Source organism: Poeciliopsis prolifica, unplaced genomic scaffold (assembly GCF_027474105.1).
Source record: "Poeciliopsis prolifica strain line A6 unplaced genomic scaffold, Auburn_PproV2 SCAFFOLD065, whole genome shotgun sequence".
In the NCBI taxonomy this organism is placed as follows: Eukaryota; Metazoa; Chordata; class Actinopteri; order Cyprinodontiformes; family Poeciliidae; genus Poeciliopsis; species Poeciliopsis prolifica.
The window spans coordinates 858,575-980,470 of NW_026562440.1; the positions used below are offsets into that span (position 1 = coordinate 858,575).

A 121,896-nucleotide genomic window follows, 5' to 3' on the forward strand; every position below is an offset into this window, starting at 1 on the left:
ACACTTTCAGACACTTCATAACTGTCATTACACACTATGTCCATGCTGAGTTCTTGTGGGGACAGAGGCAATGAGAACATTTCATAAAAAGGGAAATTCATAACATCATACTTTGTTTCTCCAAATTTCTAAAATCAAAGCTGTATTATTTTGGGGGGTGAGAGATTATGCTAATTTAATAGAAGTAGAATTTATTTAATGACTTTTTCACACAGCTCTAGCTCTAAACCAGTGAGGCGGAGGCTGTTTAACTTCAGTAAACATACAGCAGATTGGTTCCGATTAGCAGGAACAGATGGCTGAAGTCAGTGGGTAATTTTGCATAACACTGATTAATGAGTTACAGTGTTGTTTTTGGATGTTTTTCATAAACATAAAAGTAAGAATCAAACTGATACATCTCAAAAGTCTTGACCCTACATGCAAAATAAGAAAAAAAAAAAAACACAGTTAAACACAGCAAAGACATCTGCACCAAAATATGCTTCCTTTGGGTCCTTTCTATCATTGCTCTCTATGTACTAACTTCCAGCTCTCAATGTGTTATGTGTGTGGTTTTTTTTTTTTGCTGGAAGGAAACATCTGCTGATGTGTCTTTTCCCACTAGAAGCTATGTTTACTTTCATGTGAAGTTTCTTCTCTCTAATATGGAAAAGTACTCTCAGCAGGCTCACAACATGCATTAAAGGGAAGGAACAGGACAACTCTTCCCTACAAATTTAAAACCTGCTGCCACGCTGGACAGCTGCTCACCTTCAGAGCCAAACAATCAGCTGCAGCTATTGTGAAACATATGAGGTAAGCCCCCCCTCGCAGGCTATTTTCCCTCCCTGATAACGTCAGGCCATTTTCCTTCCTGCAAACAGCAACAACAATGTTTCCCTAAAGCGTTGCTCATAACTAATCACACATCTCATCTGTAAATACTTTACCTGCCCTCTCTGGGTCGGGAAGGAGATTTGGTCACAACGTAAAAAGGGAAAACATGAGAAGAGTTTCACACTTCAGGGTCGAAGTGTGTGTCAGTGTCAAAATGCAAACATACGGGATTCAAGAACAAAACTCATTTAGTTTATCATCAAGATATGTTTAAACGCTTTAATAAAAACATGGATGAATAAGTCAGCAATAGGTGATTTTTATTTTTACAAACAGTTAAGTATTATCAATGTCAAAACCTATAACAAGAACTGAGTTTTAACCACATAGGTCAAGAGAACAAAACACACAAAGGAATGTTTATGCTCAAGATAGCAGTTTAGTATTTAAAATAGAAAAAAAGCTCAAAATACAATATCTTCTTTTTCCATATACACAAATACATTGGGAAGATGTTTCATTCCAAATCAGCCCATTAAAAGTTTACCTGAATTCATCAGGTAAAGTTGGTGAAGTAGGGGGAAAACTAAACTCATCATACCAAAAATTTAACGTAGCTGTGAATTATGGAACTAATGTTTTGATGGATAAGCAGTCATCCCTTGAATTGTTTAATTTCTGCATTGCATGGAGTCCACCAGCTTCCTCAACCTGTGAACAGGCTTTTTAATTCATTTCCTCATCATTGATTTTGCCTCTGAAATAGCTTGTTTCACCCCACTAGCTTGCTCTAGGATTAAGGTACCGGGATTGGGCTGGCAGCTTCATTATGTTAATCTTGTCGGTCTGGATCCAAGATGCTGCTCACTCACTGGTGTGATGGTACTTCCTCTTCTGGATAAATTACCTCTTCAAGTATTGTGATATATTACAAGGAAATCCTAATGGGATTTTTTTTTAAATGATGTGATATTTCTAATAAAGTTAGTTAATTATGTCCCTTTTGCACTGTGTATCTATTAAGTTGTTTTCTAATCATTACTGTATTCACTTCTAAAGATATGACTTTTTGTGGTCTCCCTGAAGAAGATTCTTCTGGTTATTCTTTAATTGAATTATAGTTTTCTCTTTTCTTCCTCATCAGAACAATTTTAACAACAGGTTTCACTCAGAATACATAATGACTAACATTTACTGTACAAAACTGGTTGCATTTATTCTTCAATATAGGATGTGAGTTAAAACTATTGGATCTACTAGTTCTGTTACAGGGCTTTTGCACCAACTAATAAATTACTTCCCACATAGAAATATAATTTATACACAAAAAAATGATTGCTCTGTTATTGTTTTTGAACACAACATATGACATGTTTATTCATTTTATTGTCCTGCACAATTAAACGTGGGAAAAGTCTTTTAATTGAAATTCTTCCTGACATCAAAAGCATTTGATCACCTGGTCAGTTTTCTTAATCGCTGCAAGGTGTCTCATGAATTTAACACTTACTCATCAGCTCCAAATATCTTTGCGCTGAATATGAAAACACAGAGTCCTACCACTTTGCCTCTACACCTCCTCCTCGTCTGCAGTGGTACATTTGTGAGTGAGCTGAAGCTCACCGCAACAGAGGAGCTTCCACACATATTGTCACAGTGATTCCCTGGAGCTTCAGTGTAATTGGTGTGAAAATTTGGTAAGAAATGTGTTGTGTTATATGTCAGTACCCAGTAGCATTAATCTTCTTTTGGCCCCTTTAGAGGCTGAATAAACTAAGGTCAGTGTCCTTTAATTAGGGTCCTTTTTGGGATGAAAAGGACCAAACGCCCACCATTCGATTCTTCAACCTAAACGTGAGAATTAGAAGTCACGGTCCCACCCAGAAAACTCCTCTTCTGCCACCGAGTGGTCCTGAGGAAATTTATCAAAGTTGATGTAGCATGGACCCTAAAAAAGAGAAATATTTATTTTTTATTTTTTTAATTAACAATCATATGAGTCTTGGCCAATTTAAAAATATATATATTTTGTTTAAACCTGCACAATCCCTATGAATGGCGAAACATTTGTCAAATCCAGAATGTATTGAAAATAAATTAAAGGCTCACAATGACTCATTTTGTAATAAAGAAATCTGAAAATCCAGCTTCAAGGTGGCTCAGGTTTCAGATCATATCACAACCGCCAAATAGTTTAAATACATGAAACTTCCTTAAAAAACACTCATAACTTCATATTTTACGAGTTAGATTTATTAGATGCAATTAGATGCATCAGTATAGACAGTGGAAACTGTCCATACTAATGAATGTAGGACTTCTGCAACTTCTGGATGTTGCAGAAGTCAACATCCAATCCGGTCAGCGCTCCTGGATTGGCTGCAGATATTGTGTCAAGTAGCATTGTGCCTCAACATTTCAGCTTCCCAAGCTGAGTTTTCTATTGGCCATTTTAAATGTGCTCTATGGAAGAAATCAGCTAATAGGCAGAATTTCTGTGAGCATCTCAATGTCACTTTCCACAGATAAATCTGCAACTAGCTTATCCTTGAATGCTGAACATTGCTTAATCTCATGCAAAGCTATGCAGAAACTCTGTAGTGATGAAGTCACCCTTTCATGCAGAATGCTTGAAGTGGGCTCTCCAACATGAGAGCCGGGCCTCTTTTCTGATCAAATCAGCTAACAATTATTTGAGCACTGAGATGGGCAGGTGAACATTGTGGAGAAAGAGAAAACAACAGTGTTACATCCCTGCCTTGTTCGATGTTTTTTGGTAACCAGGACTTTGATCAGGGAATGAGAGTTGAGCCAGAAAACGAGTTGGATTTGGTTTTGATTCAATTTTGGTCCAAACTACTGAATAGAAGCAGATATCAAAGTATATATCTCTGTTTTATGTGCTGAAATATTAAAGGAACTTTTTCAAAAATTCACAGTATTGTGTGTACTTCTGGTTTAATTTTAAAACAAGCAACTGGATGTTCCAATAAATGATGCATTGTTTATCTCTGCAACTTTCACTGTGAGCGACAGCTCACTGAATTTGAGGGTACTCTGCAGTATCTCACCCTTCCCATTAAGAATAACAACTTCAGTGGAAATTTATGTTTAATTTCCAGCTGAGAAACTCGAACTGGAATGTCTGAGTACAAAGAGAATCCACTGTTACTCTGTCCTGATGCAAAAGCATACAGAGCCATTTTACACCTTTTATCGCAACAGACATGCAATTTACAAAGCCGTGGTGCATCATGAGCAACAGCCAAGCTTCACAGGATTTGATATTTGACAGCATAAGCCTCAGATCTTCAGAGTAATGTAAAAACATTTTCAGATGCATCAGCAAATGTGGGAAGATAAGAAACAGTGTCAGCAGCCTCAGGCTACTCTCCATTCACACTACATTTTGCCTGAAATACTTTTTTTTTTAAGTCTTTTTTTTTTATTTTCTCAATATTGCTAGAGGTCCAACTTTTGCAAGCTGAAACCTTCATAGTAACAATTGGTGGATTACATTTCTTTAATATCTTTTCACCCTTCTCATTATATGTTAGATGTAATAAAAGGTTTTAGTCCAACATTAAAGTTGCTATGTCCAAAACTGCTGGAAACACAGTGAGGCTCCAACACTACCACAATATAATTTAAAAGGACAGCGAATAATTTCTTGTAAACTGAGGTAAATCTACTACTACCCTACATATTTCAATTGTCTATGAAGCACCTTCTGTTTCCCATAAACATAAAAAAGCCTTTTATGATGTTTCCACTTGCCTTGCGGATGAGTCGTATGGTTGGAGCGTCGAGCTGACCCATACGCAGCTTGTGCCAGTTCATGCTGCTGTACCACCTTAAAAAAAAGACAAATTAGAGAAATATTTGATCGGGCTGTTGATTTATCGTGAAAATTAATATAAATTGATAATACCCTGACTCTCACTAGCAGAAAGAAAGAAGCATGTTTGTCTGTGTTTGCTCGTAGATTATGCAGTTATGTAAATTAATATATCCTAATGCAATTTTGTATTACATGCCAGTGTTTTAACATATTATATGGGTTGACTAAGTGTGAATGCAGCCACTGCTCTATGAATAGTGCTGTGAACCCAGACCTGGCATGTACAAGCACATTTTGTTTTCCAGCATAAAGCTCTGCTCAGTGTCTAATGCACAGAGCAGGCTGTAGGGGATGACACATGAACGAATGAAGGATTGTTAGACTCTGCCTCGTGAGGACGACGTGTTGCCATGGTTACCTGTGATGCCGGACATCTTTGATTCCATTCTTGGTGTTTCCTAACCTCTGACCTGGCCGAGGTCTACAAAGAGCGTTCAGAGAGACAGTCAGTCAAAAACCTCGTGAGCTCATGCAGCACCAAACGAAACGCAACCAAATGCATCTTCACAACCAAATGCATCTTAACCAAGATGCAAAATGCATCTTCATTTCGCTCAGTTCGGCTCTGTTATTGTGAAATATTAAGTTTAAAATTCCTTGATTTTAAGAACCACCTTGCTATGCCATTATGTAGTTGTTTCTTCTGCTTACCTGCACAGTTTGCTGATGATTGACTTTGCTGCCTCACTCAGGTAAGGTGGAAACTTGAGTTCTCCATCCAAAATTTTGGAATAAATCTTCTGAGGCTCCGAGCTTGAAAATGGAGGACTGGAGATTTAAAAGCAGAACAAAGAGTTGTTGGTAAACCTTTGCTTCTAACACTCAAATCAATGCACAAGATGACATCAATCCTTTGTTTCTGCTGCCATCTGCTGGTAAACATTTCTGTATATGAAAGTGTTAGAAAATGATTTTGGGATGAAAACAAACTGGGCATTTTTTAAGAAAATCAGCTTTCAAAAGTATCCATGCCTATCCATAAACTATCCATCGCTATAAATAATTATCATTCAGGAGGATCAAACATGTAGAAGTCACATGTGACAAAAACTGACCTTCATGGTTTACAGCAGCCATTTGCAATGCTCTTAATAACTTGGTAAAAATGAGAAACTACCTAATATTTTTAAATATAGATAACACATGATGGTTTTAGCTATTTCTTTCAGTTTTTTTTTTCTAATGGAATAGTTGCAATGATGTTCTACAATGACACTAGAAGTACTTATCTGGCATGTTTTTTTTTTTAAATTACTGGTACATTTTTTAGAAACCATGTTATTGGATTTCATTGTTTCTTTTCTTATTTTTTGACATAATTTTCCACAAAAATCAACATCCTGTTAAAGAAATATATCCATCCTCTTTTTGCAAAAGTTTTACTTTTTTAATTTAAAACTCAAAATCAGAAATAAAATGGGGGTTCTTTAAAAATGACCAAACATATCCTATAGTTATCAAAAATCACAATGGTTATTTGGATTATAAAGTTTGCAGAATACTGGTCTAATCATGTAATGAGCTTCTTCCTATAGTGAAACATGGTAGAGGCAGTATCTTGCTAAGGGAATGTTTTTTGTTTTTTGTTTTTTTTGTCAGAGTTAAAGGGGAACAGCATTACAAAAAGAAAACTTGCTATAGATTGACAATGAAAACCAATCTAAATAAACAGTCAGAAGAAAGATGGAATAGTTAGATTAAATGCACATGAAAACCTGAAAACCTTATGTCGTTTTTATTCAAATGTGCAATTGTGCTCTAATTTGTTTCTTGCCAAGTTTTTTCATCAAAAAACACAGTGGCTGCAATGTAAAACAATGTGAAAAAAGTTGAAGCAGTGTGAATACTTTTTCAATCTGAGAGAAGCAGTGGGACATAATTTGCTCTGAGGCATGGATCCCGTCAAATGTAGTTACCTTCCCACCAAAAGTTCAAAGATCAGAATGCCGAGTGACCAAAAGTCAACTGCAAAGTCATGACCCTGGTTCTTGATGATCTCTGGAGCCATGTACTCAGGCGTGCCCACAAAGGAGTAGGTCTTCTCACCACGCACCAGTTCCTTTGCAAAACCAAAGTCAACCTGTGAAACAAAATCCAGAGTCAGCAGAATATCTTCTAAAGCAAACCGTGGAATCAATTTAGATAGTCCAAAGACACACCAGTTTGATATAGCCTTTCATGTCCAGCATCAGGTTCTCAGGCTTAAGGTCTCTGTACATGATGCTCTTCTTGTGGAGGTAAGCGTAGGCCTCCACCACACAGGCAGTACAAAACACAGCAACATGTTCATCAAATCGCCCTCTGTCATTACAGAGATGAAAATGATTTGAAAAAGAAATGCACTTCAGTAACTTGGGTGGAAGCCTTCATATTCTTTCATTCACATGTCTTAACCTAAGTTATTACTCTTTAAAAAAAACAAAAAAAACATTGGGTACAAACAAGTAAATAAAATGGGTTTTATACTTTTTGAATGTTTTTTTTTTCTTTGCATGACTTTGTTTTAATTGATGTCATAAACATACAATTAATCCTAATTAAACATAATTAAATTGTCAGAGATCCGAAAACATAAATATATTTCTTCCAGTTCTATCCTATCAGATTCATCAGATGTTATTCATTCATTCACTATGATGCTTTTTTAATTCACCAAGTTTTAATTTTGCTTACACTTCTTTGAGCTTGGTCCAGATCTCGCCACCACCACAGAACTCCATCACCATGTAGATGTACCTTGTATCTTTGAATGTGGCATAAAGTCTACAAACAGCAGAGAGAGAAATTATTTGTGTTCAATTTTGTGGTTGTACAATGTCAAAAAATAAATACATTTGCAGACAGTATTTTGGATGGCAGTTACTTCACAATGAAGTCACACTGGATGGCTTTCAGGATCTTCTTCTCAAACAACATGTGTTCCTCCTGTCTCTTGGAAACAACTTGCTTCTTGCTGACTCGCTTCATAGCGTAGTATTTCCCATGATTCAGTGTGGTCATCTGAGCTCAACAAAAAGACATCATTTTTAGCAAACTTGAAGCTACCAGAACTCATTTCCATCATAATGCCACTTCTGTAAAAGTTGGTTCATGCACACATCCATAAGACGAATTGGCAACGCCTACCAGCTGCACACGACCAAATCCTCCAACGCCAAGCGTGACAGGATCTCCTTGATAGCGTCCCTCCTGATATAAAACAGGAACCAGATCCTTAAACTTCAGACTGGAGGTCAGACTAAAAAAGAAAGAAACATATTTTCCACTTTTTGTAAGTAATTTGTAGCACTTATGTTTGCTTCCAGTACACATTTTGGAGAGTGAAGCAAAGTCAAAGTGTACTTCTTTTACAGATATAATCAGGAATTACTAAGATGCAATCAAATAATTAAACCCAATCAAACATTTCAAGAACAACCCACATGCCTTCCTTTGGAAAACTAGTTTCTGCTCCATGTGTTACACCTGCTGAGGAGGTGGCCCCACTAAAATAGCTGATTGAGAATGTATGGAAAGTGTTGCACTAACAGAGGCTGGACAGCAAAACCCAAAGCTTAGAGCTAATCTGGACGAAAGTAGCACAACACTGCTTTCCTCTTCCAATCGTTGTTACTTAACATAACTAATATGACAAAACTAATTACTTGCAGGTGTGAGTGCTTATATAGAATGGATACCCTGAAGAAAGAAACTGCAGTGTTCTGATTCATGCTGGATTCATTAGTGGACCAGCAACTAACAGCTTTCTAAAATTAGTGTGAGATATACAGATGCAGCGGTGATTGCTTGACTTAAACTCAAAGTAATGGTGAAAGTTATTAAGGTTAACATCACCATATTATCGAGTACAACAGTCGGTTACCACAAATACGAAACGCAGACTTGTAGAACAACATGATGGCTGACAAAGAGTCACATTTGACCACTCACATAAAGTTTTAAAAATTAAATCTATATGAGAGTGACAAAAACAATTGTGTTGCATTAGAAAGAATACAATAGAATATGGACAGAATGTATTTTTAAAGAACGAACAAAATTTTAAATGTATGAAAAAAATAGGCAAAACAAAAAACATTCCTTTTGATCAAAAAATAACTCATGAGTTACATTATGCCTTGTGTGATGTCATCACTCTTGTTTTGGAGTGTGGATTTTGTCTCAACTAAATATTTACAGAAAAAAAATCTACAAACAAAAAAAGTGACCATAATGTGTTATTCTAACAGTGATCAGCTATGTGTGAAATTATCTTGACTGAATTTACAGAAAAAGTTGGCAAACAGTTCTGAATTAATGCAGAAAAATAGATTGTTCTGAGTTTCTGAACTTTGGTTTTGACATCATTGAAGTCTCATTTATTTACTAGATGATACATATGGGCTTCTACATGTTCCTCCAGCCTGCAGGCACCAAAATCCTTGAGGCCTTGGTTTTCTTTCACTTTAACTCACCCTGGCTTTTCTGGTCCTTGCGCCTCTTGCATCACTTTGGAGCTAAAAGCAAAAAAGAAACAGATAAATAAAACTAGATGGAAAACAAGCAATAAAGAAGCGGGGAAAATATTTTCACAGTACACTTTTGGGAACTCAGTGGAAAACAGTCACACATACTCGTCAAACAGCTCCAGGTGCTCTACTGGGATTGTCTCTTCGAAAACCCTTAAAAAAAGCATAGTCATGTCAACAAGTGGCAAATCTCTCTCTAAAAATAAATGATGTCAAAGTAACAGGAATAAAGAGGAAATGCCCATCTGAAGTGTGACTGACTCACTCTTTGTCAATAGAGAAGCATGTAACAGGGCCATCAGCGGTGCAGGTGGCAGTTCTCAAGATCTCTCTGTGAAAACAGAAACAAACAGGCATTTAACAGCCTATCCATTATCAATATAATTTCTGAATAAGTCAAACGACAAATACCCAAAAATCTATTTTGTCAAAAAATAAATAAAATAAAATAAACTTTTGGGGGCAAAAATAATCTGATGGCTCATTTTAGATATGTTATGGCAGTAATATCCCTTCCATGTGGTTAAAACAATACAATTATTCTTAATGGTGGATTATTTACATCACACAACATAATAATGCAGGACAATAAAACTAACTGTGCATCTAAGTTTTTCTTTTTGTCTTTAAAGTCTCCAAAATGTAAAAAAAAAAAAAAAATCTGCAAATTTGGGCAGAAAAATGGTAAATAGGGAAGCATTCAAGGCAGGTACAAACCTTCACATCTCTTTGCAAGGTGAAGTACATTTCCTCTGGCAGTTGCTGCATTTGTATGCTTACCGTATGAGGGCCTGTTCCCCGAAGTGCTCCCCTTTTCCCATCCTGCGAATCTGCTTCTGGTGTCCATTCACATTCTTGCTCACCAGGACCTGTGAGGACAACACAACTAAGATCAATGGAGAAACATTTATGTGTCAGTTTACACACATATTGTAACATTAAATTACCTCTCCTTTCAGGATGATGTAGAAAGTGTTTCCTTCTGTTCCTTCTCGAACTATAACCTCTTTGTCCTGAAACTTAACCTGTAAAAAAGAAAAAAAAAAAGATTTCTGTAACAATTATTGCATGATCAGATGTTTTGACTAATAACATCAAGTAAATATCAAACATCAGATCACCGTGAGTTTAATAAATGTTCTTGAATGAAATGCATGTTTGTCAGAAGAGGTTAATCATAAAGTTACGCACCTCCTCCATGGAGTCGATAATTTTGGACAACTGTGCGTCATTCAGATCCTTGAGAGTACGAGACCTGTAGCATGTTATTAAAATAGTAGCATCAGACATAATTCTGTTGGTAAAGTCAAAAAATGACTTGCTGATGTGTGATGAAACTCACGTCTTGAGGAAACCCATGAGCTGCTCTCGTTTTTTCTTGGACTTGTTAGTTATAATCGTTCTGTACGTCTGTCGCTCCATGCACCACAGATGCACATGTGTCTTAGCTGATTAATGATGTGAACACAAAACACATCAAAACTTCTTACAATGAATAATGGAAATACAGTCTTTTTACGTGTTTTTCCCAATACATTTTTTTTTTAACTCTTCTCTCCTGATTGGTCACTAGAAGCTGCACGGTTAAGGCAATTCCTTTGTAAGGTTTGTTGCTATGTGACATTTAATCTAAATTTAAGAAAAAACAAAGCAACACCTTTCAGCGAATAGCTGTTAAGCTGTTTGCTACAAAGAAATAATTTTGTTCATCAAACCGAATCAAGCAATTACATGTCATTCTGGTTCTGAGGCTTGGAGATTAATTTCTCCTCTCAGATTACAATTAGAGATCAAGAACAAAATTAGGCCATTAAATCGCTTTATTTTTGGTTAGTTTTTTTTATTAATTAATCATTAATGAATTGATTTTAGTTTGATAAGTACTATATTAAGGGCTTGAGTCTATTAAGAATAAGCTAGCAAAGGCTTCCTGTTATTCTTTAAAGGAAATGTTAACTACACACGTTTTACTCTCAATAAAGTAAAAACGCTGAAAGAATCTCCAAAGATATTTCATCGGAAATTTCAGGACTTCATGACTATGTAAAAAAATATACATTTTGAGATTGTGAGACTGTTTGCTTAATAACTTTCATATAAATTAAACATTGAGGTGCCAAAACCAAAGGCATGTAAACATTTCCTTCTTCTACATATTTCATTCAATGTCATTTGATTTTGACCAAAATATATGAAAAATTCTACAATCCAAACACATCTTCCAATACTGACTATATTTATTATGGTAGTATGGTGGAGTTATTGAAGCCATTTGTCCATCACGTTAAAATGTACAAGAAAGATGCCAAACTGATTGATGTTTGGCAAATCTAAACCGCTACAATGCTGCATAAAATCACAAAATTAACAGTTATTATGTTACATTAGAGACAAATCATCACAGGCAACAGTATATTGAATGCATCAGTATTTTGAAGAATGTAACCTTTGACTGTCGCTGTCCTTTTGCAGTTGTAGAGGATGGCTAACTCTCCGAAAACATCTCCTTTTGTCAGAGTCCTCAGGTCCCGACCTGACTGAGTCACGATGAGTTCACCAGCTGAAAAGAGCAAATACCTCTAACATTGCTTTCTGAATAGGTCGATGTTCAGTTTTTAATTTCATGTTTAATGTTATTATGACATACAGAGAGGCTCACATCCAGACATGTCCCCACCTGCCACTATGTACATGCTGTCTCCTTCTGATCCCTCCATAATGACTTCTTCGCTAGGTTTGTAGTGTGATGACATTAACAGATCCACCATCATGCTTATTTGCTCATCGTCCAGGCGGCTCAGGAAGTCGTTTTTCTGGATGGCTTTAACAATAAGACTTGTCTCACTGCAGGAACAAAAAAAAGTCACCTTAAATGTAAGATCACAGATCTCACTGAGATCCAGTGACCAAACATCCTGACACAGTATATGTACTCTGGGCCTGATAAATGCAAAAGAGGATGGGAATTTTTAACAAATCATTTACTTTCCCTTAGCATTACTTTATGCAGAAGTATTCATTATTTAAAAAATGAAGAAAGGATAAAAATAAAAATAAAAAATGATCCAGTTTGACCCCAGGAGTCCTGCAGGATTGTCAAAAGCAGCGAGTTGTGTTATTCCTGACCTGGCAGTCTTCTTAACCATGTTGCCTGAAATTTCCAGTTTCTCTGGAATTGGTTCAGGGGCCATAACAGCAGCTCGACTCTTCCTGAATTCAGGCTCTGCTTCATTAGCAGGCTGGGAGGGAAACTCTACAAAGGGGCAGACAGACAAAAACAAACAAAAGATCAGAGATCGTCATCAAAAATCACTTTAACCAACTGAGGAGGTGCATCGGGTGTGTTGGTGATTCCCATATGGGCCTCATACCAAGATCATGGTACTGGGTCTGCAGCTCCTGCAAAAGCTTTTCTTTGTCTTTCAGTCGTTTCTCTGTGAAATGGGAGTAAGGATGCTTGTTTACTGTACAAAGTAGTTGAAAACATGCTTTTTACCAAAAATATTATTTTACTAGAGAAAGCACACTAATAGAAGAAAGCAGTCAGACAAAACAACATATATTTCAAGCAACAGAAATAGCAGGAGTCATCCCTTAAAATCCCATTGGAGAAACTTTTCTAACTTCCTGTTGGAGGTGGCTGTGCTGCAGTGCCAATGCAAACTTCTACACAACTACAAATGTGTAAATGATATCTCAGCTTCACTTTTTTCCATTTGATCCTATACCAGTGTTAAATGTATAAGCAGCTCTAAAAATATACATTTCTTTTATGTATATGTAAATACATTGCAGACTGCTGCTTTCCATTAATGCCGAAATGGATCAGTAAGTTCATAGATCTGTGAATTCAAATTACAACAACACATTAAAAATATGTAGGTACAATAATTAATCAAAGAATATATGAATTTTTAATCCAACCCTACACAAAAACTTTACACAGTTTCTCAGTAAACATTACTATAATAGACATATATTATTATACATTATGATATTCAACCACCTGCTCTGAAGCATGTTATAACAAAAGAATACTGTTTGCATGTACTGCTAGTAGTAGTCATATTATTCACTCAGCATAGTGAAGATATACAGAACAAAGCATACATTCATAATAAGCCATTGTAATATTATACTATAATGTCAAATTCTATTAATTACGTTAGCAAAAAGGTATGAAGTTATTAACGTCACAGCAGCAACTTTTCATATTGTCCAAGCATGTGGAGACAGTGGGCAGGTCACTGCATCAACTCATTGACTTTACCACTTTACATACCAATTTGATTTAGTCAGGTTCTTACAGAATGCAGATTAACCTAGAGGTGATATAATGCTTGCTTTACTCACCCAGGTCCTTATTTTGCCTCTGCAGTTCCTTGTTGATCCGACATTGTTTTTCCAGCTGCTGCTTCAGCTCTTCCAGCTGTTTCTCCATAGCTACAAAGAGAAGATAATAATTAATAATTAATGTCGCAATAATAATGACAAAATACACATAAGTTGTCTACTTATAGAAATACACAAGGTACAGTCCCATGAAAAAATGTGTTTTGAATTTCTGTCTTGTGGACTATTTTCTTTCTGAAAGTCGACTGCACCTCCTTCAAACTTACCATGATGCCTCAACAAACTAAATGTCTGAGATTTTAAAGTTAAAATGCTGAGTAATTATGAGTATTCAGCGTTATGTCCAGTCGGACATACAACAGCGTCTAATTGTAATTTCAGTCATTTTGGGAGGAGTAATTTATTCTCCACCAGAAAGAACCATTTTTCGTTTTTATTGTACATTTATGATAGCTGAAATTTTCAGAGGTGCTAAAACTCAGATTAAATTGCAAACTGCCAAAGAGTCTCCTATAGGTATTTAAGGGGGTGAATTGTTTGAACTGTTAATGTCCAGGATGTTTTCAGCAAATCACCACTACTGCTTGTGAAACAACATGAGGTCTGCTGAATAATGCAAGCTAATGATGGACAGTCAACAGGGTGCATCCTGTCGGCTTTTACTGGAGATCCTTTGCAGTTCTTATTAGTCACAAACATTGCAAAGTAGTAGAAAACTACTGGTTGCATGGTGAGTAACTATGAGTTTATCATCAGTTTTTTAACTTTATCCTGGAACAGAAATGTGACACTGTAAAGGGCGGCCAATGAAAGTTATCGTTTATGTTTGAGTGAAACTAGCCATCTAGCTCCTCTGCTTTTTCTTTCCTCCAATAGAGATCAGCTGTTTACATAAGCGCTGCAAATCTGGTTCCTTCCCAGATACTAGAGGATGGTTATGTCACTATTGACAAGAACTCCATGGGAATTGTTTCAAACAATAGGTGATTGGTTCCCTGACCAATAAACTGAAGATGCACCTCTGTAAAAAGCGACGTGCTTGCTCTCGCTCACGGCGCACTTCACGTGACCCCGAATATATTGCTGCCTCACCCTGAACATTGGACGGCTCTGAGATTAGACGAGGAGTCAAAGCAAATCATAGAGCTGTAGGGCAGCAGAGCAGCACACTTTGAGGGACGGTCTCTCGGAAGATGGCGAGAAGTTAGATAACTCATACAAATCACACGTTTTAATCTTCAACTCAGTGACGGAGGAAGCACAGCTACACAAACCAGAGCCAACAGACGTGTGCAAAAACAAAACTGTCCCTACTTCCTGCAAATTACAAGGAGTTGCTGTTAAGCATTTTATTAACTAGCTCGTACAGCACAAGCACACAAGAGAGCTGTGCACAAACACATTTTGTGAGCTTTCTAGGAACTTAATGCTATAAAGAAGTACAGCCAAGGGACAGATCGAGGCGATAACCTCCAGTTCACACAACATTAAATGAAAACCACCTGGCAGGTGTAATTGAGACAGACTCTATAAATAGTTGCAGCTTGTGCATTCACAGATTTATTTTTCATTTATTCTTTTTTTATTAGTAGTTTTTGTTTTTCAAAATGATACCACAGAAAGACCATGTGATGGCAATATAAACCATCTTAATGTAGGAAGTGATCTGTGTTGGAAATGATACTTGGAGGTGTTGGGATGGGAAATGCATTCTTCAGCTGTGCAGCAAGAAGATGATGCCAGCTATCATTATACTGATCCAGCCATTGCACTGTACACTTCCTGCTGCTTTATCAATAATTCATAGGAATGTGTAACTACAGCTGGATTCTCAGAAGGCATACTGAAATAGTTGGGTATAATTAGCATCCCTTCTATATAAGGACCATATTACATGTTTGGTGTTATAGCAGAGAATAGAAACCGGAATAAAAACAATTAATTTTCAACATCTAAGTATTCATATGTTTCCAGGTTATACACAATTAGAAGAAGACACAAAAAACTGCAGCATGGTCAAACAGACAGACTTACCTGCAGGAGGTGTAGATCAGTTCTGAAGCTGAGCACCTGTCCAGCCTATTCAGGCCACATGGATCAAAGGAGCCAAACGATCAACTTGGCCTGCGCCGAGAATAACCACTTCAGCTGTGGAGAAGTTTCAGCTTCTGAACCTGCTTGACTCCTAGATGGTCTACAGTCTGCAGCCCCTCTGGCATTACCACCTATTCCCTCTTTTATTTTTATTTTTTTCTACCCTTGCACACTTTTCCGAGCTCTCATTGCAACGCCTGTGTTTCACTCCACTCCAGCTTTCTCTCATTCGTTCCTCCTTTCCTTCTCTTTCCATATCTGTCAATCTCAGCAGCTATAGTGTTGAATCATTAACCCGTAACCTGAGGCTCCGCCCATCACACCAGGCAGGTACAGCAGGGAGGAGAAGGATGGTCTGGATAGAAAGTTGAAGATGAGAAGTAAAAAATTGTGCTGACGAGTGATTAAACTGAGGTTCAGTCATTCTAAGAAAATATTTTTTAAAAAACCTGATTTCTGTGACATTGATAGATAAAACATTTTTTTTGCTAGTGCTTTGCATAAAGAATTCAAACATGAGAACCACAAGGAATGACAAAAGAGGATGGATAGGTGAATATAAATCAATTTTATGTATTTTTATTATGGAAAAATCTTTCTTCTACTTACTAGAACCATTGCATTATTTCATTAAAATGAGAATATGAAAATATGTTGCATAACACTTTATACTACATATTTGCATACATTTCTCTAGATTCATTTAACCTAGGAAAAGGTTAGACAAACCTCCAAACCTCTTACTATGTTAAATGGGTTATGAATAACCAAATTATTTGTATTTGCAAAATGGCAGAATGACAAGAGAGATTTTTTTTATTTTTATTTTTTTAAAGTTTCTACATATATATATTTCATTAGAATTTGGTAGACTCACTCAACTCCAGGATTCATTCATTCATGTACAACTGCATGTTTTCTGCAAAGACGTAGGATTTGTCTTAGAAAGATAAACTAATTCCAATTAATGTAATTATATTAAAAAAATAAATAAATACATAAAAACAATAGATCCAGCACTGAACCTTGTGGAGTCCCACAAAGATGTAGAGACGCTGTCAAAGAAGATCTTGTCTATCCTTACTGAGACTGTTTTAATGGACAAAATATAATATTATGTTGCTACCCATTACGGATTGGTGGTCTCATTCTCACACCGCTTTTTTTCTCCAAATGTTATGTTGGCCATTTTGACCAAACAGTTCAATTTCAGTTTCCTAACACAAAATTTGTCTCTAAAGGTTAATCCGTTTGCCCATGAGTGACTTTGCAAAGTTTCATTTGTTTTTATATGTTGTTTCTGGGAACTTTTTTTTTTTTATATGTTGTTTCTGAAAACAGAAACAACATATAAAGGGCCACTTCCATGAAACGTGGCCTCTCAATCTGTTTATAATCATTTCAGTATGTATTACTTAACCTATTAGAAGCAAAGCTGGGACATAACCATCTGAATTTTACCAAACTGTTTAAAAAGCCTTCAGTGTATAAACCTTTCAGACGTTAAGATACAAAAGAAAATGTCCTTTTTTTCTAGCATGTAACAAATAGAAATAATCTGTGTAATCCTAATCTAAACCAGAAAGTTTTTATGTCAGTGAAAACATAACTCGTGATGTCTTTTAAAGGAGTCTATAGAAATATATGTTTTTAACTTTGTTCATGGAAACCTTTGAAAACAACCATTGTTTTCTCATATTAAGTTGCTTTCCTCCTTACACCCACACAGTAGGAGCTGTGGATGGTATTTGGAGGTGAGGGCAATCAGTTCAACTCTCAGATTCCAATCTACAGGAGTTGGAAAGTGGTTGTTAGTTTCTATTTTTTCCACAAAGTAAATGCTACTTAAGATCTCTTTTTTTTACAAGACCACAACTGAATCTAAACGAGGGTTTGGAGTGGCTAGGATTGTGACAGAGGGTGTGGGGCTTTATTGTTCCCAGTTAATTATTGATGTGTTTCTGGTTAATCAGCTACATTAATGACTCTACCTCACGGAGATAAAAGGCCTGGGATCTAATCGGTGAAACCGGAGGCGGTTCACTGTCAGGATCGCTGTGTGTTGTGACATTTTTACATAAAGACGAACTTTGAGATATGTGTTAATTAAAACCATCTGAATTATTTGTTGATGCAGATCTTAGTCACTTAACTTTTAATGGAGAAAAATGTCCGATGCCATTTAGTGCCTGAAATCTTTCGCACATTTTGAGAGATCACGACCAGATCGTCCATCTAAAACCTGATCATCATTTCTGTTTCTAAATTTATTGAGATACTTATTTATTATTATTTTTATTTAACTATTTAACTTGCCTTTGAGAGTTGCTTTTTTTTAATTTTATTTTGTTTTTGCTTTTCTTTGTGCTCAATGACAATAAAGGGTTCTGATTCTGAAAGTTAATTGACTGTTATTGGGATTTGAAGATTAGTGCTTAATTATGAAGTGGACAAAAATAATATATTTCTTTCAAATATCTTTGTACAAATAAGATGTCTAGATGTGAGCTGTGACTACATAAAAAATTGAAGAGGAATGAAGACTGTTGCAAGGCAACCAAAGATGTAAATTAACCAGATAAAATGTAAATTCTTCAAATTCCATTCTTTATTTGTGTCTTCAAGATTCAATGCATAACATAGAATAAATTATTTACATATTTGTGTATTCAAATGTATGTGCCTTATAAATAACAATAAAAAGTATGATTGTGTTTATAGCTCTGACAATGCTGCTTGAGAACATAAAACCCATTTTAAACATGTGCAAAGAAAATGTCAAGTTACACATTGTCAAAGGCCAACAATTAACAATTTTAGCTGCAATAATTTATTCATGGTCTTAAATGAGGCATGAAATCACTTCGCACTAAGTCACCTAAAATATAAAATAATGGAGGCATCTGTGATGAATCTAACTTCACTTCCACCTGGATTTTTATCACATTAGAGTCCATTCATCATAAGTGCTACATTCAATACAATCGTTAAACATGTCTATGCTGCCACAAGAAATAAATTCAAACAAGATCTTCAGGAACAGTCAAGCAGATTTACGCAGATCAAAATTTTCCTCATTCATTTGTCGCTTTTTCATCGAACGATGTGCAATGGGTAATTAAATGACAAATTGTAGCAAAATAAAACTTTTAAATACTTCAACTTCTTCCTGACAGAAGATGCTAATATTTTAAGTGCACAGAAAGATCAAGTGTGTAAGTTTTTATGTACTCTAAACCCCTAATAAGCAAACAGTACATAATTTAAGATACTTGAAATACCTTGATGAGGAAGCAATGCATCAATCTTAAAATTCTTTATATTAATTCCAGAAAGTAATGAAAGTAGAGCAGTTCTGTCTTGATCTTTTTTTGATGCAATTTGTCTCAAAAGGCTTTTTTTTTTTTTTTTTGGCACACATTACTTTGCTTTGTGTCTGGGGTGGATTTTGGTGAAGGGGAAACAGGAAGCAATTAACATTCCAAAAATCTTTTAAAAGTCATTTAGAAATATTTCTTTCGTTTGTGCAAAAGCTTTTCACATGCTTCAGGACTTCATACCTAAACACTTGAAAAGTGGTTTTCCCTGCAATTAATTTTGAATTAGTTTGTTTTGCTCCCGTCTGAGGTAGATCAGCAGGGCTGTGAAGACGTCAAAACATTTGGGTGGACGGCCAAAAGCATGCAAGGGAAAAGTAAATAAATACACAAAAACAATACATTTCAGTGACTTTTTTTCCCCTCTATTCAAGATCAAGCTTCACTGACAACTGACATCTTTGATTGGTTTTTCTCCACCGTCACTATGTTGTTGATCCGGCTCATCTTTTGCCATGCCGCAGGCTCTCTTGATGTCCTTCGAGTTTTCAAAGACTGCCTGGACAAACTGACCGAACAGGCGCTCCATGTAGCTCTCCCCGCGAGGAAACAGACCCTGCAAGAAGGCAATGTGTCCGCCGTGAGTCGTCAGTAGCAGGGCAACGTTTGGCAGCGTCTGGACTATGGAGACTGGGAACGCTGCAAAAGACGCAGACACATTCAAAAGATCAGAGACATTGGTATGTTGCAAAGTTAGTAGGTCTGGAAGGATCTGACCTTCCTGTCATCTACTCACTACTCTGTGGAGAGAAAGGGTCGTCAGCAGCATTGAGACACAGGATGGGTACAGCGGTGTTGGGGAGCTTCTTGGCTGGGCTGGCGTCATGGTAGTAATCGACACACGACTTGTAGCCGAACACATGTGAAGTGAAACGCTCGTCGAACTCCCGGATCGTTCGTGACTGGAACAGAGAAAAGAATTAGACGACGGAGGACAGAAAAATAAACGCTCAATTCATGCTTTTATTTGGATTCCTCTCTACTTCCATTTCATACCTGTAAACTAATCATTTCATAGCAATCTACTTAAATCATGCCAAATCTGTTTTTATCTGTTATGGAGATAAAGTGTCATAAAGATGTTCAAATCTCAGATATAATCTGAATCAGCTGCATTGCACTCTAGACCCTTTTACTTTGGTTCTGGTTCTTTGAACCAACAGACTCAAAAAGAAAGATAGGAGCCCCTTTTCAAATCAAAATAACTGAGTGACCTCTACCTCATAAATATAAGACATTAGAGTCAACAGACTGTAAGTAAATATAGAAAATAACTTTAAATTGTTTCTTGTCAAATCTGGTACAAAATCGTTCACACAGAAAGTCGGCCCTATTTTCTCTTCTTCATTTACAAAATAACTTTTTTCATTTGTTAGAGAAGTTAAGTGTAAGTTAAGAACCTACACTGCCAAAATCTATACTATAACATGCATTTGCACCAGTGAAAATTACACCAGTTTTTATATGTTAAATACAACTTATTGCAGTCCAACTTAAATGCCTTATGAAATAAAAAAAACTAAAGTGTATGGAGGAGTAACAGCACTGTAGCGGTTTAATTGGTTGTAAGTGATTAAGATGAACAAGTCGTGATTGCAATTCCCTCCATTGACCACTAGAGGACCTACTAGAGATCAACGTCACAGCTGCTTTCTCAGATGTTCATTACTTCACACTGAAGCCACTGAGTCCCATCTTATCAAAACCCTCACCAGACTCCTCCTCTCTTATGGTAAAATAAATTTTACCTGTTCTTGTTTTTCATAATTGCTTTTTACTTATTGTGCTTAGAGTGACTAAATTAAGCTCATTAGAAATTCAGAACAAGTTAAAAAGTAATGCACTATTTAAAAACATTTCAGTTACATTTGTTCATTAGCAAATTCAAGGGGTTTTTCTTTATGTGTGATTTGTTTTTCTCAACAAGGCAAATGTGCTAAAACAAAAGTAGAATTTTTCTCAATTTTAAATTATAATATGATGCTATGATATTAAAACAGGAGCTTATATTGGTTACCAATGGTGTCAATAAGTCAGGTTATAAGAGAGGATGTTCAAAGAGCCGTACCTTCAGGACATAGTCAACATCCACCACTTTCTCCAGAATCTTCCTGTGCCTGTAAGAAACAAAGCAACATTTAGTTTTCTGATGAAAACTAAATGTTTTCATTACCACTTAACTGTGATTAACTTTAATGTATGACAAACTGTGCAACCTGGTGACTTTTTGGCACAGGCCATTAGTGAGGTGTTTGTTGAAGAGAAGCCAGTTGAGAGGCTCCTCCATCGAGTCGGACGACTTCAGCGCATCCCAGGCGACGGAGATGGTGATGCCTGCCACCATTCCCGACTCTGTGCGCTTACGGGCCAGGTAGTTCAACAATATCATCCTGCACAGGAGAAGAAGGGCCAGAAAATAATTAGGATTATGTCCAAGAGATGCATTGAGCTGGTCACCAACCACTCACCCTCCAAGGGATACACCAGCACCCAGAACTGGAGCCTGAGGGTACAAGCCTTTCACATGCTGCACAACTTGCTCCAAATCTGAAGTGTTAGCAGCGCAGTAGGTGACTGGGGTCTGAAAGAGGCACGGATTCAAAGAAGTGTTGGATTCGAAACTGCAGTGCAGCAACTCCTACACTGCAGTTGCTCTAGCAACACCCAGGGATGGTCATTATTAAAGCCAGTGTGCAAACATCTATATCCACAAAATGGTATCTTTTTTTTATGTTTAACTCACTAAAATGAGTAGGTTTTGACAAACAAAAAAGAACATAATGTACAATTCACTAAAGCATTCTTGAAATTATTTGTATTTTCTAACCATGTGAGTGAATTTTTGAAAAGGAAGATAAATGCAGATTTTTTTTTTTAGAAAAATACATTTATGGTCCATATTACAATTTTAAAAATATCTTCTGAATAAAAACATTTTATGTAAGTAGAAGTACTTCAGATCAATCACATTTATGAGCTACAAAAATGTTTAAATCTGCAGTACTGATCACTAAAACAGGGTCTTTTTGAAGTTCATATTACATACCAACAACTCTTCCCCTCCTACTCCTCTGTTGTTGAAGACCACACATCTGGAAAAAAAAGAATCAATACAAGGAAGTTAAGTCTGTAGGACAGTTGAAATTAAATAAATATTTCCTTAGGATAGGTTACTTTATCCATTTAATATTATTGTCTGAACAGAAACTAGTTTTGACAGCTCTCTCCAGACTTTTGGATGCTACTGGAGCTCCTTCACACTTCCCCCTGGAATTTTAGCAGCTAATTGAAAGCTTTTAGCACATCTTTTTCAGCTGCACCAAGGAGTGTATGGTGTGTCTATCCCTAATTTTTCTTTTTTTCTAAAAAGCACAAGCATAGCTGACCTGTAACCCCGTCTTGTTGCCTGGCTAACAGCATGAAGCACATAGGGCTGCTGGCTGTTCCCAGTCAGTCCTGGGAGGATGAGCACGGTAGGTCGCGCGCAAGATTCAGGGTAGGTCTCACTGGTATGATTGTCAACCCAGTCCAAGGAGATCTGACCACCATCTGGTGTACGAATCAACTCACTGAAAAGAAACGAAGGCAAAATAAATTTCCAAAAGCAAAAAAAGGAAATCACATAAATGAAAGGATTCCTCTTACTTGCGATATGAAACAGGGGGTCTGGATTTAAGGAGCGCACAGACCAGGGTCTGCACCCGTCCTCCCCAGCACCAGGGAGTGGGACAGAAGGGCTCAGATATCACAGGACAGTGCTTTTTGAGGAATGCACTAAAAGCTTCACTACATATTAAGGCAGGAGTCTGGAAAAAAAAGAGAGAACAAATAATCTCTGCAATAAAGAGAGAAGGTGTTGACATTAAAATCACACAAGAATGTATGCAGCCATCAAGCATTATGTAGCCATAGCATATAGGGTCTTAGTATTGATCAAATCTAAGTAGTTGTAAAAGTAATCTGCAATTCTTCATTTCGAAATGTACCAGATTAAAGAATTACATAACTGAGCTTTTCATTGTTTCTGGAAAACACTATAAAAACAGCATCCTGCAGTTTGTGAACATTTATACTACATGAGCTCCATAGAAGACTATAAAAATGTTTTTAAAAATAAGTAAATAATACATAAAGCAAAGTATATTTAGTAATGTCATAAATTAATAATAATCATTTTTTGAAGAATGAATAGATAAAATAAATTAAAGCATGTTTACCTTGGTAAAATAAAAAGACTGAATATAGAAAAGTAAAACCTATTTAACACTGCAATAATAAAAAATGCATTTAAAAGAGAACGAACGAATTGAAAGTAAACAATTTTTAAAAAGTAGCAATGAATAAACCCACATTTTGGGAGAGGGGGAAAACCGTAATGAATAAATAAAAATAGAATAAGTAATAAAGCGCGTATAATGCAACTGTGTCAGCTAAGACAACGCTGTGACTGACCTCACACTTGCGGCCCCATAGATAGTATAGAGCAGCGGTCACGGAGCAGATGAACACCGTGTACGGCCTGGAAACAGACTCCCAGTATGTTCTCCACAGCTCCACATTGGATAAATACATGCCAGTGACCTACGGCTATCCTCCAGCAAAAACCTCGACCCGCAGTGCCGACAGCGCTCGACACAACAAACACCTGACAGAAAATGATTATAGTAACCTCGGGGAACCTGCCTTCATTCCCCAACAGCTACCGATCAAAGGTCGCTTCCCGGTTTTCCTCAACCCCGACAACAAGTCCCATCGGTTGTGACAGCGGAGAAGTCCACCAGTGGCCTTTATTGACCGGTATGTTCTCCGGAAAAAGCCGCTTCCTGACTGTCAGGCCATTACCGAAGACTGTGTTTGAGTTTGAACCAACCAGAGTCTGCCTCTGATGGCGAGACGGTTAGATCCCGCCTTCTTGCCTTCTTCTATTGGCATCAAATTCGAAATGTGCTTCAGCGCCACCTCCAACGGTGTGGCGTTTTGCTGTAAGTGCAGCTTCAGAGGCCGTGATAAATTATCTATCGTATATAGCTAGATAGCTAAAAACGTATAAATTCAATTTCTTCTTCTTCTCTCTGTTAAACCAGGTAAAGTGGCAAAAATCAAACTAATAAACATCTCAGTATTGGTGAATTGTTCCAACATTCAATGGGTAACTTGATCTGAACTTTGACTTGAGTTTTTCAGTTTCTAAAAATTCTCAAAATCAAAGTGTGATGTTTTTTATGGCTACGAATGATATAGCTTTACACACAGACAATTCTTGAATTAATTGGACCTTTGTTTTCACCCTTATTTCTGCTGCTCCACGTCTGAACTGTTGAGGTGCTGAAATCCAACCCATTACCTTTGTCTCTTAAATACTGATTCCTTGAAGTTTGTCTTTTTCTGCCAATATACTGCAATTAAAAATTGTTTCCCCTCCAAAGAGTAAAATAAGTTACCCTCCTTTTAAATGTTCATATTTTGTGGGCAAGGGGTTGACAGTCAAGTACATAAGGATGGGAATTTTATGGAACAACCTTCATCAATCACCTAATTTCTTTGAACATGTGTGTGTGTGTGTGTGTGTGTGTGTGTGTGTGTGTGTGTGTGCGTGCGTGCGTGCGTGCGTGCGTGGGTGTGTGTAAGCAAATAATTAATATAAAAATAAATGAAAGAAGAAATTGATATTAGAATTATTTAATGTTGAAACAAACCTCATAGAAGTGCATGCAAATAGTTTTTGTTGCAAACATGTGTAAAAGCAACTTTAAACAATAAGCTTCTAACTCACATTTCACCACAGAAAGAGAAACAAAGCAATTCCTAAAATAAATTCAGATTTTCTTAAATCAGGATATGTTGCTTCAGGCTCTGCCAAAAAATAATCATCTGTCATGAAATCCATTTTTTATGATAATCTGAACATAAGTTTACATGTCATGTACTCGCTGGTCTTTGACCTTACAAAGAAGCTTGAAACATATTTTTTAAATCATCTAATTGAGGGGGATTCCTGCGACCACTTCTGACTCAATTCCACATTCATTCTTTCCACGTCTTATTTTGAAGAAACCTGTGTGCGGAAAGCAACATGCGGACGTTATTTCCAATTCTTGCTGTGTTAGAATGTTGTGAAATTTGAATTTTCATTGTAGAATATGAATAAAAAACATTACATATTCACTTATACCTTTGTCTCCCCAGTCATTGTTCCAGGAGTTTGCAGCCAGCCAGTAGGGGTTGCCATTCTCCTCCCCCCAGCCCAGGATCTTTATGGCATGACCTCCCAGCATTTCTCCAGTCACATGCTGATACACGCCTGTTATAGCAAGAAAGAGCTCATTAACTTTCATGCTTAAGGAAGAGCATGAATATTTTCCTAAGTGTCAGTTCGAAGAAGACGGGAATATGTGGAAAATCAGTTGTAACTCAGTGTTTAATGCAACAAGGAGGATCAGACTGAACAGGACTTCAGCAGATAACTGGCCTGCTTGTCTGTCTCTGTATCCACAGCCTGAGAAAAGAAATGAGGTGAATCCACCTTGCTATGTTGGCAAAACACTTAGGAAAAAGACGACAAATACTTAAATAAAAAGATATAGTGTTAATTATAAAATGAAGTTAAACACCTCAAAAATCAAATTAAAGGAAAAATGTGAACAGTTTTGTTTGTAAAGTGGAGATGTGTGTGTACACAGCTGGGCTGGCGAATGCCTCACCAGATTTGTACTGCAGGAAATCCTCATAGACACTGAAAGCTGCCTCCACAGGCCCGTTCTTATACAGCTCTGTCATGATCTGCTGCTGCTCCGAAGGGATGCTGTACGAGCGCAGGCCTAAAGGGGTGCAGACAGAGCTTAGAGTCAGACACGAGTTAAACCAAAGCCAGCAAAACTGCTTAAAAATGCCTCTACCAAAGTGTTTGTCCTTCGGGTAAGAGAGTATATCCATCCGTGCATTGCTGCAGACATTTAGGGGTTTCTTTTTCGCCTTGGCACGGAGGACGAGTTCCATTTACGTGATGTTCGCAGGGGGCAATTGTGTAGGGTCTGCAACCTGTAGCACACACACAGCTGCTAAGTTTTTTGGCCCTCAAAAGATGCAGTTTGAGTGTGAGATGAGCTTACCAACTTTGGAGTCATACAGGCCTCCTGTCACAAGGCCAGTCTTTGTCCAGAACTCCCAAGCAGCGGAGGGATAACCACCGAAACACCTGCAAGCAAACAAACCCACAGTATGTGTTACTTTAAAAAGTCTTTCAAAAGGGCACAAGAATGCAAGAATATGAAGGAAACACACAAATGGTTTAAATCCACTATCTTTTCTCCTTGATCTTGATTAAGCTACCAAACTGTTGACAATGCAACTGAGCAGTTTTCTCCAAAAAACCCTTCACCATTAAAAGTGTCATTCAAGTCTCAAAATCCCAAGTACTGATATCATTTGGAGGTTATTTTTTCAGTCTTTGGAACAAACATGCAAAGGCAAAAATTTGCATTTACAATTAATTCAAACACTACATTTTAAGGAAGATTTTGCTTGCTTTTTTGCTGTTTTCATTTGAAAAAATTAACCACTGTTGTCACTTGTCAAACATAGTTATCTTCTGGATACTTAAGAATCTAGAAGTGCCCTTCTATGTGGAGAAATGTCTTTGTTCTTTTGCTCACCCCATTCCGCAATCATCACAGCAGGTGAGCAGATCTTCAGCAGAGATCTCCAAAGTGATCTTACCACCACTTTGGATACACAGACGGTCAGATATTGCTTCCACCGCCCCAAAAGCCTGTAGGAAAAAAAAAAAGATAAGTAACAAAATGTTGTGAAATAAAATGCTGTTTGTTTTTTTTTTCATTATTTGTAGAGGTGTTTTTTACCCAGCAGGATCCACAGGAGCCCTGATCTCTGATCTGATTGAGGGTGGGACAGTTGGGCCACTTCTGGCGCGGGTCAAAGCTGTCTGGAAGGTTTATACCTTCAATGTTGTGAACCCTAAATGAAAGAGAAGACAGTTTGTAACTTCCTGCAGGTGATAAACATGGTGATTATCACCTGCGTCGTCATGTGAGAGTTTGAACACTCACATTTCACACCCTGAAACATGAAACACTGTTAAAACTTACACTTCTGGCAGTTTGGGCCCGTTCAGGATGGTCCCACAAAGCCCTTTCACGTAGCTGATGTCAACATTGTAGAAGTTGTGGCCGGCCTAAACAAGAGTGAAGTAATACAACTGGATTATTACCACAGTATGTGGCTGTGTCATTTTCATCTTGAAAAAAAGGAAAAAAGACAAAATAGTCTCACTGTCCAGGTGGTGTTGGCTTTGTTAATAAGGTGGATCAGTTCTGAGGAGAGGGGAGACGGATTAGGTCGAGCCCAGGCAACGGACCCCGTCACCACGATACAAAGCAGGAAGAAAGGATGCATCCTGAATAACAGATGACATTATTAAAACACTTGAAATCATAAGAACTGTGGTAATTGTAGATGCAATTACACACTATTTACTGTTCCACATGATGGTAGCTGTTATCCTTATTTTCTCTGATTAAAACCAGAAACATTTAGTTCATTTCAAAGAAGTAAATTATTGGATAACTTTCCCAACTTCGAATTATTAAATTCTGAGACAAACCAGTGCTGTAAGTATTAATATAAATAAAAATTATTTCAATATTTTAACTAGTACAATTCTACTTACAAGAGCAAAAAAGACATCTTAAATCAATGTCCTCCTACCTGTGTTGTTGTTGTTTCAAAGTTGAAAGCTTCTCTTCACTGCTGTTAACGTCCCCTCAAAGAACAAGGTCTGTTTTGCAGTCCTTTATATGACTATGTTGCAAAGTCATAGAATCACATGTTTATGCAATAAATGTATCATAACTGTTTGTCTCATGTGACCAGAAAAACTCCAAAGGTTTACTGTTGCTCTTGGAATTAGGATACAGGTGAGAATAAAGACAGAAATATGCAAACCCATGCAAGTCCCTTTTTAATTTGGTAAACAGAAGAGTAATTCACAGGGAACTGTATGGATCTCAGTCTTCTGCTTTAAAATCAATACCCCTGGAAGATGTTGATTTACTTATACAAAAAGAAAGTAAATGAAAGACATTTTTGTAAACCTCATGAAACAACAAAAACATACAATAGTTTGCTACAGCTTGTCTGGTGGTGGCCATGAGATTGAATGACGATCACCTGCCTTCCATAAATCTAAAGCAGCTTTGAATGCTTAACTTTTGCTTTACAATTATCATTATGCCAGTTTACGGTCACTCATGACTTAAGTTTGGCATTATATTAACAAGGTGTCAGGTGCCTAAAAAATATCTGTAAACTTAATTTATTATATTTCTCGCTGCTGGGAAAAAAAAATTCTGTCACAGATTTCTTGCTATGGTATCTGGTAATAAGTTTAAAATTGTAAAAAAGCAAGATTCTGCTTAGCTGAAATTTCTGCGCTCTGGAGGATTTTAATGCATAAATGGCCTGTATAAGGTAATAAATACCACATGTCAGATTTAAGCTCAGACTTTGAATAGGCCACTCCACCATCTTACTTTTTGTCCTTTTTGAGTCATTGAGATACTAAAGGTCACTATCCTACAAAAGGAGGACAGTGTGCTTTAGCTTGAAGTTGCCAACTATCTTTAATTTTTCAGGTTCCATTTGCCTCATAAGCCTACAAAAATGTTTTTAAGTACTTGGATTATTCACTTTTTTTTTTTTTTTTTGCAAATATGAGATTGGCCTTTGTTAATTTAGTCAGCCATAGTTTAAATTTTGGGACGGTCTCAAGGAAATATAAAACAGGAACAGTGGCCTGTCACCCTATTCGTTTAGTAGCCAGAAAACACAAAGACATAGAAACAGAGTAGTAACTGTGAACATTATTGGTTTGCATAAATTTGACTAGTCCATCCATAAAAAAATTGCTACTGCTTCTGGCAGTTTTGCTCCGTTCTGGATGGTCCCACAAAGCCCTTTCACATAGCTGATGTCAACATTATGGAAGTTGTGACAGGCCTAAACAAGAGTGAAGTAATACAGCTGGATTATTACCACAGCCTGTGGCTGAAATACTTGCATCATTTATTTGTAGGTTCATTTTAACAAGGTTCTCCATCTTTGACTCAAGTAAAACAAAACAGAAGTGCAGGCATACTCTGATTTCACACATATTGCACCCTTCAGCATCTTTATTTCTTCAAATATATACAAATGAAAATGACACATTACATAGCAATGTTTGTAGCCCTCCTTTGGTTCTGTACAAGGTCACTCTGCGCTAGCCTTTCTACTCACCAAAGCTGTTAAGGACACTTTGCCAACAAATTCCTTTTGTTTAAAATATATTTCACTTTATTCCATTTTTTTTTAGTTCATGACTGATAAAATTAGCAGAAAGATCTTTCCCACATATTGTTGAATAAAGTCAAAACTGAACGAAACAGGAAATGTTCTAAATCGGTTATTGGAATATGTCCATGTGATCCAACAGTGTAAGTGCTGATGTACTTTCAAGTCTTTCTCACAGTGAGGATTCAACAAGGACACAAAAAGCTAAAATTTCAGAAAACAAAAATCAGTGGAACTTCACAAAGGTTGATAGCTGTTGTCTAAAACCCTAACATTGTCCTTTTGCAGTAAACACAAAACGGATGAGAACCTGTCAATACCGCAGAATTTTTTTTAGATCAGGCTGCAAAAAGAATCCCAAAGTTCAACAAGTCTGTGGTTCTTTAACAGCCGGTGTGAGACTCCAATGTGGGAAGACGTTCCTTATGTTCCCCAAGGAACAGAAGGACTAGATATCCAGGAAAAGACCGGGGTTTTCTAATCGGGAAAAGAGTCACTGCATGTCCCCCGTGTCCTGTGCCTGGGCAGCTGTCGTACTGAGATACTGCCAGCTCAGCGCGGCCAGCAGCATGGCAGCCGACAGGTACATAGGAGACAAGTGGTGGTTCCTGGAGCCGAGGTCGGGTTGAGGAAGGGCCAACTTCTCCTGGATCACAGCCAGGATGTGCAGCGTCTTGTCCCGCGTCGGATCGGTGAGGGAGACCTTCTGTAAAATCTGCAAGAAGAGAGAGGAATTTGGGTCAACAGGTTCACGTGGCAGAAGCCAGCAGAGAAAAGACTAAGGGAACCTACAAACCTCTTGGCTGTACTGGGCGATGATGGTCTGCACTGCTCTCATGTTGGTGGCTTCCATCATGAGGGTGACAGCCTGTCCCTTTCTGATCTTCACCACACCCTGAAACACCATCGGGTTGTTGTAGCACGTAGAGAGGGTAGCTATTGCCATCACCTGGTTGACAGAGGAATTACATCTTTTCAGTCAACAAAATCAAAGTGCTTGCCTGAATCATCGTCCAAAAAGATTTTTTTTAATGCAAGCCAAAAAAAATCTATTTAACATACGTATACATGAAAAACAGTCTTCACTTGGGTGTCTGATGTCACTACTGTTGTGAAACCAATGAGAAAAAATATCAACAACTCTTTGTATTTTATTCTGGGATTTTCCTAGAGCTGAAATATCCATAAGGAGGGCAGATGTTTTTAAACACTGCTCCAGCAAGAAGTCTGTAAATTGTTTAAAAAGTGAATATTCCTTATAAAGAACAAACTTCTGGCTTTACAAAAGTTTCCAGACATCGTAGAAATCAGCATAAAGTAGTCCCAGTGAACTGTTGACATTGTATAGTAAGCTGGCTACTGCACTTTATATTGCAGTAGCCAGCTTACTATACACCAATAATAGTGCTTATTACTGGTTTTGAAAGTTCAATTCCAAATCTACAAACAAGTTTTTGTTGTCAAACCTTTCCTTTAGTTTAAAGTAACTTTAAAGACAATGTATCCAGGACAGAGAGTGAAACACCTGGACATTAAGTGAAATCGCCATATTATTTCAGTAGAAGACCAAATGATCTTTACTTGTGGAATGGCGCAGAAATTGAAGACGCTTTGGTTGCGCAGCCGAGACAGGTAGGCGATGACGTCGGGGACGTGACGCAGAGCGTCAGTGACCAGCAGGTTGAGGCAGGACAGAGCCGACTCCAGCTTCTCGGGCTGGGCTAGATCCTCCAGACGACTCGCAAACTGGCTCCACGCCTGCACAGTGACGCAAAAGAAATGTCATTTATAACATTTTCGGCAGTCAACGTGACCCTTGGTAAAAACTGAAAAGATTCACAGATCATGTAGGAATATCTGGGATGAAGCCATATCAAGTCCTGTTGCTGCCATGTATGAAAAACACCAAAATATGTAGAACGTGGTGCTCTGGTCAGATGATTGACATTTTTGTTAACCTATATGCAAATTGCAAAGTGTAAAAGTGGGCAAAAAATAATCATCTATATGTATTATGATACAAATAAAACTATTTCAATTCAGTGGGCATCTTTTGTAAATGACTCACATTCCTAAAGCCACTAAAACTGTATTTGTAGGTTCATTTTATCCAGTTAGATTGACAAACTCAATCTAACTTGACGTTTTTGTTGTTGTCAATACCTCTTGTGGCCAGAAGGCCCGTCCCTCCTGAGTGTCTTCCAGATAGTCTCGGATGATGTTTGTTTTCTGCAGGAACAGGCCCATTGAGTTTGCCAGATCCGTGTCCCGTCCCACTTCTGGATCCTCCAGCTGGGAGGCAGAGAAGAGCCGCGACAGACCGATGCCGACGAGACCGGCAACGTAGTGGCAGTACTGCACAGATCAAAAGACACACAACAAGGCTGTTATCATTATAGTGATGTACTAATAATACCATTGTAGCCAATAGGTCACCTTATGTTGCCTCTGGATTAGTCATTAGTTCTCAGCTTATTTCACATAGTGACAAACACTTGCTAAATCTGATGTAACTTTTTTCCTAGAATGGAAAAAAAAACGTGTGTGGAATTCAAAACATGCTAGATTAAAGATAAGGCAATGATCAGCTGCCAGCACCAAAAGTCTATTGCAATCATTAGGCAGAACCTTTATAATAAAATCAAACATGCATAGGAATACATTCAAAGTAATTTATTTTGCTGTTTTGCTTCTAACATAACTGTGACACATGGATAACACTTACCAGGTCCCACTCTTTCATGGATCCCACCTTCTTCTCCAGAAATTCAGCCATCCCGACTCCCATCCGGTGGCAGATATCAGATATGACGTCTCTGTATTCCTGAGCAAGGTTTCTAAATTCCAGTGATATCTGGGTTCAAACAATCCAGGACAACCACAGTTACTCTTAATGAACGGCATTAATGCAAATGCACATCAACTCTCTCATGAAGAAATCCCTCTGCAGAGGTTTGAATGGCTTTCTTTGTGTATGTTTGAGGGCCACTGACCGTAGGGAAATCCTCCAGAACTTGACGGTCCTTCTCCTGGCTCTCAGTGAAGCACCACTCCTCCTGGTACAGGTACGTGTGGAAATTGTTAAGCATGGGCACCTTCTTCTCCAAAGGGATGGTCATGTCATCCTCAACTGTGTCCAGTGCACGAAGCACCAGGTAGAAGATGCAAACCGCATGTCTGGATCAAAATAAATGAAAAACTTGCAAGATTACAAATACAAACTTTAATGTGTTTAATTGGAATTTGACAGACCAAAACAATCATTGATAAACTCTTTGTTAGTTTTGACAGGAAACAGACTAGTTGGACATTTACCGTTTAATATTCACATAATTTTCAAACTATTTAAATAAATGATTAAGCCAGTTCTTGAGAACGTTATATTGGGTAATCGTGAACTGATGTTTTTGCTGCAGCCAAATAGGATTTGACAAAGCAATGTGCAAAGTACACTCTTATTTAGGATAGCAAATAACTGAAGAGTTATTGATTTATTGGGGCTGTTTTATAAACGTTAAATTGAGGCAACGCGTCCCTCAGGAGGAGCTGACAAACACAACATTGCTTCTGCAGGAGCTGCAGATGTCTCCACATGCCTCAAGTTTTATACTGAAGGACTCAATATGGCTGAAATACACGCAAAATCTACCTTGGCGTTTCAAGGGAAGATCCAAGCTGCAGCCATCACGTTGTGGGACATTTTGCAGACACACCTCTCCTCACCTGCAGCCAGTTCGGCTCTGACTCACCTCAGCTCTCCGTCCAGTGCCTGAATCACGGCCGCAAAGCTCCTGCTGGTCTGATTCAGGTATACGTAGCAGGTCCGCAGGCTGTCGCTCATAGACTCCTGGCAGGAGAGACAAAGAAATGCTGTCTGTCGGTAGAAACCCGCGGTTCTGAGGGCGCTGCTGGGTCTGGTGGCCTCCTGCAGGCCCCTCTCCCCGCGCCTCCTCCAGCCCTGCAGGACGGACCGAGGGGGAGAGGAGCCGCAGCCTCGCGGCGCCACCGAGAGGGAGCGCTTCAACACGGACAGAGAGGCCGGACATTTGCAGCAGGCTCCGGCCATACGAAAAAACCCCGACGGGAAGAGCCCGAGCCCGCAGTTAGGAGACGACACGGTCCATGTGGAGGCCACGCTGCTTGGGGGAGCAACAAACCCGGAGTCCATGTAGAGGACAAGCGAGCGGAGAGAGGGGTCGAAGCGCGTTGTAAAATCTTTTGGAGGGCGTGAGGTCGAGCCGCAGGTCTATAAGCAAGATTGTCGCTGCTTCAGCAGAGCGCAGCTGGCGCAGAGCGTTTGTAGATCTGTTGTTTTGATTAAGACACACTTCCCCAACCCCTCAACCCAAAACACGAGCAGCTGCAACGTTATTTCCTAATCAAACTTCATAAAATATTTAACAAGATCAATTTAGATCTAACGTTCGTCAAAAAGATATTCAGGATGCACTGCTGCAGGGTTGTAGGACATGTTTTTAATCAATTGTTATAGCAAATACAGGTTTAAAATAAACCTTGTCCCGCCAACTGATACTTTCGCAAATAATATGTGGAAAAGCGGTGCTTAGTTTTAGCGTTATCATCACTGAAAGAACGTGAGCATTGTTACAGTACACGACGCGCTGCAAGACGAGTGTTTATTTCTGCAAAACGAATCGTGACAAACAGATCGAAAAGCAGAACTAAGAGGGGCAGTGTTTTGCTGACACCTTGTGGAAGACCGTGGGAACTACATCCGTTTGTGTTTTTTTTTTCTTGAAACGCAGTGCAGTAAATAAGATGAAACACAGGGCACTCAGAAAAAGTTCTGTTGTATTTTCAGGTGCAACTCAATATATTCTGTGAGCTTTTAAGAAAGCCAGGTTGTGCAGGCAGGTGCTAATTATTTATTTTGAATTATTTCAGCATCTTCATAAAGCTTGCCAGCCGAGCAAAGCAACAAGAGCACAAAAGTTTCATTGTAAGTAGCAGACTTTTATTTATTTAAAATATAGGTAACATTAGCCTAAAACAGACCGTCACCCTTTCAAACAAACAAGTTTATGCTATGTTTAGATAAGTGTCAACCAAAGTTCCTAATATTTTCAAGGCCTTAATAGTGGAATACAGTGGCTTACCTTTCTTTCAGTGATCTCTGCTCCACATTTACCTTTGGTATTGTTAATAAAGGGAATCAGAGTGGCTTTTTGCTCCAGCTTGAAATAAAGGCCACCCAATCAATGCCATCCCTTTAGAGTGGGTTAAGATTAATCCGGGTCACTTCATTTGCCAGGATACATTTAGATGGATGCAGCACTCTTTGGTGCGACAGTCTCTGCATTGCAGTGACATCTATCGTGCGCTGAGATGCCAGCAACAAAAATCGGAGACTGTTGCAAGACATTTTTGCAGCCTGGTTTTCTTTTCAGGTCACATTAGTGTTTAAACTGTGGGATTATCATCTCCCCTTAGTGGTGAACCCTCCAAGCTCATTATGCAATTTAAATCCTACGTCAGTGGTCACCTCTGTCTGGTAAGAGCACAGATCTAATTTGACAAAGTCCCATTAGTTGCTTGATTCCACACTGGACAGCGCAACTAACTGCACTGCAAAGCAGCAGGCCTACATTCTTACCTGTACGTTCATTTTATTATGATTTGCATATATATATATATTTTGTAGCTGTTCTGAAAAGCAGAACATGACGTGCTGCATAATCCCCATGATGAATCCAGCCTCTCTGTAGTGCAGCCTCTGTCTCAGTACTGAGCTCTTATTTTACTCACATAATCCAACTTTGGCATGACAGCTCTGCATCCTCCCATCTTAAACTTAAACAAGTTAAATATCTCCTCCGGATGTCCCAGCGATTTCAGGATGTCCATGTTGTCGCGGGTTGTCCCGGTCTTACTCTGGCAGACTGATGCGCAGCACTGAACAGACGCTCTCCATCGGCGCTTTCCTAGCTGAGACGCAGCTGTCGGAAGACCACCATTAGGTGAATGACGTTTTCCGTCTGAAGCGCGTCATGTGGACTGACGCTCCCGATTGGCTGGCTCGTCATGGGTTTACAGCGAAAGGTCCATTGAGCGACCAGAGCGTCTGGCGTGATGCCCGCCCCAACAAAGTGTCATCTGAGCGCACCTTTTGATTGGCCCGTCGGTCGTCCGAAAGAAAACCCATTCCTGCGCAATAATACTTAAATCGACGGAAGTCGGCCTGTATGGCAGGCCATTAAAACATATAATTAAACCACACTGTGGTATAGACACTTTGTATCTTTTCAACGTTATAGTAGCACCAGCATAACTCTGGGGAAAAAAGCGTATGTAATACTAACACTATAATCATTATTTGTTTATTTATTGTGTTCCTTGCTGCATAGTCAAAAAGCATTGAGTCTGGATCCCTTCAGTGTCCTATTTTCTGTAAAAAAATAAAAAATAATAATAAAAGCAGAGGTCAGGGATATTTTAGCTGCTCACTTTCAGTTAAGTTATTATTATTATTATTATTATTATTATTATTATTATTATTATTATTAAAAGTTAGACTTTTAATAATAATAAAACATATGGTGAAGACAACTTGCTGTGTGACATAAAAATGTGGAAAAATACGATTTAAGTAAGATTGGCAAAAGTGCTGACTTGGGTGTTTCCCAAATTAATTACCCTCTGAATGTTTTGTTTTCAGGTATCGCTGGGGTTTACAGAAAATGCTCTACAAGAGAGAAAATATACAGTGAGCAGCAGTTGTTTGGAACAATTAGTTAGCAGTCAGATGAAAATGGACTAGTCATTTTGATATGACACAAAAGCAACAGCAGTTTAAATAACCACTTGTTAAGGTCTATGTGTGTAATATTTACCACCGCTGAATGGACATCAAACCCTGAAGCAGAAGACCATACCAGGTGCCACCCCTGTTAGGTAAGAACAGGAAACTGAAGGGACAATTTACACAAGTTCAGTGTTTGGTGACAAAGTGAGAAGAAACTTTTGGGGTTTGATGGGTATCAATTTCATATTATATGTTCAAATTTGGCATCTGTGTAAGAAAATAAATCCATCTGGCAGGCAGTTTGTAGGGAAATTAACTCTGCTAAAGAACAGACACTCCTACATAGGTTAATAATGTAGCAACAACCAGATGTTTTGGACAACTTTTTGACTCTGTGCCACAAAAAACTTAACATGTATCTAATTGAGTGACTGGTAAATATGTATTTAGTGTAGAAGTCCACTCTTGCTATTATATGATAAATTAGTTTGCCCGGTCATTGATACTAATTGTTATTTCAAAAGTGTTCACACACTGATAAACTGTGAAATGCAGAGAAAAATTCAACCAAATTTAAACATGAATAAACACATTATTTGCTTTTACAACTTTGGCATAAAGGGGTGAAAAATAATATTCTACTTTCTAAATAAATGCTAATAGTCAACCATTAAATGAGGCTTCAGGGAGTGTCTTGCCTCCAACTGTGGACTAAAGCTTGTTGACACTGAGATAAGCTGAGCTCCCTGATTATCACGTAGCACATAAACAAGCCACTAGATTACAGACAGCTCTGATGTCCAAACATGTAGGGCACAGACATTCGAAATCAGTTTTTTGCTTCCCATCTTATAGAACTTTCTCCTTTACATGCTCTCTTACACAATACCTGCATAAACCAACACAAATACAGAGTAGGTATACAATTATACAAATTGTACGTGAAAATATCAAACGCACAAACATAAGAGGTAGGACAACAATTGTTATCTTTAACACAGTCTGACCTGAATTTCAAAAATGAATAAATAAATTAAATGAGTGGGTTAAAAAAAAAAAATCCTAATGCACATACACACATGCTGGTACGTGTAGGTATTTTTCTATTACAATAAGGCCACAACCTGCAGACAATGGTTATTCACCCACGAACTTATAGGAGTTGGGATGATAATGACTCTCATTCATGTTTCTGTTTTGGAGAAATTGGTTTTCTTGATAACCAAGGAAGATTAGTTCAGAGGAAATTCAACAAGCCCAAACCTGCCTAATCAGAGAAAGATTCTTTGAAATCTGGCAGTAGAGGTGACAAGTTGTCTTCTGGTTCTGAAAGAATGTGGTAGGCAGGATATGGGGAAAACGGGGCACGACAACTGATACATATGAAAGCAATACAATTCATTCAGGATTATCCACCACAGTATGAAGATTGAACCGAACAAGGTTGTTTTAAATCAGGTTAGACAGAATGTTCCTCTTCTCCCTTACCTAATTTGATCAAATGCAATACTTGAAAAAGAACATTCACAACATATTTGCAAGTACCTGTTAACTTCCCTTTTCCTTCAAAACTGCCTTAGATTTTTTTGTGTTATTTCAACAAAATATAAATATTCCTCCATGCTTTATTCCATATTGAGTTCCATTAGTGCCAAAAATAAGTTTATGTCTGTAAGATGTGTTTATAGCACTCTTGTACAATGCATCATGTCTCAGTGTATATGTAAGGTGTATAGGTATTCTGATCTACCGCAATTCAAAATAAAGACTCATGCTCCAGACATTTTATATTTTATGTTTCAGGGTTTAAGTTCAAGATCAATAAAATTCCTTCAAAACAAAACCCAGAAACAAAACTATTACTAAGAGTAATTATCTATGCGGAACTCTTGTGAATACTTCAAATTTATGAATACTTCATACGTCTCAGTTTCAGTTTCCCACGAGTTTGATATCTACCTGGATGAGCACATGGGAGCTCATCCAGGTAGACAGCTGTATGGAAACAATGCTTTATTCATATTAAAGGATAAAAATTGTATCAAGATCATATCCCCACACCATGGTGGGTCTTATGTCAGTAAAATAGCTATTAAAGTCATCAAAGTGTTTTGTTTTTTGTTGTTTAAATGTTAATGGGGCCTTTGATTTGGCGTAAAAATTCTCAACAGATCTGAATAACGATCTAAGTAATCCACTCATGCAAAGAATTCAAGTAAAATTATTCTATACCTGAAGTTATGGATTTGGTTGCAAATAATTAAACAAGTAATTGCCATTTTACTGTTTCCACTCTAGACCTAGGCACCCAAGCACATCAAGTTGTTTTGTCTTATTTGCTTTTAAAATGAAAATTGTCCATATTTTTAAAATGTCATAAGTAACAGTGGTTTCATTGTAGTAATATATTTATTTATTTATTTATTACAGATCATTACATTTAAACTGTAAGAAAAAAACTATTCAAAGCTGTGTCAAAGCTAGAGAAAATTCTGCAAATATGCTGAAATCACTTTTTGTTTAAAGAACAAGGAAGAAATAAAAAAAAAAAAAACATGCCAGTCTAATAAGTAACACTTAACACTGAAACATATTACAGATGTGATTACTGTCACATGATCTTTATGATTAATTGTAGGCTCTCTACATAGCTGCAAAATAAATTGTATGATTGCTGGTTCCGAGATATTTTCACCACATCTAAATGTGTAAATGCATAGTCTTAATTGGTGGATTTTTACAAACGTTTTACAAGGTGTATCTAATAAAGTCTTTGCACAAAAAGAAATGACAGTAGGTGAAAGCTGTCTGTTTCTGAAGTTGTATACTTAGACATATTCCTAAAATGAAAATTATGCCTTTGTGCCCACAGCGTCCTGGGTTACTTGCATAACCTTTAGCTTTACATTTCGGACATTTCAGTGGGTCTTTTCTCTCAGAAGTCTTTGTCAGTGCTCGGGCTTTATTCACATTATTTGCATTGTAAAAAAAAAAAAAAAAAAAAAGACAATTAAAAGAAAGAAACCAAAATCAAAACTAATCATATAACTGAGATCCTTCTTGTGTATTTTATCTACACATTACAATTTCATAAAAACCTACTTCCACCACTACCCTGAGAAAAGTGGTACTGTAGCTGTAAAATATATCTCATAATCACATTGTAATTTACTTCACATTAGGGCAATGAAGCTCAATTTGGTTCATTAGCATTATTTAACAAAAGAATGCCACCTGGAAGTAATTTACAAGACAATTTGTTTACAAAATCAGAATTTGGATTCTGATTTTATTGAATACAAATTCATATTCAAAACAGTGAAATTCAATTGAAACACAATCTAATGATGTAATCATAACAAATACAGTCTGAACCCGTCCTAAATATAATATTGCATATAGTCAAATTAATTTAATTGTATAATTTAAAGCCGAGGGGTAAAAGGTTGCTTATGGAAGGAAGGGGATGTAACTGGTTTGAATCTTTGACAATGCAGCAAGCCTTCCTCTAGAGCAGTGGTCCCCAACGCCTGGGCCGCAGACTGGTACCGGTCTGTGGACCAATTGGTACCGGGTCGCACAAGAAATAATTAAATACTTCTATTATTTTTATGCATTATTTGAGTCTGGAGGATTTTTTTATTTTGAAAATCCTTTTGACTGGATTCTCTTGGTTACATCTTGCCAACATTGAGCCCACAAGCAGCAAAATGAGCAAGAAACAGATCAGATCTTTGGAAAGTTTCTTTGCGAAGGGGAAAAGGCCCAGCGCAGAGACGTCTTTTTAACAGACAGCCATGGCAGAGTGGTAAGGTAAAGTTGCACCAATAACTGCACGGCATTCACAATGACAGCTAGAGAAAGGAAAGCCTGCAGAGTGAAGAAAAAAATGCCAAAGTCCTGATGCAGCCAAAGCTCAGTGCTTAAATATAAAAGAAGAGTCAGCAGCTCAGAGAAAGTAATTAAGCTGTCTTTCAAGCCTTTTGCTGAGGGAGATAAATTGTCAGTTTATTTTGTGACTTTGTGTATAATGAAAACATAATAAATTTTACTGTTCAAGACTGCTATTAATCACAGTACTTTTTCATTTATTTTTCTTTTCACTATAAAACATCAACTTGCAGCCAGATCTTGTCTAACATGTTTCTCAGCATATTTTTGTTCATACGCCAAAGAACCTCTTTGTACAGTTCAGTCTGAACATGTTTTCCCCATTTTAATTAGATAAATTTTCAAAGATGAAAGAAAATACTGCCCCTGCTCCACTGAGGAGTTTTTATTTATTTATTTTAGGAAAAATAATTTTGAGGTTTTACTTTCAGGACAAAAAATTCTCTTGAACTGTTTAACAGCAAACAAAACTCACAATCAAATTTCTTAAAGCCATATTTCATACCACTGCATAGCCTTTGTGTGCAGGATTTACCTCAAGGGCTCAAAGCTGAATCACAGCCAACCTTCATCATGAACATCCATTCATCATTGTGACTTGTCACAGTTTATCTTCTCTTTAAATCTTTTTTCTTTGATGTCGCCTCACTGTCCCCATGAAAGAAAAATGTGGTTTTGATTTACTCTTTCTGCACAGCTTTGTGAACTGTTCACCTTACTCCTTACAAACAGGACCACCACACACAGATGATGAAAGTGTAGTTGACACAAACTCACAGAGCGACTATAGAAACAGTTTGCAGGATGTTTTTGTAGGACTGTGTGTGTTCATCAGAGGTGGAGCTTTGGGCTGGCAGAAGCAAAATAATAAGCATAGTTCTCACTTCATTTAGCAGAAGTCCAGGAAGCGGCTCAGCATTTGCAAGCAGCAAGAGAACCTGAGAGTAATACTTCAGTAGATGAAGAGCAGAATGGACATTCCCATGTGAGTAAACTAAATATTTGAGTTTAGTAAAACAATAGACCTGTCTTCGTAATATTTATGCTGAAATAGCCTTTAACTCTTCTAATCTTCACTTCCATCTCTCTCCTCTTGTCAGCCCACAACCCTGTTGCCATAATTTAAGACTTTCTGAACATATTCTTCTCGCCGGCTCTGTTCATTGAAACGACATGTGTGTGTTTCCGTCCAGGTTTAGTCGTAAGCGGCATCTGTTACTTGGGTGTGATGGTCAGCTTCCACTCCGTAGGAGAAAATGCTTGATGGGCTGGTCGGACTCAGCTGCACATTCAGACAGACTGATGTGAGTACACTCTAATCTGAATGAAAACTGTTTCCGTCGTGTATTTGTAGAACGATGTGGTGTGTTTTTGTCATAAAAACGTGGTTTGTGAAGGTTTCGCAAATCATGTTTACGACTCAAGTTAATTTAATTTAGTTTGAAAGTAGGAGAATACAGTATGATGTTATCGTAATCATGGAAAGTCAAAATCCAACATTCCAGATTTATAATTGTGACATTCACATCTAAAACCATCAGACAGAAACCTCCATATTATTTACTTGCAGAAATATTATTATGTTTTCATTCCTAATGATTTAGAAAAAAGAATTCTGACAATCTCTCACACATGGAGATAATGGGTACAAACAAGTGCTTTTATTTCCTTGAAGTTATTTAAAATGGCTATAAATGTAACACTAAAGAATAACTATACTGAAGAAACAATTAAACCAGAGGTACAAAGAATAACTAGAACAAATAAACATAACTAGAAAGACTAAGAAGGACTGAACTAAAGAAGAGCCAAATCAAGATTAATCTAATTAAAAAATAGACTAAGGAACACAGATTGATGAAATAAATCAAATTCCAAAACAACTGAACAAACCGGGATCCTGACGAATCAATTCAAGAATCAATTCAAGGAAGTAGTTTAAGTTGCATCCCTTTTATCTTATGGAGGGTATCAGTAATACAATCTGCCCAAATACTAATTACCTTCAATTATCACCTCTTCCTGGTTTGTTTATTGCAGCAAACTATCTCTATAGTGAGAGTGTCTTTAGGTGTTTAATGCATTTAGTTGTTTGATAAATCCTGTAGACTGTGATTCCTCCACAGATTTAGGTGGTTGATCTTAAACATTTAGCCATGTTAGTGTGAACTCTGAGTCTTTTCAAAATCTGTGAAGACAGAGAAAGACATGTGGAGTTTCTGTGGCGTTGAAGAAGTACATAAAGAGATCACTCAGCACGGTGTGGGTGCTGTGTGATTGAAGTAACCACACCCTAATGTTTTCAGCAACTTGAAGGTTGTGTCTTCACGTCATGCAATAGAACAACCAGCACATTAACCAGAAATTCATAAGAAACCAAATGCCAGGTAATTTCAGTTGTAGCGGCCGGTCCTCCTTTTCTAATACAGCCCTTATTAACCAACCATTTGGCTCATAACAAAAAATACAACTGTTTTTTGTGATGAAGTTTGTTCCATAATCTGTTCTACCGCGGTTGCCTTTATAGGTTTGTTTTTGCCTAAATTAATTTGCACACAGTTCATAGTCCGTGTTTTTCTTATTAGGAGACAGGATTTTATTTTTGATTTATTTAGACTAAGGGGACCAAATGTGAGCGCTTACCACGCTTTCTAGATCGTGATCGTCTTTAATCTAAAATGTAGTTTTCTTCTGAGGTTAGCAATGTTTAAATGGCAACGTAGGGGACACAAAATGTAAGTAAAAAAGAGATTGCACCCAAAGAAGGAACACTCTGACTAACTTAGCAATAAAAAATATGCTGATGAATAACCTGCAGGCCAACTGACAAAATAGTTGAATAAATTACTATTTTGTTTTTCAGGACAAACAATTCTTCCACCTGGTTGTTCGACGCATGTGTGAACAGGTGGAAGATCAATCACCAGAACACATTGGAGCTATTGGAGGTGATGCGGCTATGGGCCGACACAGAAAGCTCCGTGCAGAAAGTTTTGGAGTGTCTCAAAACCAAACGGGGCGACGTCTTCCTAGACCACTTGGTGAACAGCAAGTTTTTAGCCTTTCACAAAGACATCACGGATGAATATGGCAGGGAAGACAAGCAACACTCGTGGGCAGTCATTGAAAAACAGGAAGAGGTCATCATGTACGGGCCTTATTATCCTAACTACAACAGTGGAGAACACAGCGAGGACATCATCATCACAAAAACTCAAGAGCTTCTGGAGGCAGAGGACTTCCCTCAAGGCTGGACTGTGTATATTTTCACCATGAACAGTCCTTGTTTGGCAAGAAATTCGGACCCATGCATGCTAAACCTCGTTCGTAGGGCCCGAGACTGGTGGAGCATGTTTGCAGTAAAGACTTATATTGGCTATGTGAGAAGTTGGGGCTTTAAAGGAAACAAAGAAAATGTTTTCAAGGAAGTCAACTCCAGACAAGTGGAAATTATAACTCAAAGTGTGGACTATGGGAGCTACGTTGAATCAGTTGATAAGATCGATGATCTCAGTCCTTTGTGCGTAACTGTGTTTATTGTTGCTAAGGACTTACTAAACGGTGAGAAGCTCCACTTTCCTTTGATAACCACAGAAGAAAAACAGGAACAAAAGAGTTACTTCAAAAATATGAACAGTATACTTGAGTCCAAACAGGAAGAGGAGAAAAAAATCCTTATAAAGGAGCTGAATGCAGTAGCGGAAGCAGCAGAGTCCTTGCTTTTAGGAGAAAATCAAGGCTTAGACGAGCATTTGGAGAAAGGAAAGGTGTTTTCACTCGGTTACGCTTTCAGTTCAGAGGTATGTGAAGGCCTCCAGGAAGAAATGAGAGTCAGGTTTCTACAGTGCTGGAGGGAGACAGTGAAGGACAGGTGTGCAGAGTTTGTCAGGGAAAAGCTGACTGATGAGTTTAATCAACTCACTGTTCGGCTTTTTGTTGAGGACATTCACAGGCTCACACAAGCATATTTGCAAATCGGAAAATTGAAGTTTTAAAATTCCTAGTAAAACTCAGGGTTTTGTAAAGATAAAGATAATAGTAGTGCTAAGAATCCTTGTCGTGCATTGAAAACTGCCAAAAATCTCACCCGTCACTCATATTACGTCAAAATGCTTTCCCTTTATTACATTTGCTTACAATATATCACAAATAACAGAGTATATGATTATAGTGGAGTGATGTTTTTACAGAAGCTTGTACATTTCTCATTCTTGTAATTACATATGACAGTGTGCCACATTTACGCCGGTTATCTCTCGCTAGCAGCAGATTAGAAAGCATTGCAACTATTCTGTACAGTTTACTCATCAATAACGACATTACAATAGGACGTGAATTTTAATGTAGATTCCCACAAACATTTCAAGGATCAGATCTGCATCTGCTACTGACTCAGATCTGCATCTGCTACTGACTAGCAGATGCAGATCTGATCCTGAGCCAGCAGAGGGAGCTGTGTGCCTGCTGTCACGCTCTCATTAGGTAGTTTGTCTTCATTATTTTTTTCAGACGTGACGTGCAGTTAAGGAACTACAGCCAATGAGCCACGACGAAGGAGTTCTTGTTACACTAAGCCGTATTTCACTTTCGCTGAGGTAATACTTAGGGTGAGGAGTGACGGATGAGGCAGAGTAGGAGGAATTTACAGGAATAGTTTGTATTCATTTATTTTTGCCTTGGTTGTTTTGCTGAGTGTTTCACAATTTCTAACTGATTTTTGTTTTCCTTTTAAAAAACTTTTAGATCTTCTTGGATGCTGTGCATCTTAAATGATTTTTGCTGTTACTTCTTTACTTATAAACAATTGCTGTGATGCATAACCGTAGCAATCGCTTTTCTGATAGATGAGCCAGGGTTCCTCCTCTGTTGAAAAGATTTTAAAAATGTGAAGTTTGCTTTTATAATTTCCAAAGGTCTGGCTGTGAAATCAAATAAAGTAAGGAATACATTTGTTTTTTTTCCAGACTTTTTTTTTCTTGTTTCATACTCTAAAGAATACAAATATATTAATGCTTAACAAATGCAATTATTTTAGTTATTTATTTTGGAGCGATGTATTTCTTTCTTTGATTTACCATCTCTGAACCTCATTTTAACATTTTATCCATGTCTGAACGGACACTTTTTCAAACATTTAAAGACATGTTTTACAACATTTTCGGACTCAAAACAGCTTCTGGTTCAATGAAATTGTTACTGTGGGTCTGAAGGAATATTTTCATCCGAGAGTCCTTTCAAATCTAAGAATGATTTATTTTGCTCCAGATGTGAGTGAAGCTGGGAAACATCCCCACTCTGAAAAAGTTGACTTAAATGTCTTTTTTTTAAGCTAACTGCATGTAGGTCCTTAAATCGAGTTTTTGTTACTGTAATAAAAGATGGATTTATTTTACACATTATTTTCAGGGATGCAAGAAAATATCACAGTTGCTGCCCTTTTCATCACTTAGCACAATTTCAGGCTATCTCTGTGATTGTTGAGGTTAATGATCTATCTTTTTTTTTAGGATATAAAATGTTAAATGCTTTCACATATTCTCCTGCTAATACAATATTATACTAATATATCATTAGCACAGTCTCCCAGATGGATCATTTGAAAGTTTGCTAGAAATAAAATATTGCCCTTCCACTATTTTCCTGTAAACTGACCCTGATAACACTTGGTGTGGCACCTCTGGTTTGTAACCTTTGTCACAAAGTTGATCTGTATTTGTGTTTCGGATGTCCATAACATCCAGAAAACAATGTCCAAAGCTATGAAGGCAGTACTTACACTTAAGTCTCTCATGTTTCTCTCAAGTGTCATGTACTGTTTCAGTATCTTTTAGGCAGTTTGTGCTTCCATACCGGCTTTGTAGGAAAAAGTTTGAGTTCGAAAATGTTCCTTTATAATCCCAGTTTAATTGTACTTTGTCCCAAGTCGGTGTCTTCTCATCGTGTCTTGGTGTGCAGTCATGACACCGATGCTCCAGATTGGAGAAAACGGTGCATCGAGCATTTCCTGGAGAGTTTTGTTAGGACGCTGTACATAGGTAGTTTTTTGAGTTGCAGAGCTGTAGGTCTCCTAAGCCATAATTAGGTTGTTCCAAGGCTCTGTTTTGGAGCTGGAGGATCCACCGTGTCCACCTGGAGACATCTTCAGAGGAATGGCGCCTCCCTGGGCTGCCATATAGGCAGGTAGGGCTGAAATCTGAGGAGAAACATACAAGTGGTGAGAAACATTTGATAGACTGAAAATCATATCAGAGTCTGCTTGGCAGTCGTGTCTCTCTCTGGCCAAAAGCTAACGTCACGTAGTTGTCAAAGTGGCTTACTTGTGTGTGCGGGCCGTGGTGTGTGTACAAGTTGTGATTTTCTGGCTCTGTCTTTATCTGGCGAGGCTCCACTGCAGTGCTGGAGGTGGATGTTGTAGAGGAAGAGGAAGAGGAGCGGGGAGTGCTGCTTGGAGTAACTGGAGCCCCCTCAGTGCCTGGAGCTCCTACAGAGTATAGCAGAACAATGGATGTGATTTATATCTACAACTGCTTGCTCTTGAATTTCTCACTTTGTGAAATCAAACCAGACTAAAATGTTTGTGTTTTAGATCAGTGAGAATGATCTAAACATTGATTTCTGTTAGCTAAATGTAATAAGAATTTTATATTTTTAGGGAAGTATTTAGTTATTTCTTCTAATTAGAAATTGTTGAGATTACTGTTCCTTTTAAATTAGCCTTAACAAGCTTCTGACGGGTTTATTTGAGCTGCATTTTGTATTTTCCAGGCATATTTCCCTCTGTCTCTTTAAGAAGCTACCTTTTGCACATTGTCACAAGTGGGCTACTCATGCTGTTTATAACCATTGTTAGGAGCTGAACTGAATTGAACTGAACTGAAACGTATTTTGTATGATAAGTCCAGCAGAAATGCAGCTGCACCAGGTATGTGCTGATTGCTGCTGGTGAGTTTGGAGGACTCTCCCAGAACTGCTGGCTTCACCGTTTTCTCCAATCGGTGGCGTCAGTGTTATAACTGCGCATCAAGAGACTATGAGAAGAGAACAGCTTGAGACAATGTACAGAAAAAGTCTGGTAATCCTAATTGACCTAAAACATGAAAATTAAATCTGGTTCAAATTTAGGAAAATGCCTGTGTGTCTTTTTACACAGGCTTAGTTAACATATGGTGTAAATTATAACCTTGAAAAAGTATTGTGATCTTGGACAGGATGTAGAAGCTCCTCAGTTTATTTTTGGTGAAGTCTCATATCAGTTCTTGTGCGTTTGAAGCTAACCTGTTTGGGACTTGTTTAAATTCTTAGGTTTGCGTTTGCGGGTCTGGATCCCCTCTTTCTTCATAGCAAGAGGCCGGGGGACCTGAAGAGACGAGAAGAGACAGAATGAATTTATCTGCGCAGACCATTCTTGCAAATCCTTAAAATAATTTGTAGATTTTACACACCGTGTCTGCCAATAATATTCTTACCCATTGAACCAACATTTTGTCACTTTACTTCACAAACGTCAGTTATTTTGAAGAGATTTTATGTGACTAAGAAACACAAAGTCAACCCTCTTGAGTAAAGAACCATCGTTCATTGCGGAAACAAATATGTGTAGATAACATCAAGTTTTGATGGGTATGTCAGCGTTCCACCATTTCAAATCAAAACAGTAAAATATTTGCTATTTGTTTATTGAAAAGAAGTTCAAGCTCAAAAAAAACTAAGGACAAGTGTCCCCAGAGCATGATCTGACCCCACTGTGTTTCACCATGGGAATGGTCATTATCAGGGTAATGGGCAGCATTAGTTCGCCATCACTCACAGTGTTTTACCTTAAGGCTAAAAAAACTGATAAGGACTCTTCTTCCGTATGTTTGTTTTTCTACTTAATAGTCAGTTGGCTTGTAGATATAGTTGTCTGCGGTAGAATAAAGAGCGTAAACAGGGTTGAAAACAAACCAGACTTTTAAAAGCATTGTGGATGAAACAGTTTGAAAAGCATTTCCCATCCCCTTCAAAATTATGCACTGCTTTCTATTAGTCTGTCCTATAAAATCCAGACAAATACCTTTCAGTTTAGGTTGTAAAGTGACAAAAGATGAAAAAGCATGGCAATTATGTTTTTTTTTGTTTTTTCCCCCCATTATTATTATCAATGTGCTCCTCTTACCCCGTGGAGTTTCATGTAGAGCCCACAGGCGTTGCAGACGGGTTCTCCCTCTGCGTTTCGTCGCCACAGGGTGGTGGTGGTGGTATGACAGTTTGTGCAGGACAGGCCCACCCTCCTCGAGGCAGACTGCAACAGGCAAAACGCGTCACTCATCAAACAAAGATACTGAGGGAGAATGAGCGAGAAGATGAAGGTGAAGAACATTTATTGTGTGGTCACCCACCAGCCGTCTTTGGGGCTTAATGAGCGGCCTGTTAATGCCATTCATCTTGTGGTACAGGCCGCACGCGTTGCACAGGTAGTGGCCGGTGCCATCGCGCCTCCAGAGGGGAGTTGACATTGCACCACAGTTCACACATTCTCGTCCCTCAGCAAAGTCATCAAACAAATCTGAAGGCATGTTAAAAAGATAATGTGAGTAGGAAAGGTCGTTTTTTGGGGGGCGTCGGGGGTATCGCAGTGGCATACATAAACCAATAGGAGGCATCTCTACCCCCCCCCCACCACATAGCAGCAGCCTGAATGGAATCCCTCCTTATCACTGCTCGCTTTAAGATAAAAACCTGGCTGGAAATAGAGATGGTATATAGAGCTCCATCAAATTCAAACGTCCATCACATCGCCTTCTCCCCGGGCCTCTCAGATAGCCAAACATCTGATAAATGTAATCTCCACCCTCTCATTTGCCAAATAACAGAGTGTCTCCCAGGAACCACTTATCCATTTAGAAAAAGGAGACATCAATTTGCAGAGTGGAGGAGACAGTTTGGAAATTCTCTCCTCGCACCACCTTCATACCACCAGCAAGAACACTTTGATGTGTTGCAGAAATTAGGAAGACCGTGAATTTTAAACCACATTTAAACCACTACATGAAGACTTCTTAACTGCACACTTCAAGGTGCATTATTGGCCCTCCTTCAGATAGCATAAATCAGGCCTGTGTCTATCCCTCCCTCCTCTGGCTGTGCAGCAGAGCTTGTACGAGGGGCCTCCTCAAGGCTGAGAGCCAAAGCATAGCCGGCAGGGCGAGTTAACCTTGGGCTATAGGCAGCACATGTAGCCAACACAACATTGCGAAAACAGAACAATGCACAGCAGAAATCCTCTATCTGAATGGATGCCTTTTTGTATTTGATAGCGTACGTGTCAGAGAGCGTCTTTATCAGGTCTCAGCTTAAAAACATCCACACAAACACTTCAGGAGGCCAAAGGTGAAAGTGGAAATAAACAGCTACACAGAGTGTTACAGAGTAGAAGTTACTGCCATGCAGACAAATTACTGAGTGTGAGTTGCATAAAAAGTTTTGAAAGTCTAATTTTGATGAATCTGAGACTGGAAATGAACGACGCTAATTATAAATTGGATGATTGGATGCATATTTTAGAGATACAAAAAAGACCTCAAATATTTTGACTTGGTATATGCAGACAATTTTTTTTTTACCTTTTGTGGTTAATATTTAAACAACAAAATCAACTTGTTTATGTTGAATTTTGCATTAAGGAGAATTAAATTAGTTCTAAGAAGTTTCTCTTTCAATTTTAAAACATTGTTTTACAATTTTTTAAAGTGATATGATTTTTTTTTTTTTTCAAGAAAGGATAAAATAACTCTAACAACCAGAATGGGCGATTTTAATAATTTCTTATCTTGTGCTTCAGCAATTGAAAAATAAAGTGAAACATACTCTACTTTTCAATAATTCAATCCAAGTTTTTAGGTGTTATGCATAGTAAATGTTTCTAACACTGTTGACTCATTAACTCAACAATAATAATACTAATAAGAAGAAGAAGCAAAAGAAGAAGAATAGTAATAATAAAGTTATATTGCCATTAATACATAATAGGAAGATGTTGTTAGTCTCTCTATTAATGTATAAAGTACATTTATACTTTCAAATAAATGTATATAATTGGACATAGTCAATATATGAAGATTTCTTATTATAATTTATTTATTATGTAAAGGAGTTGCTTTGTTTGATTTTCATTTTATCTTGGATGAAATAAAAAGAAACAATGAATAACAACACCACCTTTCTTTTTAGATATATTTTAGGAATAATATAGAGCATATATTATAACTACATTGTATCTTTTTACACTCTCGACTAAATCTTATTTGAGGATGACTAAACTTTGATATTAAATGTTGTTTTTTGTATATATTTATATAATAATAATAATGTCTCTGTTATGTGTTTCTGAAACAAAAACACATTGGAAGCAATTTCTAATTAAAACATGTAAAAATTCTCTTTAGAAATAATTATTCACTGCTTTTAGTATGAAAGGAGCTTTATAAATAAAGTTCATTGACGGATTAATTGATTTATCTTGTTTTGTTTCTTTTACATCAAATTATATACTTAATTTCAATATTTCAAGGATCAAAGAAACAACAAACATATACTGTCTCATGCAAAGGTCACTGAATTCATTTACTTTCATGTTTCCTCATCAGATAAGACTTTTTTTTCCTCCTTTTTCTCCCCTGAACAACAATAGGAAGCGTTCAGAAACTTCCCCACTGAATGCTTCTCAATCAGACTGAGACTTGATGTCATTTGTTGTGACTGTGTGCAAAAGCTGCAAATAAAAAAAAGATAGTCATTTTATTTATTTTATTTTATTTTATTAACGAGTGTGTGTGCATTGAGATGAACCGACCAGAGTGGATCAATGTAGTTATCTCCCACACTGTAACACAGCTGAGCTTTTTCTCTTTAAGCTCATGGGGGGTTTTGGGGGGCCTTGTAGATGGAACCTTAAATAATCCCAGGTCACTTGCTTAAACACTAACAGACAGTATAGAGCAAATACAATCCAGAAAGGAATGAGGTGGATTAGAATATTAGCAAATGCTTTAAAGCGTCACTCAATGCAGTTTTGAGTTATTCAACACTGGAACAGAAGCAAAAAAAACAGCAGCTAAACGAATACATGGGAATAATTTGCCCCCTTATTATAACACAACGGTGGGGAAAAAAACAAAAACGAAGTGTAAAGAAGATTAGGTATTAAAAGCTGTTTACACCAATTGAACAGTCTTGAAATCTCAGACTCAACAATCCCACCCAGCGCAAAATATACGAAACAAAATGTTTTTATTTTGAACATTCTCCAAGTTTAAAATGCAGGTTTAAATAAAATTATTAGTTGCATTTTCATGTCTGTTCTCTTCGCTCTCTGATCGACCTGAAGCGATCTGAAACGCCACATCAAAAAAAAATCCACAGACTCTAAACTCCACAAGCCTCGTTTAAAAAGATTCAGACAATTCTATCTATTAATATTCACGCCTTTGCTCTGCAAATGACAGTTTAATATTCAGAGCTATTTTTGCCAATATCATGTCCAGTATTTTTAATGCGTGAAAAAAGAAAAAAAATTATCTGCACCACAAATATATTTAAATCACGCATAAAAATGTCCATTGTGCCGCACAATCTCCGCATCGCTTTTATTTTGTCCCCGTTTAAAATGCACGTTTCTTTGCTTAACTGATTTTTCCCCCCCAACTCCTTTTTTCATTATTGTTATCAATTACAGTGACCATCATTTGTTTTATTACATTTTGTATTAATCAGTCAGCCATTTTTTTTTCATAGCAATAATTGAACGGCATATTTCAGCGTTTTCTTTATGGAAATAATATTTCTGCATAAAAGTCAACTATCAAAACACATTTTAATCTCTAAATGTTTTTTTCTGCTTTGTTTTATTTTAAAATATTGTTCTTTAACTAATTTCTACGAAATGTTCATATTTATATGTGGGAATAAAAAAAACTTTTAACGAAACACATAGATTTAAAATCATTTTTAACCATAAGTTATATCTTGTTTTTTATTATTATTATTGATAGTATTTCCTGTGAGACACAAATGTACAAAATATATTTTAATTTCTTAATATTTTTGGGAGGAGAGGGGGGAGGGGAAGTTGCTTGTTTGTTGATTTATTTATTTATTTATTTATTTATTTATTTATTTATTTATTTTTCTTCACATTAAAAACGCCATAAAAAATAACATCAAGATTCAAAATATGTCCGTACAATTTGTTATTATTTAAATATATTGTTTTTTCTGGCGCTCACCTATGTTTGGGTGTCTCGTCGTGCCAGGAGACGCGCCGGTCTGCAGACCGTGCAGCACCGGATTGTCGAAGGGGGACGCCGGCCACGTTCCTCCGACGTTCGGGCTCATGTAGGCCGAATAGGGACTGGGATACGAGCCGCCGAGGCCCCGCGGACCATAATGCTCCCTTCCGTTGGCAGAGATGTTCAGCGGGCTGGTGTAAGACACCGCCTCCCTGGCTGTGGCCACACCGGACGACAGCGGCGGACTGGTGGAGAAGGAGAAGCGCGGAGACACCGGGGAGTGGTTGTAGGAGGGCACCGGGTCTGCACCCGGCTGAGCCCAGACGGAGTGGCTCGAAACCGGGCTGCCCTGCTGCGAGGCGCCGGGCGTCTGGAGGTACTGCAGCGCGGGGATCATCGGGGTGACGACCCGCGTGGTGGGCACGTAAACCGGAGAGGTGGCCGCCGAGGCGTTGTGGAGAAAGCCGGCCTCATAGGAAGAGGATCCGTGGTTGGTAGTCATAATGCCCTGGTACATATTCCCAGGAGCTGGTCATCCGTGGAGGTGAATCTGGAGAAGCCTGCTTCTCGCCGCGATGCGCGCTATCTGGCTTATTGACGCCCCTGTCCTGGTTCAGATCTGATCTGCTGCAGTCCAGCGAAGCGACCACTTTACTGAGAAAATTAAAATCGCTCTGAAGGCAGGAAGACGATAGGCTGCATGAGAGAGGAGGAGGTGGAGGACGACACTATCCAACTGAATCAAGATCCAGCTGTTATCTGCTCCGTCTCTCTCTGTTTCTGTCTCTCTCTCTTTCTCACTCAAACACACACTTTAAGCCAAATTATGCAAATTCATGGCACTTTTTCCCCCTTATTATTACGCGGAAATGATTTCCCTCTATTTATTTATTTACTTATTTAATTAGTCGTTCTCTGATTAGTATTTTTGCATATTTGTAATTTTAAAAAAAGCTTGAAATATTTTGTGCTAAAGTAATGGAATACATTTTTTAAGGATTAGAAAAAGATGAACATTCATTTAAACCACAAATGTTTTCGATTTTAACCTCTGACCAACATATTTTAATCTTATTTGTCGCCGAAATATCAGTAAAGTTTGGAGTTTCAGCAATTTTGCCCGGATGTTTTTTTTTTATTTTTTATTTTTTTATCAGCACTCAGATCGGCAGACTTTTGTGTTTGCTGTATAAATAGATAATACAACATAATATGAAGGGTTTATATCTAAATCTTTCGGTCGTTCGTTCCAGTCCAATTTGACACTGAGCTCATCTTTTTGTCCAGAAAATGGACACGTCTTGGCCTGCAGGCTGTTCAGGTGAGTAACGTGGCACGTTGACATTTGCATCACGTTGTCATAAATATGGGAGTAATTCCGTCATCGCACGTCTTCAAAATTATGATTCATTCAAAGTCAATGACTGTTATATTAGTGTTTTACATTTAGCAAAAAAAAAAAAAAAAAAAAAAAAACAGACATTATCAGTAATCCAGTCGATTTGAATCTCTGATTTTGCTTGGAAGTGACAGATTTTGAGGGAGGCCACGCATGACTCTCTCTCTGCGTGTCACTGTGAAGAATGGCGCTGTTGTAGTCGGAAGTGTCCGGCGGCGGCTGCGGCCCTTATGAGGACAGATTTATATCTGTCATCGACACCAGAAAACGTAAACACACGGGGCCATTTCATTGTGCGGCCACTTCCCGCTGACAGCCTCATATATGAGTTATGGACCCGCTACGGAGGCCCGCAGAGTCCCGCATGGTGGTTCTCTTACAGTGTGTCGGACTGGATGGGATAGCGCCAGAAAACATGAAGGACACTTAAGATTGTTTACAGCGTCTAAAAGCATTGCAGTAAAAGTAAAAGTCCTGCTTTCATTACAGTGTAATTATTCACATTTTATAATGAACAAAGTTGCTTTGAATAAAGTTGTATCTATCTATCTATCTATCTATCTATCTATCTATCTATCTATCTATCTATCTATCTATCTATCTATCTATCTATCTATCTATCTATCTATCTATCTATCTATCTATCTATATCTATCTATCTATCTATCTATCTATCTATCTATATCTATCTATCTATCTATCTATCTATCTATCTATCTATCTATCTATCTATCTATCTATCTATCTATCTATCTATCTATCTATCTATCTACACTATGACTATCAGTCCATGTGTATTTCAGTGTTGATTCAATCAATGCACCCTTTCCTGTAGGAGCAAAAGGCGAACAGGGCAATATTGCCTCCATGGAAATGGGGAACTGCCATCAATGTGTAACTGCAGGCTGATAACACAAGCACCAATTGCTGACTAATAATATCGAGGTGTGGCTCCGTGTGGCCTTAGACGGCACAAAGTGGCATCAAAGTCACGGGTTACCCGTGATTTTATGGCCCCAATCCAGTCAATGCACAGAGATTTGCTCACTTTCGAGGGAGAGCTGAAGGTTTCTGTAGTTTTTTCTTCTTCTTTTTTTTTTTTTTTTTATCTGAGCTGGGTGGACTGTTACTGTCCGGACTGCTGGAGTGCAGGGTGAAAGGTTCACAAAAACAGTCTGAAATCAAGCATCCTCTCTCCCCTGTTGTTATACTGCGAAATGTGTTTTTTGGTTTGTGTGCCGCTGCACATGCCAGACTGCAGTGCTGACAGTAACAGAGGCCAGAGCTTATTTGAAATGTGTGCGTGTTCATGTGTGTGTTTCAAACAATGATTCGGTGCTCGGTGTGTGTTTGCTGTCAGTACGTATGAATGAGGAGGTGTCGGGTGAGGGACTAGATAGTGATGCTGGTATGTGCGGCACACTGTTGCTGTGAAGAAGGTGTGTGTCCGTGTGTGTGTAGGTTTGTATGTGTGTGTTTGAGCCAGGCACCAGGAAAACTGTCCCCGTCCTGGCTGGGGCAAAGACTCAATCACTCGGGGTCGGTGACTTACTTTGGCCCTTCTTCCTTACACACAGACGCTCACAAACACACACACACACACACACACACTCTCAAGGAGAAAGAGGCCTGTAGACTCCTGGCTCCAGGAAGAACACTTCAAATGGAGAAGCAGGAAAACCCAGGAAGAGAAACGATATGGGGCCAGTGAAACACACACACATTCACACAGACGTCGCTCCGTTGTATTTGAGGTGTTCCTCACTGGCATTTTCCTTTGCAAAGTAAGCAGAAAATCTGAGTTCTTTCAGCTAAAGGCCTTTCATCTTTACGTCTGTTCCTGCTGATGTCACCTGTTTGTCTTGTTACAGCAGATCATGTGACAAAAGAGTGAAAATCAATTCAAACACAGCTCAGATGTCTGCATTTACCTGACGAGTTATGCTCAGTCTTCCAGCTTTGTCGCTCAAAATACTCTTTCAAGTTTGACTGATTGCAGGTTTAGAATACGTCTGAAAGTTCACACACAATTATTTGTCGTCGCGAGCAAAATATTGAATCGCACAATGAACCAAGCAGTCAAAATGAAATCAGTTCATATTGTTCAAATAGTTCAAATTGTTAGTTTGTTTATATAACATCCACTCACAAATAATGTTATCAGGAGGCATTTTACAAGGCAAACAGAATAATATAGTCAATCCAATGAGAAAGATTTAATGTCAGTTTCATACATTCCAGTTGTGGTCATAAACCAATGCATTCAGATTCAGTTTATTATGTTAGTTGATTAAAAAAAAGTTGTCATTAACAAGAACTTGAGCAATTACATCAAACCATTGGCTAAGAACCCATTCCTCCTCCTGAACAGTGGACAGTTTGCTTCACCCAACCCTTAACCTTGCAGTCTCTCATTCTGAGCAGCACACATTTGGTGACAGATTAAATGAAAGCTCACTTTTAATAGCAATAATATATAGATATTTCTCAATTTGTTTGGTTGTAGCTCTATGCTGTATTTTGTTGTCCATCCTGTAATGATTGTTAGAGTTCGAACACGGTTGCAAGTTGTGCTTTTTAGGGCAATATTTGTTTTTGCTTTTTATTGTAAATGCTTTGACATAGTTAGTGCCTTTTGCAAATAAAGTGTGTCAGTTGGACCATGAGTTCTGCTGATTAGGCTTGTAGGTTAATTATTTTGAAAATGTGAAGCTTGATTTGACAACTGCGTTAATGTAATCAAGAAAAACTTGAAAAACGTATGTTTTTTTTCTTAATTTGTTTGAAAACAGTGAATTTTGAGATTCTCTAGTGACGTGTCAAGCATTAGATCAACCAGTGATCAATCAGTATTCTGAAATAGCTCAAATGTGCATCTCATGAACTATCAACTTCCAAGTATATAGTGAAAACAGCCAGAGCACATTACAATGTTACCTCTCCCACAATGGAAGGACAAGAATTTGGGAGAGTGAAAGAGTATGTATACAGTTTTCTTTAAAGAGATTGTCCCATGTTCCCATTACTGTTTTTGGTTTTATTGTCTTTGAACTATGTAGCGCTGACTTTTCCTTTCTGTATCACAATACAATGGTCTATCAACAAATTACAATAAAAGAGTAAGTATAATTTTGTCTAGCGTCTTGCCATAAATACAATTAGCAATTCTTTTTATCAAAACTTTGGACATAAGTTACAGCAAAATATACTTCCAGAATACAATTGCGTCGACACCCAATCCTTAAACAAGTACTTAAAATTTATTTAACTAACATTTGTTAGTGAGCATGGCCTATTTAAAGTCTAGATCTCAATCCAGCTGTGTATGAAACTATCGACAGCTTTGCATGGATCTCTGTTTAATAATGCATATGGTGTCATTCCTCTTTTTTCTTTAAACAAAGACAATTTGTACTCCATTCTCCATGTGACACGAAGTCAAGGCTGTTTGATTTCACATTATTCATTCTGAACTTTTTTATATTTACTTTTGCTAAGGTTGTTGGGTCTGGATTTGAGTGTTATTTTAAAGGATCTTGCGGATTAGGGTGTGTTTGTGTAGGTGAGATTACACAGAGTCACACATACACTGGTTTTCTTAGCGAGAGACCTGGACATCAGCAAGATGATCATCTCTTTTTCATACACACACATATACACACACACATGTAAACACACATCCACATACATTATTAACCAGAGGTGTATTTTCGAACAAATTATTAACTCCTCAAGTAATGAATCTCTCATGTGAGAGGCTGAAGGGCTGATTTGGACTCTATTTACACAATTTCAAGAACAAAACAAATACAAATACATCAAGCAGCATTTAACTACAGGTGATGAAAATCAAATAATCAAAATCATCATTGTTTTTATCAAGCATCATTGTTTTCATCAACAAAAGATTGATTTCTTGGTAAGGAGAAAGTTAGAGCACCCGACAATGGCTAGTGGTACCACGGGTCACTCAGATTGGTTTGAGATCGATGTCATCTGTGCCACGTTTGAGGGGTTTCTTGTTTCAGGTGGCTCCACTTCTTCGACATTTGGGTTTTGACTGGGCCCAGGACATCCCATTTCTCAATTCTCAGCTGAAATTTGATCGGCATGCAAGTATTGTCATTGTCTTTTTTTTTTTTTTTTTTTTTTTTTTTTTACAGATGGTATAGTAATAAAAGCTACATAATTTTAAAGTTTCATCAGAAATACTTTTATAACAAATTTATGTCATATCATAATTTCTTGGTTAATGGCAAGTTGTCATAACAAAGACATTTTGAATAATGTCAACTTTGTATTAAGAGGGTTATGATTGATCGAATGACACTTTAAGACAACAGTATTATTTACAACCCGTCAAATGAAGTGTTACCAAATTTTAAAAAAAAATATTTCCAAATACGAAAGAAAAACTAAACTAAACAAATTTTCACGTTAGTCACGTGATATGAAAGGTCCTCTGAAAGTTTTGTGAATGATTCTCTACTATCGATGGTTCAACATGTGCTTCAACTGTATCATAAGTGCCAGTTTTAAATCTCATGCCCCGTGACATTAAGTGCATGAGTGCAAGCAATAGCAAGAGTATTTTTAGCAGTGCGGACCAAGGGATCCCGGGACCTCTCCCTGTGATAAGCTGTGACCAAAGTCCGCTGGGTAGAGAAGGCCGAAAGAGCAAATAGGGAACACACACACACATAGGGAGTGTTTAATAAACGCATACATGGGACTTAGCTGCAGTGTGATGTGGCAGGCAAAGGTAAGGCTGCTTGTTTGTACACGAGGGGCAAATTAGGGGCAAGATCCAGGTTAGGTAAAGGTGAAGTGATGTCATCAAAACAATGGGTTCTGGAGGTGATGAGGAGTTCAGGCAGAGTTCATGCAAAGGTGGTTTGAGAAGCTTTTGGGGGACTTCAACGTGATGCTCCAAAAGGTAGAGATGTTCAAAAACCTGTCACGTTCTGTCAGTCAAAAAGTAGGAAAAAAAACAAAAACACTCTGAGGAAGCAGGAGGAGAAATGGTGCCTCAACTGCACCCAAGTCTGATAACAGCAGGAATCGTTTTGTTTGGACAGAGAGAGGAGGGATGATGTGTGAGAGGAGTTTAATAAATTCAGTAAGAAAAGAAAAAAAAAGTTGAAAGTGGATCGCGAAACAGAGCAACGCTGAGAAGAAGGATGCCACCAGACAGGAGGAACAGTGGAAAACAAAAGAGGCTCCACACTCTCCTCTGTCTTATCTGTCTGAGGGTCTTATCCACTGCTGGCTCTGTTAGTGTAACCCCTCTCCCTCCCTCCCAGCACGGCCGCTCTCCTTCCACCTCATCCCTCCATCTCCATGTCCCCCCTTCATCCCCATCCAACCAGCCCTCCACTGCTTGCCGTGGACCCCCGTTATCAGGCCAGAGCTGACGTCAGGGGGGGCCGGAGACAGAGGCTGATAGCGTGGCAGAGGCTGCCTCCGCAAAGGCTGTGGGAACCACCGGCCCAGCCCAGTTCGACCCAGTGGCCCTGCACGTCCACCACCAGAACAGACGGAGGCAAGCAATAACAGCAAATCCATGACAGCGCACACTCCATGTCAATTTATGGTTTCTTTGTTGTTTTTCACTGTCGCACTAAAATAGAAAACTAAAATATCAGTCGTTTGCACCTCTAACGGCGCAGTTCATGTTTTACATTTCAGAAAACGCTGCAAAAATAGCACAAAACAGAAAGTTTAATATTTAATACAACAAATGTTTTCATCAGCATTTTCCTTAAAGTAGCTAACTGCATTGGTTATCTTCTACTATTTTTGTCACAATTATTTACTTTGAATAATAGCTACAATTTTGAGAACTTAAATGAATTTGAAAAAAAAAATCATTATGAAACTTTGTGTCACTTTGATAAAACCAGAGAATCAATTCTTCATTCATTTAAGGTGAAACAGTTTTTTTTATTACTTACGCATCATTTGTTATATTTATTGGCATCAATTGTGGAGATGCTTAAAAACCCTTATAGTTATGTCATCCTTTATTGCAGAGGCATAAGTTGTTTTTCATTGTTTATTTTTTTATTTGTTGTATTTTACAAAATGTACGCTGGAACAAATATTGATACTCTTTTAATACAAGTTCTTTTTTGTGCATGTAGAACAGCATTCAGTCTTTTTTTTCTATCTCTCATGAAGTTGGAGCGCTAACTCTCTAGATCGAATGGAAAAAAGTTGATTTTGTGTCTGGTGAACCATATCAGTGCTGTTTTGCTTCGGGGCTTTTGGATCTAATTCCCACTGAAAGATGACGACTCATGATGACTTTCACCCTAACAAGGTTCCCACATCCATTGGAAAAGAATCAGGCCCAAAGCATCACAGTTTCTGTTTAAGTCAAAGAAGAGTTTAGAAAACTGCTTCCAAACTGAGAACATGATATTTTTACCTTCTTTTCTACATCAACAAGATAAATCTGGGTCTTTGTCCAGGCTTATATGTCACAATTCCAGTTATTTTAGACTTTTCAGTTATTGCTCTGTTATGGTATATGGGTCACTACCTATTTTCTGTCGTCATTTTAGGACTTATTAAGATCAACATTCTTTTGCTTTCCTCTAATGGGATGTTTTCCTCTCTTTCTAACTTAGAAGAGTGGGTTCTTGCATCTACATTTATTTACCTGGGGAACAGAGGGTCTTTTATCACTCAGTCAAAGTTTACTGACACTGATCAACAGTGTCTGTAAACACTTAATGTTAGAATTTACATTAAGTGTAAAGTCTAAAATGCTTACAATTGTATTTATTTTAATGGGATGGTTAGAAGTACTCAAAGTGCCTCTGATGATTTGTAACTTTGTCAAGTGTGACTTTAAGTGTCATACAACAAATGTTTTCATCAGCATCAGGTTAAGCAAAAAACAAAATAATGAAATATGAACTTTTCTTTTTTTCCAACTTGTTTTATTTGTTTACATTTAGGCTTTTTTTTGTTGCTAATTTTTACTACAAGTAACCCAACAAAAGTGTTTGTGTTGGTCCAGAAAAACCCAACATATTTGCACCACATGAACTAAAAACAAGAACCACATTTCCTCCGACTGCGTTAAAGTTGCTATTAACCCCAATAGTTGACTTGGTTTTGTTATGGCAGGAAGCTTGAGAGAGGCAAAGTGAGAGAACATGTGAGTTTGTTGGTGCAGGTCAACAGGTGCAAGTTGTGAAGTGTGGGGAGTGAATGCAACATGGATGGCTGCAACAGATGAAGCTTCACATCATTAAGTGCAGGTGCTGTACTCCCAAAACACACTCATGCACACGCAAAATACACACACACACACCCACACACACCCACACACACGCACACACACACACACACACACACACACACACACACACACACACACACACACACACACACACACACACACACACACACAAAGATATCTCATGTCATCTAAACCCTATTAATTTTCATACTTCAACATCAATAATCCCAACGAAAACACTTAATGTGCCTTTGTTCCTCTGTCTAATTCTGGTTTGGCTCATTTACACTCAAGGGGAGCAAGGTGAACCATCAATCTGTCCTTTGCTCAAGCATATATTTCCACTCTTCCTAAGTGTGTCACAGATGTTTTCGGTGATGGATTTGTCGGATGGGGAGTGGAGACACGCTTATCAGCGTGTTGTCCTCGATAAGCGAAGGAGATTTGTAACCGTTGTAGTTGGTCAGTCTTGGGTTTGTGCGTGTGCATGTTTGTGTCTTGCGTTGACCTCTTCCCCGTCTAGCTGGTAGGAGGAAGAAACAAGCGGCCTTGACAGAGAACTAGGAGGGGTGAGATCTTAAATAAGAATCTGTGAAAGAAGGAAGCCGTTGTTTCTGAGCTCGTTATTACTTCCAGTCTTGCTTTCATTTCTCTGAGACACACTCCTGACACCAGATGTCCTGTTATACTTTCAGTGTATTGTACTTTGTTTGGTTGGGATGTGACAGACCAATACAAAGTACATGTGCAGTTTAAGGTTTTAGCTTTTGCTTAACTTGTTTGCAATCACAAAACTGAAAAGTTTGACATTCATCTGTTATTTTTACTCATTCTGATCTGCACAATAGCCAGAGCTCGGTCAAATTAGATGGAAAGCATCTGAACAGCAATTTTCAGGTTTTGTTACATAATTTCAATTGGATTCAGGTCTGTTTTTTTGACTTGGTTGTTCTAACAAATGAATATGCTTTGATTAAAATCATTTCTTTGCAGCTCTTTGGTAACTTTGCCTGTATTTGGTCGTTCCGCAGGAAAGCAAACCTCACCCCAAGCCTTAAGTGTTTTTCAGCATCTTGCAGGGTTTTTTTCATAACAATTCTCAATTTTGCATTATTTTTTTAATGTTTGCCAATCCCATAATACCTCTATTAAATATGTTAAAGTGCTTAGTTGTCAAGTTCAAAGGGTATCAATAAAATTTCAAAGAACCATATGTGTGGCTATTAAACAAATATCACAATGTGGTTAAAGGTGAGTGACTGAGCAAAAACGTTTTGACTTATGCTGAACCCTGGCTGCTGAACACTGGCTGCTGAACACTGGCTGCTGAACACTTATTCATCAGTTAGAAATGATTGGAACAGATGTACTAAAATATTTGAATTTTAGGGTTTTGTCCCAATACAAAGATACATTTTCATAAGATGACTCAATTCAGGGTTTAGAGGAACCAAATGTTTGTTTCTTCATGCTCAGTCAGGTTCAGAGTGCGTGATGTGCAACTTACAGATCTATTCTTGACCGAGACATGCAGGTGTGTGAGACAGATGTGAAAAGATACACAGGGCCCACTCTGGGCAGACGACGAGGTTTGTTGGTATTTTACTGCCTTACTCTGAGATGGAACAATAATTTGTCAGAAAGATGTTGAGTCTCAAACCCATGGCTCTTTTGGGGTACAGTCAGTCGACGCCACGGAAAATGTACTTCGCTCGCTTATTAGCTGCTTTGCAAATGCCAGTACCTTGTCAAATATTGATATTTTCTGCTTCCCAAGCAACATTTGCTTTTTAATATTAAAGCATGCTGTACAAAAAAAAATAACAAAGTGAATTTTTTGCAATTTATTTAAAGTTATGGGCCACAAATCAGGGAATCCAATTTAGAGACCAATTGACCTAACATCCAAAATTGTGGATTGTTAATCTTATTTAACGAGATTTAACAAATCTACTTAAATAAATTCAATGGATAAATGCATGGATAAAAATGTAGGTGTTTGCATGAGAGGGATGTCCAAGGTGAAACGTGCACCCAGCTGTCTGTGACCGACAGATCTCCTCAGCGCTCAAACATTATGCCTGTTCCATTATGCTGTTCCTCAACTCGTTCAGCCTAAATGAAAATTGCTGAGATAGCAGAAGAAAGCAGAGCATTAGCAAGAAATGTTACGGATTAAATTACCAAGGGAAATTCTGCTGCGTTGTGTATACTAAGAAAAAAGTTTGTATATTTTCAACTCTTTCTTTTTTTTTTTTCCATGCTGAGTGACTCAAGTCTCCTCATCTCTGCCCTCTGGCTGACATTATTGGAGATGGGCTCATTAGGCGTTTTAATTGGTCCAGAGCTGCTGCTGTATGTGAACTGGTTTGTGGGCTGGCTACCTGCCAAACTTAAATAAGGTAACCTTGCCGAAAAACTGCACAGACTGAAATCAAACAGGTCAGAGGAAAGTTTAAACAAGATGAGAAAACCTTGTATTGTATGCTTTGAATACCTTTTCCTGAGTTTTTTCCTACTACTGTGTATTTCTTTTTATGAGAGTATTTTTGTGGACCTTCATATCTAAAATCACAAGTTTTTAAATACATCTACTCCCTCCACCTGACAGCTTGTTGGCCTTTGCAATAAAAAAGGTCTTCTTGGACTAAATCATTTGTTCAGAAGTCTTTTTATCATTAAATAAGCAGCACTGCTGTTCAGTTTTTCAAACCTGAATGACATATGTTAAGATTGATTACAATGAAGTTGCTTTTCTTGCTGAAATTTAGAAATTAGACCAATGACTTAAGAGCATCTTGTTGAATCCACCTTTAGCTCTTTTTCTCTTGTGTGCGTGTAAATGTGCAACCCGGTGTGTGTGTATGCGTGCGCGCGCACGTGTGTGTGTGCGTGTACTGTGGGGTCTATAGCTTGTGGAGAATCCATCAAAGCTTATCATTATAAGTAAACATGACAGAGTGGACAAAATGTCTTGTGCGCCGCCAGACCTGCTATCTGACCACGAGCCATATCTGCGATGATGGACTGATGTGGCGCTGGCCTGGACTAACCAGAGTCTGAGAGTTTAGAGTGGGAGGCAACATGCACTCGTACACACATGCACACTGGGACACTTGAAAACACACTTCAAAAGGCACAGACATGCAAAAAGTCAGAAGCACTTCTACTACCTTACATCTTCAACATCTTAAAGGAATATTGCTGTTTCAGTGGACGAAACGTTGATTCACTGCTCAGTCGTAAATGGACAGACACTGAAATAATACATTTGGAGTTTACAGCCGTTATTTATTGGCAAATGTTTATTAAGGTTCAGAGTTTATGTATTTTTCAAACACAGAGAGGATTTTATTCCCTAAAAAGTAATCATTACTGTACATGACAAGCCTCTTTTTATGGCAGGTGAGATCAGAGGAGAGTTAAGTAGCCCTGATGGAGATTTATTAGTAACGTTACTCTTCATCTTCTGCACTCGTGGTTTCTTTATAGACTGTGTCTGAAGGAAGATTATCAAAACCTAAAGGAGATTTTGAAAAGAATATGGATTCAACATGTTTTTAGACATTTTTTCCATCTGCCCGATGTGAGGCATCTCGCATGTGTGTGAAGTGTTGAGGTCAGCCTGTATGTTCCTTTACTTGTTACAACACCACTGATAAGAAAGGTAAACAACCCTGCACTGTTTGCTTCCCTGCAGCAGTCACATGATCAAGAAACTCTGATGATAGCCTCTATGTGAGCTTGAAAAGGTACAATTTTGCAGACACAGTCTAATCCGTGTTCTGGGTGGGGGCCCCTGTATGTCCATTTGAACTAAAACTCCAGTATTGATAACCTCTTTCCTGCTCTTTAATTTCTGGGTCAAAAGTCATGGCTGCAGTACCTCAGCTGACATGTCAAATTGACAGTAGGTATAGTGGCACTGGATGGTATACAGCATGGGGATGTCTGATGCAATGCCATTCTGTCTGTAATCAAGGAGTTTGTGTGTTCAGGAGGTCATTTAACTCATTGTAACAAAGAAGGTGGTCCTTAAGGTGATTTGGACTAACCCAGACCACCAAGGTAGAGTTGACTTTCTCTTTTACATCTAGATTATTAAACCGTAAAACATTGTTACAAAATTTAAGAAATGTATTCTAACTCTACAAGCCTGTGATTTATTTTACTAGTCATTGAAAAGGGGAAAGGACTAATTGGACATAATGGAGTTAAGTTTTTTTTTTTCTTTCACTAACATTAATTACCTGCAATTAATGTAAGTGTAATGAAGGATTTGTGATGTGACTGTGTTGGATTGTGAGGGATTAGATGATGTTGACTATAGTACCAACTCACAAAGCGCTTCCTGTTCATCACTGTTCTTGCTCAGACCCATGTTAGTTTTATCGTTTTCCTTTTCACTTCATACTTTAGTTTCAGTAATATTTCCCTTCTCTTTCTTTAGTTTCATAGATCCATGTTGATCACCTGCATATTTTCAAGCTTCAGGAGCATTCTTCTGCTTTTTTTCCTCCTTTGATTATACTTATGAATTAAAATATTTTTGGGAAGGGAAATTAGCATCCTTGAACTTTAAAGTCAGAGGTCTGTTGTACCTGATTTAAGTGTTGAATGTTCTGAGTCCTAAACATTGTTGCACGTTTTACGTTAAGGTGTATGCCAAATTATCATCTCTAACTAATAATTAATACATTATAATATCAGTTTTTGTAGTGTGAAAGTCCAATTCCTAAACATAACTAAATAATTTTATTCTGATTTTTATTATTAAATTAAAGTAGATTAACACTTATGAGCAGAACTAATATATAAAAAATATATATACACATGTTGACTTTTTCTTACATTAGCATAATCACACAGTGAAAAGTCAACTTTTAATTTAATGTATTTATTCACTTGGAAAACAATCACAAATGTATTTTTACATTACCCAAACATCAGCAGTGCATCTGTAATGTTTTGTACGCCTCTCTTTAGGGTAGCTCTTAGTCATTGGCTACAACATTTCATAAAGCTGGAGCAAACACAGAAATGTCTCTTTGTCCGTTCCCTTTTTGTTCAGTGTCTTTGTGTCATCTATTGGGCCTGCCTTATGTACTCCTCTTGTCAGGTTATCCTGAAGGTCTTCTAAAGGATTTAGCTCTGGGGAGTCAGAATGCCATGAAAAAGGTCAATTTTATGTCTGGTTTGTTTCTGTGTTCGTTTGACCTTTCGTTTTGGACTTTGAGCATGGCTCATTTGCAGAAGCCACCAATTTTTAGTTTAAAATGTCCAATTATTTGGGAGGGTTTATGAAAGCATGCATTTTGACAAGGTCCTCATAGACATCACAAATTCTTCACATGAGGTAATTTTTTTATTGAAGAAAAAAACACACACACACCCATACGCACAAACACACACAAAGACATTTTTTCCATTTAATAAATGCACTTCAGAAGGGTTGGATTTTTCCAAGTGGAGTTATGCAACTGAAAAACCTCAATATATTCTTCTGCATGACTTTTCAGACATCTTTACCAGGGCCCATAACAAATGCGGAAAGTTACTGTATTTTGTTTTCTTATTTTAAGATCTTGTTTTAATTGTTTTTCTTTGGGTTTATATAATCTGCAAACCTTAGGGCTAAATAATATTTTCAAAGTCTAAACCAAGTTGCTATTATTCCCTTCTAATCTTATAAACTCTGGCAGGACAGATAAAGACGCTAACTATCGCAAAGTAGGCTGTAATTTTGAATAAACCATGGCGATCCAAACATAAATAGCTTAGCATGAAGAAACTTGTGATTATAATAAAACCTCAATAACACAAATATGGACATCTCATTTTGAACTGTTGCTATCTCAGATTCTTCAGTGCTGTGCTTATTTATGTTGAAAATGTGTTGTAAGTGGGACGCTCAGTTCTCTGTTGTTTATCTTCGTGATTAACTCTGTTTTAAAGATTGTTTGCCCTAATTGGTTTATAACCCAACCCCTCTATCAACATCAATCATCTGACTGTAAACTCTGAGACAAAACACGAGATTTTTTTTTCTCCCCAGAATACAGCAGCACTTATTTAACATGTTTTGGCTTATTATAAATGAATTATGACCCCAAAGTCTCTATCAATTATCATTTGTGTGACATCTTCTTTTTCAGTGTTTAGGTCTTTCTCCTTCTTGTTGCCACTGTGTACTTGACGTTATCAGTGGCTGTAGTCTAAGCTGGAGTTTTGACGTCTGAACAAAATGATTTTAAATCAATCCAAGGACCAAGCTGGGTCAGACTTCTGTGTCAGTTTAAAGAGATAGAGACAAGATTTCATCTTTAGTTGCACTGACTTCCCCAAAACAAAGTTTTTAGTCTTCGCTCTTGGGAGACACAGTTAATATGGTACATTTGGGTGGACTGACGAGAGTTGATATGGGACATCTCCAAACGTGGGACCAGAACAAAGCAAAATGTTGACAATTTTGTTGAGATATTGCTGAAAATGGCATACACTGATCAAAGAACGTGTTGAAATTAAGTCTGTAAAGCTGGTGCAACAAGTAAAATATTTGCGTATATTTTACTCGGGTAGATTTTAGTATTTTTGAGTATTAACTATGGATAAAAGTCTCTTACAGAAAGATGCATTTTACCAGTACCTACTAAATTAGTTCAATTCTATCTACTCAAAATGATCACGCTGATCAGGTTTGTCCATGTTAAAACAAAACAACAAATGTATTTTTTTGTCCTATTAACTTTGGTTAAGATGATAGTTAAAAAGTTTAAGTAGATCAACTTGAAAGGTATGACTCTGGCATTAGCACAGAGGAGAAGCTACCAAGATAAATCTTTCAATTGTTGCTCCACTAAAGGAGCTTTCTAAGTTTTTGGTGTGAAGGTATTTGCCTCCACTACTTCCTGTTTTGTGTCCCCTACACGTTTTTCAATCATTACAATGGTGACAACCGTTTCATCTTTAGTTAATATGCTCTAGTGTATTTTTCAGAGGCGCCTTTAAACTCAGCATGAGCATTCACACTCTGTCGGTGTGTGCAAGAATTGTGTCGGCCACCAATTTGCACTTTTTTTTTTCCAAACAAACCAAGTAGGCCAATTTGAGTAATGTTGTGGGATCCAAATAATGTTTAGTGCATTTACTACTACTTAATCCGTATCAATATCTCATGTTAAACTTGTTAATAGGAATATTAACGCTATTATCTCTGTTACGTCCCTTTCTGGAAAAATAAAATGCTTGGAATAAACCCAATCATCTTTCACTTGTGCACAGAAATCGTGTTTACTATTTCTCATCAAATTTTTTTATGTTTTTTTCTTCTTTTTTTTTTTTCTTTAATTTTTTATTTTTTATTTTATTACTATCAAAAGAGCAAAGCCAGGAAGGAGACATGAGACCAGAGGCCAGCAGCAGGGATGATGATGATGCATCGTCTCATCAGGTAAGTAGTGATTATAACTTGCTTTGGAAAATATATCAACTGCAAGGAGAAATCAATCACAAGGTTGGATTTTTGCATTTAAATAAGTAGATGTTGAAAACTGTAAACATTAATTGCTTAGATTTCTACAACATAAGTGGTAAAGTTTGTCCTAATCTGAGCATAACTTTTTGAGTATATTCTGTTTACTCGTGTACTTACATCTCACATTGTTTATATCAGTGTTGTTTATTTTGTATTGATAAACAACATGGTTGTTTCATTCAAAAGGTTACATGAATGTATGTATTTATAAAACGTAAATTCATAAACGTATGTATTTATATTATACAAAAAACACCCCGTTAATAGGTAGTTAAGGAGCCCAAGATTATCACCTTATAGCACAGGAACTCCAGTCCTGGAGGGCCACATTAGGTTAGCAATGGGGTTTGCCTTGAAAATCTGCTATGGATGATATTCAGTCTATTATTGTGGAATCATGACCTTAGTTGAGGCAAAGGCCTGTAGTGCTATGGAAGTTTTTTTTTTTTTTTTTTTTTTGTGATCTCCTGGATTTAGCAATGCCATCTTGGAGTAAATTTGATGGATTGCACGGTGTCATGTTTTCTCCATTTGTGGATGATGGGTGTCACTGTGATTTGCCTGAGAGCAAAAGCCTTGTTGTAGAGCACTTCCTAGAACAACAGACAACAACAACAGATGATTTTGTTCCTCAGCAGTTCTTGAATTACTTTCAATGATGTCTTGCTTTTGGAAAACTTTTGGCCTATTTCATGTTATCAGACAAATTCTGACAACAGGTTAAAGAGACTTCCCAATTCAAGGTCTGGCAGATTCATGCTGGGTGTGGCCAGTGAATCTGAACTCAGCTTTTTGATCAGTGTTTGATGATCTGGACACTGTAAATCTCTAAAGACAATCTCTAAAGAAATCTGGAAGTGGGTAAATGTCATTTTACTGTGCATCCATGAATGTATTAGAGCTGATTATGGGCCGCAACTTTGATATATGTGAATTGTGCAATCCCTTTATGTCAGGGGGACTAAATACAAACATACCGAACAGATAATGATGGCCTGTTTGATGTGCACATCCTGAAAACATGACTCTTATGAGCTTAAAGTTTACCCCAATTTTGGGGGCATTTTGAGTGCTTGAATTATGTGACCATTTAATACATCTCGGACTCAACATGATGTCTTTTAATTTCTTCTCTGGAACCAGATAAATGACAAGATTAACTCAAAAAGAGCGGGTGGAAGGCCACATTTTGAACTGTCCAATTTTCCAGTCCCACAGTGGATCTGGGACAATGACACCCAGAGCCATAGTGTCCCTGCCAACACAAACCCTGCTTCTGAACAGAGCCACCTCCCTCCCCACAAGCCTTTGCTCTGTGTAGGGCAAGGAGCGGAGGTGGGGAGCCGAGGGGAGGCCGACGAAAGTCTGAACAGGCCAGAGGAGCGACACACCGGCGCCATGGCGATCCCTAAGACAACTTATCTCCTCTCTCTCAGTGATAGCGCCTGTCAAAATAACAGCCAAGATACACACCCAGCAAGGAACTGGTTAACTTGTAGGCCGTCCAGCTAGAATGCCGGGGTCTTTGTCTTTCCTACACAGTTCACTTGGGCTTGATAATGTCAATGCTTTCTTGGCACCCAATTACAGTAATACATAAAGTTACAGATGACCCTCAGCATCACTGTCTTCTCTTATTAAGAAAAAATAATTGTATTGTATTTCTTTTACGAAGAGTTGGGACACTTGTATGTAGTATATAAATTGAAAATATATTAATGGCTAGATTATGCCTTAAAGCATAGCATCAGACTGATGGTTGTTCATTAAAGTCTTCTAGTAGTTGTAGGTCTCAGATTTGCTCAAGAAGCTGTCAGTGATAATAGCCAGATATGTTCACATCATACAACACTGGGACAAGATTTCAAATGGAAAACAGAGAAAGATAAATAAAACAAGCCTAACAAATAAAAAAAATCCTGAGTTGTGAATATGAGTTTTTGTTTTCGTCAGTTGCATTAATGCAGAGTGGACTTACTGGATAACTGGATTTGAACACGACAGATCTTTTGGCGCCCTCTTGTGGTTGTTCCGCTCTTGTTTTAAATGTCATCAGAAAGTGCCACAGTTTAATGTATTTTTAAGTTATTTTTAAAAATATATGTGTTGTCATTTATTTAAGTTAAGACAGGAAAGCTAAATCAAAGTTATTATTGCAATTTATTTAACAAACACATCAAATATGACTACATCAATAAAAAAAAATAAAAGTGAAAAAATAAATTGCTATTTAAATCCATGTATTTCCATTCAAACTTGGTGAATGTGAAATTATTTAAGAATCCATTCTTTTTTCAGATCCGGTTTTTACTCTGTCAGCTGTTTGGATCAAATCCAATGGGTCAAATCAACACGTCTTAAGACAAGATAAAATAATGATTGTAACAGATTATCAGTGACAATGTAATCTAATAATTATTCGAATAATTCTTCTAATTCTTCTAATAATAATTTCTAATAAGTCTTGGAATAATTCCATTATTTTTTTACATCATGCAATAAAACTTGTGCATTGATCAACTGATTATTATAATAATCATTTTTTTAAAAAGTTGTCATATGCTTTTAACATAATTAGCACAATATTTATTTGTTTGCAAATTTAGATAATTATGGATAGATTTATATATTAATTTCATGTTTTGTTTGTTTGTTTTTTGTTATTTTGCCACAATATATTCAGCTTCTCAATGATATATTAATATGTGGTGATTTTGTCCCAAAACAATAACAGTTCCAATTACTTTAAGTAAATTTCAAGTGATGTTGGCCAAGTACATGAAATTTTAATTATCATCACAAGTTTTTTGTTTTGACTTCCTTGTTCAGTTGGCTATCTCATTAGGTTATGAATATTGTAGGGAAACAAGTGCATGCCTATATTTATATCTATACCTATGTGGCAATTTAAATATTCTCACTTTGCTTCGTTGATGTATTAAAAAAATATTCTATGCTGTTGCGAAGTATTAAACAGTTTAAAGTTGAAAAGATCAAGTTCCCTGACCGGGAATCGAACCCGGGCCGCGGCGGTGAGAGCGCCGAATCCTAACCACTAGACCACCAGGGAAGATGTCTGGGTTGTCACACGATATGTTATTGGCTCATCAACAGTGAAAATGTGTTGTTAATGATGATCTGCATTTGTTCTATGACTGCTTGACTTATACAGCGAATCCCCTATTGCCTCATTTATAGAAAACAAGCAAAAGGGAAATGTAATTCTTGACAAAAGGGACGAGCTTCCCCCTTTTTTTCTGGCACCGACGACGCCAGAGGGCGTTGCAAAGAAGGAGAGGCTTCACGTAGCTCTTCGAAGATGCTCGCCTGGTGTGTGAGCTGCTTCAGCTGCCTGTTCTCAAAATCAATTTTGCACTTCATGGAGTCAATGCGCAAAGACGTTACAGCCCACTGCTGAGACAGGTTGCAGGAGCAGGGATGTCTCAGGGTAAGCAAACGGTTTTAAACCGCTTCTCTGTTCCTGCCTTCAAAAGCAGGTTGCTATAGTGTGTAAACAAAGTGGCTAGCCGCTGTAGCAGCGCTAGCAGCAGCTGTGTGTGGTCAGCTGGAAGAAAGCTGGACCTTATTCGATGCTTAAATCTGCCGCTTGCTCGGGCGGTTTTTTGACATTAGCAAACCTGGCTGTTTTGTGGTTTGCTGTCTCCGCTTCGACGGGTCAAGATAAGTAAGCTATTTAGCTAAATTTAACAACGTATCTTCAAACATAACGTTTCCTCAAAGGTTCACCAGCTACCTGTTATATAAGACTTAAAAGCTACTCATGAATCAACTTCTGTCCTCTTTTTTTAAAGCATGTCTTCAATCGCTTCATTAATTTTAGCGTCGTGATAATTCTCTTGTATCTCAATGTGGCTGTTTACATCAGTTGGATTCCCAGTGCTAATAATAGGCAAACAGACTCCGACAATTAAGCCATATTACATAATGAAAACACATCTTTGTGGTAGGAAATCGGGAGCAGATGTGCTCGTGAAAGGAGCATTTTCTCCCTTTATGCTAATTAACCTGACACGAAGATCATTATGGGATGCCTTCATCGCCCTACACAGAAGCTGACTGACTTGTGGGATGCATTATTAGTTGGTTTTTTTTGCAGTACCACGGAGTGCTGCAGGTTGAGGAGGCAGCTTTCCTGATTTCCCTCCTCTCATTTGCAGGACGAAACAGAAGTGTGGGATCCTCATCTTGCTTGGCTGTGTGTGGATGTTTGTATGGATGAGTTCACTGTAACTGCATTCAGATTTGAAGCCTGATGGAAAAAAGAGAAAGAAAGCAGGGATATTTTGACAGGTAAGACACCCTGGGTTTGTTTGTCTATATTAAATCTCTCTTGCTTTAATATAGACAAACATGTTTGTTTGGTCCTAAACATGGTCCTAAACAAACATGTTTAGGACCAATGTTTGTATTTGAGCTTATGCTTATATGACCAAGCAGAGGTAGACAAGCTGGTGCTATCAGTGAGGTACTGATCCGGTCCAAGGCATTAGAGAACTAAGCCACATCTCTGTGCCCACACGCTTCCATAGAGCCTTCAAAAACCTTTCCATTCACAGACAGTATAAACCTCTCAATGTTATAATAATTTGATATAATTTACTCATTGTGTTTTGTATGGAAATGTAGTTTTATGACTTCTGTATATCTGTTTCAGGGAGATATTGCTCAGATCTGAGATCTTACCCTCATATATATATATATATATATATATATATATATATATATATATATATATATATATATATATATATATATATATATATATATATATATGGTACATATGGTACAACTGGTACAAACAATGACTATGACCACAAATCATGGAAATATTGTACATTGTAAAGCAATTAATATGCAATTAAATTAGGTGTTTCAGCCTTCTGTGAATCTTATGCCCATAAATCATAAAAATATCTTAAAGACAAATAGTCGTTTAAAGGGATGAAATGAAAGCAAAAAAGTCAAGTCAAAGTTTATTTACATAGCACAGAAAAGAACAAAGTGTCGACATGAGGGTACAAAATAGAGATGTGCAGTGAATTGACGTTGAGCGCTTCATGCATTTTCTCAGGCTCAGTCATTCCAGTCGCTTGTATTTGAGCTGGGGTCACTTCTAATGCAGAGCTTTACTGTTTGCAAAATAAACTTTAATGAGTAGCTAATAATTTTCCATACGAGACTGTAAACACAATGAATAAAACTTGTTTCACCTGCCTGTTATGACTCTGAGTTTGAGTTGAAGCTTTGTATATAGAAAATATTTTTGCTTATTTATGGCTTTCACCTTTTAAAACACCTTATTCCAGTTCCTACTTAATAAACAAATACTGCAAGCCCAACAGATTTATTAAATATTTAATGGAAGTGGTAAATATAGAAAATAGAAAGTTAGAAAGGAGAGACGGAGAGAAGAAAAGAGAAGTGAAAAAAGGATGAAGAAAATACAAGAAAAAACAATTCTCTTTCTACACCTGCAGAAAAAGAGGAAAAAGACAGAGTCTTGACAAACATATCAATTTATAACAACACATCATCTAAATAACACGTGCAAGTATTAACCAATACAAAAGGCATTTGGTCCGAGAAAGTGTATCTGTAAAAACCTGAATCTAAACATTATGAAGACAGCCTTTATGCAAACAGAAAATGGCCCCCCCAAAAAAATCAAATGACAGAAAGCATCAAATTGTGAAAGAAATAGCTTGATGGCATCTATACATCCAGAATTTATAGTTTGGCTTATTCACAAATAAGCAAAGAGTCTGAGATTTCTCAATTCATCTTTCAACTAAAGCTAAATCCCTCTGAGCTACTTTCAGTTTCTCAGCTACATTCTTATGCAGATCATCTCGGTTTAAACCTGCGTGACGCTTTTATTTCTCTCGTTTGGAGAGCCCAACGCGCTAGCTGCTAGTGCTAGAATTTATTGTGGCAGACACAACAAGCTTATACTCGAAAATTAAAATCACCTTCTGGTTGTATTGACTAAACATATTTATTGATTTGAAAGTCTTCAGCTTTTCTGTTTATCATCTGTTCTAAACACTGAGGCGCATTGAATAATTGTGCATTTTCATCTCTGCTGCGTGTCACAGATCTAAGACCTCTGTTTAATCAGTAGTGCGTCAGAGTTTCACACAGAGAGGCACTTGCTGTTGACTGTAAAATTGAATTTTGGTAGTGTGAAACATGATATTGGGGAATGAGTGGAAAAAGGCTTATCACAGTTACGGAGTATGGAGCCAAAAGAACTTGTGAAGCTATCAGCAAATTGCAGCTCTTAGTCTGTGACGTCTGTGCAGATGAGGTGCTTCACCGAGCTGCATGCAATTTAGACGTTAGATTACTGTAAAATCTGTCACCAGTTATTATTTATTCAACTTCCATACTGTTTATTTATATAGAACCAATACACAACAAATGTTGTCTCAGGACCCTTTACAAAAAAAATCAATTCAATCACATGTGCATTCTAATTGATCCTTATAGATCAAAAAGTTTTTTTGTCTAAGGAAATTCAGCAGATTGCATCAAGTTGGACTTTTAGCATTCACTCCTTTTGGGCCAGGTTGTTAGCTTTTTTCCGTGCATCCTGCACATATACAGAATGTTCGTACATCCTGTGTTTCAGTGGATGTGACCACCATATATAATCACAAATCAACTTTTATACCTATGGAACAAGTGAATCATAAAGAAATGTGTTCAGTTGCTTCCTAAATGGGGAAAAAAAAAGTAGATTTCAACACAATCAATGCCTGGATGGTTAGCACAGCATTAGGGATTTTCAGAGTGGGTATGTGATTCAATTGTGTCTTATGGGCTTGTTTCCCTTGCATTATGGCTCCGGTTTCATGTTCTGATTGGGCTGACGATCTGGCTCAAATAAGACATCAGTCATGTCTTTTCTGCTGGATATATTAGACTTTAATTATTGGATTAGCATTGCATTGGTTCTTAATGGGATTTTGACTCTACGTACAATTAGAAGAGGTCTACCTGTATGTACACGAAGCAGATCTAAAGCAACATGCAGCAGATCATCTCTAATAAAGTTACCCAGAGGTGTCTGATGTCTCACATGCGGTAAAATGGATTTCTCTCAAACAGAGGTGTTTAACATGCCTATTTCTATAACTACCATCAACCAGTCGCTTTGTAATTTCAATTCAGAACTTTCTTTCAGATTAGCTGATTCAAAGCTGAGTGTTTAGATTAAACTGTCTTCCTGGATAGAGTGATATTTAATGTTACTGCTACAATGTTTAATTTGTTTTACCTATTTTGTGCATTTCAGTTTGTTAGATTTTTTTTGGTAGAAAATCGTGGTGCGTGGAGCAGGATGTTTTATACCGACCATTGTTACCATGGTTTATTCCTGCCTTTTATTTCCCTCTACTCGCCTGAGCTTTTTGATTTGACTTGCTATTACAAAAGGGAAACGCACCGATTTAGAGTTTTAACATTTGAAACGGCTTTGATTATTCCTCAGTTATGTGTCTATAATAATCTCGAGTTCAGAAGTTAAAATCTTCTTATTGTTTCAACATTCCAAACCTATTTTGGATCTAGGGTTGTTTATCACGGGACGCTAGCGACTTCGGAGGGAGTGCTGCAGAGCCAAGTGGCCCGCGGTGTGTTTGGGAAGAGAATCAATATATTCAGAGCAAAAATAGTCCTTATCAGCCAACACAGCTACTGCTGTAACAACCACATCCCCTCCTATTTGAAGTGTGTGCCACTTCGCTTCCTGACATATCGAGCAAAGGTCAACATGCGGCTGCCCAGCATTTCGCTGTCCAAGTAAAAGTCATTAGGCACTAAACTGCTTTGTTCAAGTTATGCTCACTATTATGACTCAAAATAAGGTTTTGTTGATGTAGTTGATCACTATCTGGCAAACATTTGTTTATTCATAGGGGCCTGATGTGTTAAAACTTCATGCATGATTTCTTTAAATGGTGCATAATTGTCACTTCAGTGCAGAAAAGTTCAAACAAAGTTGTGAATGTAATACATTGTTGTTCTAATAAGCAATAAAACTCATGTCAGTCAGACTTAATCTTAACATGCAAGCGTTATGAAGAGATCCTATCCTCTGAACTGAGGATTAATCACTCTTACTTGACTGCTGCTCTAAAAGTGGGTGTGTTAAAGTCCTTCTGCAATAAACTAATGTCAAAGTCTACTGTAGATTAATGTGCTAAGATTTGGCGTATTATATAGTTTGTTCATTAGACTTTTGGTTGTATGTTTCCATGTCATTTGTATTGTAATTCAGTATTTTTCTGGAGAAATTAATGTTAAAACATTACATATTTGGAACAGTGAGACAGAGAGCTATAAGGATATGGGATAATGTTTGATGTCAACCTGCACTTAGAGGCTCCTGGAAATATTATGCTTACGCACATTTATTTTTAATTTTGTTTCAAACGAGAAGGCTTTGTTCAGATTTTGTACAGAACAGGAATTATATCAGAATTTTCAGTTTTATGAACTAACTGTGGTCAGTAACCGGAAGATTAAGTTACATTTTTGGTTGATTCAACAAGCAAGACTTTGCTTAATCTCAGGGCTTTCGAATCTGTTCCTACCCAGACTCTGGTTTGTAGGACAGTACCAGAGAAAGACAGAACGTGGAAATGAAAGGAATCCTTTTGATCTGTGGAGTATGAGAAATGCCCCTGAGTGAAACATATGCTGCTACTGCTGAGATTCTGGAGATTCTTGCTGTGTCTAAGACTACAAAGAGGAGAGACGTTGTAGCCTTATCGACCCAATCTCATTCGTTCCATTAAAGCACTTCAATACTTTAGATCCTGTTGTTGTGATGTTCCTTTATTTGCTCTTTACCTGAGGCTGTGCTGGAAATTACCTCAGTTCCTCCAATAAGTAGGCTTATCTTGTCTTGAGATATTTTCTTAAAGAGCATGTAGTGCTTTTGCGAAAGTATCCACACCAATTGAAGGTTGTCACATTTCTGTTGCATTCCAACTACAAGCTTCAATTTAAATTGAATGTGATCAGTAAGCACAAAGTGGGGCAAAACTGTGAAGTGGAGAGAAAAGACGCCTGCTTCACAAATTGTTTGATAAATAAAAAAGCAAGACATGCACTTTTATTTATCTCCCCCTAAACTGAGTTTCAGATGTTTTTGGTGTATGTCCACCAGCTTCACACATCTTGAGACCATTCACATTTACACAATAGCTCAAGATCATTCACATTGAACGGAGAACATCTCGAAACTCCAATTTCAGTCTAGATTGGACTTAGACTTGACCATTCTAATTCATGAAGGCACATTGATCTATCTCTTCTTGCTGTGAGGTGAATTTCCATCTCGGTCTCAAGTCTTTTACTGCGTCTAGCAGCTTTTCATTCAGTGTTCAGCTCAGTTTCTCTTCCCGTTCTTCTCTTTCCCAGTTGAAGAAAAAGATCCCAGAGCATGATCTTGCCACCACCATGTTTCACTATCTAGAGACGTTTAGAGTTGGGTTTTCGCCACCATGGAGTTGAGAAAGACATGTTTGCATTCATAGCTTGTGGCAATCTGCAAACTTCAGTTTCATGTTGAAACATCAAAGCCGTATTTTTGCACAACAAACATTTATGCTTTTCAAAGGGTGCAGATACACTTGCGAGGCACTGTACGAGGCACTGTACATAACCTACGGCTCATCACTCACCCTAGCTACCAATGTACTTCTCAGTAGTAGGCTTCCATAATGAACCCCCATCATTTGCTGCCCATCAATGATTAAACAGGGAGTAAGAGGAGTCTGAGAAGATGATACGGCTGACACTGCAAAAAACTGTACGGTATATAACAGGAGGCCTCAAAACTCACTTCATCTACTATTTATTGCAAATGCACTTTGTTTAAAAAAAAAAAAAATCTAGCCTCATTAGGAAAACCATTAGCCTTAATGGTTTTCTTATTAAAGAATGCAACATCTGTTTAAAAAAGAAAAGTTTTTTTTTCTTATTCTTTTTTTTTTGGCTATCTCATCAGGCTAAAAAGGCGAAAGCAGCTGAAGCCGACCCAACCAGAAAAGAGCCAGAATGAGCCGAGTCCGGCAATCGTGTCCTCCTGTGACACAGATCCCAACAAGAAGACGGATCTGCACAGAGTAACGGATAAACCACCTCCAGGTCTGGGTGAGGCGCTCCAAACGAGAGCTGATTCTTCTTCAAATATCAATGAAAAGCATACTGTCAAATTTCACTTACTAGGTTTGAGCAGAAGTAAGATAAATCTATTTAGAATTTGTTGGCTAATGTATATTTTGGCCTACTCTCATGTATTTCTTGTTTTGAGTATAATAAAGACACCTGCATTTGATAATTACATGTAATACAATAAAACACTGTAGACAGCTTATCATTGGTGTTTCTGTTTAGAAATAACTTATTCTGCAGAGTTAGCTGTTGACAATGACTGTGAGCATTACAAACATTCCTCTTTTGTTTAAAATGTTTCCTGATCTCTCAGAGAGATGCAGAAGTCCCACAAAACAGTGAATTGTTTGCATTAAAGCAACCTCAGCAGTTTTAAATGGGAAGTTGCATAATCACTTTCCTGGTTTGTTTAAGAGTCAGTGAGAACACTCAGGACACCATGTTCACAAAGCCTGCATACAATAAGATTTGCTTTTACTTAGTTAATCCTGAAAGAAATGTTAAAACTCCTCATAATCTGTACTTTTTTGACAATGAACATATTGTGTCCTTAACCCACTATTTGGAATAAGCAAGATTCACTGTGAATACTTGTAAATAAGTCTTTGGATTCATAAACTGAACATTAAAAGTCATACATCATATAAATGTATCACCATGGCAGACAGTTTTAAAATAAACCACACTTGCCCTAGTCAGATGCTTGTTCTCCTTAAGTATCCCGTTCTCTTTGTGAAACTCTCCAGTATCAATGATGACAAAAGTTCCACAGTATGATGCTTTCAAACTGTTCAATCGGTACAGTTTGAAAGCCTCCCTTCGACTAATCCGAACAAACAAATCATTTTTGTATCTTTCTTGCCTGAACATGCACTATAGCTAAATTAAATTTTTAAATTTTAAATATATTTTTTACATTGTGATTTGTAGGGTTTTTTTTTTTTTTTTTTTTTTACAGGATCTTTATTCTCCCTAAATGTAGTACATCATGATGGGGCTGGCTTATACACACAGGCTGAATTTATGTTGTGGTATTACTGTGCCAGGTCTGTGCAGACTTGGTGAAGTGCAGAGGTCAGAGGAGTGGCTGTTCAGGCACATGCAGCAAACGTTACAGCAGTCTTAGTCATGCACTGTGTTTCAGTCAATTGTGCACTAAAAGCTTCTGCGTCTTGGCAAGAGGAAAATGCTGACTGTGGGAATGATCTGCAACAGAAGTCTGATTGTGTGTGTGCTTACAATAACTGCTGTAGCCTGTGCTGAATAATAATAATGGAGAGAAAAAAAAAAAACTGGTACTGAAACACAAGTAACTCAGTGGATGTGAAGGCCCTTCACTGCACCACAGATTATCTCTGAGATTCGAGTTGTGACTTTGATTGTGTGACCACACATTCCTGAAAAAATCTTAAATTCATGTATCTATAATTAAGGCCTTGAAATGTCTTAACTTAATTTACAAAATGTAAGTCGGCCATACATGTGTTAATCGCAGGTTTTAAATTTTGTTGTGGCACAACAATTTAATGCCATATACTTTATGTGGCTAATTTTTCTCACGGGACTCGAAACTTATTAAAATATGACTTAAGATCTAGATCTACCAGGGTATGAATAATTTGCTCAATTTCATTGTCCTCCACATGTTTGCTCTGTCTCTTTCAGCTTATCTTTTTACTTTCCCCTTGCAGTTATGCTTCATGTTTCACATGAACCCTACTAATATACTTTGAAGTTTGTGTATTTAAAATGTGATAAGGTTTAAGAAGCATAAATACTGCAGTGTAGTATTTATGCCATCCAATGAGAAATTTCTAATATTTAACATTTTCTAGGGTCTATAATTCTTCTTCCACTTTCAGGTGATGGCTGTAAAAGTAACAATCAGGCAAAAATGGAGAAACAGAAGCCCCCGGGGACAGTAGAGTTCATTGTGAGTAGCCCAACACTCACTAGACAATTTGAAAAACAAGATGCTAATCTATTTATTTTGCATCATTTTAAGCTGTGTGCATGTTTAGAAAGTCTGCAGAAGCACATAAAGGCTGATCTGTGGTTACAGGTGGGACGTGATGATTCAATCAACAGTATCGCACTTAAATTCAACATCACCCCGAACAAGCTGGTGCAGCTGAACAAGCTCTTCGCCCGCAGCGTCTACCCTGGCCAGGTGAGAGGACCGAAACTATCCGTTTGGGCTGATTTGCATCGTCATTATAGATTAGCAGACAATTTATTGGCTGTCCACTGTCATTACAGAAGCTGTTTGTTCCCGATGTGAGTCAAACAGAAACAGATCCAAAGTCGCCGGCGGCTTCTGATGCCTCTTTTGCTAATGGTTTTGCTGACAAGCCCTTACAAGTGAGTCAAAATTAGTGTTGGATGTTGCTGCAAGGCTATTTGATCTTAAAATACCTTAACAGTGTTCTGTGGGATTTATGAGTATTAAATCCTAACACTGAAGTTGTGCAAATATTATTGGATTTGTCCTCAAACTTGTTCCAGGATTGCACTCAAAGCTGCCGGTCAGCGAAGTCCATCCGTCGGGAGTTCTCACCAAATTCTGAGGATGAGAGCCCGGTAACGGTTAAATTCATTAAGATGAGCTGCAAATACTTCACTGATGGCATGGTGAGAAGCTTCGATGCTTTGCTGATGTCTGGCTAAAATGTAGATTAAATCTTGAAAGACTCCTTCTGAAATGTAGAAAGTTATTCTTTGTTTTTCATGCATTTAATTAATTTCTTTTTAATGTTGAAAAATGATTTGTCTTCTTTTGCGCCAACTACTGTGTATACCTTAATGTATGCTATACATAAGTGATAATTAAATGTGTAAATTTTCATTTAGCCTTTTTTTGTGGATGAAAGAAAAACCCTGAGGCAGATATGCTAAGCAGGGAATTTTACTGTGGAATTCGGTCTAAGCATTTCCCAAGTTTGGACAAAGCTGGAAAAGGATGCTAAGTTTGGAAAAAAAATATCTGTACTCTTAGACTTAATTTCCTATTTTAGTTTAAAAGTTGCTTTCATCCTTTAATGGCTAGATTTTGCAGAGTTTATATTTAAAGTAAGACCGCAGCAGAAATTTTTATCATGAATTTAATATGAGCTTTAGTGTTTATGCTTAAAAATGATCCTAAAAAAAGAAAATACTAAAAAGGTCACGTCAGGCAGTAACATTAAGGGATAAAAGTGCAGTAGTCACTAATATATTTCTTTCAAAGTGTACAGAAACTGTCTCCCAGGCTCCCTAAATGCAATAGATGTTCTACTAGATAAAGTCATGACTGCTGCTTTCCTTGTGTCAGGGTGTTGTGGGCGGTGTGTTAATTGTAACGCCCAACAACATCATGTTCGACCCTCACAAGTCGGACCCCTTGGTGATCGAGAACGGCTGTGAGGAGTACGGCCTCATCTGCCCCATGGAGGAGGTGGTCTCCGTGGCGTTGTACGACGACGTGTCGCGCATGCAGCTCAAAGACGCTTTGCCATCGTAAGAGCTGACGCTCCACGTTTCTGCCGTTTTCTTGCCATCCTTCCTGGCCTTCACCTTTCCTCCTTTTGTCCTTATCCTGAGTCCAGCTCAGCTTTATCTTGTCCTCAGCAGTTTTTTTTTTCTGACATTCTCTTCAGAAAGCTACATTTCCAATTCCTATCCACCCTAATGTGAGCGTTTCCGTTTGTTAAAAATGTGTCTTTTGTTTGAGATTTTTGTTACCTCGCATCACATTTGTTATTTTTAGTTGGGTGCAGTTTTTAATTTAAGTTGGTCATGTTCTTTGTCTTTGTTTTTTTGTTTTCCCTGTACTTTATTTTTCCCTCCCCTCCTTCCATCCTGTTTTCCGTCTATGTGATGTCCCGTGTCCTCACAGAGACCTACCCCAGGATCTGTGTCCTGTCTACAGGCCTGGTGAGTGGGAGCAGCTGCCATCGGAGCGGGAGTTGAACCCCTTCAGTCGGTACGAGGCTCTGGTTCCAAAACAACCCATATTTTTGGATGACATTGAGTCTTCCTTTTCTGAAACTGGTAAGACGTCATCAAATATGGATTTTTCCAGTCCGTGTTAGTAGTATGCCAAAATCGACTGGTCAGATATGCTCACAAGACTCAAAACTTTAAAAAAGTAAAAGATGCTTTTGTTGTTGCTTTCATGTTTTTATGATCAACAATAAAGTATGAGATATTTTAATAAAAATAAACAAATTGGTCATATTTAATATCTAATTCAGACAATCTTAATTATAATAATGATTTCTCTTGTGTACCTTATTAAAAGAAAGGTGTTCTCTTTTCTAAAGATATGTCATTGATTGTTTTCTGTTTTCTTGGTCCACAGTTATTTTGTTTGTTTTTAGTGTGCCTGATTGTTCCTTTGAAAACATTATATATCGTCATTAGATCTGGTCAGATGCTTCGCCACCAGCATCTGACCATAGAACATGGTTTTAGTAGAGTTCAGTAAACTCGTCAGATTCAATTTAGTGATGTAAGGACAAGAAAAGTTGTGTCCTTCCTCCTAAATAATTTATTTACATATAGGACATTTCCTAATCTTGCCATGGGATTTTTATTGAATAAATGTGCTCAAACTAAAGGTTGTATTTTCTTGCAGTCACTGGTAAATTTATTTGATGGGTGTTTGTACATATTAAATGGAGGGGCCCATAGTTGTACAGGGCTTTGTTTTAACATATTTCCTATTTCCAGTGAGTACAGAGGGGGAGCAGACAGAAAAGTCTCCATCAGATGAGGGATTTACCGATCTGGAGCCTACTATCAACTGGAACCCTGAGGAGACACAGGGGAGCTCCTCTACAACACACTGCAGAGACAATTATGAACATGTCGGACCAAACTGCCTCAACCTGCAGGAGTCCCGAGACTACTCAGCACTCAGTCGAGCTAAAGGGAGGCTGGATGATGAAGAGGACGAAGGTGTTGCTCAGAACAGCTCCATAGAGGACAGAGTGTCAGTCTTATCTGCCTTAGAGACCAAGAAACAGGGAGGCTTGCAGATTAAACCCTTGAGCCAGCAGGTAACTGAAACCAAAGATACGCACCCCGAAGGCACCGAAGAGCTGCTAAATAGAGTAGAAGATAAAACACTCAGGAGGCTGAGTCTGCAGGAGGCTTCAGAGGTAGAGAGGAGAAGCCCAGACAGACTAGCAGAGGGCGACAGAGTCAGTGAGGAGGTGAGACAAAAGAAGAACCAGGAATCTGAGATGAGGTCATGGCTGCTGAAGAGGATGCAGGTTCCAATAGAAGGTACATCAGTGTTGGTTATTAATGGGATTTATATGCCATTTATATGTAATACGTTACACTTCAAACATTCAGTGTCAATGAACTGAGAAAAGTTAGAATAAAACTGTCATTAAGAAGTTTTCTTTTTTTTGTTTTTTTTTTGTCTTGCTTGGCAGACATGCTTTTACCATCGGAGGAGAAGAGCAAAAATCCACCCATGTTCCTGTGCTTCAAAGTTGGGAAGCCAATGAGGAAGTCCTTCGCCACCAGTATGACCTCCAGTCCCGCCCCCTCAGTCAGGGTCCGGGAGAGGCAGCCAGAATACTGGTTTGCTGTTCCTCAGGAGAGGTGATGTTAACCCCCACAAAACATCATCAGAAATGACGTCAAAATAAAGAAATAGTCACTTTTTGTTTTTTTTCTTGAGGATAATTTGTTGAAAGCTGTGTCTTGTGTGTGTGTTTCAGGGTGGACAGTCTCTACTCCTTTTTCGTCCAGTGGTCTCCTGATGTGTACGGGAAGGAAGCCCGTGAGCAGGGCTTTGTTGTGGTGGAGAAAGACGAGCTGGACATGATCGACAACTTCTTCAGTGACCCTGCGTCTTGCAGCTGGGAGGTGAGGATTTTGTGCTACCTTCACCCCAGTTTGTGTGTGTGTGTTTTTCCCCACTTTAATCTCTTTACTTTTGTCCTTTTTACTGCTGCATATTCTAGATCATCACCATTGACGAAGCCAAACGCAGGCAGAGCTTTAGCAGCTGTGACAGAGACTCTACAGTTGACACTTTGCCCATGCTTATTGACAACAGTGATCTGCTGCAAGATACACACATTGAGAAGGTAAGTTGTGTAGGACACGCAGCAGGTTTCCTACCACCCGAATCCTTTCAGTCTTTTTTTTTTTTTTTTTTTAATTGAGATTTAATTTTAGTTTGTCAAACATGACAAAAAAAATTTATGTTCAAATAGATTTCACTATGGTCACAGAATAAAAGCTTGGTTTTATGTTTAAAGTAAACATAAAACAGTTTAAGTTTAAAATAAACATAAAACCAAGTACTTGAATAAGTACCCTGTATACTTATGCAAGTATTAATCCCTTACTTCACAGTCTAGTAGTTGATTATTTTGTTTCTTTCAGCTTGCCTGTCGCCTGCCAGCCCGTGTGCAGGGTTATCTATGGAGGCTGGTTTACAGCACTGAGAAACATGGCACCAGTCTGAAGACTCTGTACAGGAACTTGTTAGATGTGGACAGTCCTGTGCTGCTGGTTGTTAAAGATATGGATGAGCAAGTAAATAACAGGCCTATTGCACAAGATAAAACTGTTTAGCTTTGGCGCCTCATAATGGTGAAAGATATATATAGACTTCATAAACCACAAATCATGTCATTTGTGGATATTTCTGTCAGAAAGATATATATATATATATATTTTTTGTCTTGTTACAGATATTTGGAGCTTTTTCAACTCACCCCTTCAGAGTCAGTGAACATTTCTATGGCACTGGAGAGACATTCCTTTATAGCTTCTGTCCTGAAATTAAGGTTTGTGCTTAACTAGCTTCATAAACACATCCCAAAAATCTGCACTAACTTTAGAGTATTTTCATTTTTACATAATTTCAGGTGTACCGCTGGACGGGGGAGAATTCTTACTTTGTGAAAGGCAACACTGACTCTCTACAGATGGGAGGAGGAGGGTGTGTACAGCAATCACATTTTTCCCTTTGCTGACATTTGGCTGTTGAACAGAAAAGTGCATTTTTGCTGCTCCCTGACTTTTTTTTTTTTTTTGTCCTCTCTACTGTAGCGGCCATCTGGGTCTCTGGCTAGACGGGGAGTTGTACCGAGGCACCACCACCAAATGTGCCACCTTCAACAATCACCCACTTTCCTCCCAGCAGGATTTCAACATCCACAGTCTAGAGGTGTGGACCTTTGAGTAGCTTCATCTGCTCAAGATCCTGACAAATCTACACATCTTGAGCCATTAGAAAAACACCCTCAAGTCTGTTATGCGTCACTTGGAGCCACTCATGAATGAGACTGCGTGTCATGTGAGACAGACACAAGCGGCAAAGGTGTCTGTGTTCTGCAGGGAACCTTATCACGAGTTTACGTCCAGTTGCTTTTACAAGTGGAAGTGCGACAAAATACCCTGAGCTCATTTGCTGCCTTACAAATAGAATAGAGGCTCCAGCTTCCTGGATGTGAAGGCTGCCTTGCAGTCAAAGCTGCTCTTTGACTGTGTGGATTAGACCTAAAGAGGCCAAAGTGCTCACACTAATGTTCACATTATTCCTAACACCAGATGAAGGTCCATGTAAAAGAATAGGAAGCCTCAGAATGCTCTGGGGTTCTCCTTACAGAAATTGTAAGTGTTGACAATATTTGTATGTTTGACAATGTACATATTTATGTACTGAAAACATTTGGAATGATCATCTTTTTTTTTGTTATTGCTGCAGTTTACTCCAAACTTGAAGGAAAGTGACAATTTCCAGGGTTAATTTTAACCCATTGAACATCAAATAGCTAAACTGTCTCCATCTGAAGCATTCGCTTCTCCTTTGGTGATGACTTTTTTTCTCTTGTGAATCTGAAATGGCAAGAGTGAGATACATTTGACGTCCCAGATGAAGAAATATGATCCAAAACAATCTCTTACAGCCAGAACCAAGTTTGCAATGACCAAATTTAATGTTTTGTTCCTGACCTTGTATTTTATAAGAATATTTTTGCATTTTATTTTTTGAAATTTTTATTATTTTTTTTTTTACAAGAAAACTGCTCCTTTTTTAGTATTATTTTTTACAATAGTTAATTTCTGTTCTTGAGTAATTTCACATTAGAATTTTTGTTGGTATGTCTTGTTTTTTTTACTTGGTCATTGTTGTTGAGCCAGTTTAACATGATGCCACTTTGCACTACAGGATGCAGGCAATGCTGCCCTTGTGGCCCCTGGTAATGAGCATTACTTTAATATTACTGTTAAATTGTTACAAAATCTAGTTGAATCTTTAACCAGAGAAGGGAAGTCCAACCACGCCTCACTCTCTGTTAACTAAGCATTGATGGAGCTTTTTCAACTCACCCCTTGATGTGGCACCAACTACACAATCAAATCTGCTAACACAGAAATTAAGCCTTTTTGTATCTGATTCAGGCTTGTCGTGCATGAATATAACACCACTACCTGCCATATTGTTCACTAATGCCATAAAAATGCTTCATGTTAAACTTGAGCAATATTACTTTAATCTGGTTGGTGTTGTAACTGTGAATGCTCTCCAAGTATTATTTCTTGTGAATCCAAAACTGCTGCGCTCTGTGATGTCTATAAGCTATTTATTGTTGTTATTGCCAGCACATTAAAATAAATGTTAAACATATAACATAAAAATAACAATGAGCTGCTCATGATTTCAGTTTATTAGAGTTGACATCTTTTTTTTTCTTTTTTCATTGCTTAAAACGTAACATGTGTACTAGAACATAATTTCCTGATGTTATAGCCTGTAGATATGGAGGGTCAAACTAATTTTTATTTTGAGCCTTATGCAGATCACAACTGTCCTCAAAGGGTCAGTTGTGCCAGAATTTATGTATGAAACCCAATAACAAACTGTTAAAACATTGATAAATAGTTGTCTCTCCATTCAGTGAGTACTTCAAATTAAATAATATGGAACATCTTTTCACATAGATGTAATTTGGCAGCATCCAGATGTAGCCTGGTAGAATGAGGGAACCAGACACAAAGTTCTAAATGGGGTTTTATTTCTCAAATACTCCAATAAAGTTAGAGTAGTGTTAAAGGAATTTGGAATTTTACAATGGTGAATTTTTGTTAATTTTAAAGTGACAACTACTTGGATAGCAAAATCAAATAAATCCCTCTTTTTAAGCAAAGTTATGCTTAAAATACTGTACAAGTTTAAAATTGAGTGCATAAACAACTGAAGCAGGCACGCTTCTATATAAAAGGAAAATAAATAAAATCACACAGACTTCTTACAATATGGTCAACTCAGTGTCATACAACATCTTAAAATACTCAGTAAACTCTGCTTACAACTCAGAATTGCTAGTGGCAACTGGACATTCACTCTAACCGGCAGTATGGTGAGGTAAATAAACGTACATTAAATAAAATAACAACAGGTTATTATTTAACTATAACCAGATAACATTTAACAGAAACTCACAATATGTCAAGACAGAACAAGCCCCCCAGTTCCTCGTGGAATCTGAACGAGGTCCACAGTTTTTCATGAAAATCGCCTTTTTTAGGACAGTAGAAAATCGTTAGGCACGTTAGCCTACCATAGCAAACAGCACAAAGCTACTTCCGGTCTAACTTTTTTCATCCCTTTCTCTAACCGGCAAAGCTAAGGGCTCATCTACACACATCTCCCTCTGGTGGTCATCATGAAGCCATGCTCTTCCACTCAGCTTCACAGATAAAAACTGTTTTGATTTAATTGATAAAATTTAAATATATAACTGTTCTCTTGAAAGTCTTATTTCCATCAATAGTAGTGGGCCAATTTGACCCCTGGATTTTAGTTTGACACGTGCTGTAGAACGTAATCTCAACAAAGATCGTTTTCAGAAAAGATGCATCGCTCTGTAGATTACAAACAGTTTTCATCTCCGTTTAGCTTTAAAAGAATGTTCGAAGGTTTTCGGGGGATTAAAGAGATTGACAGATTGAATGTGTTAAGTAAATTGTACTTTTGTTTTACTCTTAAGGTCTTTCTAAATTATTTTAAACTAATTTCATCGCCATTTACCTTTTAGGAAAACTGTCTAGTGATGTCCCCTCGCAAAAATTGACGATCTTTGGTAGATATGTAATGCGGAACAAAAACAAATACTGTATGTTGAAAGGTAACTCGAACACCGGGAAGGAAGATGGAAAGAAAGACTTCTAATGAATCGTGTATTTTCTGCAATTTTGCGCAAAATAAAGACGAAGAAACCACTATTCTTAAGCAGGTAAGGAGTTTTTGTTGTGTTTAAAGAGGACAGGTCATAAATCTGAAACTTTTAGGTCAGAGGGTCAGATTTATGATTTGAAACTCCGTTGTCACAGAACGTGACAAGTAATAATAAATATAATCCCGTCCAGGATTGTTATTGTTCTATCTACAATAAATCTTTGAAGAATTTGAATTAATATGAGTTACAACAATATTTAACTTCCCTTTGGAATCAATAAAGTATTTTTGAATTTGAATTGATTTATAAATTTCAGAATTTTTAAATGGATATTACGTCTGAATGCGAGTTATCTTTTGGGTGAGTAAGTGGGTATTATTTATGTGTTTGGAATATTTCAAAGTAAAAAAAAATTTAAAAAGTTAATCGAACTTCTCCGATGTATTGACAGATCTCAAAGAGCAAAGGTTTTTGTCGCTTGAAGAAAATATAATTCCAGAATTTATTTCCAAGTTTTTGGCAGTTAAATGCTTCCATACGTTTCATTACCCTCAAATGGAGAAAGCAGGAAGGAATGGTGAACTATTTCAGAAGTGACACTCTCTAAATCCATTTTTTTTAAAAAACTCAACTACACGGCTCTGAATCATCCAGGAAGTTAAAAGAACCCAGATCAACATCTTATTCAAGGCATCAGGAAATAATTTGTCTCTTCTGCAGGATGAAGAGTTTGTTTGCTTCAGAGACATTGATCCTGCTGCTCCTCAGCACTACCTGGTTATTCCTAGAAACCACATTGTCAGCTGCAAATCACTGAACAGAAGCCACATTGACCTTGGTCAGTGACATGCTCTCCTTACACTAGTTCTATTGTATTTTTATATCTGCTTCTCATAGTGGCCAGCAATAACAAACCATGTGTTCAACAGTTGAAAGGATGGCCAAATTTGGGAAAGAAGTGCTCCTGGACCAGGGGACCACTGATATGGAGAATGTAAGGTGGGTGAGAAATCTAAAAAGTGTGTTTATTTCTCATTTGCGGCCAGGAAACTTCCTCTGGCCTTTCTTCTGTTTTTTGGGGTTTTTTTTCTAAAGTTTTACATGAGGGTATTAAAATATAAATATAAGATGTTTGCAATGTAAAATGGGTCAAGCTTATAAAACAAAACAATATAAATAAATAAAAAAAAACATGTTAAAGACAACATGTAGGGTGACCAGAAAATGTAGACAAGGAGAGAGGTGGAAATGGTTGCACAGTTTGTGACAGTAGAGCAATTTATGGAATTAAGGAGAAAATAAACTGACAGACAGCCAAAAATGATCTACAGTTGGTCATTCTAAGGACAAAATGGCCATAGCGAGGCAATTCATTTAACCATGACATCACTTTAAACAGCCTAAAAACTTTGGAAACGTCAAGAAAGTACTGAGCTTGACATGGATGTGTGTTTGTTCTTCAGGTTGGGGTTCCATCAGCCTCCCTTCATCTCAGTGGAACACCTTCACCTCCATGTGCTCGCCCCAGCCAGCCAGATCTCAACTTTAATGAAGTACAAGTTCACCCCAGGAACTGACCGTTTTATTGATGTGAGATTGGCTAACCAATTTTCTTCCTAATTTTTTTTTTTTTTTTTTACACTTTTGTAATGTTTTCTTCACTTAAAGAAAAAAAAAACACTACACGAATCAGCTGTAACATGAATCAGATATAACGGCGTGTCCTTTCTCTACTCTTTCTCCAGGAAAAGTCTCTAAGGGAGCGTTTAAAGACAGTGTCTCCACTTGCCTTTGCACGTTTTAGACAATATTTTGGATTTTAGGTTTTGAATCCAACATTTACCCAAAAGGCAAAATGCCGTAGCTTAAGGAACCTCTAATGATCGTGCAGCTGTGTTTAAAAAAAAAAAAAAGAAAAAACTCAGCCTGGAAAGAGACTTTTAACAAGCACTGGCTGTTAAGACAGAAAAGCTCAATTACAGTGTGCTGTTTTGAACATTTATTGTTCATCCATCCATTATGTAGCACAGATGTTGCAAGGGGGGCTGGTGTCTCTCTCCAGTGGGATACACTCCGGACAAATTGTCGGTCTATCACAGGGCAACACAGAGACAAACAGGACAAACAACCGTGCACGCGGACGCTCACACTTAAGGAGAATCCAAAGTGCCCCGGGGAGAACCCACGCATTTACAGAGAGAACATGCAAACTATTCTACCAACTGCACCAGTGTACAACCAACACATTTATTTATTTATTATTTTTAATCATTTTATCTTTATTTTTAGTCACGTTTACATGTTAAGGAGACGATAAGCCAAACTGTGGCCTTTAATGATCAATTTTAGATTGTATTGTTTACTGAAATCTATGTAAAGTGATTTGTTATTTTATAGTTATTTATAATTAATACCAAATGAACTGTTAGATGACTAATATAATCATTAAAAGGTGATTTTTCACTTGTTTGAAAAATGGTCTTGATATTTAAAAAAGATGCATGCATCTTTTAAAATGTGATTTTTATCAGTGAAATTAAAAAGATTGTGATTGAAAAAAAAAATCCTGTATTTATTCTTGGATTTATTTTAAAGTTATAAATGTCCATTTAAGTTTATAAAGCGATAAAACAATTGTTTATAGGATAGAAATTCTCAATATTTGTTTGACCTCAAAATAGTTTTTGTTCACATCATTTGGAGTCATGGGTTGAAATTTTGTGTCTGTTGTGTTTCTTTAAAGATGTATAGCATATGAGCCAACTTATGTTCCAATTTAAGTGCTGAAATCAAACTCATCCGCTTGATGTATTTTTTTTTACTTTGTCAGTGTGCTTTTGACTTCTTGCTTTATGACAATTTGTAATGGACATAATGAAGTTTACGTACCTCATGATGATTGAGACAAAACATTTTAACACTTTTTTCCACATTTATTGTGACATACATCCTACAAACAAACTAAATATAAGCCAACATGTTAGAGCAAAACAAATGAATACATATGCAAATGCTGCAATAACCTGATTGTGTACTGTAAGTGTGTCAGGACCATTTATAAATGTGGAAAATGAGGAAGAAGACTGCAAAAATAGGATGTTCATTGATGAGAAGATAAAAAGGGAAGAGAGATATTGCAAGAACTTCTATATGAAGTAGGGTTGAAAGACAATCATTTTCTTTCATATCTTCCAAAACAATGCGGAAGAATGCGTTGTTGTCAGATAGGGCAACTTGAACATCTTGGGACAAAAACAACGCAGCAAATCGGCAAAAAAAAATCATGTTGACCTTCCAGCAGGACAATAGGTCCTTAGGCAGAGCTAGGACAAGATGACTTTAATCACAGCATATTCATGTGTGTGGGTAGCCCAGTGGACTTAGTAAGAGTTATGTTACAAAAACAAATGTGACATAAAGGCGAAATGCCATCATTTAGATGAAAAAAGTTGGTGCTTTCTTTGATTTAAGTACACCTGGGGGGTTTTTAGATACTTTATCATTATGAGATTAGGATTTATATCAATAATTCCTTCTGCCTGTCATGGCTGGTGCTGACGTTGCATTCTTAACATTCTACGTTAACGTGAAAGCGTCGCTGCTGTGGTGAAGTCCCGCCCCTCCCATCGTCAACAACTGGATTCCAGCTATCTGTATTTTCGACAGCTAGCATCGCTAGCCAGCTAACGATGGTTGCGTTCATAAAGAAGTAACGTAACCTCGACTGACTGGGGTTTGTTTCTTTTAATTTGAGACGGGCTCCGTTCACGGCCCGTGTCGTCTATGCAAGCTACTGGACCAGCGGCCGCAGAGAGACTCGCTGGCGTACCGTCCTTTAGCCTTCTCCGAAACAAGATTAGCAGCTATCGCTAGCTGGCTCGCTGACAGCTGCCTGGGTTATCTGCGTGCCTTTAACGACGACGTAGCAAGGATTTATTTGATAAAACAATGAGTCGTCTCTGACATTGGTGAGTCATCGCAGTAGTTTGATATGTTTTATGTTTTTTAACGTTGTTTTTAATGCAACCGCGCTAACCATCGGCTTGTTTGTAGCCACACATTACAGAGCCACGCCTGGACCATTTAAATCACTGCGCCGCATGACACTGGGAACTTATTTCGGCTTCAACGCGCCTACTACTGTACAATGTTTGTGTTCAGGATATTCAAGGCATTTCTACTGTTTTTGGTTCACAGAGAGTTCTGAGGCCTTGTTGGTTGTCACTGAGGAGTTATCCGAGCCCATTTCTCGCAAGGTGGGTCTCGGTTGACTCTGCATTGGTGCTGTTGAAGACACGCTCGTCCGTGGACGCTGGTTTGGTTTTACCAGAGCCGCCAGTATGATGCCGGTGAGTACGATCGCCTTTTACTAATGTTGATTTGTGTGCTTAATTTTACAGAAATCCTATGTGCTTTCACTCGGTAGGTGAAATGTTTCCAAAGGCTTATTTAAATGACAAAATTGATGGCATTTAAAAGATTTAGATTTTGGGTTCATTCCTGTCTGATTTTGCATAAAAATGTATTCTGACTCAAATTACTATTTTATCAAATTTCTTAAAATATCACCAATAAAAAGTCGATTTAGAGTCCTACAAAATCCGTTTAATATGTTATGCTTTTATTTACCTGAAAAAAATATTTTTAATTGACTTGGAGTTCAGCCAAAAGGCCAAGTTTGTTACTGTAGAATATTTACAATGAAATGCAATTTATTGTTAATTTCTCAAATTAAGACATTTTGCACTTTACATCAACCTAAAACACAACTGTGGAATAAAAACCAAAACTATTTTAATGGCTAATCCAAAAGTGGGTTTATTAAAATAGAATGCTTCGGCGTTTTGATTATAAACTATGCCATATTTTGTATTTGTGTAAAGGTATTGCCATTTGACATTTAATAAATGCCATTTTGAAATCTAATAGAGAAAATACAGTATGTTTTGCACAATTTTCTGTCAAATTATAATATGAAATACATTAAAGACATCTTATAATGTTTTTTATTGTAATGTTGATTGTTTAATAGAACCTTATTCAGGTAAAACTAGCAATATCTGATTACTTTTTATTACTGTTTTATATTATTTAACTCAGCATTCACTTTTTCATACATTTTGAGAAATGTCATATAAAATGTTTCTTTAATAAATGTTTCTTTACCTAATAAAGAAACATTTATCACCTCTATTACTATTGGCTCCTTTCCACTTTATACAAAAACTTATTTAAACAAAAAAAGGCACTTGTGCATAAGGAGTGTTTATTTTATGCTTGTTATATTTTTCTGTGCCCTGTGTTGACCTGGTTTTATTGTTCTGTGTGGTGTAGAATATAATATCTGAATTGCAACTCTAGTACTAAGGCTTTGTTGTTGTCTGTCAGTGCAGAGAAAGCAGTGACGAATTTTGTGGAAAATTCATCAAATACAAATGACCTTCTGTCACAACTTTATGGATTCTGCAAACAAATGCAGAATCCATAATGTCACGATAGATTTGTATTTGGTTTGTTATCTAAGAGTTGCAGGAAACACACAGTGAGCCTTTTAAAGCTTCAACTGTACAAAGTTGACAATACATTTGTTTCAGTGGTGACCTCTGGTCCAAATGCAGCCACAGCCTCGGCTAACATTTGCATCCTGTGGCACCAACCAGATATCGACGGAGTCAAAGAGTTAGTCCAGCAGAAAGGGACTCGGTTCTCTCGTGTGACTCGGCCAGCCAATGAGACCTCAGTAGATCTAGGTCTGTGCGACTGCGTCAACTAACACTCTGATGTCGGGGGGGGGGGGGGGGGGGGGGGGGGGGGGGGGGGGTCAAGAGGCATTAATCTCACACTGTGAAACTGAGCAAAGCTTGATTTAGAGAAAAAAGTAAACATTGTTTTTTTCATTCTCACTTTTGTAGATTAGTTGCTTTAAAAGCAGCACCAGGCGAGCCACCATGCTGAAAGTGCTTGTCATAAAAAAGTAAAATATTCGTAGTCGAATATGGAGGGTTGTGATTATAAATTCTTTTTATCAAACTGTAAAGTAGATTGATAGTCAGTTATTGATTTATTTAGCAACTTTCAGTTGTTTCAGATGCCTGTTTCTGTTTTACTGCTTGAATAAAATACATTATTATGTATTATGCTTTCAAAGTTTTGTCCTAATGGACATTAGTCAGCCTTCACTCTGAACTCTGAATCGGTCCCTTATGAAGGGCGGATAAGACGTTGTTGGACTTTGACACCTTTTTGTCTGTAAGCTGAGGCTTTTCTTTTATTTTTTTTGAAGACCTTGACAATCTGCTTCATATTCTAAATGTGAAACATTAAGACTAGCTGCATATTAACAAACAAACCTGCATAAATGCTCAGGAACAATTTCCTAATCAGCTAAAGCAAGCCTTAATTCTGCTTATACAATGTGGAAAGATCATTTTGCCATGTTGTTTACGTCTAAGCAAAATAAAAAAAGAAAATGTTTATTCAGGTTTATGTTGCATGTGTTTCTTTTTTCGTTCATACTGAGGCTCTTTCTCAGTAATGTCTGTGTTTAAATACAGAGAATTATGACATCCAGATTCAAAAAGCCCTTGCATCAAAGCACAGCGGTTTATTGATGTTTACTCATGAGCTTGTTAAGACCTTTTGATTCAATGATATGTAGCAACAAGTCACAAAGAAATGGTCACAAGTCATCCAAAGAAGGAAGTCGAATCTTTTCAGTTTAAATGTGTGTGCATTTAATTCTTTGCAAACAACCACAGCTATGAAGCTTGGTCAGCATGCAGCCATGTAGACACTCCTGCTGTTTACTATTGCCTCATGCTCCACTGACTGAGCCCTGAATATTTCTCTTTCCCACAAGTTTCTTATTCTCAATGGAGTCATAATAACCAATGTTGACACAATAGAACCTCATTCCTCTGCCTCATTATTTGGCTACATTGCAGTACATGCCTTTCATTCAAAGCAGGACCTTTTCTTTGGCATCATTCAAGTTCTAAAATAATATTTTATGGGGTTTTTTTTCACTTTTATTTGAGGTAGAGGGGAAAAACATTGAAGCAGTTGGCAAATATACTTAGTGAATAATTGTGATAAAGCTCAGATGGTATTGACTGTTTGTCACTGTTTTATCTTGCTTTAGGAAAGTTTTATTTTGAAACTGGTTTTTATGAAGCAGTTATTTACTGTCACCCTTAACTTTACTGTGAGTAAGTGCAGGATAAGATTTGAGCGAGAAAATGAGTTTTTGACTCATCAAACCAGGAATTATGTCTAAGACATTTGTTATGTTTTTTTCTTTTTTTTTTTTCTTTCAAACAGTGATTGGTTGTTTTGTCCTTACACCATTTTTCTTGAGTTTTTGCAATCTTGATCATATTGTACCAAACAAACCAAGGGAGCTGTCTGCCATGGGACATTTCGTACTGACCATGCATCAGTTTGTACCCGCCCTGACTACCAATTGATGAAACAATGAGAGTTGTGACAGAGGCTCTGTTGTTGGGTTCATAAAGGTTATTGCCTCCCCGTCTATTCTGGGCAGAACATATTAATATTTACTGAAAGTATTTTTTATTTTTTTTATTTTAAGAAAGGCTTCTGTAAGCAACTGTGGTTATGAGTTTCACTAAGACTTATTTTTGTTTGACTGAAGGTTATTATTTGTCATATTTGATCATTTAATAGCCCCAAAAGGGGTTTAGAATTGCAATCAGGGAAAAAAAGAGTTCAGCATAAAAAACCCTCAGTTTTATGCCATAAATTTAAGTATTTTGTGAATGTTTATTTCCATAAGTTATCAAAATCCACAACTACAGCGTGAGTAAACAGATTCATAAAGGTTACAGAGAGAAACTATGTTCATTAGGTGAATATGGTAGTGAGAATTGGTTGACTTGGCCTTTATCATTTGCTGGATTATACTGTTCATGTTGATACGTGTTTTTTTTTTTTTATCTTTGAACCCAGTGAACATCATTCTGAATCATGATTAGATCAACTAAAGGTATAGCTTTTCAGTAAGATTCTATGTCATTCTTTCACTTGAGGCTGTGGAAAATGGTTTTAATTTACAATTCTGTTGAGGTCTTTGATTAATGACCAGGTTTCAGAATGTTTCTTGCTTACATTCTTATTATAAAATTCTGCTTTACGTATATGGCCATGAAAAGACCGATCCCGTCCTTTTTTTGTTTTTTCCCCATGACGCCACAGTAGCCAGCACCACATCCCAGCCACAATCTTCTGTCAGAAAGTCTTTTCGTTATCCTCCTCTGCCCTCTCTCCCTCTTTTTCATTCTCTTTCTCTTACTGTTAGTTATACTCTTGCTCACTCTCCCCCCCGTCTGTCCATCTATCCCTCCCTCCCTGAACTGTACATCCAGCTCGTGTTTTTTTTTTCCCTCCCAAGTCTCCTCTGCAGCATTTTTCCGATGCACGCACCGCTGTCGGCTTTAGAGGTCTGCTCGCGATGGCATAACGATTAAGTCCCACGACTGCAAAAGCAGCAGCAGTGCCATGATGAAGAGGTTTGTGAATATAATGCTGCGTGGCCTTGTTAGCCTCTCCAAGGAGAGCCCTATTTGGGCAAAGGAACACCAGCCGCTGCCAAAAAAGAAGATCAAGAGGAAACGGAGGGCAGTGAAGAGAAACAAGAGTATGGGCAGACGCAACTTAGTGAGGGCGGTTGGTATTTCTCCAGTGGTCCTTCACCAGGATCACTGGAGTTCCTGTTTTCTGAGCTGCTGTTATCCCTATGCAGATTTTTTTTTTTTCTGTCATGCTTTTTATTCTTATTCGTGGATGATTTAAGTTTAAAATTGCAACTTGTTTTTCTGATAAGCCTGAATAATTGTAGATTGGTTTGGAGGTAGACAATCAGAATTGCATTATTAATTGTTGGCTTATTACCCTAAAAAAATTGCATCAAAGCCACATATTTTAAAACATGTAAACAAGGAGGAATGTGCTCAATTCTCCCTGAAAATGAGGATGAATTTTTCACTAGTAGATGCATAGGTTCATTCTTTTTCCCAATATTGGTGTCACCTGAAAATGGTTTTGCCAGGAGGGTGTCATCACCCTTAACTTATCAGTAATAGGTTATGTCGGCACAGTTGGAAGCAGCATCAAAATAGATGTTTTTTTTTTTTTTTTTTTTTTGCATTTATTTTTTGTCATACTTGTAAAGGAAAGCCGAACTAAAATATTTGCACGTGCAGTAGAACCTTTGGGCTTTTGGTCGCATTAGTCAGGCTTCAAAGAACAAGTGATCATGCTGGTTAATTTAGCCTGCTTCTGAAAATGTCAATGAATCAGATGTCTGCATCATTGAAATTCTGAGTCATTTGTCTCAGAAAATCTCCTGGAGTTACAGTTTAAAAGGTAGCTCGGTGACTGGACTGTAAATTATATATGACGGTGCTGCAGAGCTGTAACCGGACACTGGAACCCTTTTTACAAATATAAATGTGAATTACTTTATTTTTAATGTAAACACTGAGTTTGTTCAAGGCATTGCTCTAGATGTATTTTATGTGAGACTTGTTACATTTAACAGAAAGGTATATCTTCAATCCTTCAAACCTTACCAGTAACATGAAGCCAACCTGTGGTGTGTTCTCACTACGACAGCAAGAAAAACAAGTATATGTGCCCAAAGATTGAGAAAGTTTATATTTGTCATGTTAGGACCAATTGTGTCTCCAGTCGTTACCTTGATCATGTATTGCCAACTCCTACCCTTAATCTGCCTTGTTGGTCTTTTGCAGACTTAAATATCTCCTTTGGTTATGGTTTTGAAAAATGATGCGGACTTGATTTAGTCTATTTCTTAATGCTCAGCTCAAGGATGGCTCCTTCGGCTTGGCTTGCAGTGATGAAGGCATAGTGAGAAGTGTTTGTGGTGCTGTTATGGAAGTCTGAGATAGCCTGTCAGTGACCTGAGTGTCTGGCGTCATGGACGTATGTAACCTTTATTTTACCAGGAATTCCCCATTGAGATTAAGACCCTGGTCAAGACTGACAGAAGCACACAGGCAATAAATAAGCAATAGTGAATTTTGCAGGTAATGTGGAGCCTGGGATTCATCATATTCTTCAGATTTATTGGCTTTATTAATTTATTGAGATGTTATATTTAAACCAGTCAGATTTTTGTGGCACATTTTAGCAGTTTTTATTTGAACTCTTAAGCCTATTATACAGTATTAGTCTGTTGTTTTTGTTGTTTTGTTTTTCTACATATTTAATTTTTAAGTATCATTTGCTATATAGATACATTGTCATCTCACCTACCAAGGTAGGACGACCAGTTTATATGCTTGTTTTTTGTCCTGTTTTCGATTATATACTTGTAACATTGAGGTTGCAAAGATAAATAAACATTGCGTCACTATCTTCTAAAAGACCCCCAAACCCCTTTTTTTAAGAACTTTGTTGTAAATTATATTCACAAATGCAAATAGAGACATTATTCTGCATTCCCTTCCAGCCTAAACTGCATGTTCACCACAGTATTGAGCCTTAATCTATGTAAACGGAAAAGTGGCAGGCACAGTCACGTGCATATCAGCAGCTCAACCTATCAGTCACGGATGGTCTGCAACATAACGCAGCATCAGCACAGAGGGCTTTGTACATCACTGAGTGTTTAAAGCCCCAACCTTCAACCACACCTTTAGACAGCAATGGACTCTTTGTTTATTTCCTTCGTTATCTATTTATGTTTTCTAAATTTTGTTCTCCGGGTCATTTATCCCTTCCGTGTGTCTTTCAGATGATATTGACGGTGTACCTCAGCGATGGGGAGCAGACTGCGGCCGAGGTCCCCATCACACCCGAGACGACATGCCGCGATGTCGTCGAGTTCTGCAAAGAGCCTGGCGAGAGCGGCTGCCACCTGGCTGAGGTCTGGAGAGGCAACGGTGAGATCCGCGTGGAAGAATGGGAGTACATAGATCTGCCTTAATCTAAACCGTCTTCAAATAGTGCATAAAAATAATGTAATGAAGTCCATTCCTGCTGAGTTTGAGACTTTTCTTTTATGCACAGGAATTTCATTTTTGTTGTCTTATTCCAGAAGCATACTCAATCTAAAGAAGGTGTTAAGCTGAGTTATGCATGAGTTACTTGAGCAAAAAAGACGCAACATGGAGGAAGATATTATTACAGCATAAGATAATGGGCTTCAAGTTCAGGTTACAATTCGTAGGATTGTCACAACTTCCCTCCATTCAGATAATCTACAGCCTTCATACTATCTTGAAACACTGGAGCCAGCAGTTTTTGATCAGAGCCCCTTGTTTTCTTCTACATCCAAACAAAGGGTGGCATTAAACCCAAGTTATGCAATAAGATTCAGCTGACATTTAATAATCCATCACTCCCCCCTCTAAAGTCTTTCTGGTGTTTTTTTGTTTTTTGGGTTTTCTTTTTTTTTTGCATGTTTCATTCCACTCTTTTGTTTTTGCAAACACTGAGCTGTCACATTGACATCCAAAATACTTAAAACTCTTGGAGATATCCACAAATATCCTTCTACAACCTTGTTATTTGCGGGCAGATTAAAGCCCAGCTAATTAACATCTTCCTGCTTTCAATAAATTTTTTTTTCTGCAGAAAGAGCGATTCCATTTGAGCACATGATGTATGAACATCTGCAGAAGTGGGGGCCTCGAAAACAAGAAGTCAAGTTCTTTCTCCGCCATGAAGATTCACCCACTGAGAGCAGTGACCAAGGTGTGTATAGGGAAAATCCCGACTCCAAGTTGGCTCTTTATGACTGACACTGCTGTCATTATAAGTTTGACACTCTGGGTCTGCTTTACAGATTTTGTCGTTTTGTGATGTTGCACGTCAAAGCCTGAATGCTGATAAAACTCAAAATAGCCCCGACAGGGACAGTTTTGTTTTCTTTCACTTTTGTTAGAAAATGTTTGACAACCAAAATGTCCTTGGGTGTGTTTTCCTTCAAGCCAGTCTCCAATCATTTAAACGATGAGAGTTTACTTGGGGTAGATTGGACCAGTTTTCACATATGTTTTTCAGCTGCACGTGTTTTAAGGATTGCCAAATAAACCAGAAATAATCCTATATTTAAATCCCATCTGTCCAAGATCACCACAAAATATTTTAGTTTTAAAAGCTCATTAGGTACACACATTAAGCCAAAAGCTTGTCATTATTGAATTTTTGTTTGTGCGAACATAAAATTAATGCAATTGCAATAATTGTTTTTATTTAGTTTAATTTAATTAAATACATAATTAAATGATGCATGCAAAATATATATTGTTCATGACGTGTTTAAAAGTATTTAATTGTATTTTGTCTTAGTATTTCGTCCTGTGTTGTCAACTAGCCTTACCCATCAGTGAGTGGGTGGAGCTACTATTGCAAAAGTATAATTCATTTGTGATTTTCTTTAATTTTTGATAGTCAGTTTTAAAAATGTAATTGTGTATTTAATAAGTTGACACATTAAGTAAACAAGCCTGTCATAAATTCTGTGTATAAATTATAATTTTGTAGGTTGCTAGATGTAAAGTGATGCAGATATATTGTGCATCGTAAAAAAATACAATGAACAGTTCGCAAAAACATGGCGTTGACAGGAAAAAAACAGAAAATGAAGAAGTTTTTAAAGAGTACAGGAATTTTTTTTCCACCTTAGTTTGAATCTTACTTTTTTTAAAACCTTTTTTTCTCTCATGCAAAAGTTTACCCATATCCATTTTTTCCATTGAACTTTTCTCAGTTAGTCAGTCTGTTCCACTCATTGTTAATTATCTTTCAAAGCTGCTGTTTTGTCTGCACCTATCTGCACACTTGTTTGTGTTTTTGTACGTTTCTTTTCTTGGTTAGTGACGATTGCTATTTCCCGTTTGTTTTGCAGGGAGTCAGCAGTCTCAGGATCAAACTGGTCGCAGAAGTGGCAACGTTGGAGAGAAGCACAATGAGAATGGGGTGAGAAGTAAAGCTTATAATTTACTGTCTCTTTAGTCACCTATTATTATGTACTGTTAATTATATATAGCTCATAAACATACCTACATTTCCAGAGTGTTTTTGATAACAGTTCAGTCTGAAGAATGTTTTCACAGACTGTTATTTCTACCTTCTATCTTGGGAGTAAAAGGAAAAATAATTGTGGATGTATGATCGTGCTGTCATGTCCTTTGGACTCTCAGGATGTATCCACTTGGAGATGTGAATGATTCCCGTTAAGAGCTCCCTCTGGCATGACATCCTCTTTCTGCCCGACCATCTGTCCCAGATTTTGCATCTAAGTGTTGCGGTCAAGGAAATGTAACTAATTGTACCTTTAGGGTTAAGACAAGAAGCCAGTGTATCTAGTGAGATGAGAGGTTTGGAGTTTTGTTGTTTGTTCATTTTCTTTTTTTTTTAAAGACAGCTTATTTGATTCAAGAGGAGCTTGTAGCGGCACCATTTGTACTATTCTTTCTTTACAGGATGAAAATATTATCAATATGAATGAAAAGTATTTCGATGGCACACCATTTCCTTGTGTTTTGTCATTATTTTAGAGAGATTTGTAATCTGCAACTCTCTTTGCAGTAAAAAATAATTACTCTTGGTTACCCAGTGTTTTCAGTAGAACTGCACAGTATATTGAAATGCAATATACACTAATGTGTACACAATCGCATATTCAACCAATGCTTTGATGTCATATTTTGCACAGTAAGTTGGATGCTTTCATAGTCTGCATGCAAATAAATACCGAGTTCAAATCAGATATTTACATACACTATAAATAGACTCAGCCTGACTCACGTTTAAATAGACCAAGCTTTTCCACTTTTAGGTCAGTTGGGACTTTCAACATTATTTGTGTTCGTAAAGTGTGTGTAAGATAGATAAATGGATTTAAAAAAGAGGTCTGATAAACTTTGGTTTACTGATGTAAAAGAATAATTTACAGTCATTAAAAGGAGCGTCCCGACTCTCACAGCTCATCTATGTCAGTTTTTCCCATGTTTCAGATTCACAAGACTTTACCACACTTCCTTCTAGATGATATAATTGTTCCAAAGAACATAATAACTCATATTCGAAAGCCTAACCTGGTCATGTTCTAGCACGACTGAGATAAGCACACATACATTTCTTTGCAATTTCAAGACTTGGTGTAAAAATGCTGAGGCCCAGAGAGTAGAAATGAGCATTTTATCTTGATTCCGCTTCTCAAAAGTCTCTGTCACTTTAAGACACACTACCAACATCATACATCAATCATAGCACAAACCAGTGGATGAAATGAACTCTGAAGAACAGGAACTCCCTGGATGTCTCTCAGAAGCTTCCTGGCTGTCAGAACTCATCTATGTCAGTTTCTCCTATGTGTCAGATTCACAGGACTTTACCACACTGCCTTCTGGATGATCTAATTGTCACAAATAGGACAATTTCTTTGGCTTTCTTCGGCATTTCCACCGGCTGCTGCTCTGTGGATAATGTCTGTTCACTGAGGGAGGCTGCTGTTTACAACAGACTTGTATGAAAGGAATAAATATAGACTGCAATTTATCTCTTACAAATCTTGTCCTCGAAGAAGCTTAAGAGATGGTTAACTATCTTGACAGATCAAATAAAAAGTAAAATAAACACCTTTTGAGACATAAGGTGGTTTTGAATTGGTTTATTTTGTGGGTTCTGGTATAAATACATGATTTTATTCAAGAGTTTGTTTTGGCAGCACAATCAGAAGGTTTGCATGCGATTCGAATTTCTTCCTCGGATGAATTGTTATTGATGCAGATTTGCTTGAGTGAGTTTGAGAGTAGCTTCCTTTGCATCCTTCCTTTTTTCTCTTCTAGACAGCCATTCATGTGAATGCTTTGATAGATGCCACGTTGGGACAAACTGGCTGAGTTGTGCTGGCGACAATGCAGTGGCATGGGGCATGTCTGAGTTCAATGTTGCTGCTTCCCTGCACAATATTACAGAGAATTTGAAACGTAGAAAAGAAAATCGCTCTGGAAAAGAAGCAGTGTTTTATTCTGATAAGATGAGTCGCATTAATCTCCATTAATCAAGTAAGTCCACACCCATCTAGCTATTTTAGCTTCTATAATACAAATACTTTCTCAGTAATCCTCTTGCTAATCTCTTTAGCAGCAAACTGAACTCTTTCTGTGCTAGTATTCCACATTAAAAGGAGGTCACCTTCACATGTCTGGCACCATCTGCTTTCTCTGTACATCCGAGCCGAAGACAAAGTCTGGGAGAGTTTCAAGCATGTCAGGAAGGCAGGTTAGAGAAGCTTTAGTTCACTGAGAATGCTTCTTCACTCAAAGGCAGCTGCATCTTTGGATGTTGTTCAGAGGTTTGGTTTGGAGGAAAACAGAAGTGAAGGCATAATAAACATCTGCCTTGTTTTGAAAGCGTTCAGGTATCATTTTAGTATTGTTTTCTGTAGATAAAAAAGAGGAGGACTGGGATGGATGTGGTGGTGAAAGCTACCATTATTAATATTTCAGCAGCTTCTACAGATAGTTGTACATGGATGTTGTAAATGTTTTATTGGAGTGGGTTGTAGTTGCATTGCACATCCTACATGTTATTTAGGGCCCAATCAATTGTTTTTTTTTTCGTTCACAATTTTGTAAATATGCATTAGAAACCAGAAACATACAAAAAAAAGTCCCAAAAAAAGGTAATTTAGTTGATGTTAAAATATAACTGCAACTGACATATAATCTCCAGTCTATATTGGCTTTATTTATTATGAAGTTTTAAAGATTTTTTTATTTTTTACAATTGTGAAGTTTAGCAGAAGTTTGTCAGTGTAAACTCCTGTTTCTCCTGTAAACTCAGCAACATGTGAACCGTTATTATGTAGTTTCTCCTCCGATCCCTTTTTGTCAGGAATGCTGCCTGTTCTGAGATAAGAGACGCTAAATTTGGAGGAGGTCTGTGAACCGCACTGAGGTGCATAAACAAAGAAGAGGGGAATTTCTCCAGTAGTTGAAACGACTATAAAAAATCCTACCAATTGGCAGCCTATAAAATGTATCACAAGGTGGTGATTTAGTAGATTATAAGCAGTGTTTACGATGTTGACCTCAGAACAAAATGTCTGTAGATTCCAGCCTGCTGGTTGGAAGGTTTTCCCTGCATGTTTGGCTTCTCTCAATATTCTGAAATCTGAAATATCCAAGCTAGATATTGGATATTCTAACTATCCTATAGCTGCCCAGAGCTATCTTGATGGTTACATTTTCAAAACCAAATTTTGTTTTCATCCAATGGTTGTCACTTTTGAGCAAAAAATTGTTAAAATAAATATTGAAACACAATTTGTACTCCTCTATTTACAACCATCAAAACATAACTGCTACCTCATATCAACAGTGAACCATTTTTCAGGTGAAGTTTTGTTTCTGATTTTCATCTTTTCTAAAGCTTTAACCTGCATATTGTTTATTATGTACGAGAATTGGATGTTCAAAGTATGTTTTTCACTACTGTGAGCTGTGTTTTGTTATACGGAGACATAAAGTCACGCCTCATTCTTATTTTAAAATGAAGACAAGATCATTTGGATTTGACATTTCAAACTGATATTAACGTTTAGTAACAGTTGCCATTGGTATCATTACTTCAGTCTGAGTGTTTCCTAGTAAAGTTTTTAAACCTCAATAGTACTAAAAATAACTTAACTTGGATACAGTACCTTTCTTTCAGTAATTTATTCTACAGTGACCAGTGTTGTTTATTATGACCTGGTAAAATTTACTGAACAGAAAAACAAATTGCCAACTCAAAATTAAAAGCCATTTTTCCATCTGAAACCACTGCAAGCATTCACCCCACTCCTATTATTTAGAAAGCATAATCTGTACTTGTGTCAAACTCTCAGCTGTGAACAGTATTGAGGAAACGATATGAAGGTCAACGTCTTATGTGGTGGAGTTGTGGACAGAGTTTCCTTTTACTGTGAGAAATGTTTCCTGGAGACTTACTGTGGTGTATTTGACTGGTTGAAGCTCTGCTGTGTAATTGTGATGCCCTCTCTGTCATATGAACTGTTATTAAGCTCTTGACACTAATTGGCACATTGTCCTCATCGTCTCACTGAGTTTTTATTACATATAATGTTTGAAGAGATACTTTGTTGTGCCAAATTGAGTCGGATATCTCTTTAATATTTATACAAATATAATATTTTGTGTAACTTGTCAGTTTGTATTTTACTCTGGCACTTTTTTTTATTAACTTATATAATGAGCTTTGCTTATATAACTTGGACGCAACATGTATTATTCTGCACTTAGTGCCTTTTTAAAATTTTTTTTTTTTTTATACATTTGTCGTTGATGTGCAGACTTATGGGACATTCACCTGAGTGGTGACTTTGGGACACACCACCACGTCACACTATATCTCAGTGGCAGCTTTCAGCTCTTCCAGCTTTTTGCTCCGAGCTGTTAAACCTTGATGTCCTGGCTGAATGAAAAGCCGGGTATCCGCTAAAGTAAAGCATCCTACTCATCAAAGCTCCAGGGAAGAAGCAAAATCTCCGGTCATGAACTTTTCTGAATCCGGCAGCTCTTAGTAATGGAAATTTAAGCTCTAATACTTAAGCCTATTTTTGCTTTATTTATTTATATTTGCTCAACAGACATTTGCGTTTATAAGAAAGCAGGGTGGTTCTACACAATTAGACCCATCAGTTCTCTTCACCTGACTGGAAATCTTTAGCCGTCCTCTGTGCTGTGTGTATATCAGCACTTTTTGTAACAACTCAGTGTGTGTCAACATTGGGATGACTATGTTTAGATTTTAGTGTCTTGACCAATGTGTGTGTGTTTTGTAGGTGGGGAATCAGCGTGTGGAGCTCACGCTGTCAGAGCTGCAGGAGATGGCCACCCGGCAGCAGCAACAGATCGAGGCTCAGCAGCAGATGCTTGTTGCAAAGGTAAAACCTTTTTTTCAATCTATTTTTCAGAGCAAGTTTCTGTTTACTGTATCTTTTTTGGGGTGGCAAGATGAAGTCACATTGTTTGCATTTCATGTCTCCTCTAAATTGAATTTGTCCAATATTACGTTAACACCCACTTAATGGCCCAAACTGCACTAACAAGGAATTTAATTTGGTTTTCTGGAACTCTCAGCATAAAGAGTATAAATGTATAACTTTTGCAGAGAAAGAAAAATAAGGATAAAAAATAAAATGTTCATCTAGCTGAAACTGTTTTACTTATTTTATAAAAAAGAAAAAGAGGAGTAGAATTTAGTTTTGTAAACCAGACCTATACAATGTTTTTTTACAAAGATATTTTGTTTTTTCCACTTAAACCTCAAACAAGAGTCATTCCATGTGAAAACATCTTACAAGGAAAAGACCTATCAGTGTAACTTTTCTTGACAGTATTTTTTTTTTAAAAAATCTATATTAGTGTTTTTGTGCTCAACAGCTGCAGTTTTTCTTAAAAACTGCAATTGCATAATGAAAGCACAAGAAATTTTTCTGTTTTTTTTTTTCATTTGACCTAATGGGTAGATGAAGACAGTTGTTTCAGGGAAAAGCATGGGCTGATGACTAAGTATGAGATTCTCAGTCTTAATTGTTTAATATTTAATGCTTGAGTATTAAATATAAAATACTTGCAATAGGAAACTTGCAAGTAAAGAAGCTCCATCACAATGCTTGAGGATTTGTATAATTTTTAGCGGTTGCATAAAGTACTGTTGGAAAAAAATAAAATAAAAAACCCAAAATCATTGACACTTTGTCATATTTAGGTTTAAAGTAATCTTTTAGTTTCACCAATATGTTTCTTCTGACTGGAAGAAATACTGCTAGCTATTTTGGAGTGGCCTGGTTCAGAGTCCTGAATTGGATCTTACAAAAAATCTGAGTAAAGAGCTCAATATGAGTGTGATGGCAAGGAGGCCTTCAATTCTTGGACCTCATCAATCAATCATTAAGCTGTGCAGCAAATGGCCTGAGACAAGGAATTGAACCCAGACCTGTATTCTTAGTGTACGGTTCACAAACTGAGCCACCCAGCTTCTTTTATGTTTTTAATCAATTTGAGGATTATCCAAACATTTCAATATGATGCAGATTATTCATTCTTTGAGCTGATCTATAATGCTTAGATGATGGATCTCTCTGATTGTTGGAAAGCCAGCTGATAGCTACTCTCGTGCATTCGGTTCGGTTAACTTCAGGACACAGAAATCCAGTGAACTGCTTATATGTTTGTGTCATGCAAAGATTCTCTCTTGACCTTAAACGGGGACCAAGCTGTTACATAACCAGTTGGATGGATTATAGTGTGACTTTTGGCAAAGAAACTTTAAACACATTTAGAAACATAAAATTCATTAAGGTATTTCAAGCGTAAATGTTAAGCCATGAAAGCCTCTTTATGGCTGTTGATGTTGTTAATAGGCCTGTCACAATAGTCAATAAATCAATTAATTGCATGATAAATTAAAACAAACTCAATAATTTTCATTCACACTCTCTTTCTACCACATACTGGATGAAAAAAAGTCTTCAGTTTGGTGTTTTGGTCTCAACTAGCCCTTATTTGAGGGACAATGTAGTAAATATTCAGTTTATCTGTTGTTTTATTCATTTTGGATATTTACATTTTTTTCCAGTTACAGTGTTACATGTTTATCAGAATTTAAACTTTATTGATATTTGAGATTGTGTTCTTGCATTATTACTTTTGCCGTTACCGTTATATTACTTAAACATGTGATGTAACCACATTATCTTTTATCACAACAACTGCTGGGACAATTTATCGTCCAGCAAAATTTGTTATTGTGACAGGCCTAGATTGTGATTATATTTGGCTCCGTCTGTTGTGTTTGAGTCACTGAGATGTTCTCCTCAGTCTCTGTAATGGGAGAAACAGAACCAGACGCAGTCTTACCCTGACTTGCATGTTTGTGGTTTTGCTGATCAGTCATGCAGGATAAAGGCCACTGTAGACCCCAAAATAACATAACAGTGTATTGCCTTTTGTTGTGATGTGTGAAAAGTGGGCCTCACATGAAGCCCTGCAGTCATTTGGAAATTCGGGCTTGTCGGTTCTTATTTTAGGACCCTAACTGGAGCAATTCTCACTTGGATAGAGATGAAGTCATCTGACCCTTTCCTCAGCCCTCCTGACACAATGAAGTGTCTTGTTTAATACACACTCTAGACCTATTCAGCCTTTAAAAGTGTGTCTTCCTCGTCCTGTGTTAGATAGTATCTTGTGTGTTTTATTTGCCTGCAAGAGTAATTTGTTTTGTTGGAGCAGAGGTCAATGTTTTGTCCTTCTGATATTGGACAGTTTACAAAAAAATAAAGCCTCCACATTTTTTTGCTTCCTGGTAAAATAATTATCTCTGTTTCATTTTTAATATTACAGATAAAAAAAATATATAATTATTTATTTTTCAGGAGCAACGTTTGCGTTACCTAAAGCAACAGGAGAGGCGGCAGCAGCAAACTGTGTCTGAGAGTGAGAAGCTGCAGAGGCTCAAGGAGCGTGTGGAGAGCCAGGAAGCGAAGCTCAAAAAGATTCGAGCCATGAGAGGCCAGGTGGACTACAGCAAGGTCATCAACGGCAACTTGTGTATGTAAAATTACCAAGTGTACTCTGATTTTTTCTTCTAGCTTTTTAAGTCCATATCCTGGTAGTAATTCTACATAAATAAGTTATTGCAATGATTTTGATAAAAAAAAAATTAACTATAGAAAAATGTATTTGTATGCTTTCCAGAAAGCATTTTTTTTCCTTCTCATGACTATTAGCATAAACATAAATAGCATTTATGTTTGATTTTGTTGGGTTTTTGTTTTGACGTCCAGCGGCAGAGATCGAACAAGTCACCAGTTTGTTTCAAGAGAAGCAGGCTGAGTTGCAGGCGGCCGTGCTGAGGGTGGAGCAGCTCAGCCTGCAGTTGGAGGACCTGCGAAGAGGAAAGCTCAATGGCATACAGACCGGCCTGGGTGGCCAAGTGACCGGCGCAGCGGCCTTAGAGCTCAGAAAGCTTTACCAAGAACTTCAGGTAGTGCTCTGCATGTTCTCACTGCTTACAAGACGTTTATTTTGCTTCAGGCTGCAGTGATGAAGGCGTTTATGCTCCTCAGATTCGGAACAAGCTGAACCAGGAGCAGAACAGCAAACTGCAGCAGCAGAAGGAGCTTCTGAACAAACGCAACATGGAAGTGACGCTCATGGACAAGCGGATCAGCGAGCTGCGGGAACGCCTCTACAAGAAAAAAGCTGAGGCACGTCATAAAGAAAATCTCCCTGTAAGACTAGGAACACTCAATCCATCGCTTGAGTTTTTGTCTCTTTACCCTTCAGGCCTCATCATGGATATTTTTGTCCATTTCTGCTGCTGTCTTTTCTTTTTCTCCTTTACAAGAATCTCTTAAACCCTCCCAGCTTTGCAAAGACACTTATAGTGCAGCACATTACTCTAGACTACAAAAAAAAAACTCACTCTCTTAAAAAATATAAACATTTTAAGAACTGTCTCCAAGCATATGATTGGAAAATTAAGTCATGTTAATAAAAAGTGTCATCAAGCAGTCAGACTGACATTTGAAGTCAAAAGTTTAAATTCTCAAATTTCTTGAATGTTTGGTAGTTTTGAGAAGGGCTGATGTTGTTCAAGAGATTTACACATTAAAATGTATTTTTTAAGTGGATATTTTTCTCAAGTTTTAAAAGTTGGTCATTTAAACTGATAGCTGGGAGTTAAAAATCTCTATAGTCAAATACAAAATGAAACATCAGTTCTGCAGCTTTCCTCAAATACTCTGAAAGTATCCATAGTTCTCCATCATAACGTCTGAAATGTGTCCGACGCTCTCCTTACAGCTCAATAGAGCCAACGGGCCTCCCTCCCCTCAACCGGCCCCCGGTACTCTGGGTCGGGTTGCTGCTGTTGGGCCCTACATCCAGGTTCCAGTACCAAGCCGACAGGATGGGGGCTACACCCTACCGCCTGATCCTCTCAAGCCTCAAACACTAGGTGTGAATAACCAAGCCAACCAGGGTCGTCCTAAATCAGGTGGGATGAACTTTATTGAATAACAATATTTCCATTAAAAAAAAAACTGTACAAGATATTATTTCACCTGATATCAGAGGCAAAATTCCTAACTAAAACAGTGACTTAAAAAAATAAATTTACTGTTAGGATATCAGGAATTCGGCATGCACTTTGGACAAACCAGCTTTTTCTCTTCTTCACATTGAACATTTCCTGCATGAATCTTCCCAATCTGAACTGTTAGATCTTAGCTTTGACTTGACCTCTGTAACTTCTGTTTCCCTCCTCTCTAACCTTCACTATCTTCCTGTGTCGTGTGAACTCTCTTTGTCTGTCCTGGTCTCTCCTCGTGTCGATTCTGTCATGTCCATGTAATGTCTCTGTTTCGATTGGGGGTTGGGCTTTTGGGCAGACGGTGTGCGAAAGCCTCCCGGTCCTTGGAAAGTGTCTGATTTAGACATCGTTGTGGACCCGGTACCCCCGTCCTTTCCAGAGTCACACCCGGGCCCCGGAGCCTCCAGTGGCTCTGACGGCACGTCCCGTGAGTGCTCAGAGCTGCATATGCAAAGGAGGGGCAACGACTGAACCTTTTCTCTTGATTGTAGCACAGGATCCTCAGTATGCATTCAGTATTTTACTCCTGATTAGAAAAAAGACAGTTATTTGGAATCCTTGAAATCTTCAGAAACTAATTTCTGTTTTTATAGTAAAGTGATTGCGTTATGATGAGTTGCTCCAATATTTGCAGACCAGCAATGCAGTACAATGCCTGAGTTCAGTATTTATGCCCCTTTACATTATTACAATGTTACAAACTTTGTAATACAACCACAAACTTTTATAAAGTTTATTAGGATTTTGTCTGATAGACCAACAAAAAGCAGCACATAACTGTGATGAACAACAATAATCAGCGAAGCAGCCAAGAGCCTAATGGTAACTCTGGAGGAGCTGCAGAGAGCCACCACCCAGGTGGGAGAATGTAAAGCTAGGGCAAAACTACAAGACAGCCATTTTATAGTCTGCAAAATACAGTAGACTGAAGCAGAGGCTCAACTTAACATATCACCAGAGCTATGATTGAAGCATATTTTTTTGTTGCAATATTGCAAGCTTATAGCCATAATGACAATTTTTTTTCAACAAAGTATTGATGCAAACAGTCTTGTTTTTTTTTTGTTGTTTTTTTTTCTGATTTTAAATGGTCAAAGTCTGTCCTTTTCTTGAATGTCACAGTTACGTACTGCTGTGTGTTGGTCTTTTCTTAAATTGACATATGCACTGTAGTTTGATGTTGTAATGTGACAAAATAAAGAACTCTAAGGGGTATTAATACTTTTGTACAACTCTGTACATTTTATTCATATGCTACATCATAACAGTTAAACATAACGTTAAATTAATTTGAAAATGCATGTTTGCAGTTATTAGAGAGACTGTGATCAAAGCACTGCTGATCCTGTGCCTGTTATTTACAGTTTTGAGAAGGTTCGAAGAGTTCAATGCCTCATTTGTTTTCATACACAAATCAGCCGATGACCTTTATTTTTCTGTTTCATAACATTCCTTGATGGCCTGTCGTGGCACTAACCTTCATGCGAATATTGTGACATATAAAACAGTAGGAAGCATTTGCTGTTGTCAGACACTTTGCATGCACAAGACATTGACTTGAATCTAAAAGATTTCCTTATCAGTAAGGATTGTGATTCAAGTATCAAAAATGCCTTTACCACAATATTAAGGTAAAAAAAAAAGGTGCAGTTTCAATTTGACCGTTCAAAGTTTTGCTTAATAAAGTGAAAATTATCGCTTCCCATTCAATTTATTGAAGGTTGCAACAGCATGATGTGACCCATACTGCTTCAGCTTTGTTAGCAATATTGTGGATAAAGTCTCCACAATTAGTCTCCACTTGATCTAAGACCTAAAAGAAATCTGGTAACGTCTGATGAAATCTCTTAAACATGTCATTGGTCTTCAGCGTTATGGTTTTCCGACTTCGTTGTCTTCATCTACTTCTGCTGCTCTGTTTTTCTTTTTCTCTTTATCCAATTTCTCTTTCCTTGCTGTCTAAAAGACACACCTTTGTAAAAGAGATTTTGTTTTCCCCCTCAAATCTAATGAAAACATTTATTATTTCAGCCTGAACGCACGTCTTACTTCAAGTGCAGCAACTACATCCTATTCTATTCTGTTCTACTAATGCATGCAAATCCATTGTCATTGCTCTGAAGTTGAGCCTCAGGATTTTTTTGTCCTATTTATCAGTCTTCCTTTCTAGAATATCTGTTTGAACCCTGTTTTTGATCAATATCTATTCAGACAGATTTAAGATCATCTAGACATCTTAAATATTAAGTTGAATGACTTTCCCAGATTTGATTTAGGTTCAGATATCTCATCACTGGATTGGTGTATACCTATCAATATCAGAAGCAAACATAGGGTTTCTTCAGTCTTAAAAAACGTAATCTAATTTTATCAGATTCATATTTAAATTTTGGATGGGTTTTGAAAAGGGAATATTGGAAAAGGAGAGTTAATTCCTTTTTCCGTGATCCAACATGACACAACATTCTTAAGACTATTTTTGTATATTTCTATATTCATTTATTTTAATTTCACACACTTTTTTGTAAAGTCATTGATTTCAGTTAATCGACTCATTTAAATATAAAAGAGCTGTTTCACATTTTTCTTTGTCACTAAGCTTTTCAGATCAGGGTTTTAAACGAGACTCGTGGTTCAGATTGCAAACAAAGAAAACATTGAGAAAATATTTTAGCATGTTCAAAGATGAAATAAATGAAAGAACCTGTTTTCAGTGGATAATAATATGTTCTGGATTTGAGGATGCTTGTTTTGTAATAGATCTGATTCATGTTGACTCAGAGCTCGAACACTCGTTATCGGACTGCTGAATCAAAAGCCAACACCCCATCAAGTGGTTCTGATTCCTGGAACATACAGATTAAAAACCTTGAGAACCATAAAAATAGTTTCACCTGTCTGTCACTTCATGATTTCTGGTTAATAGGATCAACATGTAAAAATCCTGACTCCTTCATCTGAATTGGTAACATGTTTACATTCCCTCTCTAAAATTCCAGACAGCCCTGAACAAACATTTCATACAAAACGTCAAAGTCAGATTAGTTGTCGCTTTTCTTAGTGGCATTTGTCACTATGGTTAGTAGTAAAAAGCATTTGTATTAATATTTTGTAACATTCTTACTGTGTCCTGGTTTTGTCATAGCTAATGACACTGGTTGGCCCACCATAGGCAAGTCCAGCACAACTTTGAAGCCTCCTGAGAGACGAGACTCAGGGGCCGACAGTCAGGGCAAGAGCCCCACCTCAGGCTCCCCCGTCACCCCAAATGCAGAAAAGGTAAGCTGACTAGTTTTAATCTCCACTACTTAATCTTCTGAAACTTGATTAACTACAATCAATTCAATTGTGCTTTTTAAACCTGTGAGGACATAATAATATCTCAATATTCATATTTTAAACATATTCAAAGAAACTTGTGTTTTAAGTTTTATTTTTGCAAAATTATTGACAGCAAAATCAGCTACACAAGAAGTTGTTTTGCCTTTTAAATTTCACGCTTCAGTTTGATTTAAATGTTTGTTCTTTTATTTTCCAACCAAATACAATTTTTCTACATATTACAGCTTAGAATGGATCAAATTGTGATTTCATTTTCTACAATATCCTAAAAAACTATGTTCTATTTCAAACACATTGAATTCAAACTCTGCATGCTAATAATATTTTACTTTATTTTACCAATAAAGAAAATATCCAGGGAAGTGATTGCTTTATCAATATTGCCATTCAGAAACTGCAACCATGATACAAGATGCTTTCAATCAAATAAATTGTGAAGCTGATTTATTTTCAAAAACTTAATATATTTATTAAATAAACCAAATGCAAATTATATCTTATTTTACAGAACCGTGACACTTGATCCTTCGTGAAAAAAAATTCTTGTCGATTTGCTGCTTTTTTGCAGGTGCTAGATCCAAAACTTGCTGTGTCCTCCCCTGCCATAACCAAGCCGCAGCCGCCGCCGTACGGATCCCACCTCACCTCCGCAAATACAGCCAGCTCCTTGGAGCGCCGCAAAGATGCACCGCCCCCGCGGCCCCTTCCGAACCCTCCGGCGCCCGCGTGGCCCCGTGTGCCATCCTCCACCGGCTCCTCCTCTCAGCAGATCCAGCAGCGGATCTCCGTACCGCCGAGTCCCACCTTCCAGCCCAATGTTCCGCTCTTCCCTCCCGCACTGAGCGAGCGTCTGGATCACCCGCCCGCCGTTGCAGTACGCCCCTTCATCCCGGACAGAGGAACGCGGCCTCAGTCGCCCCGCAAGGGCCCACCTACCGTGAACTCAAGCTCCATTTATCACATGTATCTGCAGCATGCTGCGCCAAAGAGCCAACCATTGAAGCCTGCTGTTAAAGCAGGTAAGTCTTAAGAATCTTTCTACAAAAACTCTAAATCTACCCAAGGACTTCGGGCCTAGTTTCTAGTGCAAATATGTTGGTACACTTGAAATAATACACAAGCTACAAGTAACTTTTCAGCAAGAAATGGGAGCTTGTTGTAAGACAATGACGCCTTAATGTTGATGAAACAGTTATAACTCAAACTTTGTTGTGTTTTTGAAGTGTAATAATATATAAAAAACATCTCATTGAAATCCCTGTTTGCTTCTTCACTTTCTATTTCTACATCTAGTCTATGGGAAGCCTGTTCTCTCCTCCAGCTCGACACCAGCATCCCCCCTGCCTTACGTCCAGGCAGGCGGAGCATTCCCGGCACTCCAAGGCCTAGCCGGCAGCGACGACTCTGTAGATGGAGAACTTGATGATCCAGAGAGCTTCCAACCATCGGCACCTCCTCCCAGTGTGGAGAATATTCCACGGCCACTCAGTCCCACGAAGCTTACGCCTATGGTTCATTCCCCTCTCCGTTACCAGAGCGACGCAGACCTGGAAGTGCTCCGTAAAAAGCTAGCCAACGCTCCAAGACCACTGAAGAAGCGGAGCTCCATCACAGAACCAGAGGGCCCCAGCGGACCCAACATCCAGAAACTTCTCTACCAGAGGTTTAACACTTTGGCTGGAGGCATAGAGGGGAATGGTGGCAGTGGATCAGGTGGGAGTAATGGCGGCGGTAATGGAACGCCGTTTTATCAGCCGGCTATTCCACCCGGATACCTGGGAGGCGATTCGCTGGCTGACACAAACAACGGCAACCTCCTCCCTGAGACGCAGCTACCGCCACCATCAGGAGGGGAGGAACCAGGCTCTGAGGCATCCTCTACCAACGACGCCAATGACAACGAACCCAAGGTACCAGAAGGAGCTGCGGATCCAGGCGAGGAGGAGGAACCTGAGGACGACAACAACAACAACGTGGGAAACTCTGAGGCATCTCTGCCCAGTCCGGTACCAGAGGTCAGCAGTCCAGAGGAGAGCGAGACCGCAGTCTCTCAACAACTGGTGAGCCACTGCAGAGGTGTATTCTTATTTCTAATACAACTTTAACTTTTTTTCCTAACTTAAAAGACATTTCTGTTTTTTGTTAAAGGAGAAGCGCACAAACTTGAAAAAACCCGACTCTGAGCGCACCGGTCATGGCTTCAGAGTCAAGTTTAATCCTTTAGCCCTGCTGCTTGATGCGTCACTGGAGGGAGAGTTTGATCTAGTTCAGAGGATCATCTATGAGGTATGTCCTTCAGATGAATGTCTTATGTACATTTCATTCATAGAGCTGTGCAAAAACAATCACACCCCATGAGCATTTTACTTTAAACGGGGAATTTGGAATTATGTAAAATCAAAGAATTGCTATGATTCTTTCATGCATGTTTGAGAAATCCTCTAATCTCCCGTGGCAATCATTCAGGATGGGAAAACGGTCACTCTTCAGTGAGTGCTGCATTTTCAACATAGCTCTTCCCTGAAGCTGCCGTTTCCCAGCTGAGCTTCCGCCTCACAGAGTATGCCAGTGACTGCCCCACTCAGCTCCTTCAGACTAGCAGCAGCAATCAGGAAACACCTGATATAGCTGTGCTTCTGCTTATGATGCTGTTAATGGGATACCAGAAAAATGTTTTTGCAATTACAGGGTGTAGTGTGGGAAAGACTATGGGCTTCTTGAAGAGACAGAGTCCTTTAAATTTGATCGTTTTTACCAGCGTTAAATTTCAAAGACATTTTTTTCAGTTTGATAATATAGCATTTTTATAACAACTGAAGGTAACACAGTTACTTTATTGTGCTATAAAATGGCACTGTGTGCCCAGAAAATACATGACACTGTCCCTTTAAAATCAAAAATCTTAGTGTATTTATGGGAAGAAGATGAGGAAGTTCATCATTTTTAGGGCGGTGATTAGCCCTCATGTTTCTCCTTTCCTCCAGGTGGAGAATCCTAGCACTCCCAACGATGAGGGGATCACACCTCTGCACAACGCAGTGTGTGCAGGACACCACCACATCGTCAAGTTCCTGCTAGATTTCGGCGTGAATGTCAATGCGGCAGACAGCGACGGATGGTGAGTCTGTTGAGTCGACGCCATAGTGCTCTAATCATGACTCTGCTCGCGTCTCCTTTTTTTAACTGTTTGTGCTCATCTGAGCAGGACTCCTCTTCACTGCGCCGCCTCCTGCAACAGCGTTCATCTCTGCAAACTGTTGGTGGAGTCAGGAGCCGCCATCTTTGCAAGCACCATTAGTGATGTGGAGACGGCAGCAGACAAATGTGAGGAAATGGAGGAGGGCTACATCCAGTGTTCCCAGTTTTTATACGGTGAGAAAGGACCACAGAGAGGAAAGTTCTGGTATTATAATCCTGCTGCTGCTTCATCTTCTTGAAATCGGACACAAACTGTTCTGGACTCTCCTATGCAGGCGTTCAGGAGAAGCTGGGTGTGATGAACAAGGGCACGGTGTACGCTCTGTGGGACTACGAAGCCCAGAGTCAAGATGAGCTGTCATTCAAGGAGGGGGACGCCATCACAATCCTGCGGCGGCAGGATGAAAATGAAACGGAGTGGTGGTGGTCACGACTGGAGGACAAGGAAGGCTACGTGCCCCGCAACCTGCTAGGGGTACAGCAGGCTTAATATTCTTCTGTTCTAAATTATACTGCCATAAAGTATTTCAGTTTTTTTGAATTTCAGAATTGACCCCTTTCAATTACCTTGGAAGAAATAACTGTGTTCAAATTTAACCTCCATTTAACTGTGAAAAATAAATCTTTGGATTAATAGACAGTGAGATAAAGGTTTCCTTTATCAAACTAATTAATCGTCCACATATTTTATAAAGAAATTTATAAATTCCAATTAAGGCTGTCTTTCTGGGTTACTTGGTGGGCAGAGGATCCAAACCTGAGCTCGTTTGGAAAGCTGTGTCTTTATAAGCAGCAACATAATGTCTTGTGTAACAGAGCAGATTTGATAACATGCTGATGCTGTTCAGAGATTAAATTGACCTGCTGCTTTTGAAATTGCAAACATGGGAGCTACTAAAAATAAAGAGTTAATGGAAATTATCAAAGCAGTTTAATAGTTTGACACAGAGTATGGCAACTTAAATCTCCTTTTCAGACAAGAGGAGGCATATTGGAGAGATCTAAAGGTTACTATCACTGCTAATTATGTGCTAATTGTCATGTCTGTGTATTATACAGGGAGAAGATTCAAATCCTGGTTACATTTGTAATTAACAGCATTTGCTAGACATATTTTATCATGTACTGTTGCTTATTGTTTCTACTTTGTAACTATTTTGAGTTCTGCTTTACTTTAAACAATGTAGAATAAAATGACACAATTATTGAGAAGTAGAAATAAAAGATGATTAAAATAGTTCATTAACCCTAGAAATTTAGTATGAATTATGGAAAGCAAAATAACTTTGATTTGTGTTTGCCTCTGCAGCTTTGTCCTCGAATTAAGCCTCGTCAGCGCTCCCTGGCGTAACGTTTCCCCGCTTTGAACCGGAGACGCAACAGAGGAGCCCGGTGCTCCGACTCCTCCCTGTGGCCATAATCTTCCCCAGCCTTGAGCGTTCACAAAATCTTTCCCTCGTATGCAGAGGGATCAGAACTTTGACACACCTACTCACGTCTGCACACACAAAGACAAGCACTCCGAAGTCTGTTAACTGTCTCCATCCTTATTTCCTCCTTCCTTCCTCCTTCCGCCCCTCTCATTGTTCTAACAGACGACTATTTGAAGATTCAAACACTACTACCCCTTCTCTGTATTTCTTGCAGTGTTCACACTTCAGCCATCTCCTTAAAGACGTTATATTGATGACACTGGTTTACATGATACTGTATAATAGCTGGGGTTTCATCCTTTAAGTCTGGTTTTGGTTTAAGGACATTCTTTTTCTTGTTTTGCTCCACCTGAATAAACGCTACTGCAGAATAACTAACCACCAAAGATGAAATACAGCTAAACGTTTTAAGTCATATTCTCTGCAACAGCTTGAAGTAAAGCTGAAGAGGGGGATGATCAGTTTCTTTGCTGCTGTTAGTAATTATTAATGGTTCCCAGCAGTAAAAGTCGCTTTGGATGTTCTCACAGAGCTGAAATTGAAATTTTATGGGGAAAATGAGAAAGTAAATCCTCAGTGTTGCTCACACAAGCTAGTTTAATGAATATGGACTGACATTTCATGCATTATACAACTGATTTCATACACATCAATAATGATTTTCTTTTCTTTTTTTTGTTGAAATTAATGTGCAAAATCTGGACACAGAATTACTCTGGATCTGTGGCAAGAACACTAATAAATTATAAGCGAGCCTTTGAACAATATTTTCTTTGTATTATGTGATCTCTGTGTAAAACAGATGTTAACTTGAGCAGTTCAGTATGTAGTCTCTGAAATTAGCACATCCCAAAGACAATGCTATGAAAGTGGGCAGCAATCAGTATTTTGCGTTGCCAGAAAATGTTGTGCATGCAACTGTAGACTGTGTGTTAATGCAAATAACACAATTAATAGCTGCATTTGCACAGAGAAGGGAAGAATTAGGCATCAAATGGCACTGAGATCCCATGTGGTGTCATTTATGTCCTCCACAATTCATTGGTGCCCCTGATACAAGATGCATCTAAAAGCCTTAAAATATATTATTGTTACCACTCTTTACCGCAGTTATCTTAAAGTGGGCTTTTTTTTTTTTTTTGCCATGTCCCATCCCACCTTACTGTATGTGCTCACGTTAAGTTATCATCCAGCCTTGTTCATTGCAGCTCAGTTTGTTTTAAGTTTAAAATATTTACTTTGTCATACTGTAAATAAGAGCAAGTTCTGGTAAGGAGTGTTATTTAAACCTTTTTTTCTGATTTACGGAGATTAACACACATCTGTATCTAGCTTACTTGAGTGACATGTTTGTTTTTTTTTTTTTTTTCCATTTGGAGGAGTGGCTGAGAGAATTTCACTTGTAAAGTCATATTTATACCCCCCAAAAACAGGATATTTATTTGGAGTCCTTGATACTGATCAGTGTAAAAAATTAAAAACTTCTTCTGTTGCATTTCTTTTGTTGGTAAGCATCAATTTTATTTCTGTAACTCCTATGAAAGAAAGTGCTGCGCTGCAGCAATCAGTACAGTATTTAAACAAAATGCATACGATAGTTAAATCTAAATAGACTAAAACGAGGAAAACGCTGCAACAAACAGGCTGATGGGAATTAAAAGTGAACATAAAGTAAGTTTGGAGGATTGAAAACCCAGTAGAATAAATATCAGGTGGCAAAACTAGTTTGGATTTTTCTAACTTTTTATCAGGGATTTTGTTTATAGAATAAACATTTAAGGCTTTCACATCTCTGTCAAGGGTGCCAATGACTGAGAGCATCATTTAAGCAGTAATGGGCTTTAAAATGATTTTTCTTTAAAAAATAAAAGTGCAATAAAAACACAAAGAAAAGAGATTGGATTAGAAATGTATTGATTAAGGCTTCCTAATGGTTTACTAAATATATTAATGCATCTTAAGGTGTTTTATAGGCCAGTTTTCTCCAAGATTAAGCCACTTTCTGATTTCAGACTCATCTCTACAAAACTAGCTTTAAAGGAAAAGTACAGGTAAGGTAAATTGCTCGTTTTTTGGCTCTGAAATTATTTCCTACACATGCAAATACACAACCCATCAGAAAGGAATGCAGAAAATAAACATTGGTTATGTACACATATTTTAATTTAAACTGAGTCCAAGGAACCAGACCCTGTAGCATTATCTCTCACTACTATCTTCCGAAGACCCGACTCTCACCATTTCAATAACATTTATTAAACATTTTTTTCCCCTCATTAGACAGCTTACGCTCTGTATATATATATATTTTTTTGTCTATTTAAATTTTTTTTTTTTTTTTTTTTGCTTTCCGCCCTGGCTGGATTTTACAGTGTCATCTCTGGTTTATTTCTTATGATTTAACCAACTCCACTGAAATATCTCAGGACTGACAAAGTGCTGCAGACACGTTTCATCTCAGCTCTGGTATAGCATTTAACAAATTGCAGTCTGTTGCTCTGTGTTGCAGATAAGTCTGGGCCGTCATCGTATAACTCCTGTATCCTTTGGTTTGTGCCATAAATACCTTTAAATTAGGGTGTGAATATTAGAATTGATCCTATTTGTTTGAGCTTTACGTTGCTGAAATAAAATCTAATAAAATCTATTTGCTCTGTTTATTTGTGGTGCTTTTTTTCATTTAAAAAGTTTAAAGCTGCCTGAAGTGAAGTTCCTTATTGCTGATCTTTATGTTTTAAGTTGTCAGACTGCATAGAGATATTTCAGAAGTTTTCAGTTATTACCAACAAGTCATGCACAACATAGTTATATGTAGAAAACTCAGGGATGTTTAAGATCTGACCTGAAGGAAGGGTTTGGGTT

General features: G+C 37.8%; 9 protein-coding genes and 1 non-coding gene across 20 annotated transcripts; 4 read left to right on the forward strand and 6 right to left on the reverse strand.

The window, feature by feature from the left end:
* Positions 1 to 1,103: 1,103 nt before the first annotated feature.
* Positions 1,104 to 15,903, reverse strand: prkg3 (protein kinase cGMP-dependent 3). The gene is made up of 22 exons (XM_055020138.1): positions 15,616 to 15,903; positions 13,582 to 13,671; positions 12,600 to 12,662; positions 12,355 to 12,481; positions 11,906 to 12,072; positions 11,675 to 11,788; positions 10,571 to 10,676; positions 10,420 to 10,483; positions 10,176 to 10,253; positions 10,009 to 10,097; positions 9,494 to 9,559; positions 9,334 to 9,381; positions 9,175 to 9,216; positions 7,847 to 7,958; positions 7,584 to 7,720; positions 7,394 to 7,483; positions 6,880 to 7,021; positions 6,637 to 6,800; positions 5,372 to 5,488; positions 5,079 to 5,141; positions 4,597 to 4,672; positions 1,104 to 2,767 (listed from the first exon to the last, which is right to left on the reverse strand). The coding sequence occupies exons 2-22, from the start codon at positions 13,667 to 13,669 to the stop codon at positions 2,681 to 2,683; spliced, it is 2,040 nt and encodes a 679-aa protein (XP_054876113.1). The 5' UTR covers positions 13,670 to 13,671; positions 15,616 to 15,903; the 3' UTR covers positions 1,104 to 2,680.
* A 3,488-nt stretch (positions 15,904 to 19,391) lies between these two features.
* Positions 19,392 to 23,968, reverse strand: LOC129351246 (phospholipase ABHD3-like). Of its 2 annotated transcripts, none has more exons than XM_055020141.1 (9): positions 23,736 to 23,968; positions 22,698 to 22,858; positions 22,439 to 22,621; positions 22,099 to 22,144; positions 21,521 to 21,633; positions 21,269 to 21,442; positions 21,121 to 21,169; positions 19,789 to 19,954; positions 19,392 to 19,691 (listed from the first exon to the last, which is right to left on the reverse strand). In XM_055020141.1, exons 1-9 carry the CDS (start codon positions 23,739 to 23,741, stop codon positions 19,435 to 19,437), a joined length of 1,155 nt encoding a protein of 384 aa, XP_054876116.1. In that variant the 5' UTR covers positions 23,742 to 23,968; the 3' UTR covers positions 19,392 to 19,434. The 2 variants fall into 2 exon arrangements, with proteins under 2 accessions (XP_054876116.1, XP_054876115.1); XM_055020140.1 differs by having other exon boundaries at positions 23,505 to 23,968.
* Positions 23,969 to 24,715: 747 nt separating this feature from the next.
* LOC129351186 (cathepsin B-like) lies at positions 24,716 to 27,857 on the reverse strand. The gene is given in 11 exon segments (XM_055020040.1): positions 24,716 to 25,107; positions 25,225 to 25,353; positions 25,754 to 25,870; positions 25,949 to 25,974; positions 25,976 to 26,090; positions 26,162 to 26,247; positions 26,705 to 26,820; positions 26,912 to 27,026; positions 27,158 to 27,243; positions 27,342 to 27,465; positions 27,777 to 27,857. Coding segments are annotated over 10 exon segments (990 nt in total). The 5' UTR covers position 27,465; positions 27,777 to 27,857; the 3' UTR covers positions 24,716 to 25,030.
* A 1,348-nt stretch (positions 27,858 to 29,205) lies between these two features.
* fdft1 (farnesyl-diphosphate farnesyltransferase 1) lies at positions 29,206 to 35,365 on the reverse strand. 2 transcript variants are annotated; one of them, XM_055020124.1, is made up of 8 exons: positions 35,166 to 35,365; positions 33,149 to 33,246; positions 32,393 to 32,576; positions 32,125 to 32,253; positions 31,563 to 31,754; positions 30,981 to 31,157; positions 30,196 to 30,348; positions 29,206 to 30,114 (listed from the first exon to the last, which is right to left on the reverse strand). In XM_055020124.1, exons 1-8 carry the CDS (start codon positions 35,262 to 35,264, stop codon positions 29,893 to 29,895), a joined length of 1,254 nt encoding a protein of 417 aa, XP_054876099.1. In that variant the 5' UTR covers positions 35,265 to 35,365; the 3' UTR covers positions 29,206 to 29,892. The 2 variants fall into 2 exon arrangements, with proteins under 2 accessions (XP_054876099.1, XP_054876098.1); XM_055020123.1 differs by lacking the exon at positions 35,166 to 35,365 and having other exon boundaries at positions 33,149 to 35,129.
* A 5,596-nt stretch (positions 35,366 to 40,961) lies between these two features.
* Positions 40,962 to 46,014, forward strand: LOC129351150 (uncharacterized). Its single transcript, XM_055019973.1, has 4 exons — positions 40,962 to 41,038; positions 41,247 to 41,357; positions 42,917 to 43,853; positions 46,009 to 46,014. The coding sequence occupies exons 1-4, from the start codon at positions 41,013 to 41,015 to the stop codon at positions 46,012 to 46,014; spliced, it is 1,080 nt and encodes a 359-aa protein (XP_054875948.1). The 5' UTR covers positions 40,962 to 41,012.
* On the reverse strand, positions 44,153 to 53,025 carry gata4 (GATA binding protein 4). The gene is made up of 6 exons (XM_055020128.1): positions 52,317 to 53,025; positions 48,432 to 48,598; positions 48,209 to 48,334; positions 47,329 to 47,410; positions 46,371 to 46,534; positions 44,153 to 46,246 (listed from the first exon to the last, which is right to left on the reverse strand). The coding sequence occupies exons 1-6, from the start codon at positions 52,834 to 52,836 to the stop codon at positions 46,121 to 46,123; spliced, it is 1,185 nt and encodes a 394-aa protein (XP_054876103.1). The 5' UTR covers positions 52,837 to 53,025; the 3' UTR covers positions 44,153 to 46,120.
* Positions 53,026 to 71,502: 18,477 nt separating this feature from the next.
* On the reverse strand, positions 71,503 to 71,574 carry trnae-cuc (transfer RNA glutamic acid (anticodon CUC)). The gene has a single exon. It is a non-coding gene; the product is annotated as a tRNA-Glu (tRNA).
* A 63-nt stretch (positions 71,575 to 71,637) lies between these two features.
* On the forward strand, positions 71,638 to 87,359 carry LOC129351212 (nuclear receptor coactivator 7). 5 transcript variants are annotated; one of them, XR_008604710.1, is made up of 18 exons: positions 71,638 to 71,952; positions 72,683 to 72,815; positions 78,544 to 78,689; positions 80,573 to 80,643; positions 80,773 to 80,880; positions 80,970 to 81,071; positions 81,216 to 81,341; positions 82,021 to 82,205; positions 82,585 to 82,739; positions 83,421 to 83,978; positions 84,134 to 84,305; positions 84,425 to 84,572; positions 84,671 to 84,796; positions 85,098 to 85,250; positions 85,409 to 85,504; positions 85,586 to 85,659; positions 85,770 to 86,333; positions 86,428 to 87,359. XR_008604710.1 is itself a non-coding variant. In XM_055020083.1 (17 exons), exons 2-17 carry the CDS (start codon positions 72,778 to 72,780, stop codon positions 85,903 to 85,905), a joined length of 2,394 nt encoding a protein of 797 aa, XP_054876058.1. In that variant the 5' UTR covers positions 71,638 to 71,952; positions 72,683 to 72,777; the 3' UTR covers positions 85,906 to 87,359. The 5 variants fall into 5 exon arrangements, 4 of the variants coding, with proteins under 4 accessions (XP_054876058.1, XP_054876061.1, XP_054876060.1 ...); XM_055020083.1 differs by having other exon boundaries at positions 85,770 to 87,359; XM_055020086.1 differs by having other exon boundaries at positions 82,618 to 82,739; positions 85,770 to 87,359.
* A 1,491-nt stretch (positions 87,360 to 88,850) lies between these two features.
* Positions 88,851 to 91,430, forward strand: LOC129351201 (adenosine 5'-monophosphoramidase HINT3-like). Its single transcript, XM_055020065.1, has 5 exons — positions 88,851 to 88,960; positions 89,624 to 89,741; positions 89,833 to 89,902; positions 90,367 to 90,493; positions 90,649 to 91,430. Exons 1-5 carry the CDS (start codon positions 88,877 to 88,879, stop codon positions 90,724 to 90,726), a joined length of 477 nt encoding a protein of 158 aa, XP_054876040.1. The 5' UTR covers positions 88,851 to 88,876; the 3' UTR covers positions 90,727 to 91,430.
* A 1,092-nt stretch (positions 91,431 to 92,522) lies between these two features.
* Positions 92,523 to 121,692, forward strand: ppp1r13bb (protein phosphatase 1, regulatory subunit 13Bb). 5 transcript variants are annotated; one of them, XM_055019996.1, is made up of 19 exons: positions 92,523 to 92,871; positions 93,101 to 93,252; positions 99,681 to 99,828; positions 100,523 to 100,642; positions 101,799 to 101,869; positions 106,746 to 106,847; positions 109,341 to 109,515; positions 109,752 to 109,951; positions 110,034 to 110,198; positions 110,773 to 110,965; positions 111,360 to 111,488; positions 114,207 to 114,340; positions 114,972 to 115,422; positions 115,697 to 116,463; positions 116,552 to 116,689; positions 117,388 to 117,521; positions 117,609 to 117,775; positions 117,877 to 118,076; positions 118,911 to 121,692. In XM_055019996.1, exons 2-19 carry the CDS (start codon positions 93,244 to 93,246, stop codon positions 118,950 to 118,952), a joined length of 3,345 nt encoding a protein of 1,114 aa, XP_054875971.1. In that variant the 5' UTR covers positions 92,523 to 92,871; positions 93,101 to 93,243; the 3' UTR covers positions 118,953 to 121,692. The 5 variants fall into 5 exon arrangements, with proteins under 5 accessions (XP_054875971.1, XP_054875972.1, XP_054875973.1 ...); XM_055019997.1 differs by having other exon boundaries at positions 110,034 to 110,174; XM_055019998.1 differs by lacking the exon at positions 111,360 to 111,488.
* The last annotated feature ends 204 nt before the right edge of the window (positions 121,693 to 121,896 follow it).

Coding starts and splice junctions, on each gene's coding strand:
- prkg3 (XM_055020138.1), bottom strand. CDS start 13,669: ATGGAGAAACAGCTGGAAGAGCTGAAGCAGCAGCTGGAAAAACAATGT. Junction 12,482..12,599: donor GACCCAGTACCATGATCTTG/GTATGAGGCCCA, acceptor GCCCCTTTGTAG/AGTTTCCCTCCCAGCCTGCT. Junction 7,721..7,846: donor GATTTGGTCGTGTGCAGCTG/GTAGGCGTTGCC, acceptor TGTTGAGCTCAG/ATGACCACACTGAATCATGG.
- LOC129351246 (XM_055020140.1), bottom strand. CDS start 23,624: ATGTATTTATCCAATGTGGAGCTGTGGAGAACATACTGGGAGTCTGTT. Junction 22,859..23,504: donor TATGGGGCCGCAAGTGTGAG/GTCAGTCACAGC, acceptor TTTTTTTTCCAG/ACTCCTGCCTTAATATGTAG. Junction 19,692..19,788: donor CCCTTTCTCTCCACAGAGTA/GTGAGTAGATGA, acceptor CGTCTTTTGCAG/CGTTCCCAGTCTCCATAGTC.
- fdft1 (XM_055020123.1), bottom strand. CDS start 33,567: ATGGACTCCGGGTTTGTTGCTCCCCCAAGCAGCGTGGCCTCCACATGG. Junction 32,577..33,148: donor GCACTGGACGGAGAGCTGAG/GTGAGTCAGAGC, acceptor ATTTTGATCCAG/ACATGCGGTTTGCATCTTCT. Junction 30,115..30,195: donor TCGCCCAGTACAGCCAAGAG/GTTTGTAGGTTC, acceptor CTCTTCTTGCAG/ATTTTACAGAAGGTCTCCCT.
- LOC129351150 (XM_055019973.1), top strand. CDS start 41,013: ATGAAGAGCAGAATGGACATTCCCAT. Junction 41,039..41,246: donor AGCAGAATGGACATTCCCAT/GTGAGTAAACTA, acceptor GTTTCCGTCCAG/GTTTAGTCGTAAGCGGCATC. Junction 41,358..42,916: donor GCACATTCAGACAGACTGAT/GTGAGTACACTC, acceptor TTTGTTTTTCAG/GACAAACAATTCTTCCACCT.
- gata4 (XM_055020128.1), bottom strand. CDS start 52,836: ATGTACCAGGGCATTATGACTACCAACCACGGATCCTCTTCCTATGAG. Junction 48,599..52,316: donor GACGAGACACCCAAACATAG/GTGAGCGCCAGA, acceptor ACATGCCTTCAG/ATTTGTTTGATGACTTTGCT. Junction 46,247..46,370: donor ACCACGGCCCGCACACACAA/GTAAGCCACTTT, acceptor GTTTCTCCTCAG/ATTTCAGCCCTACCTGCCTA.
- LOC129351212 (XM_055020083.1), top strand. CDS start 72,778: ATGGAAAAAAGAGAAAGAAAGCAGGGATATTTTGACAG. Junction 80,881..80,969: donor GCAGCGTCTACCCTGGCCAG/GTGAGAGGACCG, acceptor CTGTCATTACAG/AAGCTGTTTGTTCCCGATGT. Junction 82,740..83,420: donor GTCTTCCTTTTCTGAAACTG/GTAAGACGTCAT, acceptor TCCTATTTCCAG/TGAGTACAGAGGGGGAGCAG.
- LOC129351201 (XM_055020065.1), top strand. CDS start 88,877: ATGGAAAGAAAGACTTCTAATGAATCGTGTATTTTCTGCAATTTTGCG. Junction 88,961..89,623: donor AAACCACTATTCTTAAGCAG/GTAAGGAGTTTT, acceptor TCTCTTCTGCAG/GATGAAGAGTTTGTTTGCTT. Junction 90,494..90,648: donor GAACTGACCGTTTTATTGAT/GTGAGATTGGCT, acceptor CTCTTTCTCCAG/GAAAAGTCTCTAAGGGAGCG.
- ppp1r13bb (XM_055019996.1), top strand. Junction 115,423..115,696: donor GAAGCCTGCTGTTAAAGCAG/GTAAGTCTTAAG, acceptor TTCTACATCTAG/TCTATGGGAAGCCTGTTCTC. Junction 116,464..116,551: donor CCGCAGTCTCTCAACAACTG/GTGAGCCACTGC, acceptor TTTTTGTTAAAG/GAGAAGCGCACAAACTTGAA.